The sequence below is a fragment of the Crassostrea angulata genome, chromosome 1 (genome assembly GCF_025612915.1).
Source record: "Crassostrea angulata isolate pt1a10 chromosome 1, ASM2561291v2, whole genome shotgun sequence".
NCBI lineage: Eukaryota > Metazoa > Mollusca > Bivalvia > Ostreida > Ostreidae > Magallana > Magallana angulata.
Genome location: NC_069111.1, coordinates 39,924,374 through 40,068,552, shown reverse-complemented (window position 1 = coordinate 40,068,552; position 144,179 = coordinate 39,924,374). Strand labels below are relative to the sequence as shown.

The following is a 144,179-nucleotide window of genomic DNA, read 5'->3' as shown; positions in this document are numbered from 1 at the left end:
AATTCAAAATTCATTTAGCAGAGTATAAAATCAACATGTACAGGGATTTTACTATGTTATTATCACGAAGCCGATAACTGGTACAGTAGGTCGTAAAAACTCGGCAAATTCGGGGCCTGATAAAAATCACAAAACAAGATGTTTGCGGTTCTAAAAAATGATATAAAATAACAGATTGATGAATAAGGAGTTCATTATTTAAAGTATGGCAAGTTTTATCCAAAAATATCAAGAAATAAGAAAATAGGAAAAGAAAACACTAAAGTTTAGCCGATAACTGGTACAGTGCCAGTATACAATTCAATTTTGTTCCTTCACTTTGCGTTTTTCACTTTCTTCCTTTACTGTCAACTGGAAGTCCAAGTCAACGGTAAAGGAGAAGGAAGAAGTTGTGGATTTCTTCTTCTGTTTCCAATCATTTAAAACATTTTCAATTAACGTTAGGAATAAATATGTTTACCGAATCCATTTTAATAAAATTGAGTTGATTTGTCTAATTTTCGTAGAAAGATTGAAGCTTATCAATCTCATCAGTCCCTTTGAAACTGCTTGTGTAAAGAAGCATTCTTTGAGGTTTCCTGCGATTTCTTTACCTCAGTAGTCTTGTCTCTGCGAGCCTTGGTCCATTCTCGCTTTTCCTCCAGACGCTTTTGCTTTTTCTCTGCAATCAAGATTTTTTTAAAATGAATGATATACATTATGTAATATTGAAAAAAAAAAACCACCAAAGCAAATAAACAATTTAAAGTTTATGTATGAAGTAATTAAGAGTTTTAAGAAATTAAGAATGTTTTACCATTTATCTTTAATGGCGGTAGTCTGAAAGCTTTTGACTGACATTCAATGCTGAATGCCGTTCCTCCTGTTTTCTGAACCAGACCAGTCATTTTATCCAAGTGTGTAGAAGGGTAAAAATAATACGGGGCGAAAATAACACTTAATACAGTATATTAATAAAATAATTACAAATAATAAAGATTTTTTTTGGGGGGGGGGGTATTTTGTACTTAGTTTATGTAGGCATTCAGAGGATGGAACAGTGCTTGATCTCAAACATCAGACTTTGCGGCCCAGAGGTTTCTTTGGATATTTTTTTCCTCTTCAGACGTAGGAACGAAAACTTTCGCATGAATAAATTGAGATCAAATTCATTTATACAAAGTCATTTACACTAAAGAACCCATTCAATTAATATTGCCGTTATTTCTAATGAAAACATTTTGACAAATACAAAAAATGAAACAATAACTGTAACGGTATTTTCAATGTACCGGTCGTAGTTTTTTCAATAGTCTTCCTAATATCAACTATCTTCATTATTCATTAAACGTTACTGTCAACGATCCTGAAAAAAAAATAGACGTAGACAAAGTATTTTTCACGCTTAGATCTCTTGTTGATAAAGTTATTATGGAAGTTTAATATGCAATACTGAAGAATATCTCAAATATGTTCAACCCAATATAAACCAAAAGCCATTAAAATAACGTTTCAAAAACGATGAAATTATGTATAAATAATTCTGTTTCAAGTGTATTAAGGAAGCTTTTTGAATATTATGGAATACTCGACACATTATTACATTATTACACTCATTGACTTAGTTTTGCATTAAAGCGGATATATTCACTTATACAAGCCTATATTGAAATATGTATGTATTTATCATTCCAACATTATATTTAGGAAATTTTCTTCATCTCAGAAATGAAAAGTCCCCAAGGTGTTTGGGCCTTGGGACTTAGGAACGATAACCCTTACCTTAGGAACTTTCATACCAAATAAAATTTAAAATATTTTTTGTGTTTATTTGCAATGATTTTCATTCATTTTTTGTGTCACTGTTATTAAAATTCATTTTCTTATAACATCAAGCAACTTTTTCAGATGATTTGTCAACAGAGTAAGAAAATATGAAAAATTATGTTTTGGGGAAATACTAAAAAAAATTGCAATAATAACATTTCTGATTGTTAAGAAGTATTATATATTTGTTTATGTGTCCGAAGGAAATATCCATCATATGACAAAAAAATTTCTCTCAATTTGTTAATACCTATCTTTTTAAAAAATATTTTACAAAAACACGAAAAAACATTTAAAAATTCTTTAAAAATACCTATAGTATCCCTATCATCATTTTAATATTTGATAAGTATATGTTTCGTGGTCTTCTATGGAAAATTGGAATAAACTGTGGGTGTATAGAGCCACCTTAAAATTCCATTTCTATGTTCGAGGCTACAAAGCCCACACAGTGCAAAAGGTTATTTATGAGAAAGACAGGAAAACCCTGGAAAAAAACCCCCAAAGAAAAAAGACAATAGTACCTCGCGTCCAAGAACTAATCAAAAGTCTTTCCATTCCTATTCTAACGAAAGTACTGCACTGATACGTACATATATATATAAATACTAGTATATAACGATTTTTTATGTGGTCTATGTAGTTAGCTACCTAGCGTTGCAGAAAAAAGTGTTTCTTCTGCAATGTGTTGAATACCTTTACACCCGCATAAAACACATAAAGAAAGCATTTCATTGTTTGAATTTTTTTTTTACTTTATGTTTGTCCTTGATGTTGTTCTAGAATTCTTTATTAATACTCTCCTTAAGTTCTTGTTCGAAACGATAATTATAGTCTCAAGTGCAAGACATGCACTTTTTGCCTCAACTGCAAAAGGGGTGCGTTACGGCCGTGTCATGTTCATCAATGCAATGATGTTTTCAGTTTATGGACCGAAAAACGACCTTTGTATTTTAATTTTGGAATACTTTTGAAGTTCACTTTTGAGATTGATATATGCATTAATGCATTTTGAGATGCCGAATTATTCAGATTTTCATGTTAATGACGGTCATAAGTATATATAGCCTGGAATAACGTGGTTCTCTGTTTGATTGTTCGATGTATTTTAGAATCAAGCTAGGTACTTGTCATTCAGTTTGATAGAATTTTTTTTAAAAAGATCCCTATTGATACAGATCAATATAATGCATTTTAAATGTAAACGGTTGTTAAATCCATTTTGTTGAATTTGATAACTGCCGAATTTATACTAATAATAAACATTTTAAACTGACTAACACAATCTTATCACTGTATTACCCTGTTTCTGAAATATAGACTTTATTGATCGTAAAATGTATAACTTATCACTATTGACCTTTTAATCCGTAATTATTTTTTTTAACTAACATTACGTATGCTTTAATTTTGGATTTCCACGTGTCAAAGAATCTCAATATCTAAATACTTGCTTGTCGTAGAATTTTGAAAATGAGTTGGCGTTGAAACATCTTTTTATTATTTATTCACAATATATTAATAGTTGGGTGGCAGAAGGTGTTCCGAACTGATCAAGTTACAAATAATGTGCTTATAATAAGTCATTTCACTCACATTAACAACATTAGATTCATGAGGTTTGGGAATCAACATGAATGTTTCATGTATGATTAATTTCTGAAATAGGGTGATAAGACATGGGTAAGAACTTAAAAAATATAAAAATCCTATGTACGAGTCTAAATATTGTGAAAATTGATCCTGTTGGGCTATCAACAGTCCTCTGGCGGTAAAGACACCTAAATTAAAGATGCTTTTAACTCCTAATCCCATTCCCATTTTTTTGATTTTTTGGGGGTTGATTTTAATCAACTCTCCAATTGAGTTACTCTGGCAAACCGGAAGTGAAACAGTGTTTGGACCTAAGCACAAATCACCGCCGCTGACAAGACTTATTACGTTTAAGAACTTGAGAAAATAATTCATAATTTCTGAATGCATTCAGAAGCATTGTTTTTCAAAGACACTTATTAATAAATACCTTGATAATAGTCAGACTTTAAATGGTATAAACAATTCAGATATTTTTTGTATTAATTCCTACGCCAGAGTTCAATAATGCCTGGGTACAATTTTCCAGAAATATTTCGATTGCTGATTACTGATCGTAGAATTTGATGGCATTAATTCTATCTTTAAATATTACATAACATGATTCATAATGGGTTTTCCGTCTATAGCTCGGAATAGCCCGATTACTCATATAAGAAAATAAATGTGTGTAATTCTTTAAATATAGCACTAAGAAACTACTTGCAATGCGAAATTACATATCCTTTATTTAAAAATGAACAATAATCAATAAAATCAACTCCCATCAGTTCTTCAGTACTTTGATTTTGAAATTTATTTGCGGTCTTGATCTAGTGTTGGTTTATTTTTCAACTGCTTTTGAAAAAAAATATAAAGAATATATTTTTTTAACATTGTTAAATGATTTGAAATTATTTGAAAAATGTCCATTCATGAAATGGTTATGTCATTTTGTTGAGTTACGTTACCCTTAGACACCAAACTTGTCCCCAATTCAGTTGTAATGGTTGTATTTTGTACATTATAATCATTTCAATCTTGAAATGTGACCATGAATAATGAGCATCAAAATGTTCACTTGAAAATTATTGTGCAAAAAGAATCAAAGAATACATACAACTTCATTACTTTTATCAGTCTGAGAATCTTTTTACAAAGATTGATCAATTCATTATATCAAATATATGCTGACACAGAGCTACGTGTTCGATTTGTTTACTCGCTTCGATAAACAGTGCTACCCAAATTTGTACACTTCCATTCCTATACTGTGTAGAGGTCTACGTACAATATTGTAAAATATTTGAAGTTGTTTTTCACTCACTGGAAGGGCAAAGAAATTTGCGATTGTAATACATGAGGTACGAATCATCTATCTAATACGGTTTATGAAGGTAGCAAGCAATGCAAAAAACAAAAAACAAAACAAATGAAAAAAAAACCCACAAAAAAAAATCCTCCATAAATTGCTATTCACATTACGTAGACGACTATATTTACATAGCGGATATGTTCTGTATGTTGGCCACATACACAAACTTTGTACGCGAATTTCTATCGAACACGGCAACCATCATTTGATTTCATAAATACATTTACGAAATGACTATATATTCAGTATTTTGATGTTATCATATATCAATCTGATTTCTACTGTCTTAATTCTTGTGAGCTTCATGGATAAATCTAACTAAAAACCGTTAGAGTTGTACTTTATACATTGCATGTTTCTATAGTCTAGATAAACGCCTAGTTTAGATTTTAAAAAAGGTTAACAAATATCCGTACATATTTTCGTTTACCTATTGCGTTCACCGATTCATATTTTTAAATGACTTTTTTGCTTTTACCAACCTGTAATTTTGAAAACGGCATACCCGGTTATTTCATAAAAGAGAAAAAACCAAACGTTCTTCATTGAAGCGTACATGTACATTGTTTTGAAATCCTTTGATCACAAGAAAATGTTTATAATTCAAGATATAAAGCGGACTTCGCATAGTAATGTTGAGCAAGATTAGCTTTGTTAAAAACTCAGCCAGCAGATTATTTAAATTTTAGTTCAATAGTGAATACATATAAACACATTCTTAAATTATCATCATTTTCTATATACATTACCTTTCGTGCGATTAAAAGAAATATGTACATATTTTATTTAATCGCAGGAAAACGTAATGTATATAGTACGCGTCAATGTAAAAAAAAATTTTTCTAAGTATAGATCTAAATCTTACTTGCAGGATTATTTTGGTCAAGGACTTTCAATATGTATATACAATCATTATTATAATCATGCAAGAGAAATTTTAAACTCTAGTTTAACCTTTTGACTGTTTTGTTAATTCATCAATGCATACTTGTAAATAAATATTGTTTAAACTATTTGGCACGTACGAGCGGACTATATACTTTATTAAGAAAAAGCTTTAATCCATATGTTCTATCACTCGTGAAGCGCAACGTAAAACATCGGATATCAAAGCTCTATAAAAAGCAGTCAATTTTCCCTCTCGGTATCTATTTTACACTACCGCGTCAACGGTTAACATGGGTCGGGTATATTTCATCTTCCCTTGCCTTATATCGGTATTTTGTTTAGGTGCTTCTTGGGATTACACAGATACATCTACCTGGACGTCTGTTGACAGTAAGTGCGGGGGGACAAGTCAGTCCCCCATTGCTCTGGCGGAGTCAACCATGACGTCAGCGACCTATCAAGCCTTTTCTATCACAGGGGATGACGTTACGTTAACGGAAACCATGACGAATAACGGACATACAGGTAAATAGGATTTATTTTATTTTTTTTCGATTTTTGAAAATGCTGAAATAGAAATCGAAACGGAAATGTCATAAAGAGGATCCGGTTTGTCAAGAATTTGACGCGTCAAAAACGTTTCACGGTTGACGTTACAAACGTACAATTTTTGTTTAATTTACTGCGGAAAAAAATTATTATCTGCGCTCCGTAGAAGGAAAATAAATTATAAACAATATATGCAACTGAAATCCTATTAATTGTTCTATAAGATTTTATTGTGCATTATGTTTAGGAAAAAAAACGAGTCTCCAGGTATTCAAGTCATTCTTTTTTAGAATTCTAATAGCCTCCATATTGTTTCATAGAATATATATCTATCTATAAAAAATCAGTTACAAACCTATGGTTGAACAATAAGAGAAGAATATTTTATTTAAAAACACCTCATAATTTGTGGGGGGATTTTTTTTTTTTTTTAGAAAAATCTTAATTACTTTTAAAAAAGTAAAATGTACTCACTATGGCATTTCAATTTTAAGGTCAGACGACACGTTCCTCAATTTTATATAACTTTTTTCAGGAATTTGTAATTGATTTACTACTACTTTGACAAGCTTTCTTGCAAAAAATTAGGATACGTTACCAGCTAAATACTAGAATATGCAATCTCCCATATAATCTTTTTGAAAAAACACTTGAATTGCTGATATGAAAAACATACAGCACAGGAAAATTCACTATATTGGAGGCGGGGCCGGGGCTTGAACTCACGATCTATGAATCCTGCGCTTCTAGAAGTGATCGGCCACCGCTCTAACCACTTGGCCATCTAGGCATATATATATATATATATTTATAAAATTTCAATCAAATTAAGGACGATTTTAAATAATAATAATTTTACTGGAACTCTTTGTAACGAGGAGATACAAAAAAGATGCTCGAGGAACGTGTCGTCTGACCTTAAAGAATGTCAATGGAAGTATAGACGTCTATGAAATTTAAATATGTTGTCATTTTGCAGCCAAACGGCGAAAAACTGTGAAATCAGTAATTAAAGCTTTCTTCTTTACACACTTTTGAGGACGAAGGGTCAAATCAATAAGTTTTTGAGATCATCAGTAGCCCCCTCTTATTCCTAGTAACCAGATTAATTCCCTTTACCATCATAGTTTTTGTAAAGGTAACATATATTCAATATTGAAATTAATTATGTTGGAATTTCTTTAAAACTATGGTTTAACATCGTTAATAAGTAGTCTGTAATTCATATTTTCTTTCAATTCAAGGAGGCTTGTAAAATTACCTCAAAACAATCAAAAAGTTTAACTACATGTGTAACTTTTTATTTTTCGTTGTCTGACAACATAGTGCAATTGGTTAAAACGTCATAGGTTCGAAACCAGTTTCATGGTTGTATTGAACAATTTTGATTTTTTTTAATAGTCCTTTATTTCAAAAATCTTGCAGAGTCGTCACAACTGTCAGTGTCGTTTCGTCTTTACGGCAATGATAGTAAAACTAGCAATTCACTGGTCCCGAATTGTAGTTATGAATTATATTGACATAAACTAGTATACAAGTATACTTAAAAATACATATATGAGAAGTATATTCTATATGAAATAGTTTTTTTATGGTCATATGATTCATTTGTACAGGTAAATGACTTTAAGAAGTCTTTTACATGCAGTTGTGAATTATACTGTGTAACAGATCTCATCATGCACAATAGTATGTATGTAAAACACATTTACAATAAGAAAACGAAGGGATTTTCAATAGTTAATATTGTGAAGTCATCTGCAAAATCTAGGTTGTTCTCGTACAAGAAGGTAAAGCTTTTTAATTCACTTTTCAGAGGATTAAAAATTTAATTTATCTTTAAAACTTCTCAAGTTTAAAAGGTTCAGACAAAGTGACGTATCACAAGGGCAAATCAATAAGGTATCGATTAATTTTTTTCATTTAGAAAAAAACCATAAGTAGGACGTGTGAGAGAGAGAGAGAGAGAGAGACAGAGAGAGAGAGAGAGAATATTATTGACCTAACGGAGAAGTACCTCCCCCTTTATCTGCTGGACAATCCGTCTGCTTTTTTTCTGTGTGTTTGTGTTTATGTGGAATACGTTCGTTTCCGAACCGTAAAAAAGCTTTTTGACGAGTTTACAAGTAACTTTTAAAAAGACATAAATGGTTTATGGTTTTAATGTCAGGCAGACAAAGGTCAAGGTCAACTACAACATTCTGTGTGTACTCTCCGTGTGATTATCTTTTAAAAGCCTTTATTTATGATAATAATAAAAACAATAAAATTTATTTCTTCAATATTTTGGTCCCAAAAAGACCTCAACTGATTTTGAGTTCTAAAGTCAAAAGTCAAAATGATTTTCTAAAAATCTCAAAAGTCTATATATTATAATTACTCCAAATAGTTAAAATAACATCCATTAATTTAAGGACAACAGTTAAAGTTCAAGATAGATGCACATACAGTATATTCAGTAAAAGGTTTTCAGGAAATCATTCTTTTTCCGACTTTCGCAATAAACTTGATACAAACAATTGGTTGTGATGCCAAATGTTAAAGGTCAAGATCCTTTGGTCATATATATGAATTAAGACTTGTTTCTAGATTTATTGACTTTTCAATCCTTATGTTCTCACTTTAATTTCTAAGGGGTAGGGGTGGTGGTTAATCCAATTGAAAATTAATTTTTTATGTCCAGAAATTTTATTAAGTTACAAAATATTATTGAAATAACGTAGGATTTACACATAGTAGTGTTTCGGAAATAAGAAATATGTGGTCCCTCTTTTATAATTGGATTGCCTGCTAGAAATTTTGAAAGGTTTATAAAATTAATGGTCATACTGCATCAAACGGATACACTGTGTCAGGCCAGTGAAAGCTAGGGCTATCATTGCTCGACAACCGATTGCTACATCCTTCATGTTTTGTTGCTGTTTTTAGTTAAGGTCCCGATCACCCAACTGATTGCTACATCCTTCATGTTTTGTTGCTGTTTTTAGTTAAGGTCCCGATTACCCAACTGATTGCTACATCCTTCATGTTTTGTTGCTGTTTTAGTTGTGGTCCCGATCACCCAGACGATCAATGTGACGGGTGGAGGACTAACCGGGACATTTCAGGCCGCCCAGTTACACTTCCACTGGGGCAGCGACTCCACCAAGGGTTCGGAACACACCCTCAACGGCAATCAATACCCCATGGAGGCGAGTGACGGGCCCGCGTCACACAAAGCGCATCGTTCAATCCAATATCGAATTCTATATTGAAAAATAATTTTGTTACAAGAATTAAAGATTTCATATTTTATGAAAAGTTCAGATTTAGATGGAAATCAACAGAAAACAATAATAGTATCGGTATATTTCTTTAGCTCCACATTGTGACATACAATACAAAGTACGCGGACCTGGCTACAGCTTTGCCGAACTCTGATGGTCTGGCAGTTCTTGGTTTCTTCTTCCAGGTAAGTCGGCTCGCACTTCCTCTTCCCCGTGCAGCGTGTGCATCCGGTTCCTATCCACGTGGTGCAATTCCATGTCCATAAGATCTTGCCTAATTCTAAATAACTACACCATAAGTGCAGACGACAGAAACTACTAGCACAACTAGTTAGTTTAGTATGTTATTCTCAGTGAAAGTAATTTTTGTATGAAGCGGAAATGGTAAAAAGGACGTTACTGCAAACCGAACAACTAATTTTTAAAAGAATAGTTAGTTGAGTTCGTTATTCTCAGTGAAAGTAATGTTTGTAGGCAGCGGAAAGGGTAAAAAGGACGTTACTGCAAAACGAACAACAAATTAAAAAAAAAACATGCTAAAATACGAAACAGACCAGCTTTGAACAAAAGTAACCTTAGTCTTTTTTTGCAAAATTCACCGACACCGATGAAAACGATGGCGTGCAAAGAGGTATCAGGAGAAGTTGTACCTCCTGGAAAGCGTACCAACAAATTAGGATGCCTTTTCTCCGATAGAAAGCGTACCTTGGAGATATCGTAACAAGAATCGAAATAGTTTTGAGAATTGTTTTTATGCAATAAAAATACTTACTCAAAAAACAGTTGCATCATGTTTGCTTGTATCATTGTTTACATAAATAATTACAACATACAATCACATAGTTCATCATTTTTAAAAGTGGGAGTTGAGGTTGGGGGGCAGACTCATCCTAAAAACCTTAACAAGCAAAAAGAATTTCATTTATTACATGCTCCCAAACAAGTAGAGGGGGGTAACACCTTGATTATTCGGCTTTATATAATTATGTAAGTTTAACAAAAATATTTTTGTGGTAAAAATATTGAAGGGATACCCCCACCCCGATGCTACGTGTCCTCAATCATTTTGTTTACACACAAACTAGCGTTGCAAGAGTAGTAAAGCAGTTAGTCGGCATTTAATCACTCGATGTACAGTATAACTGAAATAGTTTTAAAATATCTACTAGTTTTGAATGCGGTTTTATTGGATAATTAAAAGATTAATATAATTTTAAGAATAATGTGATTCTTTCATTCATTCTTTATTTCCCTCCTAAGAGGATCATGAAAAATAAATTGCCAAAAGCTCACAAAAATGGTGTAGTGCAAACAATAAAGAGGATACAGGGGGTATTGAGATTCTGGAGATCAGAAGAGGATAAGCAGTTCCTGAGTTCACATCCAAATAAAGCGGAATGTAGCACAACAGTTTTGTATAAGTGCAATAATGTCTTTGGATTGAGAAACTGTGAGCCTAGATTGGAAAGTGCATGGTACGATTTACTGCCCTAGTTGCATGCTTCTGTAATCCATGTAGATCGTCTATATTTGTGATCAATAATAACACCTAATTGATTGTAATTCTCCTGAACAGGAATCAAACACTGACCTAAGAACATGTGTATGCCTCTATTAAGTTTACATTTTTTGGACAGAATATTAACACACTTGATTTAGCTGCGTTAAATCTAAAACGCCATTTTTTTGAATATATATATGCATTGTTTAATTAAAAGTGACTAAAGACCTATTGAAGATAGACTTATACGTGGTATGTCGTCTGCTAAGGCGGACAGCTACTTTGAACATTCAACACGGCCAGTATTTTTACAACAAACTTCTAGTTCATTAAAAAAATCATCTACATACTGTATAAATACAAGATACAAAAATGAGGATAATACACCTCCTTGTCGGACGCCTTGATTAACAGGAAACCATTAGGACTGAACTTAGTTAACAACAATAGAACTTGCAGTGTTTTCTTGACAATTGTTAATAAACATTCATGTTTTGCCAGTAGCAACAATATTATATAATTTAAACACGAGGCCTTGCCTCAAGACTGTATCAAAAGCTTTGCTGCAATCTAAAAAACTAACATATACATTGCTGTCTTGCTCCACATTGCGGTAAATTGTTTCTTGCAAGTTAAATAAGGCAGTACGGCAGCTTTAAGATTTTTAAAAGCCTTGCTGTTGCGCACTGGGGAAGTGATTATTTGATATAAGAAATTCAGATATGCGGGACATGATAATTTTTTCAAACATTTTAAATAGACTAGGCAGTAAGGCAACTGGTCTATAACTGTCACATTTGTTTTTAGGTTTTGATCCACCTTTGTATAGTGGAACTATCAATCCTTGTTTCCACTGAAAAGGAATTTTACCATAGGACACTATTGAATTGTACATTTTCACGAAGCAGGTTACTAGTGACTTCCCTCCGTGTATAATATGCTCGTTTGTAACAGAGTCATGGCCGAGAGCTTTGCGACGCTTTAGAGTGTTGGTTATAGTGTTGAGTTCCTTTGTTGTGATACTTCCTCCAGGTAAGCCTTGGATATCACTCTCACATATTTCGGTTTAACGACGAATTTCGAGCTCTGTTTCAGATTTGAAGTCGTGGTGAAAGTTGTCATCTTGTAGAGGGTTGTATATTTTCTCACAACATTGGGCGAACGTTTCTGTTACTCCCTCTGGATTCGTGTGGGTTGTTCCATTTTCATCCTGGATCTCGGGGTATATTTGAGAAGCTCTACATTTCCTGCGTTTTGTTAACTTCCAGAAGAGTCTTATATCCATTTCCGCAGCTTCGTCGATGTCTCTATAGACGTCGCACATGTGTTGTTCGTCAAGGGCCCTCCGAAAATTTCTCTTCGCTCTTTTGTATTCCCGATACGATGCGAACATCATATCACGTGGTCTGCCTTCCATCATCCATGATCATCGTTTGGAGTTTCGATTTTGTGTAATTCCTTTACGGTTTTGGACCACCAGGTCGGGTGAAAGGATTAAAAGATGATGATTGAATACATTCGTTTGCACATTTATGCAAGATTTCAGACACCTTGCTAATGTAGTCGGTAATGTCTGACCATGCAGTTCGTTGTTGGTCAAGGTATTTAGGTTCTGTTCAACTTATTTTTGGTTATGTACAAGATCTGAAATATAGTACCTTACTAAACTCTGTAAATACATAATTTTTTTAACAATTTTATTCAATATGGTTTATTTGGCATTGTTAATTATAAATATACAAATAGAATCAATATATGATGGAAAATGTTTAGATAAGAGGAGACATAAAAAAGTTACCTAAAAAGAGAGGAGGGAACCTCTTTAAAAATAAGTTGTTCGGTTTTTTTTTTACCCTTTTCGCCGCCCATAAATGTTTTCTGAAGTGAAATACAAACTACTGCATGTATTTTACTGTACATTGATTAGCCAAACTATCAACTTCAGTTTAATACATTTTATCAACAAAAATCTTTGATTAAGAAGGGAATGGAAATGTCATTACCTTTTGATGACCTATATCGTTTACTAAATGTTCAGCTAGGAGTTCCCAAAGTGTATCTTGCTGAACCTTATCTTATTAGCTACCCCAGTGTGTCCCCGAATCCATTATTTTTAATCGGCCTCTGAAATAAAAGTTATAAAATCACTATGAAATAAAACTTCTGCAAATGCCATGACCTTTTGATACCCATATCGTTTAATATATATACTTTTGTCTTGTTCAGAATTTTTCAATATGAACCTTGTTGAACCTTTTAAAAACCACCCGCTGTGTCCCTGAATTAATTATTTTTCTTCCATTAAAGTCAAAGTAATAAAATCAAGATAGATTAGGAATAAAACTCCCACCAGTAATTCATCCTGTAAACGTCATGTAATTGTACATTTACTATGAACATTGAATGAATCAGTTTTATAGCTCGACACTATAGAAGTAGTTCTAGTTTAATCTAACACTTCCTCGGTAAGGCAAATATTGTTCAAGTCAGATTATAAAATAAACCATTAATCTATTTTGATCACATAGTATACCTTATTATGTCTTATCTTAAAGGACGTGTGAATACGATAAAAGTGAAAGTAATAAAGTGCAAGTTGATGCCTAAAAGCCATGACTGTGCTGTCATTGCATAGTTCATGTAATAAGCCATCCTGTCATTTAACTCATATTTTCACCAAGGGCGAGTACTTTGACGTTGCTGTCACGAGCTCTACTTAAACTTCCTCTCCATTATTGTTGATCAAGAGAAAGTGAGTGAACACTGAACTGGCAATCGGAAATTATGAAAATGGCGTGTTAGAAGTTGTTTGCCTTAAAGTATACTTTTATCTTTAATATTAAATTGAACTTGCGCTTTCTAAAATACTTGCTGAATAAAAATCTGTCTATATTGATTTTCTTTTCTTTTTACGGTAATAACATAAATCCTTCCTAATTCAGAACGGCCATTTGTGGTTTTTTTGCTCTGACATTGAAATTAAATTATTCATGCCAAGGTCTTTACAAGTTTAATTAGCGGATATTGTTTTGCAGGTCGGCAGTTCGGACAACGCCAACTTCGCTCCAATTGTTAGCGCTCTTTCGAATGTCGTAAACAAAGGTGGGAACCAATTCTGAGAAAATATAAAGCAAAAAAAAAAAAAAACACCAAACAATGCTTATGTACTTTGATTTATTATCATCACCATCATGTTCATTATTTTATCATTATTATTAAACACACATATTTCAAAATGAGTACAATTATTTCAGACGCTACCCATTCAATCACCGGGTTCAAGTTGAAGGATTTCATGACTGTCAACATGGGGAAGTTTTACCGTTACCAAGGCAGCTTAACCACGCCCACCTGTGACGAAAGCGTCACGTGGACAGTGTTTGCTGAACCTTTGAGCATGTCTGAAAGCCAGGTCTGTCATTAGTAATGCTTTATAAGTGACATGTAATGTAAGTTTAAATTGGAACGAATTATTGACGTTCATTGTTTTCTTTAAAAATCTCTGAACTTTTGGGAATACGGTATTCTTTTAATGTAATGTATCCAGCAAAAAAAGTACCTTTTGACATTTGTTTTATTGGTATAGCTTGCAACTTTCCGTACGCTGTATGAAGATACTACCACCACCAAACAAATGGTCAACAACTACCGGCCCCCACTGGCTCTCAACGGGAGGAGCGTCCACTTATACACCAGCAACACACCGCGCCTCCCTCTTGGAATTTCCCTGGCAATCTTCCCTCTGGCAGCTCTGTTTATCATTGTCTAATCCATGTATCGTCATGTTTTTTTTTCTAATTTCATTGTTGCGCTGTGCTAATGATAGATTGTTTTTCTGTCTTTGTTGCTGTTGTTTTGTATTTATTTTTTAGAGGTTTTTTTTTTACATCTTGTGTAATTGGGTATGATATTAGTAACCCGATTTATTGCATCTTATAGAATTTAATATGTAACGTTTTTTCGATTATTTTGGAAGAAAGAAAATTGTATGTACTCAGTCAGAATCAACGATGCTCAAATCTGGTCAATGCTCATCTGACATCAGTCGTGAATTTGATCTAAAAGAAGGGGAACGAAGTTTTTTTTAAACTTATATGCATTACATTTAAATTTTATATCTTTATAGTTTACTGGTATCTAGTATGTGTGTTGGTAAAAATAGATCTCCGTGTCATTCTGCAATAAAACCGTTGACTGTTTTACTAAAGATTTGTATTCTATTGTATTTTCGTCGTTTATCATTGCTATATAAACAGCTTACTTAAAATTGGTCAATTACTACGGATAAGTCTTTAAAAAATTGATTAACTTGTTAAGGCTGGTCGAAGATTGAATAATTCATGTATATTCCATGAATTTGGTCAATTCACAAGGTAAGATTCTCTTTATTTCTTACGGTGCTGTAGAAACTAACAGGATTGAATTCTATACGCCCCGGTTATCGTTGGTCGAAACTTTTATTAACCTAAGAAGAATCACGGACTGTACGAAATAATCACGATGATAACAGACTCGGAAGTTCCAATGGAAGACGATTTGGCTGTTTCTTTTATCTAACGTACTGATGTACATTAACAGTAATAAAGTTAATTTTTCTGAACAAACAAAAGGCAAACGAAATTAAAGAAGAATTTGCATTTTTAATTATCATTCACCTTGGGTTTTTTTTCCCGGAAGTCAATATCGCAAAATATACTTTAACAAACAACATAAAGAATAAAGAAAACCAGTTATCCAATAACACAAGGAAAATGAAAATAGCATATATTTAACGAAAAAACCATCAAACCAAAAATCAATGGAATTTTCGAATGCCTTATAAGCACCGTGTCCTACCAACTATGCCAGAGTAAAAGTAAAGAGTTTGTGTTGTGTATTACTATAAATAAACATTCTCCAATGTATATAGTTGTCCAAACAAGTAACATATAGGGAAAACCCAACTCTTTTAATTAATTCCTCTCAATGATTTTTTAACCTTGGAAAAAAAAGAGACTCGTATATTTTAACCTCTACCTATGACCGTGCCTTTTTCCGAATAATTATTCAATGTATAACACATTGCTTTACTGGATGTACATACGTGGACACCCCACGATCCATACAATGGTTCTTTAGGAATGAATTACTTGATCTACAGGACCGTACTATAATAGTCGTTAATTACAAGGGTTTATTGTCTATTGTTTTGTCAGGACATAAATATTTAAAACAAGCTCAAGATCCCAGTTTAAATAAGTTTAAGCGGAATGCTACTGGAGATTGGAGGGGTTAAAGCCCTAATAATGTGATTTTGATGCTGTAATACAATATATATTTCGTACTGTTTAAGGTGGATCTCTACACCTAATAAGTGTTGGATTTCTTTCTTCAAATTTTAACACGTTTACCTATATAAAAGAAAAAAAAAACATGACATTTGAAGAAGAAAAAATTGTAAAGTTTTTAGTCAATTTTAAATAAATGAATACGAAGACTGGATATAAAGTATGTGACAATACCTATATTTGACGGCCATCGGTTTTGACGTCACATGCAAAAGAATTAGGCTTACTTTTCAAACTGAATACAATATGTATCGAATTCTAATGAAAAGATTATACGATCGTTTGAAAAATAAACAATTGAAAAATTATTTAAAAGAAAACACAATGTCACTAGAATAGAGTTGTGATAATTACTAGGAAAATGAACCACATCTGAAATAAGGAAAACATCACACCATAATACACCTTTAGTTACCTAGGTTTGTTGTCCATTGATTTGTTAGGACATGAATATTTAAAACAAGGTCAGTATTCCAGTTTGAATAACGTTATGCGGAATGTTACTGAAGATTGGAGGGGTTAAAGTCATTGTAATGTGATTTTTATGCTGTAATACAATACCATGTACTGTTCTAATATAACTTGGTCGTATAACGATAGCTATTGCAGTGTAGTGCTGGCTTTCTGTAAATTTTAACACGTTTTCTCATAGACTTTAAGGACAAATCCTGACATTTGAAGAGAAAAATCTTTAAGCTAATGAAATTGGAAATAAGACGAATAAGCATTTTTAAAATTTGTCATTCCATTCGAAAAAACTAATTTGAAAAAAAAAACCCACCATATTACTGGAATACGAGGGGGATAATTACTAGGAAAACCTAAGACATTTGCAAAAAGGATGATAATAAATATTAGTGATATGCTATACTTGTAATGCACTTCTTTCTCTTAGGTTATTCTGGTTGTTAAATATGTAATAAAATTCATAGTCACGTTGTTGTTATAAGATGAAGAAACTATGGTTGCACAATGACTATTGCATAAATTGCCTGATTGGTGACCTCTAATATGACATATAACGTACCAAGGATACACATGTCCTTCAGTTTGGCGGGAACAAGTCTCTAGGGGAGAGATGATATCCTATTGATGCGGACCAATCAAATTCAATCTTAGAACCATATAAAAACTCTATACCCGTATCTTAATACAGGGAGGATTTTTCCAGCATTTCAAAACTACCTTCCAACTATTGCATTGAAACTTTTACAATCTCGCAGTTCTTGGTTTTGGTTACAACCTCAAAAATGGTAAGTCGATCTATGAGAGAGAGAGAGAGAGAGAGAGAGAGAGAGAGAGAGAGAGAGAGAGAGAGAGAGAGAGAGAGAGAGAGAGAGAAAGAGAGAGAGAGAAAAAAATATTAATATTGCAAATTTTATTTAAGAAATAATTATACCAGAAAGAACAGAACATAAGAGTATGAATTGAAAATTTATATTTAAGCATCGAAATCACTAGGTCTTTTTTTTTTTGTTTTAGAAAGATACATGTACAGTCTCATAGCTGCAGAGGTGTGTGCATAAAAATTGAGTAACGCGCGTTAGCGCATTATGAAAATTTGTATGCACACATCGCTGCAGTTATGGGCTGTATCTTTAAAAAAAATAACGATTTAATGCTTATGTTTACATTTCTTTACTTCTTGCCTTGTCTGCAAATGTGGTTTATTCCTTAAAATTCCTATTTTATCCTATATAAGGGAAAGTTTATATTAATAGAAGAGCCACTGGAACAGCCTCAAACGTGAACTTTGAATTTTGCTTGAGACGTTGCAGTTTACGGATTTCGACGTTTGTGACGTCATAGTAGAACTCGTCGTTTTAACCTTTGAGCACCATGTGTGTGTTACAGTTTTATATTTGCATTTCCATTGTTCTTTCCCACTGTAAGCCCATACGGAGGAGTTGCAATTATTTCTCTATAATCGCAATTGCTCTGTCAGTATACTATGACGTCATAAAGGTGTAACGTTATATATATACTTTTCCATGACGTTATAGATTAAGGTCAAGATCTAGTAAATGATTCAAGACTGCCTTTTTGTTGCTAGAACCATTATGACGTCATAATTGATTTGATGAATCTTTTCCCGTATTTTACGGCTTTAAAGGAATTATGTAGAAAATAAAACAATGTTTTAACATTCTATAGTTAATCACGGGAAAAGTAATCCCGGTACCTATAATTAATTCGACATCATTTTAAAGAGGATGTCAAGGGCTTGTTGAATGCCGTTTTTGGAGAGACTGTAGGCATTCTAGATATATTTCATATGTCAAAAATGGACAGAACTCCTAAATTTGTTACTTTTATCCTTCATATTTCATTGAAAATGACAGTTCAAAACATGATTTTTCATTGTGTTTACCAAAACTTTAAGCCCCGGTACACCATATGAAACAAAGATATTGTTATGAAGCATCATTAAACGAATTCATATCTTGAATTTCATAAACCTGTAGGCATTTTTCATTTACTAGATCTTGACCTTAAACCACTATACGATACATCATGTGTTTTTCTCCAACTCCATTAAAATTGACGTATTTACATGTAATATTAAAACATGTTTTTGATAACATTTTAAAGGAATTACTGTTATAACATATCATTGATTGTTAACAAATCTATGTGAATTAAAAAGATACATTACAGTCTGAATGTTTATTTTTGACGTAATAGCTAAAAGTCAAGGTCTAGGCTAATACAGGGTATTTGCTAGTGGTAAAATGCAAATATAAGTAATAAACAACGATTATTTAGTGAACATGGCGTTATGAATAGCAACTGCTCTGCTGGCATATTTTCCATGATGCGCTAGCGCGCATCATGGAATATGCCAACAGAGCAATTGCTATTCATAACGCCATGTTCACTAAATAACGTTGTTTATTTCTTAAATAACTGCCGTAGCTTTCAACACACTTTACTTAAAGAATCTTAATTAAAATTCAATATTTATTTGTTTTATACGATATAAAATGGTTTAATTGGGACAGTTTACGCTTTATAAAACGCGAAGCGGTTTATAAAAAGCGTAAACTGTTTACTATTACTAAAAAAAGTTCATTATTACTAGAAAATTATCTATATTATGGAAGCGTATTTAACAGCCTCTTGAAGTTGTGTTAAACCTCTAAATGTCATTGTTCTACAAAATGTATCTATATTGCCAAAACCATGTCGACTTGTACAAAGATATAAATATAAATCGATATATTTTGGTTGATTTAACCGCTCTTTTCAAGCTTTGTTGACTTTTATCAAGTCATAATATCATTCTGCTTTATGAATTTGTCACATTTACATAAATGCATATTTTTTTTTCACAATCTAATTTAATGAAATAAATTATATTGAGTGGAACTATTTGTTAGGATTTTGCGTCCATATTTAGGTGATTTCTTGATTGTTAACAAGGAAAGTCGACTTATGTTTGTCGTCTGAAGTTAACCCAGTTATGAATCACAATAATATAAAGCTGTACACATACTGTAGTAGCTAAATGCTAAGCTCCATAAGCATAAGAGACAAGGGCGTAGCACATTGTTTGTTTAAAAAAAATAAATAAACGAATGCAAAACTAAAATATGATACAACCAAGATTTAAACAGTTTTTGATTATTTTAGAATATACTTTAATTGATATGTGATATTATCTTAATTAAATTTGTAATACAAAACGATTGAACTTTTTAAGGATTTTAATTAAGTTCCAAATTATACATGCATAAATGTATACACACAGAGTTCAATCTGAACACAATTAATGATGATTCTACACTTGAAGCGCTGTTGTAGATTAAATATAAAATTACTAATAGAAATATGTACAGTGTATTTCTGACTGATTTTAATATTTCTTAAAGAAGATGGGTGAATAAGGCGTGTAAACTGCCCATATGAGGATAATTAAGATCTTATAACATTAAAATATAAACAAATCTCATAATTTCTTTCTAAATCATTCAAAACAATCTATATTTACCATAACATCGATTTATAACCCTTAAATATGTTAAATATTTGGGATAGGTTGATTTAAACTGGCGCATGCGTGTCAAAACCTCCAAATGGTATCATTCTTAGAACTTCAATGCTTTTTCTTTTATAGAGTGGGTCTGAGCTCAATATTTTTGTCAGAGTCTATATAAGGTTTAAAGAAATCAAACCGATTTCAAAAAAACGAAAACATGGAGAGATGACCCACTATACCTTAAAAATGTCACTTTGTATTGCAACAATGGAACGTTTTAGAAAAATAATACAAGTCTGTAAATTCGTGGTTGTAGTCGCATATAGCATTTAACAATGGAGATTCTCGTGACTGAAATTGCTCAGTGGTTAGAGCGTCAGACATTAGATAATATTATAGATATAGGGTTTTTATGTTGAGGGTTCAATACCACTAAATCTTTATATTTTTTTTCTTATCGTTTGTTCAGATATTCAAATCTGAGTTAAAAATTGGGCCTTTGTAAACTTGTATTATAACATTATCAAGTATATTTAGTTGGAAAAAATTAAATTTGAAATTGTATTTTACGACTTAACCAAATGGGCATTTGCGCTATTTGTTCCCCCATCTTCTTTAATTCAAAATTTAGAAGATCTTTTAATTTATTTATATAAGATAGAATTTCCAGAAACGCACCATTTTATACAGATCTTATCTCGTAATAACGAGATCTTTTCTCGTAATTACTAGATCTTTTCTCTTAATACATGTAACAAGATAATTAACTCGTAATAACAAGATATTTTCTTAATATAACGATATTTTTGTCGTAATAACGATACATGTATCTTATCTCGTTTTTACGAGATCTTTTCTCGTAGTAACGAGATGGATAACTCATAATTATCGAAATCTTTTTCTCGTTATAACGGGTAATTTAATTACTCGTAATAACGAAATCTTTTCTATTGATAACGAGATCTTTTCTCGTAGTAACGAGATAATTAACTCGTAATAACGAGATCTTTTCTAGTTATTACGAGATAAAAATATCTTAATGTGGCCCTATTCGTCTTTCATAAAAACATTGTTCATAAATGAATTTTGAATAAAACATTCTTTATTTCAAGCTCAGAAATTGCTTTTCAGAGGAATAACTTTCATTTTTTTTACATTACAGGCCACTGTTCACTCTCCGCTAGTAATTCTGATTCTCGTAGCGATATCGAAGTTTTCTGAAGGTTCGTCAAACCTAAACACGTATCTGTGAATTTGTTGATTCTTGAGGACAATTTTTTTTACTCCCTATGTCTTATTCAAACTCTTTAAGGATCTTGTTGTTTTTTGTTGATTAAGCTTCGGTTAGCTACAGCTACGCAGACACCACTGTATGGCCCGCCTCGTTCCCCGTGTGTGCTGGGCAGCAGCAATCCCCCATAGACCTACTGTCTAGCATCTCCTCAGAGACAACCCACGAGGCCTTTCAATTTATGCACCACACAGACTCCATTACAGAAAACATGACCAACACAGGACATTCCTGTAAGACTAATTCTCTGAAAATCACATATTTTGCTACTCACTCAAAATCTCATTCTAAATATCATAAGTAATTGAATGAAATCCATGTGACCTATTTACCTTTCTTTGCTTTATCATTATATATAGTAAAGATTGATGTTGGTCACAGCGTGACGATTAGTGGAGGGGGTCTCCAGGTGACCTATAACATTGACCAGTTCCATTTCCACTGGGGTGAAAACTCCAGTATAGGATCGGAACACACGATAGACAGCCAGCACTACCCATTGGAGGTAAGAAATATGATTATGACACAGCTCACTCCAACCAAACTCTGTATTTGAAGGGATATTAACATCAAATTATCAAATGTTTCGTATTGCGAAAAAACTTTTTTTACGATGGCATTTCAATATTTCTTATTATTGTAAGGACCATATACATGTATTATAAATTACGGCCCCTAAACTAACATTGGAAATATGTTTGCCATTTTTAAGATGAAGACTCAAAGACAATAATCACAATTCTTGTATTTTATCACAACGTTAAGCTTGATCCATGGACATGTATTTAGTCAATTTAATGCAACCCTTGTAAATGACAAACACTGGTATCATAATTATATTTATAAAAGTCTTATTTTGACTAATTAATATAGACATTATTTTGTATATTTTGTTCTTCCCTTTTTAGCTTCATGTCGTTGCACACAACAGTTCCTACTCTAGCTTTGACGACGCCAAAAACCACACGGACGGACTAGCTGTGTTCGGTTTTTTCTTTGAGGTATGTGTCATATGGACCTCTTAAAACTTAATACTGCGCATGCGTACCACCGTTCGGTTGTTTTCAATCATAATCGTTTTTTGACATGCAGTAAACATATACCTGGCATATGTTCATAGGTCTGCATTCTGTTAACTAGTTTTTTACCACATATTTGTAACGACTGAAACTTGATTTGTAATATAAAACTGAAACTAGGTTCAATTCTGGGATGTCAACAGTTGTTCATGTGATCGAAAATCGCACATACTATTTTTTCTCTTTGTCATGTTGTAAATTTTGAGGCAGTAAAAACAAAATTTACAACATTACAACTTGTCATGTTGAAATAGATGATATATTTGGGGAAAGAAGGTAAACTCTTCCTTTCTCCGGGCTGTCTGGGGTGAAGTGTATTAGTTTTAAGATTTGGCGAAGAGCATGAAACTTGTAACACCACTCATTCACTACTACCGGGTATTTCTAAAATATCAACCAATCATACAACTCTCCCATGACCCAAACACCTTTGACCTTTCACACTCCAAACTCAACCTATGAACGTAAAACACCATGAATGTGAATGAATGTTTGAGAGCGATATTTTCTTAACATATACTCTACTTTTATCCAAATCAGTATCACAATATGTGGCATATTTAACCTTAAAGGGGCATGGTCACGATTTTGGTCAAAAACTATTTTTCCGATTTAATGTTTACAATACTTTATTAAGGCATTTCTATTAGGCAACCAAAATTTGAGTGCCATTCGTTGAGTTATAAGCGAGTTACAGAGCCTTCAATTCTTTTATATGTAAACAAAGCTTTTTGTTTACATTTTGAATGTTGAAGTAAAAGTTCACTTTTAGACCTGAAATGAATGTGCTAAACGTCAAGAACTGTTTATTATTTCTTAAAATTAATAAAAAGATAGACAAATCAGCTTGAAAAAGTTTTTTACTGGTATATTGAAAATATGTAAACTAATACAGGGCACGAGCCTTGCTTACATGACAAAGAATTGTGAGCCCTGTATCTTGCTTATAACTCTACGACTGACTCTCAAATTTCATTTGATCATAAGAAATGCATTCCTAAAGCACTGTTATATTAAAATTAGAAAATAGAATTTGACCAAAATCGTGACCATGCCCCTTTAAACTCCAATCAACAATTACTTATAGTTAGATATGTTTGTAATTAAAATAATAAACAGGCATGCATGTAGTTACCCAAATTATTTGAAGTATAAGTTATTATTTGAGTACACGAATAACTAGAAAACCTGAAGATGAGCTTAATAACCCTAAATATTTAACAAATACATGTAATGGGAACTGCTTATTATTTTTCTCATTTTGATGTGCAAGAACAAACGCATTGCTGTAGAACAATTTTTTTTAAACAATATATACTGCCCGGTTCTGAATTTGATTTGAGAGCAGGATGGTCGTCGGCATTGTTTTTATAATATGAATCTCCTTTTTTTTTTACAGATACAAGCTGCTAACAATTCTCATCTAGACTCAGTCATGGCCCATATTTCCGATGTACATAACCTTGGTATGACTTTAAAGTTTCAAAGACTTTTTAATAACTATAATGCGTTTACAAATTTGTCTATGGCAATGAACATTTGCGCTTTCTTTACTTTAGACGATCATCATCTAGTGACATTCAAACTAAATGACGTAATAGATTCCTCTAAGATGACGTCATACTTCCGATATCAGGGAAGTTTGACCACACCTGAGTGTTTTGAAAGTGTTACATGGACCGTTTTCGACCACACCATGGGTGTCTCAGAATTACAGGTACAGCAATTTGGTACTTCTCTGAGTTCTCGTTTTGGAAACTACGAGCATTGTTCACAATAAGTAAATTTTAAACCTTGAAATAAATTGGCATATTCTGTTTGTATTGAATATATATATTCAATAAAAATTCATTTCTTTTGAATGAAACCAGGAATAGTATATCATAAGAATGCTTATATGTCTAAGCAAGAATAATTAAACACCCCAAAAAGCAGCCCGAGTCGGTCAGTTTCATAATCTACTATAATCAACAAGCATTCTGAGAGTATTGCATAAGCAATACACGTCCCCTACCGGTTTGTATTATTCTATGAAAGCTTCCAAGCACACAACTATTTCAGAGCAATTGTAAACGAGATGTCATGCTTTAATCAGAGATAAAAGAACAGAGGAAATTTAAACTATATAGCTGATAAAGAAATTGTATGCAAAATAGGTAAAATATTACTCTTTATTTCATCTCCTGTAATTTCGCCAAGTCTATTCTGTATTCGCTAGTAAAAATTTGTGAAAACAATGCACTGTTATGCACAATAATATGTTTTACGGTGCTACCGTTCTGGCGAGCGCAGCAAGAAATACAAATACCTTGCATCATTGTCAACCTAGTGTTATTTAGGTATCAACGAACGTTAAAGAATTTTTGAGAGAGTATTGCTCTACAATAGGTATGCTTAAGGTATTAATTTTAATGGTTATGATACATACAGCGCAACCCCCTACCCAGAGAGAGAGAGAGAGAGAGAGAGAGAGAGAGAGAGAGAGAGAGAGAGAGAGAAAGAGAGAGAGAGAGAGAGAGAGAGCCTGGTACCTGTTTGTAGGTGTGTAATTTCCCACTTTTAAATTTAATGGCCTGACTATATGCAATATCTACATAAATTTTTGTAACTGTTTATTTTTTTTCATTTTATTCCTTTTTATTTAGTTCAAAATGTCCCATTGTTTATTTCCTCCCTTCTCATATACTTATACCTGACTACTGTTCATGCATGTACAAAATTTTAGCTTAAAAATGGATCGATATGACAGTAAAGTATGGCTCTTGCTAGTATATATTTATATAATCTCTATATTAAAACAAATTAAAAACAAAATTAATCATATGTCAATAAGGCAGGTATCGCAGTCTTTACTGAAATAGCTAGTACACTCATTACAGATGTTTGATCCGCCTCTAAATTTATCGCGGGAAATATAGCGCGAGTGCACTGTGACGTCATCCATGACTTTATTCGTCTTTGTTTACATTTCTCGACTCAATACGAAGGTATGGAAGCATGTAACAAATCTTTTGAGTCTCGCCAAAGCTTATGCGGCACTCAAAACGTGTCTTCAAACTTTAAGTCACCGTAAATTACGAGATAAAAGTCGGCCATTTTTGGCATAGCACCACGGGTGAAAACATTAGAGAGCATTATGGGACGTAGACAAAAAATTTTGTTTGATGAACTGTAGGATTAGCTCGTTCTTTTTCCCGCGCACACTGGTTCTTAGAGCTCGCTTCGCTCGCCGGCGCTGCGCGCCGGCGAGCTGCGCTCGCTATTAATGTGAGAAGAAAAAACAAATCCCGCCGAATACTGAAAAACCAAATTATCAATGTAAATAATTACAGATTTATTTGAAGTTAGTATTTTTACATTGTATTCTCTGAAACCAATAAAAATAATATGTTTTACGGTGCTACCGTTCTCGCGAGCGCAGCGAGAATTACACATGCCCTGCATCAACTTATAGTTTTATTTAGGTATCAACGAACGTCAAAGAACTTTTGACAGAGTTTTGCTCTACAATAAGCATGCCAAATGTACTGACTTAAATGGTTATGATAAATACAGCGCAACCCCCTACCCCGAGAGAGAGAGAGAGAGAGAGAGAGAGAGAGAGAGAGAGAGAGACTGGTACCTTTTGTAGGTGTGTAATTTCCCACAATTAAATTTAATGGTCTGGCTATATGCAATATCTACATAAGTTTTTTTAACTGATTCTTTTTTTTTTCATTTTATTCCTTTTTATTTAGTTCAAAATGTCCTATTGTTTATTTCCTTCCTACTCATATACTTTACCTACCTACTGTACATGCATGCACAATTAGCTTTAAAATATTTTATTAGAAAAAGATGAAAAACAAATCATATGTCAATGAGGCAGATATCGCAGTCTATACTGAAATAGCCAGTACACTCATTACAGATGTTTGATCCACCTCTAAATTTATCGCGGGAAATATAGCGCGAGTGCACTAGCTGTGACGTCATCCATGAATTTGTTCGTCTTTGTTTACGTTTCTCGACTCGAAGGTATGGAAGCATGTAACAAATCTTTTGAGTCTCGCCAAAGCATTTGCGGTACTCAAAACGTGTCTTCAAACTTTAAGTCACCGTAAATTACGAGTTAAAAGTCAGCCATTTTTGGCAGAGCACCACGGGTGAAAACATTAGAGAGCATTATGGGACGTAGACAAAAAATTTTGTTTGATGAACTGTAGGTTTAGCTCGTTCTTTTTCCCGCGCACACTGGTTCTTAGAGCTCGCTTCGCTCGCTATCATTTCTTACCGTCTTCTGTACCCCGAATCAAACCAAACAGTTAAACAGCCCAACCCGACAACGAACCCGATTGTAATAATACGAAAAAAACCCTGCCGATTAAATTTACAACACAATGTTTGACACTATTTTACAGAATTTATTTGTTTGTTAGAAATTATAAAAGGAATGGTACAAGTAACGCACGATATTATTACTGACTACATACTGACCTCGTTTATTCAGTACACACCGAACCCGATAACGAACCCGAACATTAAAAAATTGGAATATAAAAAATTAATTTTCTCGAAAATATGTCAATCAGACGCTACAAAAGTGTAAACTTGATCATAGGTGCTTGTGGACTGGACCGTGCACTACCCCCCCCTTTTTTTCTATATCTTTTTTCAAATATTTTATTTTATTTCTTTTATTAATTATCATTAACAACCCCTTATATATGTCTCCAGCCGAAAAATAAAAGAAATATCACGACTTGGTAGCATTTTATAATCACACTCGTTTCCCCTATATAATTATATAAACACGGGCCCTGGAAGTTATTGTAAATATATTGAATGTGCATGTATAAAAAAGTAAGGGTAGGACACTCTTTTGGGGGCGAAATCGGGTTTGACGAAGTCTGGGCATTCCTCAAACGAAATTTCGCGATAAATCGTTCAAGTATACTTTACTTACGACATATGTATACATTCGTTCCGCTCCAATGCAGTTACGTCGAAGAAAAAGGTTTTTTGATACATCCAAGTGCCTAAGAATTTCGCTAGACTGGTTTACATCCGGTTTAATCGCAGTGAAACGAAAGATAAGTTCTGATTAGTTAATAATAAAATAAATCTGCTCGTCAATAAGGTGGCGAAACTGATAACAATTTATGGTGAGTATGTATCAAATGTTTGAAAGGAGTTATGCATATAGATACTGGGTAGTTTGGCCTTTCAACAATGAAATGCGAGAATAATGAAGAAGATTGACAAATATCGATGAGAAATTAAAGAATTTATTTCATTATTGACCAATCAGAACTTACCATTCAATTCACCTTTCGATTCACTGCGATTAAACCGGATGTAAACCAGACTAGCGAAATTCTTAGGCACTTGGATGTATAAAAACACCTTTTTCTTCGACGTAACAGCATTGGAGCGGAACGAATGTATACATATGTCGTAAGTAAAGTATACTTGAACGATTTATCGCGAAATTTCGTTTGAGGAACGCCCAGACTTCGTCAAACCCGATTTCGCCCCAAAAAGAGTGTCCTACCCTTACTTTTTTATACATGCACATGCAATATATTTACAATAACTTCCAGGGCCCGTGTATATAAAGAGAGAAGGTAAGCAACTCCCGTTTGTTTACATTGAGGTACCACCTGGGAAATTCAAACGATTACTATATCAATAATCGCTATACCTTTGGTGTCATCTATTTTTCTCACTTCCACACAAAGTTCGGGAAAAGTTTTAGCGCAATATTTAAGAAAATGGATGTAGATCAATTGTTTACCTTTCAAGCAGCAATTAATGGCAATAACTTGGTCATCACTGGCCAAGCTGGGACAGGCAAAACATACATAACAAAAAAATTGCAAAACACATTAGGTATACTCAAAAAAAGAAGTATCAATAGATTGCTCTACAGGCATTGCAGCAACACATTACCAGGATTTGAAAGCCCAGACACTTCATAGGTGGGCTGGCATAGAAAACGGCAGATATTCAAATGCTGAAATTTTGCATTTAATCTAAAACTTTTCCCGAACTTTTTTTCGGGCCTCTCGTGCATTACCGTTAAGTCAATGACATTCGGAACACGGGAAGAGTTATCGTTCTTAGCATAGATGTCGCTGTGCAGCTAACTTCCGTAGCTTCTACTTGGAACGTTTCAAAATATCGTTGTCGCGAGTGACAAATGTTTATTAATTGGATAGATTACGGTTCAGCGTGCTAATTTATATAAGTTTTCAGATAGAAGGATATGTGTGGAAGTGAGAAAAATAGATGACACCAAAGGTATAGCGATTTTTGATATAGTAATCGGTTGAATTTCCCAGGTGGTACCTCAATGTAAACAAACGGGAGTTGCTTACCTTCTCTCTTTATATATATAGGGGAAACGAGTGTGATTATAAAATGCTACCAAGTCGTGATATTTCTTTTATTTTTCGGCTGGAGACATATATAAGGGGTTGTTAATGATAATTAATAAAAGAAATAAAAAAAATTTTTTGAAAAAAAAATATAGAAAAGGGGGGGGGTAGTGCACGGTCCAGTCCACAAGCACCTGTGAACTTGATCTGTAGTTTGACATTTTGAAGCTGTTCAGCAAGTTTCATATTATTCCTCAAATGCATAAAGAAAAAAAGTGTGGAAAACTGAAGTGGGACAGACAGACGGACGGACGGACGGACTGACGGACGCAGAGGAAAGCTATAGTCCCCTCCGGTGAAACCGGTAGGGGACTTATAACATTTAAGATATTATTATCATCTGGACTGTCTTCATAAAAGAGAATGATTATTACTAAAATGCATTTAATTTTTTTACTATTTACTTGATTTTCAAGAATGTTGAATAAAACCTTTTTCGATTGTATTTTTGTAGATGGAGGAATTCCGTTCCTTGTATTCGGACAATGGAACTACCCATCTTGTGAACAACTTTCGCCCCGTTCAAGATCTCCATGGAAGAACCGTCCACAAGTACAGCTACTCCGCTAGCGGGGCGGCAGGCTCCTATGTAAATGTAGATCTCCGTTTGTCTTGTATTCTCCTGACTTGCATGTTCTTTTCCAAGATCTATGCATAAAAACCAAGTAGACCTAGAGCATATAGTACCCGTTATGATGAGTAGCTAGCACGTATGATGATTTTCCCAGAATGCATTGATTTCTTCTGGAGTATCTGATTAGTGTGTCGACTTAATGACTGACGTCTTTATCCAATGCCCGGATTGGACTACTTACTTGCCTACATTCTGAATACTTTCTATGTTTACACATCTTAATCTGTCTCTGGTTTGCAGTGTTTTTCTATCGCAAACTTTCGCTAATTTATAACAAACTATGTGCAAGGAGTGACGTAGGTCTAAAGATATACGTATGTCTTAGTTGGATGTAGCAGTACCTTTGATCCGTGGTCTTGTCTTTGTAACTAATACTTCCAGTGAAACTTCAGCAAGATAATTGCTCGGTATATAACCGGCCCCGTTGTATTCTTCTTTGAGAAGAAGAATAAAACGAAGTTAATTGTATAACTTTTGGATTTGTAAGTTATCAAAAAACTGAAAAAAATACCAAATTTATCTAATTGTTATTATTACATGTAGCTATTGTAAAATGCGAGTTCCTGTCTCTTTCACTTAACGATATCGTATTATAATAGTATTATATATTTGTTTTCGTTATGTTTTAATTCTTTTTTATTTTCTTGTAATTTAAGTTTGTGAATTGGACATTAAATCTATTTTGAATAAATTGAATAAGAATTATTGATATTTGAGTCTTATAGTTTCACGAAATGAAACACCGGTAAACTAAAAAAAGAATTCATGCGCTGGATTATACAATGTAGCTCAGCAGAGCAGCAATGCTAAATCGGAATCAAATCAGCTTTCTATTTTTAATTTTAAAAAGCATATTAATATTTTGATTTTAAGACAACATTGTTCATGCCAATAAATAAAAGCTTATTTCAATAATAGATTATTTTCAATTACCAATTCTCTATTATACCAATGTAGTTAATCCTGAGCATATAGCAAAATATTTATTTCAATACATAAACTTTACGAAAGAAAAAAAATCCCCTTCTGATTTAGGGATTGCTTCTATGGGAAAAAACCGGCCATCGTTGCCGTATGCAACTTGCTGCGCAACAATAATTAGAGGATTATTATTCTTTATCATACATACTTGAAAGAAACAAATCAAATGAACTACTACTATTGTACAAAACAAAAAATGCATTAAAATTTTTATTTAATATAACCTCTGACCCATTTTTAATGCGTAAAACTAGATAGGGTTTACTAAAAATGACTGAATAATTAAATATGCTAACAATAAGACTGCCAGTCGCTGACTTCTAACGTTATTTTTATATTACTTGATAAAGTTGGCTAAAAAATCCAATCAAGGTAACCAAATGGAAACGATAGAGCAAATACATATGACTATGAAAATATCAATAGTAATAATTACACAAACTACCTGCAAATGTGAAAGAGACATTAAGAATCTCAGAAAACTTCAAATCCTCAAATAAACACCAAATGTGGAATCGGTGAAAGATGAGAGGAGCAAACAGCAACACCTACAGAGTGAGGACTTTATCAGGCTAAACACCCTAGAACCGAGAACAATTGAATCAAGTGTGCAGTATTTATTCGTTATAAAAATGTACAGATGTTTCGAACTCCATTTCTTTCTAATGGCTGTATAAAGTCGACATTTTTCATGGAAGCATACTTGAAAGCATGACCAGACTCATTGAGCACTCGCAGAGATTTTGGAGCAACGCTTTATCAATTTTGTCATATAACATATTATTTGAAATCTTGGATATTATGCAATAGTTACAGAAATGTAGAAATTGCACAGTTGCTTGTGTGTTCAAACGAGATATCTATTAAAAAAGTATATTTAAGTCTGATAAGATATCATATAAATGTAGCCGGTGTCGGTAGAATAAAACTCAGACAATGGTCTAAGGTTCACTTTATTTGTGTAATTTACAAACACTTTGATTAATCCATTATTATTGCGTATTCCATATTAAAACATATAATTGAATTACATTAACATTTATTATAATGTCATACCGGGACAGCTTCATCCAAGACAGACAATAATCATCAGCATTATACAATCGATGCGTCTGGACAACGAAGTGGGAAGTGTGTGACTACTAGTGTCATGTTGTAAATTTTGAATTTACTGGTTGGGTGTAAATACAAAATATACAGTTGTCATGTTGTAAATTTTGTATATATACCAACCCAGTAAATTCAAAATTTACAACAAGACACTAGTATCATCGTATTTAGAAACACTTTAACCGTTAACGTTATTTGAATAATTCGGCTACGTCATTATATTCGCGTTCTATTTGATCGATGACATCCTGAAGTTTTTGTGCCTCTGGGCACAGTTTTCCTTCATTGAAATTGGACAAGTCAACTGAGTTCCAAACCAATGATCGAAGATCTACAACTATTCTGATGGCCACAGCGACGCTCAAAGCCTCTGTAGAAAATTTGAAAGCCCCTTTGGAGACACCTTTAGCTTCAGACTGAATGATTTTAGCTAATGCTGTCCCTAATTTGATTACACTTGCAACGTTCTCGCTTTCTTTATTATCTTCTTCGACCTCTTTTTGAAGCATTTTTAACATATTTTTCATATTGTCACAGGATTCCTCGTGCTGTTCCAAACTTATTTTAGCGTCCTCGCACAGTTGTTTAACTATCCCAAATTTAACAGCCCCATGTGTGACGCCTGCGACAGCAGAAGTCACGCCTGTTGCAATGCCAGCCACGGTCAGACCAAGAGAAATACCAAAGGTAAGCGGAGCTGCGATTATTCCTGCAATGGTGAGGCCTCCACCTACAACCCTGATACTGGAGTACGTGATGGATCCAATGGAAAGAATCCTTGCTTGTTCTTGAACTTTATCTCTGATTTCCTTCAGTTCTTGGAGCACGTTTTTCCGACCAGTTTCCCAGTTTTGAGTATAGTGATCTTTTGCTGTATTGAAAGATTTGGATAACTGGTCATTTTCCATGATATGCTATTCGGAAAATTCATGTAATTTAGAAACAAACCTGTAAAGAGGCAGAAAACAACAAAACAGTTTAATTTTCTGGTTTTAAGCAACGAATGGATTGAAAACATTTTGGAACTCTAATATCTTTATCAGGTGTAAAATACAGCTGTTCGACTTGTTTTATTGTTTAAAATTTTATCATTAACCCTCACTTAGATAAGCGTTGGTCTTTTCTATACCGTAACATTACAGTTGTGAGACGATCAGTGCTTAGAATACACTGTGTAATGTTAAAAAATACATATATAAGCGATATCAACCGTATATATTTGGGTTAACATGTGGTAAAATTTAGTTGTTAATTTCCATTAATTTTTATCCTCATAATTTACATATTTTCAATCTACAAACAAGTTGTCCATTTTGATTTAAAGAGGCATTGTCACGATTCTGTTAAAATTCAATTTTTCTGTTTTAAATATTTTTAATGCCTTAGGAATGCATTTCTAATGACCAAATGAAATCTGGTAGTCAGTCGTAGAGTTATAAGCAAGATACAGGGCTCACAATTGCCATGTAAATAAGACTCTCGTGTCCTGTTTTTATTTATACAGGTTCAATATATATGTAAAAAATCTTTTTCAAGTTGATTTGTTTATGTTCTTATTCATTTTAAGCATAAATAAACAGTTCCATACGTTCAACACATTCATTTTAGGTTTAAACCTGGATTGTTTACTTCAACACTCAAAAGCTTTGTTTACATAGCAAAGAATTGTAAGCTTTAATTGTAACTCGCCTATAACTCAACGAATGACACTCAAATTTTGGTCGCCTATTCAAGGGATTTGGACACGATTTGAGCTCACATTTTTCAAATATTATTTTTCCATTTTAAAAGTCTAGAGTGGTCAGTATGTGTGTTTTTAATGCTTTCTCAAAATTTAAAAGTTAAATATCGAGTAACAATAAGGATACAGAGGTTAGAATTCTTTGTTTTGTAAACAAAGCTCGAGTCCTGTTAATATTTGCATATGTGTTAGATTGATATATACTCTAAACTATTTTTGTTGTTGTAGTTGATATTTATTTAGCAACACATTAAATCAGTTTATCTTGTTAGCCAGAGGTTATTTTGTCAAAAAAAATATAATTTCTTTACTGTACAGTATTTGTAAACAAATATAAGACTCGAGCTTTATTTACAAAACAATGGCTTCTTACCTCTGTATCTTGAATGTAGTTTGACTTCTAACTTTCAAATTTTGGATAATCATTCACAAACAAACCATTTTATACATAAAGATTATAAAAATTTAATTTTGATCCAAAATCGTGTCTATGTCCCTGTAAAATGCCTTACTGAAGCATTGTAAACGTTAAAATTGGAAAAATAATTTTTGACCAAATTCGTGACCATGCCCCATGAAGATGCTCCTAAGAAAAGTAAAAAAAACATGCTTTACTTTTTATCAATTGCGATGATGTTGGTCGTCCTTAAAGATTTCCAATTTGATGGTAAACACAGACGGTCATAGAGATGAAGACAATTAAGTGTTAAACAAATGACCACGTGTTCTGTATTGATTTTTTGATAACGAAGGTTTGCAAAATCTATAATTTTATGCATGCATTTACTCAATAATAAATTCCTAATTTATGATCCACAGACATGGACTAATATTTCAGTGATTCATGATATAGGCATTTAATTATTTTGATGCAATATCAGCAGACACTTTTATGATAAATGAAATAATTTGGTCAATTATTTGTTTACAAATTTTTAGCAACTAATGCAGGAATCTCTAATTGTAAAGTTTTCAGTGCTTTAAATTATGTCTATCAATTGTGCAGTTTTTCACTACAATCAAGATGAATAAATTTGATTTAAAAAACCTCAGATTTGAGAGAAAATGGTGACAGCCTGGAAAAAACGAATAGTTGTGTACCATTTATGTTGTGGAACATAATAAACAATCCTACGCAGTTAAAAATATGTGTGATTACTACACGATGTACCAAGTTTGTAGACATTCAAATGAGCATAGACCATGATAATAAAACCATATGTTTAAATAAATTCAAACATGGACAAAACTGTAAATTATTGTATCGTGTTATTGCAAATTGGGCGTTATGAAAATGAAACCTACCTTTCAGGGAAAGATTAAGAGGATAGAATGATAAGATCGCATGATATTGTACTGCGCATGTGCAGACTCACACGCTAGTATCATATTTTTGTTTAACTGTTTGGATCATAAAAGATATCAAACTATATCCTGTGTCTCAAATTTCTGCGATTACATTAGACCGCAAAAACTTATTAATAAATATAATACGCATTATACATTGTATACTAGTATATCAAATTTGGACTTCCTATTGGAGTCTCTCCGCAAAAAAATCAATTGACAATACTCTAATACGATTTTGCATAATAAAAAACATAGTTAAATAGTAAAAAACTTATAGGGTCTCTCATGATTTGCGATGGTATATGTGTTGTGCTGCTCTTTCCTCGAGCTTTGGTGAATACTACTGGAACCTTTGAGTGGGTTAGTTCTCTGTTCAAAGGCAAAGGCTTACACGTATCTCGGATTAGATTACAGAAACACTAACCGGAACGACAAACATTTCAGAAATAAGGAGCCAGGGGGTTTTTCATAGCGAAGGAAAATGAAATATTGTAGACAGGAAGCTGCAAGACCGAAACTTCTTAAGTCAATGACTAACATCGGAACTTGGAATGTGCGGTTCCTGTACATCACTAGGAAATCAGATTTACGTTTACAATGCAATGAATAACCAACAGATATGCATCGCGAAAGCAAGATGGAATGATGCTGGGGAGATTGGACTGAAATCTGGAAAGATAATCCTATATTCAGTGCACACCGAAGAACAAGCAATTATACACCCTAGAAGAGGTACCAAATAATGATGATCATGTCTAGGAAAGCCCAGACAGACGTCACTCATTGGATGGGAGCTAAACAATGAAAGAATCACCACTGCCAGATTAAAGTCTGTCCATAAAAGCATAGTGACTACATTTTAATATCATCCATTGTTATGGTCCAACAAATGAATCAAAAGAAGAGATTAAAGAATGTTTTTGTGTAAGATTTGAGAAAAAAGCCAGAAAATGCAGTCTCAAAGATGTGACTGTCTTATTGGGAGATTTTAATGCGAAGTTGGAAAGCAACAACACCAGCCATAAAGAAATCATGGGGAAACATGGTCTAGGCACAATGAATGAAATTGAGGAAATGTTTACAAATCTATGTGCCAACAATAACTTAGCCATTAGGGAGCTATCTTCTATCAAAAGCCTTGTTACCTGGCTACATAAGTCTCAACAGACATATAAGAACAGAAAATCAGATTGACCACACCTGCACTGCAAGACAGTTTAGAAGAAACCTACAAAATGTAAAAGTAAAGATATGGGTAGATGCAGCTTCAGATCAACAACTGCTACTTGCAAAAGTTAAACTCATAAAAAAACAAATATGGAAGTCAAGAAAAATGCCAGAAGAGTTAGAAGACACTTTAACAGCAATTTAGCTACGAAAGCAGAAGCAACAGCCAAGCAGAACAACATTAAAGCTCTGCACGATAACATCCAACTTTTCTACTAGAAAACATCGGAAAGAGACTAGACCAATAAAAATCAAAGAGATAAGATTCAAAACACCCTTGAGGAACAAATGCTTAGATTGGTAGATCATTGCTTTACCAATAAGCACTAGAAAAAAAAGCAAAGGTACTGCCTACAGGCGATCTATAAGATGTCGACTGTGAGCGTCTTTCGGTTAAAAAAATCAAGAAAGCAGTAATATTGTTGAAAACAGCAGGGCCCCAGGACCAGACGGCATCTCTGTAGAGGCCCAAAAGCAGACATAAATTCGGTAGCCAAAATTCTATACGACCTCTTAGCAAGATTTGGCAAAAAGAGAAAGTACCATCAGACTGGGAGGAAGAACTTCTTGTAAACCGCCCCAAAAATGAAAACTTAACAGAGTCATACTTCACCGACTCAAAGCAGCAGTAAATTCGTGACAACCAAGCAGGGTTCAGACAGAACAGATCATGCGCTGATCTAGTAGCAACACTGCATATTATCCAATAACAATCCAACGAATTGATTTTGAGAAATAAAAGCGTTTGACAGGCTGAAAAGGGAAACACTATAGCATCTATTGAAGCACTGTGGTGTTCTAGTTAATTTATAAACATTATTAGAAATACCTTCACTAGAATGCAAAGTTGCATATAAATGCACGAAAGAAAACTAACAGGATCTTTCGACATTGCCATAGGTGTAAGACAGGGATGCTTCCCTCCCCCTTGCTGTTTATCCTAATGTATATAGCAGTTGCATATGCTTCTCTCTGGAGTAGAAAACTTAAGCAAGTAAGCAAGCTGCTTCTTTGGTCTTAAATAATTTGTTATTAGATCCTCTGATCTCCTCCTCTGATTTTTCTGAAGAATCTTTATTTCGTCCTGTTGGTTGTTCCGTTTCAATATATGTTGTGTTTTAGAATTTTCTCAATTAAGTAAGAGACATAAATAACATGTTATTTATGTCTCTGATTAAGTACAGAATAGAAGTGTTCTTTCTATCTCTCGACTTGATCCTTTACCTTATGAAATATTTCGTTATTCTCATCTTTGTATATAAACTTCCACTGAAATTTACCACATATTTCACATATTTGATTCGTGATGCTTTGTATAAAGTCTTATTTATAGCTTCCCTAGCTCTACCTGGCAGGCACTAGCACGGGGGGGGGGGGGGGGGGCAGGGGGGCCTGCCCACCTCCCCCCACTTTTTTTGCGCAGCAAAGAATTTTATTAAATTTACATACAAAAAATTGAATTAACATGGAGTTGCCCCCCCCCCCCCCCCCACTTTTCTGTGACCATGTAAAAATTGAATTGAAAGTAAGGAAATAAACAGTGAAATTGAAGTGAAAAGTATACCCCCCCCCCCCCTCACGGATTAGGATTTTCAGGATTATTGAAAGTAACCTTTAATCTCTCCCCCCCCCCCTTATTTTTTTGCTTGTCAAGATTTTTTGGATGAGTCTGCCCCCCCCCCCCCCCCCTCCTTTCAAAAACGATGCTACGTGCCTGACCTGGTGCTGTCTGTCTGGTTTTCTGTTTAAATTTTCTCGTGGTTTTTTTTTCTCTTATTTTGGGGTGTTTTTGTCTACCTCATTTTGCTCTCGGATCTTCTTGTTCAGACTAGTTTTTTTGATAGAGTACAATTTCTGTTTAAATCTTTTCCTCTCTGCTATACGTTTCCACGTCATGACCACTAGACAGCCATTCTTTCCTTTTGTTATTTTTAAAACTAAATAATGTTTGCAATTTCTGTATAGGTATATATCTGATATTTTTCTATGGTGTCATTTCCGTGGTTTCCAAAAACTATTCAGTTGTTTCTTAGTTCTAGACAGATATTTCTTCTTAAATTTCATGTCTGTTAATTGCATTTCTCTTATACTTTATCTTGGGGTGTCTAAATTAGAGTTTGGTCTTATGAGTCTCAAGAGGTCAATAAAAGTATTATTTTTGGTGAAAAATTTAGGCTACGACCATTCGTGAATCTGTGGTTGCCGCGACATCGGACGAGATCGGCTCGGTATGGTTTTCACATTTTACCTACACCATGATATTGAAAAACATAATCCTTCCCGAAACATTCATAGCTTCTACTTAAATCGGAAATTTTTGTTAGTCTATGATAACCTAAGTAATCAAATATTTCAATATGAAATATCATGGCCGACAAACAGCAAACGAACCCCTGTGCGCAATAATACATCCGCCACTTGTAAAGTAGTTCAAAATGTCAGCCCCCATGTGCTGAGTTCTTTAAACTGACTAAAAAGACAGGTTTAAAGGCGAAAACAACACAGTTACGCTACAGATATAGGTATTTTTTAAATTTCTCATAATCGTTACAAATTCAAAACAATTTTTTATTCCAGATACTTTATGACGTAGTTTTCTTTCACTTTTATAGATTGTTGATAATAGGGAAAAATGGCAAAACGTGTTGCTGAAAGAGAACTAACTGATAGAAACTGGGACCAAGAAGATGACGTTGAGGAGGTATAATATTTGGATATGTCAACGAGGAAACCAATTCCAAGCATCATTCTCTTTAATATTTATAGGAAACGTTTCACACAATTAAAATTGGAAAGCTTAATAAAGCTTTAGTCTCTAGAAAAGGTCTAATTTGTTCAGGCCTGAAGCCCTCTCATACACAAGAACAAATGTATTGAATATAAATTTAGTATTAAAAGTCTTGTTCAGAATCAAATATTAACCGAATGACACTGGATTTAGTACCCATTATGTTTATATATTATTCTAAAATAGAAATTTTAAAATCTAAAAATAATGATTAAAATGAATGCAAACCTTTAAAGACATTACCATAAAAAAAAGTTTTGTGTGTCTGTTTGCATGTATCTATTCTTAACTTAAGATATTAAAAGTATTGAAATGTATTTAATTACATTTCTTAAAGTAATTAAAAGTTAGGGCTGGGACGATTCTGTACTTAGCCGATTCGGTACATATCACGATACATGAGATGCAATACGATACATATCACGATACATTGCAACTAAATGAAAACATGAATGAGGGTTAAAAATTTATTCAATATGTCCATGTTTTACCGCATGTCCAAAGTTATTTTGATATATTTAAAATGATGGTTGCACAATTTACAAATTACTTTAGTCTCGTATACACTACTTTTTCATAAACAAGTAATCCAAAAGTTGTCCACACTCCAGATTTAGCTTCCTAACAGTTTTGACAACTTTAATACAACGTTTTCCGCCATCTTTGTACTTTCATATTAGGCGCGCAGACTAAAAATAGCCGATATATGAAGCTTGGATATTTTTGGAAAATAAAAAAAAGTTCGCTTAGGTATCGTTGTATTAATTGTAAATGTATCGATCCAAATATCGTCAAAATAAATACCGTGATGCACTGGTGCATCGGTGGATCGTCCCATCCCTATTAAAAGTAATTAATTACATTTGAAAAAAGCAATGTAATTGTAATTGCAAGTAATTGACAAAATTATTGATGTATTTGAAAGTAATTAATTACATTTCAAAGTAATTGACTCCAGCCCTGGCTTAGTTTCATATATACTAGACATTTAAGGAAGATGCCACAAAAGCAAATTATGAAACCATATATTACCGTGAATTTTATAGCGATAAAAACCCAATAAAATAAAAAAGATCTATGTACAGAGGAGAAAATCATCCAACTGTTTGTTACATTTGTGTCATTGAATTGTTACTTACAACTTTAAAGCAATGGTTCATATTGGGTACTAATACATGTACGTCCATTTAATACAACTTGATCATGACTGGACATAAGAAGATGTATGAGTAAATCAATCGCAAGAGGAATGTAATACATGTATCACTTCTGTGTATAATTTGTTGTTTTGGAATATTTAGATAGTCTTGATGAAGTAATTATCCAATGTTCTTCACAAAGGTTTACCATGAACATAACTTGTGTCCATTATACAATTTTGTTTTTAACTTTACTGCAAATAAAAAATTTAATGTAGAGTAATTAAATTGTGATGCATTGCTTTTAAAAGAAACTGAAAGAGGAAGCTGTGAAAAAGTTTTGAAATTAAACAACCTCTCCTTTAGATATTCAAAGACTTGCATATCACTTGAACAACTCTAAAAGGGGTTTTCATTCTTAGGTTTTAGATATGTTGCATTTAAGCAGCTTTCTATTGTAAAAAAAATGCTTAAAATGATACATTTTTAAGAATTATTCATTATAAATTAATAACTTACCATTTCTTTCCTTAGGCTGGAACCTTTGCAGTAGCTACAAAATCTGAATTACAAAGACGCCAAATTAAGACAGCAAAAAGGACCGGAGCCTCACTGGTAATTCTTTTGACTTGTTTTACTTTCAAGTTGAATTTTATTTATCAGTGAGACATCAGCAGCCCAAAAATTAAATATGATGTTAAAAAATGTATTACGTTACACTCCTGTGATAAAGCACTTACCATTAGAACAATGACTAGCCTTGTCAACTCTGTCATATTTTAGCTTTTTCCTACTTTGGCTTCAGAATGTACTTGAAACAGATTTATTAAGACTTCAGTGTTATTTTTGTAATATGTTTTATGTAGGACATGTCTGCTCAATAAATCAAATATAACTTGCATTGTAAAATATATGTTTTATGCGGTTGATGGTTTATCTGTATTTATGATTGAAGTCACATTTTTCAAACCCAATCTCATGAAAAATTTTCAAATGAAATTGAAATCAGTATGCGTAGAAACATAAAAATTCAAGAAGGTATGGGGGGGAATAAATGTATAATTCATGCAACAGATTTATCTCCATCACAGGATAAATGGTTGATTAAGGGGGATTAGGCTGTACTTTGGGGGGAGTAAATGAGTATGAAGACCAGAATTTATTTTGCCATTATCCTAACAGTGTTACCTGTAACCCATTATTTATTGTTGATTACATATTTTGATTTAACTTTTATTTATTAGGGGGCTGGTGGTAAAACTTCCTCCTTTTCTGGCTTTGGTGGATTTTCTTTTAAACCCACACAGACCAGCACACCATTTAGTGCCAACGTCAAATCCTTCACTAACGGAAAGCCAGAGAAGCCTTCACTGAGCAGTGTGACAGAAGTGAATGGAACCCCAGAGAAAAAAGGGGTCGAGAAGAAAAAGGAAAATGACTCTGAACAAGCCACTTATATGTCAAGCCTGAGGAGTCTAAATGAAAGTGTGCTGGCCTGGATTAAGCAACATGTGGAGAAAAATCCCTACTGCATCCTGACTCCAATTTTCACAGACTATGAGAAACACATAAAAACCATTGAGGCATACAAGTCTGGTGCCAGTCAAGCAAAGAGTCAAACGACAGACAATTCTGAGAAAAAATCTGGTTAGAAAATTTATATAAAATTAAAAAGTTGTTAAAATGAATAAATCTGTAGACAGCAGGATTGCAGCAATAAATTTGAGAATGTACAGGTATTCAGTGGTATGATTTTCAAAGTGGAACATATTTCTTATAGCATTGTCAACATTGATATTTTTAATGAATAACATATGTTTTTTCCAGCTCCTGCTTTAGGCAGCAAGGAGACCCAGCCTAGTTTGTCCACCCTGTTTAAGCCAGCACCTGGTAGTTGGACCTGTGGCACATGTATGATACAGAACAAAGGGGATGTCAGTAAGTGTGTGGCCTGTCAGACCAGCAAGCCAGGGGCAGGAGCATCCAACTCGCAGACTACCAGTGCAGGTCAGATATTGCTTCAAATTAAACATTCCAATTTGTACTGTGAAATGTCTTTTATGGTAAAGGACCATTTTTTTTTAGATTGTCCAAAATATCCTGTTTTTTTTTTTTTTTTTGGTTTTTTTTTTGGGGGGGGGGGTGGCCATTGAGATTCCTAGCAATAAAAGGCAATGATAAGAAGATCCATCAATAACAGTTTGAAAATATTAGTTGATAACATGTAAGTCTTAAATTTAAAGAGATATTACATCTACATAGAAGAAATCTGCCATGAATAGGGTTAAATGTTTGTTGTTTTTTTTCCAGCTCCTGCTTTAGGCAGCAAGGAGACCCAGCCTAGTTTGTCCACCCTGTTTAAGCCAGCACCTGGTAGTTGGACCTGTGACACATGTATGATACAGAACAAAGGGGATGTCAGTAAGTGTGTGGCCTGTCAGACCAGCAAACCAGGGGCAGGAGCATCCAACTCACAGGCTACTAGTGCAGGTACTTACATTTAATTTGATTACTTTGAAATGTAGTGTCAAGAGTCCAACTACTCTAGGTAAAGAAAATTATTGATTGAATATTTTGAGAACCCTTTGCTTGATATACATCAAAAGGGGCCCACTTGTACTCCTCTAAGACCCATATTACATTGAAGGTCACTAGGTCAAAGGTGAAGGTCAAAGTACCCTGAACAGAGAACGACACTGTCACATCTGCTCATTATCTTGGCAACTTCTTGCTTGTCTGCTTTTACCCTCACATAGATGGGAAGTGTGTGACATCTTTTAGAAACCTTTCTTGTTTATATCTGAAAATTGATTTTAGTAGCATATGTATATATGCATTTCTTAACCTTGATGAAATTTGGTTAGAGATGGGATCATGAAAAGACAACAGTAATAATCAGATTTAATGGGTTGTTTTTGCAGCACCTTCTATTGGCAGCAAGGAGACCCAGCCTAGTTTGTCCACCCTGTTTAAGCCGGCTCCTGGTAGTTGGACCTGTGACACATGTATGATACAGAACAAAGGCGATGTCAGTAAGTGTGTGGCCTGTCAGACCAGCAAGCCAGGGGCAGGAGCTTCCAACTCACAGGCTGCCAGTGCAGGTAATTACCTAATTACTTGGAGATGTGGTGTATACATGCAATTATATGGACATTTATAAATTATCAGTGTTTTAAAAAAATCAATTTTGAGTCAAGAGTCAAGACCATAGAATGTGCATATATTTTCTTCTGCTAATCAGTATGGGCAACTTCAGTGTTTTGAAATTTGTCAGAAATATATATAAAAAAATCTGGCCATTGGTCAGGTGGGAAATGCATTTGTTAGTGACTAATTTCTTTTTTTTAGGCACACCAGACTTCAAATTTGGAAGCAATAATGTATCGAATGCCACAACAGGATCTGGATTTAAGTTGAATACTGGTGGGACTACTACAGGAGCTTCATCTACTTCTGGATTTACATTCGGATCAGGCGAAAACAAGTCTACAGCATCTGGATTCAAATTTGAATCCAATGGGATGGCAAACAACTCCAGTATGACATCTGGGTTCACCTTTGGCAAAAGTGAAGATAAGTCTGCTACTTCTGGATTTACATTTGGGAAAAAGGATGAGAAGTCGCCATCTTCTGGAATCACATTTGGAAAAAGTGAAGAAAAATCGCCAGCGTCTGGATTTGTATTTGGAAAAAAAGAAGATAAACCTGCAGCACCTGGATTTACATTTGGCAAAAGTGATGATAAACCTACTAATAGTGGATTTACATTTGGCAAAAGTGAGGACAAATCTACAACATCTGGGTTTACTTTTGGGAAAAGTGATGACAAAACTGGATCACCAGGATTCTCATTTGGCAAAAAAGAAGAAAGTTCTACAACATCTGGATTTTCTTTTGGAAAAAGTGGAACTACAGACACTTCCTCCTCATCTGGATTGAAATCTGGATCTGGAAATGAATCCAGTTCTGCCACTGGGTTTTCATTTGGTACAAATGCTGGAACTGGTAATGTTCCAAAACCAGCGTTCAGCTTTGGTTTAGGAAGTGGAACTACAAACAGTGAAAGTACAAAAGGATTTTCGTTTGCCCCATCCACCTCGGCTCCTGGCTCTTCGTCATTTGGTCCAGGATTTTTCAGCAGACCAGCGGGAGCTTCAGATGCCGCGGGTACTCAAGGCAAGTTGATGTTATGTTTGGGAATTTTTCATATTTTTGATAATTTAAGTAAAGCTCGATGTTTATAATTGAGTATTCTTTTTTTAAAATTTTAAATAAAAATATTGCTCAATCCTCCAAAGTCAAAATTGTGGTAAAACAAAATCAACATTCAAACACCTAAAGGGGCATGATCACAGTTTTGTTTCAAATTTATTTATTCATTTTTTTTTAAATGTTTACAATGCATTTGTAAGGTATTTCTAACAGACATCCAGTTATAGGGTAAATGTAGAGCTCATATTCTTTGTTATGGAAACAAAGCTCAGGTCATGTTTCTGTTTACATTTTGAATGTTGGAAAGAAAATTCCAGGTTTAGACCTAAAATGGATGTGAGAAACGATAGGAACTGTTTATTTATGTTAAAAACAAATCAGCTGATAGAAAAATCAGCATGAAAAAAACCTTTTATCAGTATATTGAACCAATGTAAATGAAAACATAGCAGGAACCTTGCATTGTGAGCTCACTATCTTTAAACACCTTGACTGACACTCAAATTGTGGTTGATCATTAGAAATGCATTCCTTATGCATTGTAAACATTAAAAGTAGAAATTTGACCAAATTGTGAGCATGCCCCTCTGTATTTTGTTTATTGCAGTATTTCTCCTTTAGGAATATTAATGCAATTTATTCTTTAGAAATTTTGTAAGTTGCATTGAAAGAATCAAATATGAAATGAAATGCTATAAATAGAACTATAGCTTGGTCATGAATTTTTTTCTTGCGTTTTAGAAGAGGAAGAATATGAACCACCAAAAGTAGAGAGCACAGAAATAGCAGAAGAAGGCTCTCAGTATTCTGTCAAGTAAGTTGTCTTATACTGATACTGAAGTAAGTGTCTAGCTTCGATTGTCCAATAGGTAGAATTCTGCAAGATAACAAAACATATTCACTATGTTTGATTCAGAACTAGCTAGTAAGACTAATACTACAATTTAGTTTCATGAAAACATCTTTTTTGCTGAATGCTGACTGTAAATGCTAATTGCCAAATGCTAATTTACATGGTACTTATACAAATGTACTCAATATAATGTTTAATATTGCAAATTGCATTTACACAATTTCAGTGTACATAAAGAAGATCTTTATAAAATGTGATTTACAATATGTTGTAGATGCAAACTGTTTTATCAAAGAGATGGGAAATGGAATGAGAAAGGAGTTGGTTTTCTGCACTTGAAGAAGCCTGATGGGAAAGCACAGCTAGTAGTGAGAGCCGACACTAATCTAGGTATTCTGTCAGCTTGAATAATGTGTGGATGTACTTATGTAACACTGATGACTTGTACCGGTACATTCAATGTTGTTAGTGGTAAAGTGATTAATTTGGCCAATAAATTATTTTCAACTTGTACAATGCAGTTTTCTCCATCTTTAAAAATGATTTACAACTTACAAGTGGAGAATTTTTTTTAACAACAATGAAATACTATTATAACCAACAGATCTTTCATAGTTTGCTGATGGAAGTTCTTAATAATTTGATTTCAGGAAATATTTTGTTGAATATCAGCCTGTCACCATCTATTCCTCTAAAGAGACAGGGAACAAACAATGTATATATGATGTGTGTGCCGAACCCCAAGATCAGCCCTAAAGATGAGGAGAACAAGCCGGCGGCCATGTTGGTCCGTGTGAAGAACGCCGAAGCTGCTGACGAGCTTCTAGAGAAGATGGAGGATCTACGAAAGGAGTGATCCTAGGCAATGATAGGAGTGATCCTAGGCAACAGAAGGAGTGATCCTAGGAATGAAAGATCCTAGGCAATGTTTCTTATAGAAGAATCTGTTTATATATTGCTCATGCTCAGACCAGTACATGTGTATAAGGATTTGTTGTTGATTCTGTGTGATTGAGGATGTATGAGAGAATTTAGTGGCACCAAGAACCTGGCTATATTTCTGGACCATTGTTACAGAGTGTGGTGATTTTACTCTGGAGCCAGTATTATGTTCCAGCTACCTCTTTGATAGGAGATAAATATCTGCACATGGATCTGTAGCATGTACTATCATGGTGTTCAATATTTCTCTTGAAGTGTGATGCAAACATAAACATATTGCATTATCTAAATGATCATTGTAAGATTTTTGCCATACATACATGCATCATTATTATTTTACAAGCTTTTTTCCTTTCCATGTGTTTATGTTAAAAAAAGAAATGCAGGTATTTTCTTGCATTCAGGTACATGTAGTTAATGTAATAGAATTTTTATGAAAGAAGGTAAATGCAAAGAGATCATGTATGTGTTTGTTTAATATCAAATTATTATGTTATGTCTCATACCTTTGTTCATTGGGCATTAAGGTTATTTTTAATGTCGAGTTGTTTTTTGATAGTAGAATAATGTGTACAATTTAAGATAGGAATTATTCATATAATTATGTTTGATTGCTAAAAAAATTTGTAAGAATTGATTTGAATCATTTTAAAAATATATGTTGAATGCTATTTCCTATGAAAAGTGAAGAAAAGCCAAAAATTTACTTGCATGCTTCGAAGAGACAAGAAATGGTTTTGTTAAAGCTAACAATAAACTTTTGTCCTTTTTAATTTAGAAGAGAAAGAAAGATGTGAGTGAAAGAATATCTGTTGTTTAAATGTAATTGTATGTTGATATAAATGGTGCAGACATTATTGAGAATGTAGAATGTCTGTCATCTTGAAAAATGCCCATGTTACCAAGTAAGATGAGCACATATTTAAAAGAGGTCTGATATTAACTTGTCAAAGAATTCATGAACTCTGCGACCATAGTTGCTTTTCGTTGTATAACCTTGTTATATGTGTAATGAAGAAATGAAAAATAGTTGTATTCATTTACTGTATACATGTACATGTATTCGTTTGCTGGAATTCAGAAATTTTTCAGGGATCTTAAAGATAATACATGTATTGAATTTTGTTTTCAAGAATATAAAATTTATAAGATTTGTAAGACTTTGTAAAAATTTGATTTTGGCTAATTTTTCCTGGAAATCCCACCAGAAATTTCTGTTTTTCTAATGGGTCTCAGCACAATAATCTCATTATAAGTAACATGTTGCAATTAGAAGTGACATGTTACTTATAGAAATTATTTAGAATATTATTTTGGGAATGAACAGTAAAATGTGTATGGTGAAAGTAATTCAATTAGATTTCACTTTGATTGTTACGGTGATGAGACACACAGTCATGCATATATAAAGTGCTTTTTACATGTACAAGTGCTAGACAGTCATTGTCATTTTGTTTCACATTGTTGATCTACTTTTGGAAAATAAATATTTTTTTTTTCTGAAAGCTTGAATTTTATTTGGAATCTTATTATAATTATGATATTGAACATGAATAAATGATGACACTCGGTGCCCAGGTTGGCTATGGCAAGAGGAAAAACCCTATTTGTTTTGAATTTCAGTGTCAAAGGTTGGGATTATCAAAGATGGCCTTTCCAAACCATGTTAATACGGTAATCAAAAGGTAAAGTGTTAAAATTCATAGCTCAGATACATGTATGTTTAAAAGTTTTTTGATGCAGAGATAATTGTAAACTAGCTACTCTAACAGCTGTCTAAAACAAAATTTAATCCAAATAAAGTCTTTTGATATGTTGAGACCCCCTCCCCTTTATAAAATAGAGGCCAGGGGCAACATAGCTCACAGAAGCACGGTATATCCAACTCTTATCCAAGTTTAACTAGCTATAGTGTAGGTACATGTAGTATTAACCTGGTAACGGGGGCTATGTGGACCATGGATATCGGCCTGAGTAGCTCAGTGGAGGAACTCCTGACTAGAGTTGCAGGGGTCCTGGGTTCGATTCCTGGTCCAGCTATATGTTTTCAATGCAGTTATCTTTTCCTACTACAAAAGACTCCATTATCACTAGCCCATGGATGATTCATATAATGAATTCCCTCTGTCATCACTTACTTTTCAGGGAGTATATGGTCTACAAAAGATGGTTTGTGACTGTAAAGAGCTCTCTTTTACAACAAATATGGCCTTACCCTGTTCACAAGGGAAATACTTTGATAGGGAATTCTGTACTGAATTAGGCTTAAAAAAAATTTTTTAATTTTCCATATGGGTTGTAGATTTAAATATCAATTTGGATATTTCAAGATTATTATTTTATTATAATATTCGTATTATTTCTGTTTGAAATGAATAAAAAGAAAAGTCTCAAATGCCCTTTTTATCATTTTTTCAAGAAATGATTTAATTAAAAGGCCTAAATGAAGTTACGCCCCTTAGATGGTGGGAGGTGTCGTGCGGAAGTGATAGATGGCGTGTAACAAACATGGCGGCCTCCATACAATCTTTGGTCGTTATCTCCCTGTTAAATGTTCTTTTCGTGTTTACCAGTTTAATTTGATATTGTGTAATTCACAAAGAAGTCAAAATGAGTATCAAAGCCTTTGAGCTTGTTCCGGTAATCGAACGGATCAAGTTGATGTCAGAGAAAGCGAAAACACAGGTAATGATGTTGAAGCATAAATGATGGGGAGTTTGATATGTATAATATAATAGTTTTTTATACTGTACTTTAGTTCACCATGTTTCAAATGATAGCTGGCTTTAAGCATGTTCTGGTCGATCGCTTTGTTTCAAAGGGATGTTTTATTTAAAATCACAATAGTCTGCACGTTGACTTGTTTGACAAGTGCATATATATACAATTTATTGGAATCAAATATGCCTGGGACTTCAAGGTATAGTCTGTCTTAAGTTATTTGGATGATTTTTGATGAAAATGCACATACAACTGTGAAAAAAGTATAATTGAAATTGATAAAAGAGAAAATATTCAAGATGACACATAAGTTTTCACTCAGAAAAAAATCACAGGAACGAAAACAGGTTTTGTTACTGAGATTTATATAAATGGGAAAAGTTGACATCTTTCTTTATTTGAAAGTAACTCAGAATACCTTGAACAATTTATAAGTGTTATCATCTGGGTACCTTCATGTTTGTTGAAATGCAAAACCCCCTGCAGACTCCTTTATTTTTAGCCATGTGACATATTAAAACCTTGTAAGCTATAGAGGGGGCATTACAAAAAAAGAGTATAGAATTTTTTTCATACTCTTGAATGGAAATCATTTGAACCCTGAGGTATTTAGAAATATCGAGTAATTAAGCAAAATGTGAATTGAGGGTATCTTGAGAAAAAGAATAGGTATTTACCTGAAACTAAAATTATGATGACGACTAACCAAACAAGGGATATTTCCAATAACTACAGATACCTGGTAATACTATTGTCAACAACCATCATAAGACAATTCACATGTCAATAAATGTTCACCTTCTTTTACAATTTAGCTGGACTGTATTGATGTGTGTGGTAAAAACCTGTACATTGGAACCTCTGACTGGTTGGTTGAATTTAATTTATTTTTCCATTTGTCTGTCATAAATTTTGAAGTCAATTCTATCTTTTAACTCTTTTATGAAACCAAGTAGAGGTCTGTCAATATACATTCCAAGATATATTGGTAGCATAATGCATTGTACTTTGAAAGAAACAGCATACCTGGAATTATTACTATTATAAATTATGAGAAAATGGGTAACAGACATAACTTTATATTTTTAGCTTTGTTGTGCATTACACAATTGAAGAAAGAACCCAGCCATCTGGAAAAGTTACCTTTCATTGTGATAAAATAGGACACAAATATCTTGCTTTAGTAAGTGTGTTGGATTATTTTTTTAATAGTACTCATATCTGTAAGGTAACCAATCCTCTTTGATGTCACTTTTTCACCTTTTTATCAAACTTTTGCATAACCAAAAGGAATAAATTCTAAAGCAGGTTACATTAATTATGGCATTGAACGATGCAGTTTTAAATGTGAGCTAAAGAATATAATGTTCATACATGTATAAATGAAATGTAATGTACTGAGAGACAGTAAAGTTATTTATAACTTTGGTATTTTAACTGATGATTTTCTAAATTTTTTTTTTTATTATCCAGAAAAAGCCAATAGTTCAGATAAAATCTGCATCTGCCCTGAATCGAATCATGGTGTTGTGTGACAATACTATATCCATGTTGAACATGTTAGAACTGGAGGTAAGACAAATTGTTCTATTAATCTGATTTCTTTCCATTGTGCTATCAACGTTTATCTTGTTTATCTGTGTATAAAAGTACACATAGCAAGTTTTACAGATATAAACATGAAGGGAAAATTCTGAAGATCTGCATTTTAGTCATGAAATGGGAGCTTTTATCAAGTTATACTTTGTTTATGTTATACATTCAAGTTTTTAATACAAGTTCTTATGATAGATAGATAGATTTTGTTACTGTGATATAAACTGAGTGCATGAGATTTTGCATCTTGATGAGATTCTGACATTCTAGTAAGTTTATGTCACGTACCGGTACACTAAATTGACACAAATCTTTTTGCATAAAGTAAAAATGAAATAAAAGAGACAGAATGGCCATAATGGGTTTGCACTCACTCCAATGATCAAAGCAAACACATCACCAGTAGGCAGCAGTACCCAATATATGTTTGAAGATTTGAACTCAGTTTCTGTTTGATTGACACTCTTATTTAAATTGTAGCCTGTAATGGGAGGAGCCAAGATCAAGGGAGTGAACTGTTTCTGTTTTAATGATAACCCACAAAACAGCAGCCCTTTCAGTGTTGAGGTATATTTATTGATCCTAGTACTACATAGTTTTGTGGTCTTAATAAACAAAATCACTCTACTTCTTAAGCTGATGATGCACAAGCATACATGTATGTTTATAAGTATTTTGTGATTGTTTCTTTATACTGTAGATTTGTGTTGCCCTTCGGAAAAAACAGCTTCAGTTTTACACTGTCACAGAAGATAAGTTTATCCATCTAAGGGATGTTTCTCTCTCAGAACCTGCAGTTGAATTGGTAAACACACCATATGTTAATTTCTAAATCACAAATATAGTACTTAACCCCATTGCTGATATTATTTTATGGTGGTATGGGACACCTGTCAATATTAATGTGGATAAAAGTACTTTAAAATCAAAATAATTTCACCTGAAATTTAAAATTTACAATATTTGAGAGAAAAAAACATTTTAAATTTTTTGGAAAGTTAGCAATTTTAAGACAGAAAAAATTAAAATTTAACTTGATTTTATTGATTATTTTAATAGGAAGTACGCCAATATATGGAGGAATTCAATAGCACTTTAAAAATATTTCCCATATCATTTTCTTTTTTTTGTGTACACTTTACTTCGTTTGTCATCAAGCAATAAAGTGAAATGATGCCAAAAAAAGATTTATTTGCACACTCTTTTTATCATCAACAGGATTTGGATAGTCCCTTTGTTTGTGTTGCCATGACATCACAATACTCTATGATCAATACAGACACGGGTTATGAACAGAGTCTGTTCCCTTACGATAATGAGAACAGTAGACCCCTGATCAAGAGGGTGGGCAAGGTTAGAAATTTACTGCTTCAAGATGTAGCTTTATTATCATTATACTTTAAGGTCAAGATCTAGTAAATGTAAGGTGCCTACAGATTTATGAAATTCAAGATATAAATTCTTTTAATGATGCTTCATAACAATATCTTTGTTTCATAGGGTGTACCGGGGCTTAAATTTTTGGTAAACACAATGAAAAATCATGTTTTAAACAACCATTTTTTATAAAATATGAAAGATAAAAGTAACAAATCTCGGAGTTTTGTCTATTTTTGACTAATGAAATATATCTAGATTGCCTACAGTACCTCCAAAAACGGCATTAAACAAGGTCTTGACCTCCTCTTTAAAATGATGTCAAATTGAATATATGTACCAGGATTACTTTTCCCGTGATTAAATATGTCAAAATATTGCTTTATTTTCTACATAATTCCTTTAAAGCCGTAAAATACGGGAAAAGATTGATCATATCAATTATGACGTCATAATGGTTCTAGCACCAAAAAGACACTCAGGAATCATTTACTAGATCTTGAATGCAATGAAATCGGCAAAATTTATTGTTGTGAAACAGTGTTCTTTTCTGTATAAAATGAATATAATGTCTACCTGCCTATAGATAATAATTGAAATTGATCAGTTTGCATTCAGTCAGTAACTAATAAAAATTAATGTGTACTGATACAATACAAATAAATTGGTTTACAGTACTAGGTAAATGAAATTTGCCTCAGAAATTTATCCATTTAGTATCAAAAAATTCTTAAAACAAAGGATTTTCAATGTACATGCGTATTTGATTTGGTATTGCTTAGGAAGAATTCCTGTTGGGTGGTCCCAGTGCCCTGGGGATGTTTGTGACATCTGACGGGATATCTCAGAGACCACCCCTCCAGTGGTCCGACAATCTGGCCAGCATCAGCTACTTACACCCCTACATCATTGCCATGAATGACGAATTTATCACTGTTCACAGGTACACATTCAGCCAATGTACAGGTACAACGTGCACTTGATCTGGCTCACGAGAAATTGGTTACCTGTCAATTCTGATTGGTTACCTGTAGATTCTGATTGGTTACCTGTAGATTTTAATTTGTTGATAAGAGGAGTTCCAATCTGGTCCTTTGATGTTGTGACATTAAAGATATATAAATGCATTTGGTTATGTTTGGCTTTTTTACTCTTTAATGAAAAAAAAACAACTCATTTTAATAGCAGTTTATTTTTTTTTTAAAAAGTGGCAGGTAACCATAGATTTTCTAGCTGCACTGTGGTATCTTTCTTTTTCAGCATCCTCGACCAACAGCAGAAGCAAACTATTCCATTCCAGGGCGGTGTTTACTTGGAAAACTTTGATGGCAAAGTGTTTATAGCATCAGGCCGAGCTGTCTATTCCTTAGTCCCAGTGGCTTGGGAAAAACAAGTGTGTATATTAATCACTTACTGTCCACCTGACTATCATTTACATAATGTAGAAACATTTGAGATGGAAAAAATTTTGTGGATTACCATTTTTTTTAAAAACATGATTTTTGGTACAGTTAGATTCACTTTTTTGTAATACATAATGAAAAAATGTAATGTTATATAATTTGTTTACCATAGTTTGTAAGTTTGTGGGTTAGGAATACCCAGTAAATCCCTGAAACCTGATTCTTTTACATTATATGTTTATAATGTTCATGATTCCACAGTGAATCATTTTCACCCCTGCGAATGTTATTGTCATTCAAATTTTAGACCACGTGGTTTTATTTGACCCTTTCAATTTCGCAGTAAAAATCGTACCTCGTGTATAAAGTCTATTTCACAGTATTTACGTTCTTGTAGTCAAATATAAAATCTAGAGGTTTATTGATTTTAAACTTTATCTTCATTAATTGGTGAATTGAATGTGTTCTAGAAATAAATGTGACTATACAAAAATAAGTTTTTGTCTGCTGTTGCAACAACTAACATGCTTAAAAGAGATCCCTCCTGAGGATTAATTTTCGATCCGCGCCTGACCTAGTAATAACATCAATAGTGAAACAGACTTTACCATTTTATGCAGAATGTTCCTTGAAAATGGCTCGATATACTAAGTTTTAATGCAAAACAGACACCCATTATTCTTTTTTAAAACATGGTATTGCACACCACAAGCATCAAACATGGTATATATATAATATGATTTTATTAAGCAACCCAGTTTTTATATTTTCAACCACTCTACACGTTGTTAAACACGAACGATAACTCTGTTCTGAATATTATTGTTTAATATAAATAACTGGTAGATGGTGAAATAAGACATACATCTTGAAAGCTTTTCTCGCTTTAACATAAATCAAAGTAGGATATAATATGAAAAACGACCGGTACTTACGTATTTTGAGAATATTATCCGAACACTTATACTTCCGCTTGAAATTTCACAGGAACTAAACAAATCTCGGTGAAGTCTCGTGAACTTTCATTCGAGCACCTCTGGATTTATTACTTACTTAGCAACGTTAAAGAAAACATTCCGAACACATTCGCAGGGGTGATTTTGAAAGCTTTAAAATTTATTGATAATGTTTGATTCAAATATTGCAGACATTGATATCATCCTCATTTGATAACATTGTAGGTACAAGCTCTCTTGGCAGATAAAAGAGTGACAGAGGCTCTGGACCTGGCCAAAAATGCCAATAAAAGTGGACTCAGCAGGGATAAAATTAATAAGGTAAATATTGGATCATATAACACCACAGTGAAAATTTACTGGGGAAATGATTTCAATGAAGATTGAGAAAGTTATGATTTATTAATCTATAGTCTTTGCCTGAATTTCTAATGAAGTATACACATATGACTGTTATAGATCACTTTATTATAATTTACATGTTGGGGACTATACTGACTCTATTATTGTACCTCGCACATGTGTATAAAATCCTAAGTTCTACCATTTCTTATATTTCCCCAAGATAGGGAGTCAAAATTCAATACAGTACAAATCATTACAAATGATTTTTTTTAACACATCCTGATTATTGGTTTACTTTTACAATATATAGAATTTTAGTTTATTATCTAGAGTTGTGAATAAAAAGTAAATCAGTAAAAACATGATGATTCTATAAAATATATAAATGCATCTTGAAAGTAATTAAATACTTTTGTGCAACAGAGATTATAGCTTGTTCAAAAAATTAACAATAATCTTAGTTTGATTAAAAAATCAATTCTTATATTATTTCAAAAGTGTTTTAAGGGTCATAACTGAGATATAAAATGCATTATCCTCCTGTTTTGACTTTTTCATGTCACAAGAGCTTTTTTTTTTTTTTTTTTTTTTTTTTTTTTTTTTTTACAAGAAATTGGAAAATTTATTGAATAAAGTAATCAACAAAATAGCATAGTATCTTTATGCCTTTATTGGTAAAAAAAAAAATGCAGGAGAGAGAGAGAGAGAGAGGAGAGAGAGAGAAATCAAATCCAAACCAAAACAAATTACATGTTGGAATCAATTTTGAAAAATTCAAATTTGAACAAAATGCAGAGAAAGACTAAATTGAATGTGCAAGAATATAGGATATTATATGATAAATACTGCTCTGAAATGAATGATATATTATCATCTAAGGGCAAATAACTCTTGGACTAAGTTTAAAAAAGCCAATGAATTGAAGTGTATAGGGGTTCCTCAGAAAGTCTTCTCTTTTTTAGTCTGGAAAAAATAGTATGAGTTACCGTACATGTAGTTTAATGTTATTGAATCATAATAAAACTGTGAACATTTTCAGATATACAAGAGATTTCAACAACAGGCAGCTTTTATTGAATTCTCCCAACAAAAATTTGAAGAGGCACTGGAATTATTTAAAAGTGGAGAAACAGATGCTAGAGAGGTAACTAATGATAAAACACAACGTTATAATGATGACTACAAGATGATTCTTCACTGCTCATTTGATTTTCTGGGGGGTTCTAATGTACAGGAGAATTACTTATTGTACATTAATTAATTAATTAGTTATTGGCAATTAAAAAAATATCATATTTTGTATACATTTGAGGTGCTTGGTCATATTCATTTGTATTTAGTTAAAAGAGATATTGAGTTTTAAATTTTTTAAGACTTACTGGTAAGTACCAGTGTAAGTAATTATTATCAGAATAGGTACTGTTTAAAAAGTTCTCATTTTTTTCATGTGATATGTTTGCTTGTCACTGATTGTAAAGTTTTGTCTTCATATTTGCAGGTGATTTGTCTGTATCCAAAATTCTTGCCCTCCAACAGCAGTTTTACCCGCTGTGCACCCCCGCTGCACGAGATTGCTGACATCAATCAGCTATGTCGTGGGAACGAGGACTTAATCATGCAATATAAAGACTTCTTGTGTTCATACTTAGAGGAAATTAAAGGAACAAAATTAGCAGTAGGATATAAACAGGTACATGTACTTATTGTTTTGCATAACAAACTGTAGGTCTCTCTCTCTCTCTCTCTCTCTCTCTCTCTCTCTCTCTCTCTCTCTCTCTCTCTCTCTGTGATCTTGATCATAACCTAATTATTTTGAATGCAAACAACAATGACTAATATTATATTTGTTCTTTTAGGAAATAGATGTGGCATTATTGAAGCTCTATGCAGAGTTAAACACAGAAGGTCTAATTCCATTGATATCAAATGATTCGGGATGTGATTTAAATGACTGTGTTGAGTGGCTGGAGAAATATAAACGTTTTCATGCTCTAGGATTATTGTATAGACTTCACAGTGATCACGATAAAGCGCTAGGTATATGGCAAAAGTAAGTGACCATGATGCAGAATTTTCACCATGTAATCACTGATTGAGTACCGGACAGTAGAAAATTAAAGTATCTAAACCTAGAAAAGATTTAAATATGAACTCTTTACTGACAAAATGTTCAGCCCCACTTCAGAGTTCTTATAGATTTTTACTTTGTCCTTTTCAATTATGTACATGTACTTTGTGAAATTATTAATGTTGATATAAAATTACTACATGTAGTACATTGATATTAATTTCTTTTTTAATTTCCAGATTAGCTAATGGAGATATAACTGATGAATCTTTCCCAGGTTTACCATTTTTTATAGACTATTTATCCAAGTGAGTATCGTTGTAGTTTGTAACAATCTAGCAAGTCATTATCTGTCAAAGTTTTTGAAAGATTCACTGACAATGAATTTTCTGCTTCAGTTTAAGTGATCATGAACTTGTGTGGAAGTACGTTGATTGGGTGCTGTCTAAAGATCCAGAGGCTGGTGTTCAGGTAAATATACCAGTGTTTAAGTACTGTATACAGGGTGATTTTTGCCCTGTGTTATTTTCACCCTTCTACACTTGCAAAAGGTTTCACCCCATCTTGAATTCACCCAGATGTGGTTGTGTTGACAGAGATATTATTTGTGACATAGAATTCGCCCAGTATTCAATTCGCCCTTTGACAACGAGGGCAAAATGTGTAAAAATGAAATGGGGGCAAATGTTTCTCTGTATACAGTATCATGTTTACATCAAAATGAGAACATCAACTCTTTGTATTTTTTGTGTATAGGTAAAATAGATTATGAGAATTTAATTTTTAGTAGCTAGGGAATATTGTATGAGATGTGTTTGTCTGTTGTAGATTTTTACCAATCGTCCCGCCAGTGAGCCGCCGTCAGAGAGGATGCGACCAGACACCATCATTGACTATTTACACCGATTCCCTGAAGCTGTGATATCATACTTAGAATACCTCATCTTCCAGAAAAAACTAGAGGTAAAGGAGTAAAATAGACCTGTATCTATGTACTGTGGTTTCTGTATCTATGTACTGTGGTTTCTGTATCTATGTACTGTGGTTTCTGTATCTATGTACTGTGGTTTCTGTATCTATGTACTGTGGTTTCTGTATCTATGTACTGTGGTTTCTGTATCTATGTACTGTGGTTTCTGTATCTATGTACTGTGGTTTCATCAATATTCACTGACTACCAATTTTCGTGGATTTCTTTATTAACTTGATGCACGATATTAAGGTTCATTGAAGTGCAATTTCTATTAACATTTTGTATTGATAGCATCATTGGCCTTGAATTTACGTAGCCTTGAAACTGTGATTTTCACTTTATCCCCTTGAATATTAATGAAACCACAGTATATGTTAAAAAAAAAAATGAGTTTCAGTTTTCTATATCATACTAATTCAAACTTTTATTCTCCTATAATATGTACACTGTAGCTGCTAGTATCCTTAAAAACTGGTTTTTATTCTTGTATGGATACAGGAATATGATTGGTTTATAAAAAACATTTGGAAAGACGTAAGGTTTCTGACGATATAGATTTTGTTATACTCTCTAATTTCAGAAAGAGAAGTACCATACCCACCTAGCTGTTCTATATTTAGATTCTGTGTTACAACTTATGAAAGAGCCTAATGCCAAAAAGGAACAAATAGATATTGCAAGGTAAATCTAATCAACTGTTGGGGCACATTGACACAGCCAGCGTTTTTTTCTTTCCGTCTGTTCATCTGTGCTATATTCAAAGAGATTGAGCTTGCTTCTAATTTATTACATTCTTTAGATTCCTTATTAAATGCGAGGAATTAATATCTGCATAAAATCGTGAGAAGCTATACTCGTGGATTTTTAAAATCTTGCTTTTATTTTTCAGATGGTTTTGAACTATATAAACTATATGAAATTGGAACAAAATTTGGTGCTTGCGCTTTTATATTCTTGTGATTTGATACATAGCTTTGGAATCATGGAATTAATTACTCACGTAAAATAAGGAATTTACCGTAAAGTGCACATGAACACTCAAAGCTGCATATAGCATATATATGGACCTCAAATTTCCTTCATGATTATAAATAGAAGATTGATTTGTTTGCAGGTCAAAGCTTCGTCACATGTTACAGATGTCAAGTCTGTATCGAGTGCAGCTCATTCTAGGAAAAGCAAAAGAAACAAATATGCATGCTGAGTGTGCAATACTGTATGGAAAGGTAACTAGTTTTGTGTCATTGATGTAGAAGATTTAAAAAAGTTACAGAACTAAAGGAAGAGAAAAACTGTTACTTATTTGCACTAGTTATTGAACCTATATACAGTCAAACTCAGTTATAGTGAAGTCCTATTGACCAAGGGATTTACTTCGTTATATCCATAATTCATTATATCTGTAAAACGAATCTGTAATAAATACTATAGCAAATTCACTATATACGGTACATGTTTCCTTTCACCAGACTATAATTTTTGCTAATTAGGCTTTGGATAAAAATACATTACTTTGATGCCTTTTTAATAAGCAGATTGTGAATTGAAAAATTTGTATGAAAATATATTCATTCAAAGTTTTATGTTAATTGGTAGTCCAAACTTTTTAAACTGTAAAGAAATTCATTATAAAGATATTAAATTTCGTTATTATTCACTTCTAAGGGACTCAAAATCAGTTTGCTATATTCGTAAATATGTTATATCTGAATTAATTATAACTGTAAAATTTTGCATAGATTTGCTAAGAATTTTACCGGGGACTCAAAATAACTTAGCTATATTCGAGAATTCGGTTTATCTGTGTTCGTACTTAAAGAGTTTTACTGTATAACTTACAATATTCACAGTTTTTGCTGATCATGACTTGTAAAGGCATTATCTGCCATGTTTCCTACAAGTCTTATACATGTATAACCCGCTGACTTCTTCACTATTCGAAGTATTTCGCTGTGCATGCCTCACTTGCACATCTAAACATCTCCATTATAACTTGCCGAGTTTCATAGATAGATTAAAAACTAAAATGGCACATGCCTATTATAAGTCATGTTCAGCTTTAATTGATAGACTTTTCCTGGCTATGAATTCTGTCCAAGCAGCAATAGAGATATTTACTTATTTTTTTATATATATATAAAAAGTTGGAAAAACAATTCCAAGTTCAGAGGGAATTGAAACACAATGTGAAGGAGACAGACAAGCTGTAGTTATCGATTCTTTACATTCATGATTATTTTCTCAGTTGGAGGAGCATGATAAGGCCCTGCGAATTCTCGTCCATAAGCTCAAGGATTACGGGGCGGCAGAGAACTACTGTATGGTTAACTCCAATGGGAAGGACTCGGTGGTCCGTAAACGATTGTTTCATGCTCTACTTAATGTGTATCTGGATCCATCTTATGAGTGAGTTCTGTTACTTTGTATAAATAATACAATATTGCAGTTTAAGCATGAAGTTAGCTTTGCTTTCCTTGTAAAGATATCTGGTAGGTTGATATGATACTGAAAATGTCTTTAATACCTAGTGTCAAAAATTTTGCAATTTGCCATGTTGGTTCATTTGACAGTGGTTTTAATTTCACACAAAATTGTTTTTCCATTATACATTTTTAATTTATCATGATTTTATGAATAATATCTCTTATGAATTTTGAAAAATTACATGTATCATTTCCAAGCTTCATTTATTACACAAGTCAATATAACAAAGTTTATTACTAGAAAAGTAAAGTTAATGCCCTAACCCCTTTTAATTGATACAATAGAGATAACATCTATAATTGTTATTTATGCACAATATTCATGGTAGCTAAATGTTTGGGGAAAATTTCTCAAACATATTAAAATTTAAAACACTGGAGAAATGTATTGTGCATGTACTTTTTGAAGTGTAGAAAATCACATGAATGACATTTTGGTTGTTAATCTATATTCCCATGAATAAATGTACATGTAAAACGTTCATTTCAATTGCAGCATTTAAAATGTAACAAATTAAAAGTGTAAATGCTTTTTCCTCATAATAGAATGGAGAGTAAATGATTTAGAAGCAAATCAGAATACCTTCTTGAACTTAAATTTGCAAAAAACAAAAATTTTATTGTCCACCATATCTATAATTAGTTTACCTTTTGAAAATCATAGGATACCTTCCTTTTAATAATTCCTAAGCTTTATTTAATTAAAACTAAGGGACCTAATTCAATGAGAGTTCAACAAAATAAGTCATTACATTACTATCCAGAGTTGTCTTTCTTTTATCAGGCAAAAAGACCAGCTGATAAAACCTGCGGTCGAGCTGTTGAATAATAATGTAGCAGACTTTGACACTGTGAAGGTAGGGCTAATTACCGTAAACAGCTCTCTAAAGCTGTGTCTAGAATTTATGTAAATCAGCAGCGAAGTCCTGTAGCTTCCTAGAGGGATTGACTTGAACTAATCAGTCATTTCATTGCACTGTTTTTAATGCAACATGCTGAATATCCAAAATGCACATCATTACATAAGGGAAATGTCCACTTATGTTTTTAAAGTTGCAATTGTAGTGTATGCTTTAAGGCATTGTAGTAAAATAATCAAGGAAGGTGATGATTGAAGGGGAGGGGGTTAAGGGTGAAGGGGGATAAAAACCTGATAAATATACACATGTATTTAAGAAACCACTTGCTCCTTCTAACTTGATATATATGATTTGCAGGTCCTTCAATCCTTGCCTGACAGTTGGTCAGTACACATCATTTCCCAGTTCCTTTCTCGTGCAGTCCGCAAGAGCATGAACTTAAGTCGGAACACCAGAATCGAGAGAATGATGTCGCGAGGGGAGAATTTACGAGTGAAACAGACAAGCATAGAACTACAGCGGGAGTTTGTGACAATGAATGATGACAGGTAGGGAAAACTCATCTTCCCCTTTCTCTCAACTTTTGATTTCTCCAGTCTGTTGGCTTTAGTCCTATTTCTTTGAATAAAAGTATTGTATATCATGATAAGATTTGCATATTTCAACCTATGTTTAGAGTAAAAAGTTCAAGGGTATTTGTTAATGTACATTTTTTTTTCTTGATAATCTTGCCAAGAGCTGGAAGTAAAAGGTTCCCGGTATATGTATGATTATACCATATCGTTCAGGTAGAGCTTGTTGCTTGTTAGCCGTGAATTTTTATGATATTTGCTGGAGGTAGGGCTTACCTGGAGTACATTCAGTAGATAACACTCACAGTTGCTAAGCCTTTGAATTGATTTTTACTTATTTTCATTTGAGTGAAATGATAATTTGAATGATTCCCCCCCCCCCCAAACAACTGAGATAAGTGTAATGGAGAAATGTTTTAACAGTGATGTGCTCATAATCAGTGTTAACTGTGGTAGGTATTTCAAGTTTTGTTGGTTTCTACTCAATCAAAGAACGAGGGAATCTCTGCCTGTATCAAATTCCATGCACTTCCAGTCTATATAAATGAGGGCATGACAGTAGTATGTCATATGTCGATCCATCTATTTCCCATCCACCAGAGCAGGTACATAAGAGGACCAGGTTTTGGAGACTGAGACAACCAATTATATCTAGTGTTTGTCTAATTATTGACATTTCTGTTTGGTTGGACTGCATACTGATGTATGAGATGGCCACATTCAATCAATACTTTTGTGTTTGTTTTACTTTTGTGCATATTTGTTCTTTTTTTTTTATCTCTGGTTTTGAATTGTTGGAATATCATTAAATAAAGGAATGTGTGTTTGTTGTCCATTCATTATTTTTTACATTTGCATGACTGAGAAATGTGCAGGCTGTTATGTCACAATGAAAACAAAAATGAAAGGAAAATGATATAAATTATGCAAGAAAGGTTGTCATTATACCCGCACTTTCTAAAGAAAGTTCGGGTATATTGTTGTTACCCTGTTCCGTCCGTCCGTCCGTCCGTCCGTCCGTCCGTCCGTCCGTCCGTCCGTCCGTCCGTCCGTCCGTCCGTCCGTCTGTTACGTTTTACTTTCTCAAACTGCTCTTACATCTTATAAACCAGCAAACTGAACTCTTGGAGTTTGATTTGGGGTATCATGTTGTTTTGTAAAAAAGTTTCAAAAATTCTCTGTTAGTCCTGGGGGTCAAATAATTGGTAAAAAATGACGTTTTTTCACAAAAAACCTTCTTCCTCGAACTCCTCCTACATTTTCAAAAGAAGACAAATCATCTTTTGGAATATGTTTTAGGGTATCCTATAGATGCGCAATAAGGTTTCGGAATTTTCAATTTTGTCCTGGGGGTCATTTAATGGCTAAAAAATGACGTTTTTTTTACAAAAAAACTGGTTTAAAAAACGTCATTTTTTTTAAGCAGTACCCAAATGATCTTCTAGCATATGATTGGGGGTGTCATATTGAGGCATGATCAGGTTCCAGAATTTTTTTTTTAATTAAGGGGATCAGTGGGCAACAAAAAATGACGTTTTTTGGCAAAAAAAATATGGTTCCCAGAACTCCTCTTACAACTTTTGGAGTAGCTACGTCATCTCTTGGGATATAATTGGGGCTGTCCTATAGATGTGCAATAAGGTTTTTAAAATTTAAATTTCATCCTGGGAGTCAAATAGTAGCAGAAAATTGACGTTTATCACTAAAAAAACAAACATTGATCCAATAGCTCCTCTTATGATTTAATGGATAGACAATCATATCTTGGGATATGATAGGGACTGTTCTATAGATGTGCAGTAAGGTTTTCAAAATTTAAATTTCATCCAGGGAGTCAAAAATGTAGCAGAAAATTGACGTTTATCACTTTAAAAAAAACATAGATCCTAGAACTCCTTTTACAATTTAATGGATAGACACATCATATCTTGGGATATGAAAGGAACTGTTCCATAGATGTGCATTACGGTTTTGAAAAATTAAATTTAACCCTGAGGCCCATTACCTACCGGTACATACCTTTTGATGCCCTTTAAGGATCAAAAATATATATGGTTAAGGGGTGGGGATCTCAACCGTTTTCGAGATATTCGTGCACTTTCTGTTCAAAGGGGATCATGACCACCCCCGGGGCCCATGACCTACATACCGTTTGATGCCCCTTGACACAAGGAACAAGAATATAAATGGTTTAAGGGTGGGGATCTCAACTGTTTTGAAGATATTAAGGGACTTGCTGTTTGAGGGCGTCAGGACCACCCACAGGGCCCATGATCTACATAACATTTGATGCCCCTTGACATCAGAAACATGAATATATATGGTTTAGGGGTCATGATTATAACAGTTTCTGAGATATATGGTAATTTCAAATTCCTTGGGGGTGGGGATGACCCCAGGGGTCAGATCTAATAAACCCTATATATTGCCAGTAACAGCCAATATATGATTATGAAAACCCTATATTATTATCTTTGTCCGTTTTCAAGTTACCATTTACAATAGAGTCTATGATTCTTCCTACAAGGTTAAATGTTATACCCCCCCCCCCCCCGAAAAGTGGTTGTCTAACCCAAAATGAGAAAAATCAAACCAGGTTGCACAACTAGATTTGCAGGCCTATCATATCCTAGAGTTTTGTACAATTATGTTCAGCCATCTCTGAGAAACAAGTTCAGAGCGGGAAAGAAGAAAAAGAAGATGAAGAATATATACATGTATTAAGAACCGTACAAAAACAATAAGTCTCCAAACTTCATTCAGGAGACTTAATAATTAATAAAGATTAAATAGAGATAGGATCATCAAACATCAATAATTTAAAGATAATTGACAATTTCTGATTCTAAGGGGGTCAGGATGACCCCTTAGGGTCATGACTTACATGACTTACATGCCATAATGATCTGATGCGCCTGCATGACCTAAGGAGGAATAATATCTTTGGATTAAGGTGGGGATCTCAATGGTTTTTATGATATTTGATAATTTCAGGAAGAGCACTTGGGATCATGACCTACATACCATCTTAAATGCCTTGAACAAAGAAAAAATAATACAATATGTACATGATATATGATTCAATTTAAGAACCCAGATATAGATCAATCATCTGTTTTGTAATACTTCCTATGTATATATACATGTACATGTATTAGTTTGTGTTTTGTTCTATACTATTCATGTTCATCACTGTAGTATGGCTTAGTCTTATTTTAAATTACATTAAAAAATTGTCAAATATATGACTTGGAACCCCCACTCCCAAACAAACTCAAATATAAACTGTTCTCTCCCTCCTCACATTAACATTTTGGAAATTGCATAATTCAATTTTTAAGATTTATAAACAAAATGTTATATGCATCACTGCCATGTGTATTCACCTATTTGGGGCAATTGTAAAGTCTCCTAAACAAAGCAGTGACATCATTAGGCTAGGAATTACCCACATGGATCAAACACTACTGTATAACATATGAATAAGATAAAATACATTATTATTTCTAGTTCTAAAATGTCAGGTTGTCTCCAAGGGGGCATTATCTTACAATACAATTTTACGCGCAATGACACAAAGAGCAAAAATAAATTAAACGGATTAGGGATGAGGATCTCAGATCTCAGAAGTTAACAAAATATACAGTGTATCATATCATTTCCTATTTCATAAAGGCGGGGGGGGGGGGGGGGGGGGGGGGGGGGGGGGGGGGGGGGTTTAAAGACAACACCTTGGGGTCATTAATGTACTTTACACCAGTTGATGCATCATAATGACTTTAGAAGATATTTTGTATTTTCCTGTTTCGTGGGGTCAGAACAGTCCCATAAGGTCATGACCTACATTGTATTTGATGCATTATAATACATTAAGAAAGAAATACTCCTTCCTTCCTATTATTACTCATATAAAAAATATAAGTGTCTACACTTACTTACATATGAAATACACAAATTTGATAAGAAATTGTTTATACAGGGTCAATATGGGGTCAACTCAACAGTGCATGCAGTCTGACAAATGAAAAAAATAACTTTTGCAACTAAAAGACAGAAACTTTACAAATGCGATAGGATAGGTAACGATGATAAGCTTATTTAAATATTAAAAGATGATGATACAGTATGCTGTCAAAGGGAGATTACATTTAGAAAGTGAAAGTAGAACTTATATACATGTGTATGTATGCTGGCAGGAATCCCATGCTGGCATCTTATTATATTGTGCTACTGCTGCTACAGGTATTATGCTTACCTAAATTGGTCAACATCATAATGATAATCCAATTAAAACACAATAATGAATTCCTTTAGCTGATCTTAACTACCGTAATCCTTTTCTGCATACGGAAAACACAGACATGTATGTATGGGTGTTGCTAAAACGCGGAACGGAAAACGGAACGGAATGGAAAATATCATCACGTTTATCGCTTAAAAGGGGTATAGACTGGCCAGAAACGATTTACTTTGTATCTTTTATTTATATCTAATGAATGATTATCAACATGTTGCTATCTTATTAATATTCATATGAATGTCTATCAATTATAGCATTGTATTCATTCGGCTTTAGTTGAGTACGAAACGAAAAAATCAAATGTATTCGAATTGTGAAACATTAACATGATTAAACGAGCAAATTAGCTATAACTTTTTACTTATTTCTCTCATATGGTATTGCTGGCATATAAGCGTAACGTACGCAGTTAGTGAAAGCGTTTTATGCGTGTTTTGAGTATTTTTATATTATTTTCAAATATGATGTGCATGTATATACTTACATCAAAATTGAATTTTCGGTGTTCTAGACGATCTTTTATCATACAGACGATACAGTATCATTGAGATGGAAGAAAAAAACTGTAGGACTGACGACATTAAAAAATTAAAATACAGTAAACATTAAAATACCCGGTAATTTGTGAAACTAGTAATTTGTGAAACTAGTATTTTTAGCAATGCAATTTTGTTTACGTTTGCATTACAAAGCATGCAGTTGTTTATTCCAGCAGCTATATACATATGATCCGAATAGAGAGCTCTAGACGTTGCCTGGTTTGATTTTCCGATTATATATTGGGACTATAGTCTGTCGATCCCAAATATTCATGCAGCACATTTGGACGATTTATAATGGAAAATGTTGACATCTTTTCTCCATTTGGAAGTCACTCAGAAGACCTTGCACAATTTTTCAACACTATCATCCGGGTCTGTTAAAATGCAAAACCCCGTAGACTTCTTTATTTTTAGCCGTGTATTTATACCAGCTGATAAGCTAGAGAGGACGTTTTAAAGAAAGAATAATGAGAATGTTTAATGCTTCTAAAAGAGAATCGCTTGAACCCTGAGGTATATATAAATATACAGCAAAAAGTGAATCGAGGATATTTTGGGACAGAATATAGTGGTCAATGCATGTACTGTTAATTTTGAGGAAATAAATATTCTTGAATAAATAATCTAATATTGCTAATCTTTAAAAAAAAATTAAAAAGGTACATAAAGTATATCGTTTTAGCATACTTAACAAATCTATGAGGTAAATAACATTAGATAAGATTTTCCGTTTTCCTTCCGTTCCGTTTTCCGTTCCGCGTTTTAGCAACACCCATGTATGTATACACGTGAACCCATTTAATCGAAGAGCTGGGTAAAACTAGTACCCGCTAATGAGACATGCAAACCTGTGTTGTGTACGTAACTTCAGACAAAGATCAGTCATTTGTAACATGCATGTATTTTTATGACCTATTCTTCAAATCCACTTGCACTATTTTATTAGGTAAATAACAGCTTTAAGGTGGTGCAGGACACCTGCATATTGTGATGTACATGTATACTTCCTATTGAGATAAACAATAAAGTATGTTGAATATTGATTAAATATTTACCCCCCAAATAATGTTACCTAACATTGAAGCGCAATGGGTTAGAGCATTTACATGTCTGTAAGAGCATTGGGGTCCAAGGTGTATTTTTGGTAATTTACGAATTTTCATGGGGGGGGGGGGGGGGTCTGGACCCCTCACTCCCACCCCTTCTCTAAATCTGTGCACACGATGATGTTCATGTAGGCACACAGAAGCAAATCTAAAACCGGCAACCGCCACGGGGAGGGGGCATAATTTAATTTTTAATTTTGTTTGTAATAATTATATAGACCATTATACTTCCTATGACATAAAATGTTAAGATTATTGATTAACTGAAAATTCACTGCAAACAGTTCTACCCCAAATTACACATAAAGTGCTGCTCATGTCACGATGTGTATTATCATATGGGCAGGGATCTCATCCTTCAGTTATGAAAATTATAATTTTTAAATGTATTACCGGAGTTTGCATGTATAGCCTTCATTTTTAATTAAACTGGTACAAAACAGTGTTATTTAGGGGCAAACACATGGTGCGGGTATTACTGTCTAATGACAGCATCTAGTTAGAATTGAACCCTCTGTCTTGTCTCCATGTAAAAATTGCAGTTTGCATTCCTTGCACATGATTTGTACATTTTCTGTTGCCATCAAATTGCATAATGAAGAATTCCTTTGAACTATTAGACATTTTTCTCTCTAATTTATGATGAATGTGTCGTTTTTTGAAAATACTGTCATAATTTGTGTTAGTAGGTAATTTGTGCAGGATTTCCTTTATTGATGTTTGGTAATGACTGTATTGCAGTGTTTCCCTGTATTAATTGACATTCAGTGTGTTTGTGCAATTAGGGCTTTTCGTTAACATGGTCATATATCAGTGTCAGTACTCAATACAACTTGCCTGTCATTGAAGTCAATAGGACACTGATACATTTACTATAATAATGCACCCAAAGGGAAGGGCCAGTAGTGCCAGAACTGAGAACATTTCTACTGAGGAGTATCTTCTTTCTATCCTATAATTGCGCAAAAGTTTTAGTTATTTTTCTCTTTAAATCTTGATTTTCATTATTGTGAGTCATGTTTAGACACCAAGCATGAGCAATGCATTTTGTTGTTGTGTGTGAGTAATAGCTAGACCATTTGAGAGTGGTATGTTATTGGACACATCTATTTCATTGATGTTTTTATTTGTGGCCCAGCCATTGATAGACGAGTGTAAAGGTGGCTGGTATTGGACCCACAGGGCATTGTAGATGCTGCAGATAAAGCCTGACCAGAATGTGAATTGACATCAATCCAATTTAGGTTGCTTCATTAAGTGATTAGAAAGGAGGGGTCCAATGGAAATAATCCACCAGCCCCATTCGTTGTATGTTTTTATCGTCAGATCTGTGTCGTTTTTAGTGGAGAGGGCTTGGTATACAGGACAGGTGAATTACCTGCTAAAGTAGCGGATATGTGAACACATGCTAATGAATTTTTAGATCTGCTCAGGCGCATTTTATTACAGCCACATTTTGTGGATGGAGGAAAATTTGCTATTTGTTACACTTCAATTCATTGACTCATTGAGGCTGGTTTGAATAAAAATTCAGTAATTTTTATATTTTTTGAGTGACAGATTACCTGATTTAAAAAAAACAAAACCTGATTGCAGGACTTTGTCAGGGCTAAGGAGTCACCGTAAAATATTTCATTTCTTATCTTGACTTATTGGTAGATCAGGCCTTTTTTTGACAAGCCAGCACTATAAATGTCTTTAAATTAACTGAACAGAGGTGGGAATGATTGAAGGGAACGGCTTCACAAAATCCTTTTTAGGTTGACAAGGACTTGGTGTTTCACTCATGATAACTTCTTGGATTCCATCATCACTTCATCACACTTACATGAAAACTTTGACATATCAGAATCAACAAACATCAACACTATTTTATACAAGAAGAAATAGGGAGTTCCCCTGGATCGTTCCATTTTTCTGAAATCACTCATTTCACCTAATAAGGATGCTAATGATAAATTATCTTCCTCTCTGTGTCCCTTACATTCAATCGCACTTGATTCAAATTGAGTTTCTTCATCCCCGTTCTCAAATTACCTTTAATATAGATATAGGTAGACATCTTAAGAGACTTGTTTACTTAAAATCGACTTACATGTCACAATAGGGGCAGGCCACCAAGACATTTAGGAAGTTTAAAAGCCTGAGAAAAGTGGTTTTATGTAGAATTTTATGTTCCAACTGCAGGGACTTCTCTCAACCAAAGCTAAAGTGAAGTCGTTTGGTCAGGGTTGGATAATTTTAGAGGTACGGGGTGAAATCGTAAGGCGGGGAGGTGACAAACTGTCATGTCGGCCCGCAATGATTCACAGGCCAGTGACGATTTGTTGTGGGAAAATGTTTTTTGTATAGGTACCAGGAAGAAAAGATATTGGTCATTGATCAAATGTTCCTTGGTTTGTCTTGTACCTCATCCATAATGTTGATATGCAGTTGATGCTCCAATGGGGATTGAGGACATTTTTTTTTTCAGTTGAATATTTTGTGTTCTGACTAACTGTAGATAAGGTTTAAAATAAAATGCATTCACTAACCAGTGCCATGTGTATAATTAATGGAGATTCAAACGCTTGTTATGGAAAGAGGGACTGAGAACAGTCGATTTTACCTGTACCAGTAAAGAGTATCAGTGCTTACATTGAAAATATTTGGTCCCATTTAAACTGCCAAATAGACTATTTAAAACCAGTCTCCCAATAGGGGAATATATAAATAACATTTAGATTTCCCTTTTATATGTAGAAGTTCAGTCAACAGAAAAGAAATTCTTAAAGGTATTGAGCAGGATATTTTATCATAATATGAGGAGGAATTTTTACCAGTTTTGAGGTTAAAGTAAATAGGAAAAATAAAGAGACCTTGTAATGTTTAAAAGTGTAACAACTTCATAATCTAGAGAGATAGCTGCAAAGAAAGTTTTAACAACTATATAAAACTGGAGCATTTGAGCTTTTTGCCCTCAGTTTATTCCACCCCTTGGTATGCAAGGGTTGGATGGGGTGGGGTGGGTTGGGGTTGGAGTTGGGGTGGGAGTTGGCAATAGATGACATGTCTTGCACCCTGTCTGTCCTTCCTCGTCCTGGTTGGGCCATAAGATTACTATGTTTCCACACAACAAGTGTGGGAAATGACTTTTAATGCTTTGAAGAGTGGGCAGTTGTAGTATCCTTAAACTGAGATTTTCCCTTGATTGTTTTTTCTTGAGAAAATAACGTTATCAATAGGTCCCATCTTCATACAGTTCAGTACGTACTATTGATGAAATGTTTTATCCACGGAGTTAAAAGGCAAACACTGGAGTGTTTTTGACTGATAAGCTAGGACACAGGTATGATCAGGTCCTGTGTGAAGTTGATCGACGGACAGCTGCTGTCATCACCCTACAGAGGAAGAGCCAACAAAACGTGGAGATGACTCTGATTGTTATCTGTATGTCAATACCAAAGATCCGCCAATCACTCAGTGTTTACTATTCACAAAATCTTATCAGCATCTACGCAGGCAAAATAAAAAAAAAAGAAGAAAAGAGTACCGTAGCAATAAATAGGTTGCTTTTTAGCTGCATTATGTGGATATCAGTTATCGCATGTTTTTTTTTCTTTTCAGCAGGATATTATTATTTATTGGAAGTTCTATCCTTCAAACTTTAATTGCAGATAGAAGGGATAATTTTTATTCATTATTTGTCTTGTTTAATAGTTTGTTTTTGTCCTTTGTTTGAAGAACATCAATATAACATTCAAAACAGATGACATACATTAAGGAAATTTGATCTGCATACATTGGTGAGCTATTTACACAGTAATTTTAAGGTTTTTTTGTAATCACAGTTTTTTTCCATCTTTCTTCTCTAAATCTCTCTAGATATGAATCTCTGTATGTTTTTCACAAGTACTGAAAATATTACTCAGTAGGCTTTAATCAACCAATTTTGATATATTTTCTCTTAAAATGCAACATCTATTGTTGACGTTAGGCAAATCTTATTTCAAAATGTACATGCATTTATATGTAAGATCTTGCAGAAGATTTCTGTGGCATTTCCTACAGTGCATTTGTCAAACATCTGCGCTCTAATGCATTAGAGTGTTTTGCCATCTCATTAATGCAAGACATCATTTAAGTTCAAAGATGAATAGGGAGGGGTCGTAATACATGAATAGCGAGGGGTCGTAATACATTTTAATGCACTGTCTCTCTGTCGAGGCAGCCTGATCCTGCTGTCTCTTAGCTTACCTAGACCTAGATAAGAGGAGACAGGGCACTCGGCGCACAATGTACACAAAGTCTCACTAATGTTTGTCCTCCTTTGCTCAGGTAATCAAGAGAGAGGATTGTGTAATGTTAGGTATATCAGGGCAAAGTTATTACCGGTAGATGTAGATGGTGGATTTTAAAAGTACATGTTGCCAGATTTATCATATTACATGTACCTGGACTTATTAAATTAAAAACATGTTTTCTTGGTTTCTAATAATCTGATTTGTACACATGAAAAGGAAATCCAGTGTGTGTAAAAAATCCAAATTTGGTACCAGTAACCAAATCGGCCAAGTATATATTTAATCTGTGAATAATTTATCAATAGCTCTTTATTGCCTACACACATACACTCAACAGTGAACTAGTTGTTAATGTAGTATTATAGCCTCTCTTGTAAGGTAATAAAACAACCCACATTCTATGGAATGCAGATTAATCTTATCCTTGATATAATTAAGATGTGAGAATCTGTAGGTAGATTAATTTTATATGCAAAAGAATGTGTAAAAGTGGAGGTGTTGGCATGAGCTGGTCCCATAAGTCTGCATTGTTTAGTTTACAGAAGGTGTTGCCTAAATTCAAAATAACTTCATTTTTTATAACAAAGAACTGTTTGATCTGGGCTGTATTTATGTTTATAAAAATACCTTTTGATTAAACATACAGTGTGGGTGTTTTGAAGACAGGTGAAAAATTGAGCCTTTAAACTAAAAACCACACCCATGTATAAGAGAAATTTCTTCAGCTCTTAATCAGTCATCAAGTTGCTCATCTGTAGAATTAAGCCATTAACTAGGTATACTTTAGATTTACCCAGACACACTCGCTCAGCTGGTTGATAGGAAGATCTCTTCAGTTTTTGGTGGGTACTAAGGATCAAATCGTGATTAATTCGGCCACTCCTTGTAAAGGGTGCGGCCCCATTATTGCCAAATCAAGGCTTCCGTCACAAGTGGGCCAATTTTGATAACAAGAGGTTGCTATCATTTCTAAAGAGTGCAAATTCCAAGGAGAGCCAGATATTCAATAGAATATTGAATTCGAACAATTATTTAATATTTGTACAAACTCAGACATATTGCCTTTTGAAACAATTGCCTGGTAACCTTTCACAAATGTTATTTTTCATTAAGGGGAAGGAGATGGGGGGTATGATTTAATTGTGTAAAGAACATGTACAGGGGAAGGAGATGGGGGGGTATGATTTAAATGTGTAAAGTACTTGTACACTGAAAAAAAAGGTCGATTGGGGGGGGGGGGTATGGTCAAGTAAGGTATCATGCTGTACCTGTCCTGTCCATATAAATGCAATTCAATCCTTGATTTCTTAGGTGATATACCTAGACAGCACTTTATATTTTCTTCATAATATTCTCAGGTTGCAAGTAATACATTGATGAACTTGTGTGCATTGCTTTCTTTGATACAGTATTTGCTCTGGCCCACAGCCAGGTGTTGTAATGTCACTCACCCACTGGATGGGGGTCTGTATAGAAATGTTAACTCTGCATGCTGGTGTCATTTAGCTTTGTTATAATGCTTCTGGGATCGCTTATGTATAGTTACATGCCAGTAAACATATATCAGTGGTACTTTAACATACATTGAGAGAGACCGAGAAAAAATTTATACAGTATAAATGAAGATCATAACAGTTTACAGCTAAAGTAAAGTGAAACTTAGTTTTGAATTAGAAAACAAAACACATAAAGGTATATTTCAGATGTTTAATTCCCTGTTTTAACTTCTTCATATCTGTGTCTAAAACTTAGATTAAAGGTATGCGCTAGTGTTATACATGGGACATACTTTCACAATTTATTGAAGCTCCATGTCTTCACACAGCAGCTATAATATTTCATTACAAGTTGATAACCTTTGATCTTTGTATCAATTCTTGACTGCAGTGTAAGACAGACGCAGTATGAGAGTTTGTTTAGGGGTGAGTGTGTTACTGCCTCAGATATCTAAAATAGTTCTATTGTAAAGAATGTGAATGAAAAATCAATGCATCGGTTAAATTCCTTGAGAAATTGTGTCGAAAATCAATACAGGTAAAGGCATCAATATTGGCGGGCATTTCATACATGGAAGATTCTCTTTTTGGAACAACAGCAAGGGATCCGCTGTATGCTAGGCAACAGCAAATCTTTGAAGATCAGAAAAAAGTTTTCCATAATCTCTTGAGGCACAGCTAGACAGAGCTAGATTTCATTGAAATGTTTCAAGGCTATAAATATAGATAAGGGGAAAAATGACAGGCCAAACTTATGTTGCTTGGATATATAAAAATATATGAATCCATCACTTTTCTTTTTGATTATAAATGGCTTATGATTGTGAACTGGTTAAGTATTGTTCAGGGTTTTTTTTGTGCTAGTCGTGTTTTGCAATAAATTCCCAGAGGCTGAATGGTTACCTGTGAAATAGATTGCATCAGGTCTTCTGCACAGGTAGATCGAGGGCCAGGTGGGAAATTATTGGCCTAATTTATCAACTGTACTGTTCATATTGGCAGCCCTCGCTCTCCAAACCTTACCCAAATGTTGACATTTTTACCTAATATTGTTGAACCAAGTGTGACAATTTGAATGTACAATTCCAGTTGAGCGGTGTATTTCTTCAATAAGGCACAAAGCAAACAGGGTACTTATCTCAGTGTAATGCTACGTAGACTCACGCCCAAATATTTATAACAAACATTTTTTCTCCCTCTTTCTTGAATATGTCAAAGATTTATGTGGTATTCTTGAGTAGATCCAAGATACAGATCTTCTGAATACAGTCTGCTTGGTACAGTGTATAGATGAACTCAGTTCATGTATTACAATATTTAAATGTAGGAATTGAATAAAACTGCTTTGTATGTCATAATATGAAGTTTGGTAAGTCAGCAGGAAATGAACCTAGTTGCATATAATGAACATCTTTCCTGTTGATGCCCATTTTGTGCACATTTACCAAACCTTTGAAAACAATATAATAAATCAGTCACTTGTAGTTATACCTGTCCACAAGCTGACATTGCGAACCATTTGTATTTTAAACAACCTGTACGTGTACATTTATAAGAGTATCTAAAACCAATACCATGCAGGTACATGTTACTATTTCATTATGTTGTATAGCATTAAAATGATAGACGGTGGTCCACACAAGGTGCTACGCAGCTAGATAGCTGTTCATCATGTTTATGTTTCTTAATGTTTTTTGTGTCCAGCGAGGATTTCGATTTGAATATTTATAATAGAGCACCCCTGTTCCTGGATCAAACATTATACATGTGTATTACCTAATGAAATTTGATCATTTGTTGCCTTTGCAAAGTTGGCTTTTTGGGCAGAACTGAAGCAACTTAGTTACCCTGCTAATATTATAAAGCACCGCCATATTATTTATCCTTATTAGAATGAAAGTTGCTAAAATTTTAGAAGACGAGGCAATTGCCTTATTCTGTAGAGGCTAATCCGTCAAATGAGGTCACATTCCATTCTCACTGTTATACCCCAGACAGGGGGAGGAATGACAATGGTAGTGTCAGCCTACTGGACAAAAACATCTCTCTCCAAACTCTCGGGTGTGGGAGGAACATTATGTTTACTCTTGCTGTTTCTCAAGTCCAGTGTTTGAACCAAATCATCAGGCAGTAATCAGGTGTCTGTTGTTGGGACGACCTTATTTCACCATTTAAACTCCATCGGTCCCAACATCCTCATTATTTCAGAATGGCCAACATTTAGCAGAGTTTGCTTTAGGTAAACGGTTTGGAGCAAAACAGGATTGACATAGAGAGAGTTTGTTAGATTTTACTCCAAGTTATTTTTTTTCCAGTTTGAATTGATATAAATCTACCAATTGTGATAAATTTTGTGCACTAAATCCTGGTTAACTTAGTACATGTACTATGATATTCAAGTCCAAACTGCATGGCATTAATTTTACTTCCTTGTGTGTTGTTACCTGAAACAATGATAATCCAGACAGGTACTAAGGACTCGAAAAGGTCACTCAGTGTTGACAGGTACAGAGATACCTGTGTCCTTTTATCAGGAGGAACAGGATGAGTTTTTCACCTCCCCACACTTCTTGGAGAGCCATTTCCAAAGAGATTGGCTTGGAGGGGGGGGGGGGTGTACTTCCTGTTTTTCAGCGTCCAGTACTTGATCCTTGTGTTATGCTGTTCCTTCAGCATGTCTTCTGTGCTTGGATTACAAACTATCCATAATTACCTCAACTAAAGGTACTCGTAATGAACTTTTGAAGGGTGTTTTTATGACAAAATATTTAACTTTGTAAAATCAGTAAAAACAGTTTGTTCATACCAGACAAACACATGCAGGTACATATATGTCAAATTAAAAAAGACTCATAACATTTACAATACAGCAAATACTAGTCATTTTTATGTATCTTTATCTTTATTTATCTTTAAGCATTAAATGGTTTGATAAAAAAAATGCTCAGAAAAACCTGGCAATTGATAATGTTTGGGTAGCATTTTTTTCTTGGGGGGGGGGGGGGGGGGGAACTGTTCTTTAAAAACTTTATTTATTAAAGGTAAACATACATCTATATGGCAGTTGTTTTCCCATTTTAAGACGTGATATTGCCATACAAGTTATTTGTGTTGAACATATTTTATTGACTAATGCCAAAAGGATTGGACACAAGTTCCAAAAACTTAGAATGTCCTCTCCTTGTACATAAAAAGAACATAAAATAAACACAAAGAAAAACTGGGTAATATATACATGAACTTGAAACAACAAATTGTATCACAATAAAAAGTATCTTTCAGAAATATAAGGTTGGTATGAAAGATACTTTGAGACTTTCCCAAACAAAGTTATTTAACAGTGGGTCATATATACATGTTAATGGTACTTCCAGCTAACAATCGATAAATGTTCTCCAGAACGTTGGAGATAGTTCAGAGGGAAACGAGCCCTGTTTTATTTCATTTCAATGGTAGCTTTGGATAGAATCCAGTGGTAGGAATTTGAATGTTTGAACTGTGTGTCCTTTAAAATTGTACGTATAGAGCTTGGTCAGAGATAGTAAATTTTACAAAAGGTGAAAGTTCTCAGGATATTTAAAGTATTGTCTGAGCAGTATACATACACAGTATCTTGTGAACCTAATGATAAGTAACCATTAAACTTACTAAGATTCACCATAACATGTTTACAAATTTATTTTTTTTGGGGGGGGGGGGTACATCAGATATCCAGAAATATGTACTGTAGATTCCTTATTTTGTTTGACTACCTAAGTCCACAATTCTGTCATTCGGTATCAAATTCTAGAGTGATGGTTCTTGTGATTTTACAGCAGACGTTAAATCCTTTCATATAATAAGAGAAATTTACTTAATAAGATCCCAGTATATTTTGTTTGAATTCAACACTGGTCTCTATTTGCAGGATGTGTGCTGTGTGTAATCGCGCCTTCAGTGATCCAACGTTCGTCCGATACCCGAATGGAGTTGTGACTCATGTCCATTGTGCAAAAAACCGACATGTCTGCCCCGTGACTGGGAAACTCTTCAGCACAAAACAATCTTGATGACAGAAAGAGGAAAACAAAACTGTTCTAACCGCATAAAACAGCAGTCCAGCAATTCAAATATCTCCATCACCAGAGAGAGGGGGATGGCATTATGTCACGTACAAGAGAGCACCGCTTGTTATAAGGGAAGGGTTCATGCTTAGCATGGAGGCTGACTGGTTTTTTTATTTTGTTCTTAAAGAAAATGCAATAATTTGTTGAATTTTTAATTAGGAACAGTGCTAGCTAGATCCAAAAACACTGGTTGTTTCTGATTTGGAGTTTTGTATGTATAAATAATATTAATGTGTCCCAGAATTGTCTTGGAAGGATCGAGTTTCAGTGTAACAGTTTACCCATTTGTTTAGAATTAAGATAATTCAGTAAAAATATTTCTCATACTCTTATAACACGTATGTATATAATTATTCTAAAAGTTTATACATATACTGAAAAAAAAAGAAATGATTAAGTGTACAACATACTGTAAGATACCGGTAGAAATGATAGCGATTGGATGCTACAGAAATCTCCATTTTTCTCTTCTTTTCTTTCATTCATAATTATACTAGTCCATATACATGTATATTGATATACATGTATACATGTATTATATCACTGATCATATTATTTCATGATATGTCTTGCTGAATAATGCTGAATTATTCATCCATCACATAAAAGATTTTTGTGAGCACATTTTGTGATGAATGTTTCTTTCAACTTTATTTTCATGAGATTATGTAGCAAACATTTCAACTATGTTTATGGCATTTTGAATGATGTGTATATTAGTATTATGTAATATGTAGGTTGTTTTATTATTACTATGTGATCGAAGATTGTCAGTTGTTTTATTTGATAAACATGTCATAATTTTAACTATGCCTTTATACAAATGCTGCCTATAAATACAAGAAATAAAAACAAAATGCATCATATCCATCGCTTGTTACTCTGAACCTTAATGGCATGTTAAATAGCCAATAATCTGACTAGTTGTTTAGATACAAAAAAACTGAATTTGCTCTTAGCAAAAAAGACTGTTGTATATTTATACTTTCCTTGAATTAAAGATATGAAGATGTCACTTACCAAAGATATAAACTAAGAATGAATAATATATATTGGTTTCTTGTTGGTCAAACCTTGCCTCCTGGATGTGCTTCCAGGTGTAAAATAGAGATGGAAGATTCTATTAATTAAGTACCAGTAATACATTTCTTGAGAACAGGTGGGAATTGAAGATATTTGTGTTAAAATTTTGACTAGTTTTCACACCATTTAAATACTTGACAACATCCGTATAAAAGCTAATGCCAATCCAATGAAATTGAAATCAAGGTACCGGTACTTGACAGAGAACCCAAAGACCAAGATGAATGAATAGTGTGATTCTGGTTCACCAATGGACCCTGATTTATAAATGCCAACCATGAAGTTTTCAAGTTTATAAAGTCCTTTAAGTTTTTAGTAACTTTCCTCCTGGTATACGAATTTGTAAATTTAGAAATTATTTTTTTTGGGGGGGGGGGGGGGGGGCGGGGGGTTCAGTCAGACCCTCCCTCCTCTAGAAATTTCCAGGGGGAACCCCCCTCCTTGATCTGCACATTACTCAACAACCTCTTTACAACTACTGCAGCTGCTATATACCATGCTCTAGCTTTCATTTGTTTAGTTCGTTCATGATCAGGGAATAAACATCCAAAACAAATGGGAGAACATGCAGTTGTAAATATATATATCTATTGAAAATGCCAAATTTTCTTTTCTTTAATTCATAACCTTGCCTTCCCAAGTAACCTTGACATTCAATTCTTTATTGGGTTCACTGCAATCATAGCTTTTGAAGTCTACCATAAAAGGAGTGTTAAAGCTTTAGCTTGAAATAACTATCCTTTTCATGCATACCAACATCTGTGTCATCAAAGCAAAAGTAAACCTTCACAAAAGTCAGTTTATTTCATTTGTATTACTTTGCTCAAGCAGATAAATTATCCAAGTATTTGATTGCAGAGCTTTTCCTCCCACAAATCTAGATTCATGTACAAGGAATAGTTTTCTCACAAATGTGTCAATCAAATAAATAATTTTAGAGCAATCCAGTTTCAACAAGAATGAACATTGGACATGATGAAATTATTATCAATATAGATCTTCTATTTCCTTGATATTTATAATAGTGCATTTGACATAAGAGGATATTATCTTTAACATTTTGTTCTACTGTGACAACAACACTATGGCAGATGTCAGATGATTCATTCAATGTATAAAACCACTATTCACATTCAAGGTTTCTTCATGGTCAAGACTTAAAAAGCTTGACTATACCCAGTATCAAAAGTATTGTTCAAGGATGTCAATATACGGGTACCATTACTTGTCCAATTAGAAATTCTGGTAATTCAGTGGCACATACAAGTCAGCTATCACTTTTGGTCAAAAACTTAAGGAGGCTGGTCAACAAATTGACCATAAGAGCTGCCTTAATTTTAAGATATAATTTGTTTAGCTATAAACTGTGATTTAGTTAAGAAAAATCCACATATTTCACTTTCTGAATTGGGTAATTTCCTATGTTTTTATATAGAGCTCTCCTTCTCAGGGAGATCAATACAGTCTAAAAATGGCCACAACCATCAAGCTCTCTTAAACCATAATTCATTGTAACTAATAAAACAAGACCAATCTGGATTGTTTACAATTTATTTTACCAAAATATAAGTCCTGGAGTAAATGAATTATACATATATAGTTCCATGAACACCTTGTTATAGTATCCAGGAAATTTACCATTAGGAATATTATGAAATATATATATGTTAAAAGGTATATAATGAAACACACAATTGTATATATCTATAATTTCATATTCAGCACATCAATTTTCAAATTGTTCTATGAATAGATCAAAACCTTTGCATTTTTCTGACTTTTGAAGATACCAGGTAAAAATTATCTGAATACTCCATACTCTGTAGAATCAAACAGGTATTTATTAATGTTTCAATTTCAAAATGGCGTAACAATGTACGGTACAAAAAATACACATGGAATGCTTAGGACTCCGACAATCACAGGTTAATTTCTCTCGCAATGAAAAAGGTCCATCTTAGGCAATGTATTGCATTTATCTCCTGGCTACAATCAATATAAAGAATTTTTTTCTTGTATGCATAATAAGGATATGATTTCTCTTTTTCTGTTTGGAATGTACATGAATTCTACAAAACCAAATTTCTGCACTTTCTTTTCTCTTTCTCCCCTATGTTCTTTAATTATGGTAATAAGAAGTTATTTACATTTCAACAACAAACAAAATGCTTAACAACATGAGACAAAAAAGTAAATATAATTTCATTAAAATAAAGTTATATGAATTAAATATGGTGATCATTTAATCAAACTGCTGCAGGAAAAACATTTAACATAACCCAATGCAAAAAAAAAATAAATTAACTATAAGTACAAATAGAACTTTTTCAAAATCTTTCTCTACCAATATGAATGGATACAGAGGAACAAAAGCTATTTAGCAACAAACATTTCAGAGTTGTCATTTTTTTTTCAATGTGATGTTTTTATCATGAATTTCCTAAAGCAATATCGACTATTTCTCCATGTTGCTACTGCTATTAAATTGCGAACCCTATTTTAGGTCTTTATAGGTTTACAGTAGTTTTTATTCTACAGTATCATCAACTCTTGTTTTTCCTAGCATTCAACAGAAAAATCATTTAGCACTTGGTACTTTGGTTTTAATATTGTAATACCCATGAACAAAATTTCTTTATAAAAAACCAATATGACCCCAATGTATTACAAATATTTTCAGTTACAGCAATTACACATCTCTAATTCTACTCACCTGATTTCTGATTTGCAGACATATAAGTTGCTTTTTAGAGCATTAACACATTTGATTTTTTTATCTGGCAAGATTTCTTAAATCTATTTTCTAAACTGCAGTTCTATCAAATCAAGAGAAACCAAAAATATATTTGCAAACTATTTGCTTAGCCTTTGAACTTTGAAAAAATGCTGATGTTTTTTTGGAATCAACATAAATGCATGCATACAAATAAAGCTAACAGCATTTGCAAGTATCCTTGTCACAACACTACAATTTCATATGGCCTAAAATGAGTGAAAAGAATATCACATTGAAACAGACATTCACCACTGTAAACATGGAAACTGGGTTATTTGCAGATATTATCAGATAGTTTTCACAAATCACTGCAAGAACTGCTCGAGGGTGATTTTACCAATCTATTAGAACATCGGCTGGTGCTAGCATGAATTCATGCCACAGTTATATATATTGCATAAATAATCCTCTAATAATGGATTAGTTGTAAAAATCTTGCATAATGACTGACAGGCATGCACTAATCCACGTTCACAGTACTTGTATACAACAAAGCAAAGCTCATTGACTGAAAAAAAGGTAAAAATTAACCAAGAAGCAGAACCATACAGATATAACAATTTTTTTGATGAATTGAAAAAAAATATATCCTTAAAAACAGCATTTTTATCTCATCCAAATATCTATTCTGGTGATCATCGGTTCTTCAGAATCATCGAAAAAAAAAAAATCCCATATATTTCTTCATATCACAATCACGGAGTGTGTCACATGGAAATCCATGGATACATCCACAGTAAATACACTGAAATGCTTTATGCATAATATACAATTACATCTCTGTACACAGAAAATCCAATTGCGCAATGGTCTAACTGTGTATGGAAGGACTTCACATTTTCTGGAGCATGCTGACTTTTGTGGCAAAATCCAAATCTCTTTTCTTTTTGGGGTCCTGTTTCCGCTTGCTGGCTAGAAACTCCCTCATTTCTTTTGCAGACATGCCCATCATTGGGTCGTTGGAATTGGTCGCGTTGCCATTGGTGACGGGTTTGGGTTGGGCTGCGGGTTGGGCTGCAGGTTGGACTGGCTTCATGGGCTGGGGAGCAGGGGGTTCCTGACATAAAAAGAAATCAAGACTGATTTTTTTTTCTTTGTGTGACAGTGTGACAGAAATCTTACCAAATGGTTCATGCATTAAAGTCATTCATTTTGAAATTTGACCAGAGTTGTTTGTTTTTCTAACTATTTGTAAACCTAATCAGAACACCTTCAATTACTGTTTCAATGTAAATACAGTAAAACACGCTTATAACGAAAAGCCAGGGACGTGCGATTTTACTGCGTTATAAGCGCAATTCGTTATATCTGTCAAGTTAACAATATGTTATGAAGTCTCAGGAATAAAAATCACTTCGCTCTAAGCGTCAATTCATTATAATCATGTTCTCTATAACCGTGTTTTACTGTATACTGTTCATGTACCTCATGTATATTCTATTCAATTTAAGAGAAAGAATGTAACTGAGCTTCCCATATATAAAATACATGTACACTATCATCAATGGACCTTACTGGGGCTGTATTGTATATCTTTATTATGTTGTATAGAAGATAAGAAATATTCAAACTTTTAGACACTGATTGTGATTAGGGAAATATTACTGAGATACATGTAAGATTACCTCAGTAAAGATCAGGTATCTACATATATCTTCCTAAAATGGATAACTGAGCAAGTCAGAATAAAATAGTAAGTCAGAATAAAACAGTATGGTGTCCCTATGATTAGGTGTATATATTGCATAACTACATTCACAAATTTTGAATTTCAAAGCACACAAACAGGTAAACATGATAACCACAATTCAAGATAATAACAAAAGTTTAACTTTCTTCTTCAGTTCCTACTGAAGCAATTCACTACGATATACCTGTCACAGTGAGATTAAATCCTCTTATGACACAGGTAATAAATGATTAGAACCAGGGTTTTATGACCAGGATTTTTTGTGTTGTCCTATGCTTTTTCAATTTTACACTCATATTCACTGTTTCAAGGACTATTTCAAGAGGGTATAATAAGGTGCTGTATAAAGTTTGTTTTGGAGATAAAACTACTTATTTTGTAAACATGCAAGCATAAAATGGTATGTCTCTCATTGTGCAATATCCATGCTGTTACACAAACCTACAGCTATATTTTAGATTGTGAGTCATATTAGGTCACAGGGTTTCTGCAATTGATTCCAGCCACAAGACATTTTCAACTTTCCTTTTCTACAACATTCTCTTTACAGAATATACTAGACAGGAAGAAAAGAGCCCATTAGTTAAATAAATCCATGAGAGGTTTAATATTTTAGCTATTCATGAATCAATGCAGATCAATTCTAACGCTCTGTGTGTACATTTTCTTTTTGGTTAAATAACACCTTTCTCTCGTCAACTTTTGTATTGTTATGGGTTGAATTCTAATGCTTATTTTACTACCGGTATACCTAGCCAATCTTTTATTTCTAAGTGATGTATGAAAATACAATCATTTATCTACATATACCTACACAGATTATTCTAGATACCCATTAGAAAGAATTGTTTCATCCTTAATCGGTCTTCAAAGATTTATCACAAAATTTATTACAATGTACCATATATCACTGCAAAATGTTAAACTTCCTTTTTCAAACCATCAAATGCAGAAATTCAATACGCCTGACAGATGATAATGACAAGCTTTCACCTGGTAGCAGGTGCTTATAGACATCTAGATATATAAGGGCTACATACCACAGTTCCATTGGTTGGGGCAGGTGTAGGGGCTGGAGCTGGTGATGAGCCTGAAAAACAAAAGCAAACTCCTACAATACTCAGGCTTTATATAAAGTCTCCATTTATCTCAAATATTGACACTGAATTCTGAGCAACCACTTTTCAAGGGAAAACAAAATTACTTGAAGATGGATTACGCTCCATGATTTTGAGAAACAAAAGAATTATATTTTCAAGCTATTCCTGAATGCATGCATGTGAATACGACTTTCAGGATGAGGTATATATTGGAGACATCTCATAGTAATGGAGAAACGTTCTTACCAGGTGTAGACACCATTAAAACACAGAACTTTATATTTATTCCGCATGGCTGTAGAAGACATGTTTTTATTGTGACTATGAGAACCAATATACAACCAATGTAGAGTTTGTATTCTGTAGTGCCTATATTCAAGAGGAAATTTCACTTGTTCCTAGTAATCCGATAAAACAGACTTTGGAACTGTTTGTTCCTTCTTTTGAGGACATCTGTTTTATCTATTTTTAATTTGATTGAAATAATAAAAATTATACTGAGTATTCCTTATATAACCAACTTCATATCACAATTCATTTACACCATGGTTCAATTAAATCAAAACAAAGTACAGATTTCAATTTTTACACACCTAGCTGTGCCGATAATCCCTTCTTATCTTTCATGTAATCATGACACCTCAGGTTTAATTTTGTTTTTGAAAGTTTTTTTGTGAGTTAACCACCTTAAAACATGCCCATGCATAAGAAGTTCATAAAAAGATTTCTGTGAACTACATGTGTATGAGTGTAAAAAAAGTCCCCTTCTGACACAACAATTTGGCCATGACGACTTTGTCTGGGGATTATGTAAATGACAAGAGTGTAATAATGACCTGATAAAACCGTCAGTCTTTCCCAGATTATCACACATCAAGTCAGACCACCCCCCTCCAAAACAACTCCTGACCAATCCCCCTCCAAAACAATGGACAAATTGTATGAATACTTAGTTGATAATGGACAACAAATGTTCTGTCACATTTCAGATGATCTATTGTAAGTTTTAGGCGAATAACAAGATCTCTATACTTAGATTGCCTAAAATAAATAAAGTTTTAGGCGAACAACAAGATCTCTATACTTAGATTGCCTAAAATATATACATCTTGTGCTTCCTTTTTTTTCAGTATTCCAAATTCATAGGCATTTATGTGGATTTCATATTCTTGTCCTATATACATAGATGTCACCCCGATTATGAATTATTCATATTAAGTATATATGGAAATGAGGTCATTAATAAACATTCTTTGAAAGTTTACAGTAGAAATGGGATAGCCATCGCTTATAAATATTCTAGCACATATGTCCAACAGAAAACTATTTCCAAATCAAAGGCCGGAACGGCCACAAAGGCGTCGAGCTGACATTTTTTTCTTTTATGTAGAATGATACCAATAATTTGAATTTCTGTACTATAATAGTCATATCAAATGATATTAGACTTAGAATAGAAAGTACATGAATTATGTTTTCTGCTGCTTTAAAAACAAAAATCAGTATATTTTCTTATAAAATAGGTAGTGGTGCTTTTTTCATACAATAACTCATCATAATTGCAAAAATCGAAGAAATTCCAAAGTTCAAAAATAATTTGTTTCTTTCTGCTTCAAACAGTCTTTGAACAACTTTCACAGGTTCATAATTTGAATACATTAACAGTGTGTCCCTAATTATAATACTAAAACATACATTTATTTATTTCAATTACCGTTTGAAACAAGATTTCCTATGGTATGGTTGTTTACAAACAAATCCACAACACGTGCTACCTAAAATGCTCGACCAAACTAACTGCATTATCGAGTTTATATTTTGCAACGAAACTACTAGATACGTTTATCGCTTACATTTATTTTGGAGACCGTGCCCGATAACAAATAAATTTACATCTAAAATGTTATTTCTATCGGGCACGGTCTCCAATTAAAATGTAAGCGATAAACTAAAATAATATCTAGTGAATCTTTACACTTAGGCCTGATTGTATTCATCCGCCATTTCTTGATTAAGCAAATTTATTCTTATGCAATGAGTTGTCAATCACCAGGGAGGCTAAGTTGGGTTTTTTGTACACAATTTAGTTGAATAAATGGAAAAAAAATCTTGTAATACGTTTAATACTTTTAGGAACTTATTTCTTAATAATGCGCATTTAAAAGGCGGTGCAGCGCGTGAATTTTGGACGATTGCCAATCCAGACGATCGCTAGAAGGCTGCCGAGCATTAGCTCGACGCCTTAAAAATGTATAATGGCTAATACCATATATACACAATTTCACAGCACCGAAAACAAACTTAATTTCTCTCATTATGTTTAAGACCTTGATTTAATAAATTAATAATTTTCAAATTCATGGAGAAATTTATAGCAGTCATCATCCTAGGAATAGTTGGTTTTCTTTCATCTATCATTTTATACAGACACATAATATGATATAAAACTCTAATTTTTGCTACTTTTGTTTTAAAAATCTTATTCCTTTTAAATTTGAGCCCATCATGAAAGGCACTTTCATGGCGATGCACTTATTTTTCAACCATACATTGATCATGTCTCCAATATATCTTTACCTCATTTTAGTCATTTACCACATTCATTTGGTACCCCATATTGTTAAAATGAAGTCAGACATGCAGAGAATAAACCGTAACCAAAGTTCTTACCTTCTCGGGGAGGATTTGAAAGTCTGCTGACATTGGGTGATGAACTAGATATGGAAATATCATTCTTCTTAAAGTAATCATCAGCTTCTGAATCCACCACCAACAGCGTGGTTTCATTTCCACCAGCCTTCACCCGCTCTATCACTTGCTTGTGGGATTCGGACTCGATATTTGCACCGTTGACCTCAATAATCCTGTCTCCTTCCTGCAGACCGGCCGCCTGAGCAGGGGATCCGTCATCTATGGTTCCGATAAACTGACCTGGCCTGTCCCGTTCTGCATGGAGATTGAATCCGTATCCCTGGAAGTCTGGCCACTTGACGATATGACAATGTCTTGCAACATATTTACTGTCGGGCTCTGTGTTGGTCACACTGTTGACTGAAATCACTGTTGGTTCTGGTTCCTCGTTCTCCTTGTTGGTTTCTGGTTCAGGCGATGGCTCCCTCTCTGGTTCTGGGGAAGGTTCTCTAGGTGGTTCTGGTGTTGGTTCCCGTTCAGGTTCTGGCGAGGGCTCCCTCTCCGGTTCAGGAGATGGCTCTCTCTCTGGGGAGGAGTCCCGGTCCTCCTGGGGTTCGGGGTTTGCTTCTGTTTCTGAAATCATATCAAAATTGCGTGTAAATTCCTCTTTCCCTTGATCCATCTAATAATGGACAAAAGCCTTTTTATGCATCTGAAATAAAATCAGTCAGAGAATGTGTGCCCATTCCATCACTGATGAACAATGAGCGTTCCTGTGGATGGAAGTGCACAGGTATTGTGGTCAATTGATGGGACTTGGTCAGCTCTGATTAATCTATGTAAATCACAAAATTGACTTTGATTGACATTCTTTTTACCATTCGACTTATTTTTTGGATTTAGGTGACTTCATATTACGTTCATATGTAATGACCATATGAATAGACTATACGTATGCAAGTAGTTGGTGAACAAATCCATAGCGTACTAGCCAGTCACGCCTTAAAGGTAAGTAATTTTGTTAAAATTATATATTTCTGATCAAGTAAATATTGTGTACAGGTTGAATTATCTATCATTTGTAGATAATCTCGCATTATAAGCTCATACTTATGAATCATACAGAACAGGGTTATCTTGAACAAACAATGTTATAATTCACAAGATACGACAAAGTTAAAAAGCTGGAAGGAGATGTGCTCGGCTGAAATGGAATGCAGTTAGTTTCTACCTTGAAAATTGTTCAATATTTCGGTATCAATAAATGTGCTAAATGGTTTTTTTTACACCCTGCAATTTTATGATGTTTTTGGTTTACATCTTAAATTTCTGTACTGGTTCATTTTGTGCATCCAGTTTCTACTTGTTTTTTTTGGCTAAATTTGGTGTGAATATAATGCATGTAGTATACACCATTTTTCATTATAAATTTTATCAAACTATAGGTATATAGTGATAAACCTAACAGTGAAAAAAGTAACATAGACAAGGGGAGGTCCACTGATGAATAAATCAATGTCACATGCAATTACACGTTCAAAACATTCTCTTGCTCCAACAACCCCCTCCCCTTTACTGTACATTTTTGTCCACCTAAAATTTTTAGTGTTTAATGCATATTTTATGTATGTACATGTATTTCAATTTAATTAATTACCACCACAGCCAAAAACAAAGGCAAAAAACAATGAGAGCAAAAAATTTGGTCTAGATTCTGCAAGACTATGTCACTCATTATAATATATTAAAATTCCTGTTGAAATTCCTAAACAAATTATTAATTAGTTTTAATATATCCTATGAATCATCACTGGACAGTTACAAAACTGGTTCATTCGACTTGTTTTCAGTGAGTGAGTGCCAGATATTGATTTGATGGGTCAAGGTCAAAAGATTTATTGTACTTGTGGACCAAACTATCTGCAACTGTTCTATAGCAACAATAGTGTGATACATGTACAGCCTACAGCCATTTTAGTCTAGAATTTACGTCAGCACAGTCCAAGAGTGTACCTAGGTCCAAGAAATAAAGCAATGAAATACACACTGTGTGTGTACAGGTAAAAAGGCAAGGTCGATCATAATAAGAAGAGCATTTCCATGTCCCTAATGTTTTGACTTTTATTAGAGTACTGTTATAATAGTATTTTTGTAGGTTACAACAAAACACTACATTACTTGTCCATCCCTACAACTATATGTCACCTCGGTCCCTGAATTTGCTCACTCGCCACATTTACCTGATGAATTAATTTGCTTAATATTTATGAGAAAAAAAATCACCTGACAGGTATATTGCTACCAGTTCAAAGATACATCTGGTACAAGCAACTGCATGTCTCCAAAGATTATATAAGTATATAAATGTGTACTTTGAAACACTTCAAATTTTGATTGTAGTATTTATTTTTTGTTATGATCTAAATTTAGTATATCTGATCTCATGATTTTTGTAAAAGTTTACTACACCCACAGAAGAACTTCCTTCTCCTCATCTATAATTTAAATTTTTCATACTGAATTACATGCCTCTGTATGTATTACGGTATTGTATTTTTTAAAATCCTACACGTAATCCCTGCAACTCCACACTTATGGCACAGGCACAATTTCATATTGACGGAAATAAGTTTTCAAGTGTTTGTATCAGGAAATAATTGTTAGTATATATAAAACATCCGACAACCTCAGTGTTTCCTCCATTATTTTTAAGTCATCTCATCACGAAACCTAAAAAAATTTCTAGGAATTCAAAAAATAATAGTAACATGCTAACTATGGTAGTACTTATTCATGATACGATGGTATCTTTAAAATTTTCTTACATACTCTTGAGATACCAACAAAAACTTGTATTGAGGATCGATGCATGTTTTTAAAATTATATGACAGCTGTACCCACACACTGGTTTAGTGTTGGCCTATAGAGTTTCATACAAGGACCGTGGTACAGATTTGCCACCATGTACAGACTTGCCTTTACTCTTATCAATGTACAACTCCCTCCCATATGACCCCTTTTATCTATTCTATGTAAGCCACCCCACTTTAGTGAATATGATGATTTACAACATGGTAGATGACATCTTGGCTACAATCCCCATGTTGTGGTTATTATTCCAATGTTTTGACCTTAATGTGTATGGGGATGAGAATTTGTGTCTGTGTTAAATTGAGAGAGAGAGAGAGAGAGAGAGAGAAAGAAACACACCCATATTCATCTTGGAATTCAGTGGTTTGCGATGCACATATTTTAGTAATAAATCAAAAAGCTCTCAAAAGTTAGTCATTCGTTTACGACTTAACATATATGTAGCAGATTGGTGGAAACTTTACATTACACTTCAGATGAATACAAATAAACATTATATGTACAAAGATTGCCATCCCATTGAAATCATATTTGCTTAATTTTTTTTAAAGCTCTCATGACCATAATTGTTTTCTGTGTATTAGTTCCAATGAAAAAATTCGCATGAATATGGAGTGAGAAGAAAAAGTCACACCTGAGTGCACCTCAAAGGAAATTTATACAAGTAAAAACTCCTTTAAAAGGCACCGGAGATCCGTCAAATTCTGCATAGCTGAGCATTTTGAATAATATAAAAAGGTTGGGAAATACTTGTTTCATCCACATGATCCACAATTTACATTATACTTCTTGAAAATACACATACACCTCTTTGAAACTTCAATAAAGGTTGTAGGAAAGAGAGGGAGAGAGAGAGAGAGAGAGAGAGAGAGAGAGAGAGAGCAACATTGACACCAAACGTGAAGGTGCCATATTCAAAATGAACGTAGAGGACAGCGTATCCCAGTACCTGCTGAATTCTCCGGTACTTGATCTCTTACTGCACTCAATTCTACAACTTCTGGAAGATCACTTCTCACTATTTGTTTAATATCTTTGTAATACTTGTCCGTTTCGGGATCCACCACTAGAAGTTTCACCTCATCACCAAGCGACTTGATCCGCCCCACAACCTGTTGGTGATTTTCATTTCCTATATTTGTTCCATTAATTTCTACGATTCGGTCTCCCTCCTTTAGACCCGCAGCTTCTGCCGGTGACCCTTCGTCAACTTTTCCGATGAATTGCCCCGCTTTGCCCCTCTCAGCGTGTAAATTAAATCCATAGCCCTGAAAATCCGGCCATTTTACCAAGTGACACAATCTAGGCTTTTGATCAGCCATAGCTAATTTGATCAACACTGAAAAATTTCACTTAAAAAAGTTTCTACTTTTTTTCAGTAACGAGCACCTGCAAGTTGACACTAAACATCAAGCAGAGAAAATGGCGTCGAGCAATGTGGGCACGTGATACGAGTTAACCAATGACGAAAACTATTTGAGATTTCACACAGGTATTCACAGGTATGGGTATTGAAGCATTTCGCCGTAGGTGCAATTTAAAAAAGAAGAAGATTGACACCTTCATCGGATTCAATAAAAACAGAACTCCTTGGACGAATATATCTACAGGTTTTTCAGTACATACATGTATACATACACTGCAGTAGAAGGAAATATACGTACTATTGTGCCAGTACAAGTTCTATTGCACGATAATTCTTGGATGGTGAAAAAATTAACAAATATAATATCAACTGAATTATCTATTTAAAACCTTAAACAAGCATACTTTGGCTTTCATACTTACTTTTCCGGAATTATTCATGAATTTAACGCGCTGGGCCACTTGCTAATTCAAATCATTTTTTCGGAATTATATATAATTTATCAAAGCAGAACTTTCCAGACATTGACAACAACAAAAAATACAAGCACGTGCAAATCACAGTTTAAATTATCAACTAATTATATCATTTTAAATCAGTTTCAAATCGACAATATATGCCATATATTCACTCTCAATGATTCGCAAAAAAAAATTGCGCTTTTTTATTTGACGGAAAGAAAGAAATTAATTCTCATCTCATTGATTGAATAAGATTCAAGAAAGGATGAAGGTGTCTACAAAAAAAAAACCAAACAAACAAAAAAAACCCCACAAATATGATAAAGATTAGTACCTGAGAGAGCTCCCTCCATGTTTGAAGGCTGTGATGATCTGACTAACGTTAAGTGAAACGGAAGCTTTACACTTAACAATTACTGTTTTACTTTTTTTTTCTTGATCAGAGCTGCAGGACAAATTTTTTAGTCGTCTATCTCTGTGCATACATTTGCATACACGGCTCAACTAAATTACAAAACTTTTGCACAAAGTTTTTCTCTCGGTAAAGAAAATAATAATAGTTATGATTCACACACCATGGAGCTGTCGTTTTCTTTGCAAAAAATGTTTGAGGAGAATGCTGTAAGGAAGTTTATATATTCTCAGCGATAAAATATGTTTTTATTGATTGCGTGGGTGAAACAAGAGTCCACCTTTGATTTTTGCAAAGCAGATTTTCTTGTCTAAAGAAAGACAACTCGTTTAGATATCGCATATGGGTTTCCGGAAGGGTTGAACATCCGCTTGGGTGGAATATTACCAGTGTTACAAGTGTAAAGAATTGGTAAGAATACCGGTTTATTTGTGATGAGTAAAAACATGTATTATAATTAAATTGTGAGAAATTTTAAATTTGATCATATCAAAAGCATTCCTGAAAAAAAATATTTTTCAATGTTACTAATGTATGTCAACTGTAAGCAGAAAAACTATATTCTGTCTTTTTAATGTATTTCTATTAAAAAAAACTGCCTTAATAGTGTATTCAATCTATGTATTAGGTTTAGAACACTAATACGTTTATATGGATTAAACGTAAATTGCGATTGAAAGGCGTTGTCCTATGAACATTTTTACATCGAATAAAGGTCACATTATTGAGTATATCAATTCAATGTAATACATTGAAACATTCAAGACATTATGCAAGCACATTGAACTTGCTCGTAAAAATATTTAATTAATATATTTTACCTTCGCCTGTTCGCAAATCCATAACAGAAATTATAAGGTGTTCATTGTACACAGCAATGAACAGTATACCACAGTGTGAAAACTAAACAGAATTTGAGAAACCTAGCGAGTCACGTGACGCGAACCCACTTTGATTTTCAAGTAGTTGTCCACTTTGATTTTGTGTCATTACTGAAAGTGTTCCGTTTCCTTGAGTTCAAGAAAAAACTAACAAGTATGCTGTTTATGCTGCCTTATATTTCGGTCAAGTTGACTTACGTGATTTGATGTGTTTTGTTATACAATGTATATATAGTACATGCAACATAGGGAACCCACTAAATATTATACACAGTTGAGCAAAGTAAGATTGAAAAAATGATTCCAGTTAACGATCTATTAATCAACAAGATGATTAATGCATCGACACTACTCGTTTTTGCCTTCCGAAGTGCGAAACATAGATGTAAGGTATTTTTGGTAAATGCCATCTCTAACATAATCAAAATTCTTACGTTTTTTTTCTCACTACCCCCAACCCACTTTTGATTCAGCTTCCTTCAATTTTTAAATTTACACGGTTTATGCAGAACAATTTTTGAGCTGCAATAAATTCCTAAGGAAAACAGTATATATTTCTAGCTTAACATTTTCAATACTTAGTCGGATTTTGACCAATCGTCAATATATTGGGGTTTTTTTTTTAACTCAAGCAGATTTCAAAGTCAAGGGACAGGGTCTCTCTCCCAAATAAATTGAACCACGAAAATATGAAGCTGATAAATCTTAATTACGATGTGTTACTGGTTAACTTATAATTCCTATTATGTGATGCAGGACCTTGCAATACCTAAGTATAAAATTATGTTAAAATCAGCCATAACACATTCGTGGGTAGCCGATTACTAGTTTCGCACACATGGCTAAAGTATTGAGTAAGCGAGCAACTGTATTTATATATACTTTAGACGCTCCCCATTTTAAATGATTGTATAAAAAACCTCCGTATTTTATAAAAGTAATGATTTTTAGAATCGGAGTGGGCTTTTTTTTTTTATACCTTACTTTGATATATATCCACGGGAAAATTGGGGTTGACATGCCATTTTTTGTTACCAATAATAACAATTTAATCCATAGAACGGGTTGGGAAATTAAATCAATTAATCCAATACCTGCGCGAGTTTTTGTGCGCGTTACAAGTTCTATACGGTATTTTCCCGTACATGATTCAAGTTTATCAAATTTTTTATCTGATTCCATTTATGTTGCAGTTTAACAATCAATAAACAGAAAACTGCATCGAGGATACAACATTTTTATTACAAAAATACAATCAGTGTATATTCAATCTATAAATTTTTTTTTAAAAATCAACCGTAAGTCCTATCTCCATTACTGCAAGCGTTTCGTGCACACCGACATCTGATCCCATTATAGGTTATGACTCGTTCCCTCCTGCAGTTTGGGGGTATATTGGTATAGGGACAGGCCGCACTTGGGCAGGGCTGAGGGTGTGTTGGGTACTGACCGGAAGTGGTTCTCGGGTACTGATCGGTATTGGTGACTTCTGAAGAAATCAATCAAAGTACTGAGATTATTAACAGATATACAATCAAAGTAATGAGAGTAGTAGTAGCAGATATACGCTCAAAGTACTAAGAGCAGCAACAGATATACAATCAAGGTAATGAGGGTAGTCACAGACACACAATCAAAGTACTGAAAAATAGTAACAGATATACAATCAAAGTACTGAGAGTAGTGAGAGTAGTTACAGATATACAATCAAAGTACTGAGAGTAGTTACAGATATACAATCAAAGTACTAAGAGCAGTAACAGATATACAATCAAAGTACTGAGAGTAGTTACAGATATACGCTCGAAGTAATGAGAGTAGTAGCAGATATACCGGTACGTTCAAAGTACTTAGAGCAATAACAAACACACAATCAAAGTACTGAAAAATAGTAACAGATATAAAATCAAAGTACTGAGAGTAGTTACAGATATACACTAAGCACATGTTTACATTAATCAACACATTTCAAATTGGTAGAATATTGATTGGGACCCAAATAGTTTCAAAACATTAAACTATTACGTATAGATAGATCCAATATTGACTACTGATTTCATTTTGCTTTTTAAAAAAAATGTATAGTCTTAAGACATGTTCAAACTTTTTATACTTGTAGGTGGCATATTACTATCATATGTACATGTTAATATGTAACGACTCTAAAAGGGGTAATTATTGAAAGTTGAAAATGGAATATTTCCAAATAATTTATAACTTTTTCCTTATAAAGAGTCTTAAAAGAACAAATTCAAAAGTAATTCAATGACAAAAACAGGCATAGTGAAATTATACTTATCATATACTATGAAGTAATACCTATAAAATATTTTAACTGTGAACCTTTCATAAACTGCCTTTACATGATCTGAATAAACACAGTTTGGTGCAATGTAATTTTACCTGGACAACACACGGCATACTGGTCTCCTCTAGAACATGTGTACCCCGTAGGACAGATCTGTGTGTTACATGACTCAGCCTCGCCATTGGAGAGCAAGGGCCTTCCTTCGGAGCATGGGTTATTAACTATAAAAACAATGCCCCAAAAATATTAAATTGTTAGAATTAATTTGAAAAAAGTTGTGCTTGAAATAAAATACACTGTACAAGTGACTGAAGTCTTGGAAGTTAGGAAACTGTGTACCTAAACAACAAAGACCGAACGCAGACTGGCAGCTGAAATTTGGCGGACAATCGGCAGCCTTGTTGCTCATATAGAGTGACCGACATGATCCCTGTTGGTTGAGCTGTCGACCAAATTCACAGGTCAAGGTGGAACGTGTAGGACCGACGGGGATGTTATTGTCGGGTCCAGAAAGGTCAAGAGGCCATGGGTGTTTTGAACCGGAAACGATGAGAGACCACGGGTCAACGCCTGGTGAAGGCCCGGCTGGAGAAGGACCGGCTGGTCGTCTTCCACCTGTAAGGAAACAACAAACTCAAAAACTCACAAAAATATCACGGAATGACAAAAAATGCTAAAAATAATATTGTCTTCAACTATCGAGTTCTGCTCTTTTTGGCATGAGTCTTGTATACATAGCAAAGATCTGTGTGCTCTGCATCTCGCTTGCAACCCCTGCAATTCAATTTTTGACAGACCATTAAAATTGTTTGTTTGAAAATATAATTAAAAATTTTCATCCTAAATTGAGACAATGACAATTTACATGTGGTCTCTTCTTATCATAAGTGCGTAAAACAACTAATTTTGTTTTTAAAAAAAACTAAGTCTTGTTCCGAAAATGCCATTATTTTCAGAAAATTATAAGCGGATCTGATGACAAGTATTGAATCGAGAATATACGTAGATTAACTAGAACGACCAACTTTTGGTGTAAACAATTCCACGTAATCTGTGGAAAATTTCACGTTTATGTATTTGAGTGTAACCCTTTTAGAAAGAATATGAGTAAAAAAAATGTCAGAATACTTATGAATAACCAGTACATGATCATAAATAAAGTTAAAATATATGCTGTATAAAAACTCGACAAAACGACCACTGGATATCTACCAAGTATTCTGTGCAGATTGAACATTACACACTGTTACATGTATTAGACAAATGGATTATCAGTCTTGACTCTTGTCTACGAGCGACTTTCAATAGCTACTGTTATACTTCCAAAAGAAATACAAAAGTTATACTCAGTGGTAACTACAGCTATGCCAGTCAATTGCTTTAAAGCTATACACGCTATAATTTGCGTCAATTTTGAATAAAGGGGAAAATGTATGTGTTTGATTACTAATAAAAGTTACCTTTATGCTGTTAATTATAATGCTCAATTCGATCACGTAACAAATATATCAAATATTAAACAATAAAAAATATTTATTTTCCTGCCAGGAAAGTAATGCCTCCTCGTGAATATCAATCTATCACGTGATATCGACAGCTAAATTTAGTATATCATACCAAAACTGGTGAAGGGTCAACATCTTTATAATTGTGATAGTTTCACAAAGGAAAGGATATTTTCAGTAAAGCATAAATTTGTCCGATATACGAGTACAAAAAAAAAAAATCAAGCCTGTGAGTAGATATGAAAATAATACTTCCTTTAAAAAAAATGACGTAGACCTGTGTGTTTCCCCTATGTGCTATTTATAGATCCTATAAGTGTTAATGCAGAAGTAAGGGTATCGTGAATGACAAACGTATTTTACTCATTATACATGTATGTATTTCAAATTAACGACCGTTAAGCATATTAAAAATCAAGTTGGATATTTAATTAGGCAAACAATAACGACCACCTAGTTCTCCGCGGACATGCGCAATGAGGTCGGTTTCGCTCTTCCTTCATCAATATTCATGAAAAGGTATATTTTCCTGACAGGAAAATAAACAATTAAAAATCTATATCTTTGTAACGAGATGGAATTCACCATTGTAATTTACAGATTAAGGATAACTTTTATAAGTAGACAAACACATGCGTTTTCACTGTCATTCAAAATTGACGTAAATTATAGCGTGTATAGCTTTAAATAAGGTCGATATGACACGGCTAAAAGAATGTAATATGCCGATAGTTAGAAATCCATTTCAAGTATTAACTTGCAATTAATATTTCAATTCTGTATGCAATGTAAAAATGATCATGTGACATAGGCTTTGCATGTTGCTAGCATTGAAAAAACGATCAAGTTTAAAAATAATGGAACAAAAGTTTATAGAATAACATTATAACAGTTCCTAAAATCCAAAGGAAATTCAAGTTTAAATCTAGTATAAAGAAATTTACGTCAGCACAAAACAGAAATCAATTAAATTTTTGACAACTTACCATAGTAATTGGCAGCTAGGCTAAAAGAAGAAACCAACAGAAAACTGACCAGCGTTAGAAGGTGCATTTTAAAGTTTAGCCTTCAGCAGATGGTGTCCAGTCTTTAAGTACTCTGCTTTTAAAACACAAAGTTTTTAAAAACATTCTAATTAATTGCTTTACTGTTCACGGTTTTGGAAAACCAACAAATTTGCAAGGCGAGGCCAAGGGATTCATGTTTTAAATGTGTTTTAATTAATAAATTAGTCAAGTCTTGCACAATCTACCGTCGCTGAGAGTGCACGTGTCACGTAATGGTTCACTCCCTGCACTCGGCTTGAAATACACATCTGTCGTTTGTTTTAAAATCGCCATCAATCATAAAATGACAGAAAATACACATACAATTCTAAAATGACAAAATGATTTTATCGAAAGTGTTATAAATCATCGACCTTTTGGCTTCTGTTCATGGGAAATCAAACACATATATAGTATCTTCGATGTACAGTCAACCCATGATATTTTTTTTTTACCAATGAAGAATTCATTTAGTCCGACGATAGATCAATGGTAATGATGGCGTTGATAAGTATAAATGATAGCCCGTGGTGTTCATTAGTATGACTAAAGAGATATCTTTATCACATGCTTCACTAAAACTCACTGTGTTTATGACATATAGATCGATGATATAGAAATTCAGTAACTCCTAAAATTTATCTTAATCGCGTGTTTCAATTAATCGCAGTTCCTTTTTAACTCATGAAAATTGACAATCCTAATCTCATATAAAAAGAAATATCAAATAAAGTCACAAATCCGTGGGGAAAAGTAACGACAAGAGAAAAATAATAGTTAGATTTTTTTAATCCAAATAGCGCTTTGGCTCTCAAGGTTCCTCAGCAAATTAGCTGGTTGGAGGATGAAGGGTTTTTTTCTTCATTTATATATGAATAGATATTCTTAATGTAAATATTGGTTTTTATTCCTACCAGAAATATACATGTATGTTAAAATTGTCATTCATTCTAGCATGTTCTGTTTACGTTAATTGAGTTCTCATTGAATGCATTTGTCTATACTGAGATATTGGGCTATAGATATGCCGATGTGTTTACGTAATAAAGTGCATATTGTTTTCATTAGAGGTCTTTACACCGTAATTAATTGTTGCGGTGGTTTTTGTTTTCCAATTAACATTAACCAATTATTTTCTACTTGACAGGAGCCTTTTTTGCCTTATTTACGTAATTAATCACAGCGTTCTGATAGGGGTTTTCCCAAAATTTGAGGAATATTGTTTCTGCCTATACACTGTATAAGATTTTTGTAAATAGGCAGCTTTGTACAAATATTACGTCATAAATGAATTCGTCATACGTATTTTGCTGAGCGTAAGTAAAAAATAAAACAACTTGATAAACAATGCTAGCATAAATGTGTACTGTATACAGGGAATATTCGCCGACGTTTTATTTTCGCTCATTCGCCCTTGTTAACGGACGAATTTAAGACTGGGCGATCTCTTATGTCTGGAATGATCTTTCATTAGATACATTGTACAACAGTTTGAACGAATAGAACGGGCGAAACTGTTTGCAAGTGTAGAATGGCGAAAATTACACGGGGCCAAAATAACACTGTATACAGGTTCATAATTATTACTTCTAGTTGACAATGGCATTGTTTTTCATGTTTTTAGCAGTTACAACTTATTGCATGTTCATTGTAAAACATAAAAGAAGTCAAAATTAAGGTATCTCACTACACCTAGGCTTAAACGTTTTATGACACTACGTCATAAGATAGCGATTTTAATGTTTTGTTAAATTGTTTGTATCAATATATTTGGGTTTAGATCGTCATAGCATAGTGGTTAAAGCACTTTGTTCGTGAACCGATGATCATGAGTTCGAATCCGCCCGAAACTTTTGTTCACATTGTAATTTTTCAAAAAATAATTTTTTAAATCTAAAATTGAATGTTTTCGCCTACTTGACTTGTATACATCTTATCCATCATGTATCATAAGCAAGTATATTTTCTGCTGAATAAAGATACCTATTTAAGGTTTAGTGTGCCACCCTTTAAAGAGGCAAAGTCAAAATATGAGCTAAAAAATTCAAATTACTTAATATTTGTTATTTGTAATTCTTCACAGGGGTTTGTTAATTGAATGTCGTTGGAGTGAGTTGTAAGCAAAACAAAGAGCTCACAATTCTTTGTTACATATAAAATGTTCATGCCACGTTTTTTTTATTTTGTCAAGTTCTGTTTCAAGCTTATTTGTGTCTTCGTCAGAAAAGGAATTTCTAGCGTTTATCACAGTCATTAAAAAAGCTTTCTATTCAGTAATCAGTATTTTTTCACCTCAAGACCAGTTCACTGGTATATGAGGTTCAACAGAAGTATTCAGTATATACAAAGAAACAGACAAGGATCACAAGTACATGTGATAAATAGTGCAGTGCAGTATAGGTTGTTTAATTTTTTTTTCAGGATGAACTTACTTAGAGAATTTTATTATTGAATTTTGACACACAAATTTTGGTTGACCATTCAAGATACCCCAATGATAAAAAAATGGGGAAAATCTGAATTTAAAGCCCAAATAATGATCATGATTCTTTCAACAAAAAAGAGCATTTTAGATTACTGTGAAATCATCATAATTCGTTGGGGCCAATTTTCGTGGATTGGTTCTTGGGGACATAATTTCGTGTATTCTTTAATACCAACATAAGGACATATGGTTCTATACACTTTTTTATTAATTCGTGGATGATGTAAATTCGTGGATGAGAGATACCCACGAATTCCTTGAAAATTGAGCCACCAAGAAATTTAATGATTCCACAGTATTGCATTTGTAATGTGATTGCCAATTGGATAAATAAAAAAGTAGTATGCGTTAGGGGTGAGAAGCTGAAAACTTCATGTATAGTAATTGGCAGTTGGAAGAGACACCAGAACAAGTTACTCGTCTTGACACAACGCAATGAATGAACAAATATTTACTTACTAGTATTTCATTCCCGTCCTAATAACTTAACCCCTTAATCCAGAAGTGACAATTTTGAAACTGATTGTACTAGTGAGAAAATAGCTTTGTTTGACTTGAGTGCGATTTGTACTTGTATATAATACATGTATATTAGTATTATCAATTCGAAGGCATGATAGCCACAACATTTATAATTGTATTCATTTCAGAGGTATGTCTTGCCTTATAAAGTGCACAGTGGTTAAGTGGTTTAATTTGAGGTGATCTTTTTTTAAATTTGCAGTCAACATTATTCATTTCGTTTCTACTTGACAGGTACTTTGTTTTTGCATTGTTTACGCAATTTTTCACCGCGTTCTGATTTGAGGTTTCCCTAAGCTCGTTAGAAAAATTGTTATTCCTTGCAAACCAAGCATATTCGTACAGAATGCATTGACATGTATAAATAAAATCGTCAAACATATGGGTTTTCTGTTGTTTTTTATTTCTTTTTTTCGGGTGGGGGGGGGGGGGTTAAAAACAGAAAACAGTCAAAGAAACAGGGTATGGTCACAATTTGAGCTGGAAATTCTAATTTCATCTTTCCATTTTTGTTGTTCACAGGTTTTCTAATGGACAGTGAATGTCGGCTGTCGAGCTAAAAGCAAAAACAGAGCTTGCAATTCATTTCATTTATTTACAATAATATTATGTTAAATACCTGTTTACTATAAACATTCTGTTTCAAGATAATATTGTGTCTTTTTTTAAAGAAGATAACATTAAAAAAAAAATTCTATTCAGCATTCAATATATGGAAAAATAAAGTAGAAGGTGTTTTTCTTCAATCTCATAATCCATTTTTGTGACGTTTTCTATATAAGTCTATATTCATAGATTAGAATCTATGCCATCATTATACTATATAGTCTCTTGCAAAATTCCCACTCCGTCAAAAATTGATAAATAAATAGATATCAACATAGATCTGAATTACAAAGATTAAATCTAAGAAGAGTTCCCTAGCAGAAAAATATCAACAAAACACGCATAATCATAGCAATATATTTATTAGAACGACTGAACTCTTTAAGCCACATATCCTCCGTTCCCGGGCGGAGGTCCATTGTCCACCGGGCAGATGTTTTGAGGACAACCCTGACATTTTCGACCGTTGTTATATATAAAGGTCTCCTTTCTGCACTCTGGAGGAATGATAACAGCGGGACAGAATACATTGGGGCAGGGCCCCACAGGGTCAACGGGGGGAGAGGGGCCTGGGTAGGTATCTGAAAAAGAGGAGATCGTCTTCAGTTAAAATTCTGCTTGGTAGAATTATCGTGCATGCAAAAGTGAAAAGAGTGTGTATGGACTTAAAAATCTATACCTGGACAACAAACGGCATAACTCGATCCAGTTGAACACCTGTACCCAGTGGGACATCTGCCGTTGCCACAATTCACAGCATCACCCCCAAGCTGTAAGGGAACACCTGAAGTGCACGGGTTGTTTCCTGAAAAGATCCCAACGAGGAGACATTAAAATGATGATTTCACCAAGTATCAACAATACCAAAAGCTAAACAATCAAAATAATAACAAAGCAACGATAACCACAACATTAACAATCAATAACTTTTATCCATAATGTTACTCTATTACTTACTTAGACAACAAGGCCCGGGCTCGTCAGCGGGCCCGAAGTTACAGAAGAAGCCCGCTGGGCACTGTTGATAGCTATTGAAATTGGTACATCGCCCTTGTTGATCTATCTGATGACCATATTGACAGGTGAGAGTGGAAGGGGGGTTGGGGGGAAATGGTCCGAGGTTGATTGGGTCCACAGTGATAGGCTCAATAATCGGCGTGACTGGTCCACCAGGTCTGTATTGATCTGGTAAGAGAATAAACGGATATTATTAAAGTTGATAAGTGACCCTACCTGCAATATTTTGCTCTGTTGTACATATCGGCCTCCAAATTGCGATAACTTCTTTTGGAGAAATTTGTCTTGGTCCATTGAAAAAGCTTATGATGAATTTGACAAGATTATTGTAGTTGGAGATCTAAATGTTGATTTTTTAAATATCCCACACACTCACTTGGTCAAAGATTTACTATCCAGTCACTTTTTAGAAAACATAATCACCGAACCGACAAGAGTCACACAAAACACGAGCACACTCATCGACCCAATTCTAGTAACACGTGACGTTTCATTTTTCGACTCTGGAGTTTTAGATGTGCATCATACTATTAGTGACCACAAAGCTACATATATTTATGTTAAAAGTAATTTAAATCTAAACAGTGCTTACAAGCGCAAAGTTTGGCTTTACAAAAATGCGGATTTTGATAAACTTAATTTTCTTATTACACACACAGATTGGGAAACATTAATAATGGGGGCCGATGATGTAGATCAAGCTGCCAACAATTTTTCAGAAACATTTTTATCGCATATTAGGAAATCTGTTCCCGAAAAAACTGTAACTATCAGACCCAAAGATAAACCATGGTTTGACTCAGCCTTACGGAAAGAGATTAGACAAAGAAACCGTTTAAGGAAGATTGCAATAAATTCTAGAAACGCTTTAGATATGCAAAAGTTTAAAAAATCACGCAATAAAGTTAACAATATGAAAAAGTATGCAATTGACAATTATTATAACAATTTAGAAATTAATCTTTTAGATTCCAGTAAAGATAATTCCAAATTATACTGGAGATTATTGAAGAATGTTTTTGATATTAAAATGTCTACCGAAATTCCCCCATTGCAATTTGCCTTTAAAAACGGTAATCAATCAATAGCTTATACCAATACAGAAAAGGCTGAGGTTCTTAATGATTATTTTTCCTCCATTTCATGTTTAGACGACAATGACACTAGATTACCTGAATTCAACTCTGAATGCAACAATTTTATTTGTGATGTATGTATCTCTGAACAAGATGTGATAGATATTATTTCAATCATTCAAGTAAACAAAGCTGTGGGGCCAGATAACATAAGTCATAAAATGCTTAAGAATACTATGTATACAATAGCAAAGCCTCTATGTTCATTATTTAATCGTTCTTTAAAAAACTGTACATTTCCAAGCTCCTGGAAAATATCCAATGTTTTACCTTTATATAAGAAAGGCGACTCATCACAAATGTCGAATTATAGACCTGTTTCCTTATTAAGTTGTGTTTCTAAGATAATGGAACGAATTATTTTTAGACATGTATATAACTTTTTTCATGATAATAATCTTTTTTATAAGTATCAAGCTGGATTTTTACCGGGTCACTCTACTGTTTATCAGCTAATAGAAACGTACGACCATATTTTAAGAGCAATTGATCAAGGTCAATCTTGTATGATTTTTTGCGACTTGTCAAAAGCATTTGACCGCGTTTGGCATAAAGGTTTATTGTTTAAACTCCATACCTATGGTATTACTGGAAATCTGTTCAAATGGTTTAATAGTTACCTTGTAAATAAAAAGCAAAGGGTTATGTATAGTGAAGTGCTGTCGTCTATTAAGTCTATTAATGCCGGAGTGCCTCAAGGCTCTGTCCTTGGTCCATTGTTATTTCTTATTTATGTAAACGATATAGCAGATAACATGTTAACATTTTGCAGACTTTTTGCAGATGATAATAGCCTTCAACATGCTGCAATCAATGTACACGATATGGAATCTTATCTTAATCGGGATCTTTTAACTTTAGAGGCTTGGTCTAAGAAATGGCTTTTAAATTTTAATCCTTCAAAAACTAAGGCTGTTTATTTTAGTAATAAACCTAACACAGTAACCCCTACGCTAAAATTTCAAGGATGCGATTTGGAATTCGTACCCACCCATAAACACTTAGGTGTTATATTTTCTGAGGACCTTTCCTGGTCATCTTATATAAATTCTATTATAGCAAATGCTCAAAAGAAATTGGGATTAATGAAAAAACTTAAATTTAAACTTAATAGAAAATCACTGTCACTATTATATACTTCATTTATAAGGCCTCAGTTAGAATATGCATCTGATGTATGGGGCGGTTGTTCTATTAATGATTCAGACAAATTAGAAAAAATACAATTGATTGCAGCAAGAATTGTTACAGGTTTACCTATTTTTGCATCTCGGGAATCTCTTTACTTTGAAACAGGGTGGGAAACGCTTTATAGTTGAAGGAAAATATCCAGGCTAAAAACAATGTATAAAATTGACCGAAACCTTTTACCCAGTTATGTAATGGATATTTTTCCAAATAAGCGTGCTAATGTATCTAACTATTCTACCAGAAATGCACATAATTACATTATACCAAAATGTCGTTTGGAATTGTATAAATCTTCGTTTGTTCCTACTGTTGTTGATGAATGGAATGCGCTTTCAACGGATGTCCGTGGAAGCGACTCTTTTCGCATTTTTAAGGAAAAAATACATGTTTCTGTCAAAAATGAAAATGTACTTACATGTAGAACTAGACCTAATTTTTTTACATATGGGGATAGATTTTTGAATATCATTCACACTAAACTTCGTCACAATTGTGCACTAAATAATGATTTATTTCGATGTAATATTATCAACAGTCCACTCTGTTCGTGTGGTAAGCTCGAAGATACTTACCATTATTTTTTCACATGTAATAAATATAAAGATGCTAGAAATGTTCTATTTAATGACGTTTTTCAAATTGTAAATCTTAACATTGTCAATACTCATGTTTTACTTTGGGGTGACAGTTCAATAAGTGACAATGAAAACAAGCATTTATTTACATTAGTTTATAATTTTATCAAAAATACTGAAAGATTTAACTGATCTTATAACTACTAGTACACCGTTGTTTATTATATACATGTCAATTGCATTTATGTATACGTCCATTATATCCACTGACCTTTATTTATGTTGTGTACACATATTTTGTATCATATCTTTGTATTGGGAGAGGGCGGTCTAAGTTATAGAACTTGTGACCAATCCCAATTGTATTTTGTACAATAAAAATATGTTCAAATCATTAAAGTTGAATTGAAAAAAACAAATGGCGAAACTACTTTGTAATTTTTTTTTTGCTTATTATTTGCCAAATGTCAAAACAATGGTCGAAATTATTTGAATGATAGTTTCCGAGTGATACTTTAAGATGTACCCACGATTTAAAGATTACATTTTCTTATAGTAAATATATCTGATATAATGATTATATCTTGTGTCAAATTCATTTCTGAAACGAAGGCAGAGATTCGAAACGTTTAACATATACCTGTAGTGAATGTTTAAATGTTAGAAAGATAAATTTAAAAATCACCTCCCAATGAAACCATGAATATTAACTAATATATTGCAATAAATGCCCTTTTCATTTGAGAAATGTCTTATAAAATTGAAATAATTGAAATAAATAAATACTTTGAATTTCAAACTTGTATAGTGTATATCAATCATTTTAATGTTGACAAACTTATTTTAATTAGAATTAACAAATAATATAAAATAACAACACTTACAACAATCTCATTCAAGTATGCATATTGTCTGATTTCCAAATGAAGTATATAGAAAACAAAATTTAGGTTTCATTAAAAAGACAATATGTATTTTATTTATTTTTTTTTACACCTGACATACAATTATTCCAAAAAATCGTCTGACAAACAAATGGAGTGATCAGATTTTTAAATATCTATATTCAGTTTAAAAAAAAATCAAGAACGAAATTGTAAACTTACTACTATATCTGGCCTCCAGACCAAAAGACAGACTCAGAATAACACAAGCCACCGTAAGGAGGTTCATCTTAATTAGGCGCTAGTTTTTGATGAAACTGAACTCGTATTTATACTAAATTTTAACCACGTGAAAGTTGATTTGCTCAGAAGTTCAGCAATTTTTAAGAAATTCGTTGGTAAACGGTAAATTTCCTATGAATTATTTATGAGTCACATGTCAACTAACATTAGGGGCACATAACGCGTTTGTATGTTTATTTATTCATTATTTAAGACAAAATACGTATCAGATCTCAATATTATTTTCTAAATACTTTATAAAGAATTATTGCACTATATTTACATTTACTTTCTTTCCCCTATCAAATTGCATTGATTTATTTGAGTGACATTTACGCATAACACAGAAGACCCAATCACCAAACCTGGTGCGTATGAATACAGTCTTCCTTTCGTATGACTGAATCTCCTCGCGACTTCAATCTAGATCACGACCTGATATTATACTTACGCTGATTAATATTTCTTGATGTATACATATTCTAACAGTGAAATGAATTAAATTAATTTCATAGTAACTATACCAAAAGTAAATTCATCAAATTACAGAATGAAAAATAAAATTCTATTATAAGTTATCAAATCTCTGTGCACTATTTTTGTCAGCATGATTCGGCTGTTCCAATGGCTCTTCCGTTAATGGCTCTTTACTCGTTGAATAAGGCACAGATTTTAAAAAATAAATCATGTTTTCGGAAAGAGAAAAAATTTAAAAAAAAACAACGTAAATATAAGCATTAAATCATTATTTACTAGCGCTCGTTATTCAAATTGTTTGCGCACACCGTTGCAGTTATGAGACCACATCTTTCAAAAAATAATGATTCAATGCTTAAATGAATTCGCGTTTGTTATTTTTTACATACATATTTTCAGGTTTTCCTGCATTCGGTTTTCAGCGATGAAAATGTTTCTTAAGACACAACTGTTCTAATAAATTATTTGTTTTGCTAATCTTGAGTTTGACTTTAGTGCTTAATGCCAGTGTAAATAAAAGTGCCTCTTCTAATTGCTTTCAACCAATTATTACTAAGGTTGTTCGACATGTAGCTTTCTATTCAATTCAATTCAATTCAATTTATTTCACTCAAACCGTCGACATGACGGTACATAAGGTACATATATATATAAATATTTACAAGTGTAGGTATAGAGTCAGAGGTACATGTACAGTACAAATAAGAGAGAAAAAAATATGAGAAAAAAGTACAAATGTTCAAGGAGGACAGACTGATTCAAAAATTTCATTTATAAATAAACAAAGTTTTTTAAGTTTTCAAAGTTTTAAAGTAGACAATAATTCACAAAATTTAAAAGTGTTTGGTCTTTCACAAAATCTAGGTTCCAAGTATTTTTGTCTAATACATGAAAGAGCATTACATTCTAATATAAAGTGCATTTCATCAGCTATTTGATTGTTATTACATAATGTGCAACATCTTTCCTTTAGAGGAATGCCTAACCATCTACCAGTTTCTACAGGAAGTCGGTGATTCGACGTACGGAATTTAACAAGTATTTTTCGAAGTTTTGATGGTAGAATACTCAGACATTTTTCATATCCAAAAGTAAATTTGAAAGTTTTATATATATGACCTTTTGAAGAATTTGCAATATCAGCCGACCATTTCTGCACAAACTGGTCTTTAAGCCTTTGCTTGGCACCATTTGTAATCCAATTAACATTTACAGTACATTGTTCATTCCAAATGTTTGAAAAACCACACTTATCAAAAATAGAATGTATACAATCAATCCATGGGTTTTTAGAAAAGTCATTATTTCATGGCTCAATAAGTATTTGTAAAGTATATGAACAATTTTATTTTCTGGCCCGGTGAACAATTTTGCCCAGTATGAAACCATTCTAGTATATATATTAACAGATAACGAAAACCTTCCGGTTTCTCCATAAACCATGTATGATGGGGTACAGCTTTTCAAATTCAGTATATGTTTCAAAAATTTCAAATGAATACGTTCTATAATTCCTATGTTTTCAAAGCCCCATACTTCACATCCGTATAATAATACCGGCGTTACTACTTTATCAAAAAGGTCTAACTGACAATCGACAATCGACAGGTAAATTAAATTGCCTTATTTTCCTGATGACCCCATACATAGCCTTCTGTGCCTGTTCACATAGATGTGTTTTTGCTTTTCTGAAAGACCCTCAACTGACTGTATTTCTTTTTTATTCAGGTGGGTGGTCTTTCACCTGTATCTGAATCTCGATTGAGGATTCAAAGAGCCCGATTATCAACGAAAAGATCGAGGTATGCTGAGTTGTAGAAACTTTGGAGTATGAATACACATTTTTATTTCTTTTTTTAAAAAAGGACCATTGAGACCGAGAGACATTTCATTATATATATATATATATATATATATATATATATATATATATATATATATATATATATATATATATATATATATAAACGAATGTTTCACATAAATTATTTTTATATTTTAATTGAAAGAACCCTACTGGAAAGAAGCTTTTCATATCTATCAATTATGTTTTTCAAACAGCATGTCTTTGAAATGATAACCATTATTGAAGCGTACTGTGAATATTATGTATGTTTATGTATATGATGACATGATACCAAATAAATCTATGTACCATATATTTCATAGAGTTAAACTTTTGATCAAATAATATGCAAAAAAGAATATATATATATATATATATATATATATATATATATATATATATATATATATATATATATATATATATATATATATATATATATAAACATACATAATATTCACAGTACGCTTCAATAATGGTTATCATTTCAAAGACATGCTGTTTGAAAAACATAATTGATAGATATGAAAAGCTTCTTTCCAGTTGGGTTCTTTCAATTATAATATAAAAATAATTTATGTGAAACATTCGTTTTTTGTTGTTATAAATAACATAATATATTATGTATATAAAAAATCATCAGAGGATGCTCTGGTATTTGGTACAGATACAGCTGATCTCAGTGTAAAGTTTTCATGTAAATAAGACGGTGCTCTACCCTGATAGCTGTTTCATACACTGTACATGGTTTAGTCTAAACTGTCGAGCCCTGTCTTCCATATTCAACATTTGAACTAAGCACTTTATGGTTAACAGTATGCAATGGAGATTGGTTTAATATATTCCTAACCATTTTGTTTTGACATATGTGTAATTTATTTCTTAAACATTTTGACAATCCAATATACCATGCACTGTATTTTTTTTAAAAAAATGCAGTTTTTGACTAACTATTTAATGTGTCACCTGTAATTCATAATTTAAAAAAAAAGTTTTTATTTTCTAATAATATAGAAAGGAGGTATGCCCGAAGTATATATGTGTCATGTGAAGGATGTCCACTGTATTACATTTCTCCTGCACTGATCCAGTCACCAGCAATCCAAAACAGGAAGTGCAACATTAGACAATCTTGCAATACAGCAGGACCTAATTTACGTTCACAATATGCCAAATATTGTATTTAATACAATACTTGCATCGACGTCATTTAGTGTATACAGATAATTAAAAATACTATACTAGTGGCCTCTACTGAAATGCTTTTATTAATGACATCTTTTTAAAAAATACAAAACGAAAATTAATTTATACTTGATTTTGTTGTCAAAAGTCTATGATATAAATTGTTAAAAAACTCTGTATGATATAATTTTAAAGTGCCAAAGTTTTCATAAAGCGCAAAAATAAAGGATACCAAAAAGGTTTTACATCTAATAAATTCCACTGTCATATCAAAAGAATATTGGACATTTAATCATTTTATAGGATTCCACTAGACCCAGGTCTGGACTTTTCTTTACTTGGCAGAAACTTTTCACTTATTATACAGAAATTCAACATTGATCTAAAATTAGAGGGGCAAACGGCAATTCCCGCTTACAAATTTTTCAGAATAAAAATTTATTATTGAGAACCACTATACTTATGAGAATGAGATAACCATATTCATTCGATTCGTTTACTTGTAACCTTGCTTTGTTCATGATAATAACCTAACGGATCGATATTGGCATTGAAGTGCAGAAAGACATAACAATTTAACAACAAAACAACGTATTTATTGACCATTCAAAAATCATATCAGATAAACTAGTACATGTAAATAATATAACTATCACTACAATTAACCCACATATCCTCCCTGTCCTGGCCTAGGATATCCATTGTTATTGATGCAAATGTTTTGGGGACATCCCAGACATCTGACTCCATTGAAGGATGTAATGACTTCCTTTCTGCATTCTGGTTCGATGAATACTGCGGCACAAAATATATTCGGGCAGGGCCTTAGATCGTGTCCAGGGTTGGGTCCGAGGACGTCTGCGACGGACAAGATATTAATGATAATAATAGTAATAATAATTTAACAATAATATTAAAAATTTTACTTTTTGCTAGATTAATGAATAAAGATTAAAGAATATAAGTCAATGAACATCTGTATCAATTTAGTTGTGTGTGTGTGTTTTAGTTTTTGTTTGGTTTTTTTTTATGAGGATTATTTTAGTTTAGCATCAAGAGGCCAATCAATCCGGAGAGATATACCTGGACAACAAACTGCAAAGTTCCTTCCTCGGTTACATCTGAATCCACTTGGACAACTCTGTCTGTCACAGCTTACAGCGTTACCGCCAAGTTGGAATGGGTTTCCAGAACGACATGGATTGTTTCCTGCAAATAAAAATGATAAAGAGTCAAAAATTATTTCAAAGAGATAATAACATATGTAGTGTAATACATTCCGTTTGATGTACATGTATTTCTAGTTATATGAATTAATTTCGATAATGAATTCTGAAAAAAAAATTAATTCAAAAAATAACATTCAATATTTTTTTAGTACTGGAAAGGGTTCGTAAAACTTTGGCTTTTTATAATTCTTTTACAGAGCCGGAACGAAATTTTAAAATCCAAAAGATGTAACGTTCAAGTCAGAATTTCATTCGTATTTCGTTCATTGTCTGTACTTATACAGAATTATATATGCTGACACATTATTAGTATAACAAAGTGACTTCTCAAATGTTCAATTGTAGCTTAACTTACATCAACGTAACAAAAAAGAACTGTAAGAAAAAGCCAACTTCAAACAAAAACACCACAACAAAACATATTCCTAGAAAATACATAAGTTCAAAAACACTAAAACTTTTAAAATAACAGCAAAACAGATGCTCACTTAAACAACAAGGCCCAGGCTCGTCAGCTGGCCCAAATAAACAGACGAAGCCCGCAGCGCACTGTTGATTGCCGAGGAAATTGGTACACAGTCCCTGTTGATTTAGCTGAAGACCGAATCGACAGGGGATTGGGGATTGGGGAATGGGGGGGAATGGTCCAGGGTTGGGGTCGGGGAAAGGTTCAATAATTGGTGTGACTGGTCCACCGCGCCGGCGATATGGATCTAAAAAAAAAAATGAAAAATACAAGTAAAGTCAAGCTGGTTACATGGTAGACGAGGTCATATTTTGAATATACATCGATGAAATTTCATATGTACCAGTTATTTATATTGAAAAAGGCGGATTAAAACTGATAATGCTTGTCAATTATATATACTTGTGCATACTATTAACTGGGTTTTTTTAAAATTCATAAATGATACTGTTTTAAAATATAATTATTTAACATCCCCTCCTTAAAAACATTGAAATGATAAATGTTACCTTTCAAATCAAACACACAAACAATCGAAAGAATTTTTATACCACATCAAAATCATTTAACAGATAATGATTTGAGAAATCGTTTAATATCATTCCGCTATTTTAAAGAATCTAACTATTTAGTGATAAATCTTTGAACAACAAAATATTGAACCAGAAGTAAAATGAATGGCGATAAACTTACTTCCATAGGTTCTGGCTTCCAGACCAGACGAGAGACAGAGAACAACACAAGCTAGTGTAACGGCGTTCATTTTAAACAGGTATTGCTGCTAGAGAAACCAAACCTATATTTATACAAACTTTTAAGTCATTCCGACTTTTGATTTGCTTACAAATACTGCAAATTAATATTTAAAAAACCTGAAGGTTGTCTATTACTCATTTAAGAGTTGACATGTCAATTAACATAAAGACAAATATAGGATTGGTGGAGAGTAGTGACGTCATCTTGCTTGACCTTCGTGAACTTTGAATTGCGTATTTAACCTAAAAAGCCCACAACTAAATAAATTGATATAATTTTTTTAATTTTTCTTTTTGTTGAGGCATATTTTGTCTGTTTAAATATTCAAACGAATTGCGTTATATTTGCTTTGGAATATGTATCATTATAGAGACAATATAAATGGTACTGGAATTTTTTTTTACTAAGTACAGAGGTTCTCTCTTTTCCGATCTGCTTAGCATGCAAATATCCATCCATATTGCTTAACAATTAATCACCACATGTACAGCTGCTGAAATTATTTAGTATTAATTATATTCACCGCCAATTGTATCAGAAGTCAGAAGAAAAAAACCTATTTCCTTATTTCAAAATGCTTAAAGAAATGGAGAGAAACGTTGAGTAATTGAGTAATAGGGATAAACCTTGGAGATACATGTTTTATCATAGATCAAATTGATTCTGTTCAGAAGTAAAAGTGTACATGAAGAGGGATGTTAAAATTTTTTACGAGCAGTCTAGCTACGCGTAGAAAATCTAATGTCATCAATTAACTCTCTCCCATTTTTATTTTTTTGAAAAAGCTTATTTTCCGAGTCAGCGTTTATTTTCTGAATTTAAAAGTAAACAACAGCGCCATTAATCTTACCTTACAGCAGTATATTGTTTATTCCTGAAACACTCTCAACAAATGCCACCAACAGAGAACAACATTATACATGTACATTATATCTGGTCTTGCGGTTCATTTCAGAAACAAGGAGAAAAAGATGCATGTTTTAGAAATGCTACATCGGTTTTGTGTTCCCTGGCGCGCAGTTGATTAACATATATTTGGGGAATTTAATATAACCTTGTATAAAATGATTTAATCTACATGTATATGTACCTTTTACAAAGAATATCATACAAATGTACATTTCCAATTTTTTTTTCTGCAGAACGATATATTCAATATATAAAAAAATTGTTAATTTAATATTCACATACATTCATAAAAAAATCTTTCAAACGTTGGAATTGGACGTAATTAATTTTCCTGTTTGTCATAATTAAGGTTACACAATCAAATATCAAGGTGTTCACGTGGTTTTAATTAGCCAGAAACTACTAGAGCATGGCACGTGTAAGTAGATTGAAATGTTTGAATTGAACTTACATTTTCAACATTTGTAAGTACTAGGCATTAAGGATTGTTTGATTTTAACATAGACATTGTATAACATTTTCATATTCGACAGGATTAAAAACACATTTTGATGGATTAAAAGTCTTTCATTAATATGCAATTTTCATGATAATTTCAGTGATTTGTTTATTAGGCTACATACCAATTTTTATACAACATTAAAAGACTAAAGGACATGATTTAAAATAAATTTCATACATTGATCGTCAAGTTTACGTGTAATATGACCTATTCTGAATAAATATTTGATTTCCAAATAAGGGATTTTTGTATCAATGTGTCTGCCATCTGAATTACACTTTTGTGCCTGTTAAAAGTACATGTATTAGAAACCCGATTCGCCTGTACATAAACGCAATAAATTTTAAACATATGAAGATAACCAAGTTAAATGTTAACACACAAAGACTGACAACGTTTAGTTTGCACTAAATCACCTCCATGTTTCTTATGGCAAAATTAGGAGAAAGGTAAAGCAGTTTTCTATTACTAGAGTATCTTAAGAGAAAAAAGAAGTCACACGAGAGCTGAACGGTGAAATGTTGAATAGGTCCCGATCAGTAAAAACGTGTACAATTAGCAAACCTTTTTGTATAACTTTAGAGCATAGCAAACTGTGTATTAACATCATGTCAGGAAAACCAAAACCCTCCTTTAAAAATTTCAATAAAAAACAGATCTTGTGCATTTTTTTTTTTTTAACCTTACAAGTGTTAACTGACTTTTACAGACATCCAACACTTGTACGACGAAAGCTGTGATAGAACCAGAAAGTTGTTAAACATAAAAAACAATGTTTAATCAGACCTCATAAATGTATACATTTAGATGAATGTTACTAAAGCAATAACCGTAAATAAGACTTAATTTTCTCTTAACTATTTTTTTTTATCCCACTGCTTTTTTAAATCAGATGAAAATGTTATTAAAATAATAATGTGCCGGAGCGAAAATTTTGACAGTCCATGATTGTAAACTTACCAAATGTAATCTATTAATTTATTGTTGTTTTACAGATGTTACAAAAATTGATCTTTTCACAGCCATGAATAAAATGTATACACAGTATGTACAACTCATGTGGGTTGTCTTATATGTAGGAAAATCAAGCATCATGCATGTAGTTTTATGATTTGCGTAAGTCAGTGAAAAATACAAATTCAATTTGTCCAAGAGTGGAGAGGTATAGTTAATAAACTAATAAAATGTATTAATTATTGAACTCTAAAAACAAATTTCAATTTAGAAAGTATTTTTATGTCGTCTAGAGATCTACAAATCACAAAATTTCGAACCTGTAACCGTCAATTTTCAATGGAAACAGGTAAATGGAATAATATTGATAAAAATCTAAATAAATGTAGAATGTGTTATCGTAAGAGCGTAGGGGTGAATTTCATCACATTTTAAAGTATACACATCTCGCAAACGATTGAAAAAAGTTTTTGTCCAAGAGATCCTATGAATTTCCCAATATTATAAAGTTTAAGGAGTTGATGAATACTCATTCATTCATTCATCTTTTATTTCCTCCATTATGGAGATTAGAATAATACAAACAACAAGTAAATTACAGTCAACGAGTCAAAATTATAAAATGAAGATATGTATGTACATATAAGTAGTGATAAGGAATGAAGTTACATGTAGGGATGAGATTATTTACATCTATTTTGAATGTAAGAAAGTTTTAAATAAGTTGATGGGGTGGGAGCTGTGAATTGAGCTACCCAAGGAGTCTGTTATAGACCGCGCAAGAAGTCACAACATGTCTTGAGTTCAATTTCCTAAACTCTATTTCCTCCGCTTGAGAAAGAACTGTCAGTGTTTGTTTTCCTAGGAGTATTAGGAAAAGGTCGTCTTCCGGAAGGCCGCTGAGTTCCGCTTCCAGGTGTACGGTAAAAGACCTTGTCAACGAGTTCCACCAATTGGAATGCTGTATTGTTAATGCCGGACAAGAGATGGTAGCGTGCGAAAATACGTCGGTAACAAAATGTCCACACAACACACAAGCTATCGAAGTCTGTAGAGGTTTGGAAGCTATGAGTTTGAAAGTAAATTTGAGGTTTTGAATTTCACTATATGAATTGATGTATTGCCACATAATAAATGGATTAGAGGTGCTGAAAACAGCATTAAAGCGAAAGAAGTCCGGATCGTATGCTGTTCGTTCGATTCGTTGTAGAGTTTGGTGTGTATAGACAGATGAGCGTACAGTCGATTTCCAGGCGGATTTTGACGGGAATAATCCATCCGAAAGTCATGTATTCAGGTAATCTGTAAGTTGATAGGTCTGGAGAAGTTGTAGGACGTCAGGAATAAAGCCCATCTGGGTCTCACTTAGGTTGTACAGGAAGGAGAACAGGCGTGAGGTAAAGATCTTTTCGGGAAGGAATTCAGTGTTCATCCGGCAAAGTCTTCCTAAAAAGAGGAGTTTTCTAGTATCAATTTCTGCCTTGATTGGTAGAATGTTCATGTATTGCTCGACTATATCTGATCTGGTAGGTTTTGGTAGGTTAAAGATCTGCTTGCAGATTCCGTGTTGGAGAGAGTTAAGACGTCTAACGTCTTCTTTAGTCATGTGGTTCCAGGTTTCACACCCGTACTAAATACTAAAAAAGGCTATATAACCTACTATATTTACACTTTTTCAATTTTTATTACATAAACATGTACTAATGATTCTTGCATGTTTCTTTGTTCATTTTGTATATATGTGTGTTAAATATGAACCTTATATACCAGTGAACTGGTCTTGAGTGAATAAAGAATGGAGGAATGATCGAGACTGTTTTCACTACATATATGTCCTTTCCGATATAGTTCATTTTATCAAATAAAATATACAACATGACTATGACTGGATGCCATGTCTAACAGATATAGCGGGATAAATTCAGTCCTGCGACACCTGATGCAAATCTCGGGCATTTCCAGTAGCTGCTTTTCCGCTTGTCAGAAAGGCTTTAGGCGTGGTAAAAGTAGCATCATCCTATCAAACATTACTCAAAAGCGCAGTCTGTGCTTTTGTTTATTCAACACAGCAAGTTGCTTCAGGGTAAATTGCAAGGTACAATACATGCAATAGATAACCTCCATGTAAGCTAAAAGGTCTAAAGAAAATTAAAAAATAAAAATAATAAACACCCGCCCACCCCCCAGTAAAAAACCAGGGCGTACAAAAACACCAAAATCAATTGAAAAATACACGTACAGATTCTATTTGACCAAATAACAAATGTTTTATAAAAATTTCTGTAGACCGTTCCTTAAATAAGGGTAAAAAATGAGTTATTTAAAATTACAAGATGTTATGTGATGTTGGAATGCCTTTTAAAAATGTTTTCAGTTTCAAGCAGTAACCGGTGGTTTAGCATCTCATTCAACCTTTAAAATGGTCGGCCCTGACATACATGTACGATACAGATGGAAACAGTGCTCTTCCCAAACCAATACTCTAAAGGAGAGCATGTACATGCTAGTTCAAATGGGCGAGAGTACACATTGAAGAAACTAGTCATCATTTGAGTGAACTACTAAACGAAAGTTTATTGCGATTTTGTGCAAAGAAATTTAATGTTGCTTCAATCATTTTCTGAAAAGCTGGTAGCTTTGGATGAATAGAAAGCGTTAATTGAGTATAACAAAGTCGACTTAAACCCAAGTGTATTCATAAAATGTTCAATGTCTGTTTATTACTGTTATCAGCAGGTGAAACAAAGGAACGTTACGGTAATAATAATCTCCATCTTCCCTCAGGCGGTAACTGATACAGTGAAACAATCTGCTCCACAAATTAATCATTGTCGCACGGTTAGGCCATTAATGGAGATTAGATATAGGTGGGACGTAGTTGCGGACGAAAGTGGACAACACAACATGTCGAATAATTCGTCCCAATATGGCGAGGATGGAGATACTTGTTCTAATTCACCAATATGTCCAAGCATCGTCATTCTTGCTACTTGTGTGTCACTGGTTGGAATCATTGCCAATGGAGCCGTTCTTGCCACCATCTTTCGGACAAGGCGCCTACACAAACCCGTCTTTATGGGATTTGCAGCTCTTGCGCTGGCAGATTTTCTTTATTTGATTTTCAATACCTTTTTTGTTCATTTACACTGGTTCTTTCCGGATAACAAAGGGAGTGAAACAGCGGCTAACGTCTTAAGTGTTATTGTTGTGACTAGTGCTTTTTCCTCAGCATCTCACGTGACCTTCCTGTCGGTCCAGCAGTATTTTATGATCGCGCATCCTCTATCAAGTCTGGCCAAGCAGACCAACAGAACTGTTTTCATTGCGTCTCTGACAGTTTGGATCGTTTGTACCATCCCGTCGTCCTTCTATATCTATGCTGTGAGAATAAGCAACGACCCTGCACTTGGTCGGCTGGTCAATTTTAGTGTCACCATTATCGTCACTTTTTTGCCGATTATCATTATTTTGATTTGCCATTTTCTAAAACTAAAGGCTTTGAGGGAGTCCGTGATGAATAATAGACAATCAACACGTGACAGAATGTCAAAGGTCGTGTCGGTCGTCATCTTGACGTATCTCGTGACGACACTTCCTATAAATATACACGATACGATCAAACTGGCAGGGAAGATAGAACTATCGACAGCTTATTTCGTGATATACAGAATAGCATTTATCTTACTTCACTTGAACTTTACAATCAATCCTTTTATTTACTTCTTATTTACTCCACAGTGCCGACGAATTTTAATGATGGTCAAATGTTTCCCATGCTACAAAAGAAGCGAGGAAATTCACTCCAGACAGACAGGAAGTACTCTGTTGTCACATGACCACAGCGTGGGAAGACATGACACTAACGTATGCCATACGGCCATGTGAACTCTTACACTTGTAAGACAGCAATTGTAAAATAGCTAGCCGTTGGGCAATAAATAACTTAACACAATGAATCTCATTTTTTTTTTTCAAAGACGATAGAGTAAAAAGAATAAACCATAAATATAATGCAATGAGTACAACTGTATTTCAATATCATAGATCAATGCTATCAACTTCTTTTTGTGTTAATTAGAAAAGAAAATTGAAGAGATCATGAATCATCACAAAATCAATTCAACATTACTTTCGTTGGTTTTGATTATTAAAAAATATATGTAATCTGATATCATAATTATTATGTCAAAATCACTAAGGACTCACCATCATGATGCATACAAGATCATGTACATGTGCAAATCTGCTGAAATGTCTTCATTAAATAAAATGAAATTGAGTATGATCATAAAGAACAATAATGTACATGAGCCATTTAGTTTGCATGTATAGTAAAAAACATAACGTCAATCACAAATCAGCTTTTGTTTGCCAACAGACTTCAATTTTGCTTTGGTGGTTTTGGTAAGGTGTTCATATATTTACATATGATTGACAGCATGACTTCATCAGCCCCACCTCCAATAGACAACAGACGGAAATCTCTGCAATGAACAACAACACTAGCTACAGATTTTCAATAAGACATGCTTCACATCAAGTCACTGCATTAATTTAACATTTCAGGGTTTGGTATGCATACACACTACTCTACCCAAGGCTTAAACATGGCGTTCAGGAGATCAGGTCACATATTATCTATGTTAAAGCTATATCTGAGAAAAATTATAACAAAATATCAGATAACTGTAAAAATGCTACCAAAAACTTATAAGCTTTGGCTTTTTTGGCCAATAAAACCAAACTAACAAAGTACCAACAGTGAAAACAATATCTTTGATTTTAATCTATAGTTTCTTTGGTCTTTCAGCAATGAAGATATAATCTGCCTATAAATACACAAATGGTTAATTAATTGTGTATACCATGTATCTGTGAATTCCCAGTCTCAAATTCTAAACTTTATTTGTTCTTTGAGTACAGGTACTTACTGTACCATCAGCACATAAATATAAAAAACAGGTGATTATTTGTGCATACCTGTAGAACCTGCTTACTAGGACCTCGTTAGTGAAGCCCATCCCTCCCCAGAACTGGAGACAGGAGTCTGTGACCTCCCGAGCCAGGCGCCCTGCCTTCAGCTTACACATGGAGGCTAGTCTTGTTACATCCTGTCCGCTAACGTAGTCGCCTACAAAAGAACAGTTGTCAATTACCACCCTACGAGTTATCAGATGTAAATTTCTTCTGTAATAGTAACACACACAAATAACATTGAAGTAATGAAAAGATACATCAATATTTAAAATGATTCCCAAGTAAATGTCTTTAATAACCTTAAAAATATTCTTCTGTTCAACTATAACAGACTGAATTTACATTTAGATAACAGTCAAGCACTAATACTATCAGTTAACTTACTTCAATTTATTTAATGTGATGATAAATCACTGAATGTAAAAGAAATTTTGCAAAATTACTTTTGATTGCAAAAAAAACCCAACCCAGTAGCATATCTCAATTACATGTATACATCCATTGCATTTCTTTATTCATTGACTGGTAAATAAAGCAAACTTCCCTCTCCCACAAAAAATTAACATTATCTTACAAAATAGCTTGATGTTTTTAGTGTAAAAGAAATTATTCCTCACTCTATCATAAATATTTCCATACTGGTACCCTTATGTACAGTAATACATACCCACACTACGGTAGATCAGCGACCTGAGACACTCCACCTCCGTGGACAGTTCTGCTAGCCTGAAGTGTATGGTCTGGTTGTTTAGGAGAGGTGAGCCAAAAACCTTCCTCTGTCTGCAGTAATCAGCAGTTGATGCGATCAAATTATCAAGGGGCTGCACAGCTATAAAATGAAACCATTAAGCAAATTTAAAAAAACGCCACATTACTATTTGAAATTAACAACAGAACAATATCTATTAATATAAAAAAAAAAAATTATGTGATTGTTACATTTCACCAAAATGATATTTTCCAGGTGGTTTTTATTTAATGAATTGTACAGAATTATGAAATCAATACGATGAGGGACATCTAATTTGACTGATGTATGACACCTGTTACTTACTGGCAGCTGCTCCATATAGTCGCTCTTCCTGGAATTGCAGCATCTGGTACGTGAACCCCATCCCCTCCTCCCCGATTACATGATCCTGAGGAACCCGTACATCCTCAAAGTAAATCTGGGCAGTGTCAGAACACCTCATGCCCATCTTGTCAATCTTTTTTGCAACGGTGATTCCTGCAATATAAATTAAAGTTGTACATGGAGCTTAAATATTAAAACTTTTAACAATCTGATGGTTATCAGAAAATTACTTACTGGTACTGTACCAGTTATCGGCAAAGACCAGTTATCGGCTAAACTGAGAGTTCGGGTTTATAGCACGCGACAATCCAAGATTTTTTAATTCAGTCGTCTTTTTCGAATAAAGAAAAGTAAGTTTGCTTGAAAACTTTCTTGAATATGTTTTATACATGAGCTTAAACGATCATTGTTTACCGCTGATTTTACATCTTTGCACTTTCAGCAGTGGGGGGAGTGACGTAATAAGTTAAAAATAGAATATTACCTCTTTGTGATACGTTATTATATCCCTCCTTCGATTTGACATATAAAATCAATACATTTAACATGTATAAACAAAAGGAATTCACGAATTTCCGAGAGATTCGTAGTGCAATTGAACGCCTGATTGCACAATTATGTATTGAATAGTATACAATTTGGTGTATTACCGTATGATAATAAACGATTTTATGAGTTTTGTTTATAATATATCATGACCCCGAATACTTTAGTCTTACCTCACAAGGGGCATAATTCAAACTACATTTAGCAGAGTATAAAATCAACATGAACACGGATTTTTACTATGTTATTATCACGAAGCCAATAACTGGTACAGTAAATCGTAAAAACTCGGCAAATTCGGGGCGTGCTTAAAAGCACAAAACAAGATGTTTTGGGTTCTAAATAACAGATTGATAAATAAGGAGTTCACTTTTTAAAGTATGTCAAGTTTTATCCAAAAATATCAAGAAATAAGGAATTACGAAAAGAAAACGTTAAATTTTAGCCGATAACTGGTACAGTGCCAGTAAACATGCAAATAATAAATCTATCTGACAGGGAGTTTCCTCACTTCAAATATCTGATTTGTTCATGAGGCGACATATTTATGTTGTTCATACTTATAATAAAGAAGACATATAATTTAGTTCACATGGGGACAAATGACATCATACCTGGTAAGTTCATTGGGAGACAGATGAGTGACTTGTTCCTGTGTGCTGGACCCTCACTAGTGTTTGCCAGGAGACACATCCAATCTGCCTGGGCTCCGTTAGTGATCCACATTTTTCCACCATTGATAATGTAATCTCCATCCTTTTTAACAGCTGTAGTTTTCACACCTACCAAGTAAAATGAATATAAGGAAACAAAAATACAACAAAAAGAGAAATTTAGCAAATTGAACAAATGCATATATAAAACTATACAGGTAAATTGACTTACTAGCCACATCTGATCCTCCCCCGACCTCACTGACCCCAATACAGGACACAAAATCACCAGATATAGATGGAGCTAGAAACTCTCTCTTGAGTTTGTCACTGCCAAATCTAAATTTATGATGAGATTTCGGATATCGATGAAAACTTCTTGTCATTTATATTAATGTAATACCTCCAATTATTGATCATTATGCATGTATTAGTGAAACACTATGAACCAGACAATAATTAAGTTTCATGAAATAAATTTTGACCTTCTGTTTGGCCACCAACAAGACAATGACCTTTTGGCATTTCATATTAATATTTTAAAAAATAAGGTCAAGATTATATTTATTTTCAGATAGACCCAAAACAAGATTTTCCAACCTCAGAACATTAAACATCTTTACATGTAATTGCTAGACCTTGGAAATAAACAAGTAAAACTGATTGACACATGGACTATAAAAAAACCTCATTTACAGCTATCGTAAGACTTTATGTACCAAAGACAAGTGCATGACTGAGGGTAATACAAAAGAAGACCATTTTAAAATCAATTTGCTACAGACAATGAAAAGTGAATACTTGGCCAGTGCTGGAGTTGACATGTCGGTCTGAACACCGATAGCCATAGGAACACCACCACAGTTAATGTTGCCTAATTCTTCTGCTAAAGCCACACTGTAGGTGTAGTCCAGGCCCAAACCTCCATATTCTGAAATAATGAACGCTCCATAGATAATTTGTTAATCCAGCACATCTCTTGATTACCGTACATCTGGTTATTTTCGCATGTCACAAAATTTGCGAAAATGGGGAAAATGTGTATCATTTTAAATTTGTGCCAGTCATTTTTCGCAATTTAAAAAGTTTCTTATAGAAAATAATACAAAACATAATTTCTGCATATGAAAAAATTTGTGATTTAAAAGACATCGCGAGAAAAGTGAAAATTAGATCATTGGAAAATTTACCGGATGTACGGTATTCAAGGAAATAGTGATTTTTTAAGTAGTAAATTAATTAATGAAAAGGTAAAATGATTTCACTCATTATTTTTTCTCCCTAATATAAAGGTACATTTGATGCTTACCTGTGGGTTTGGTGACACCAAGAAGACCCGCATTTCCCAAAGTTTTGAACACTTTCTTGGCAGGAAACTGCCCCTCTTGTTCCCATTGGTCAACATACGGATTGATCTCCTTGTCAATTATCTAATATGTATAAATTAAAAAAAAGGTTAAAACCAATAGGAATAACCTCATGAAAAAGTAAATTTGCATAAATTCAAGTAAGTCAACTACTGCATTTGTTGTTAGATTCAGACTTGCTTAATGAAAATTTTACTTCAACATGCAGTAAATTGTTATAATCTGTATCTTAATCTATTTAACAGTGTTTAATGCTTTATATGCTTCGGTTGATTTCCTGGGATTTATTGTGAATTATCCTACTTTGCGTTGCAAATGACTGCTGATGAAAATAAATACGATTGTTTTAAGTGTGTAAGCACTGTGATCATCATCAACAGATCAAAGTGCACCAATAACAAATTCCGTGCCTTTTTCAATGTATCTCGCAATTGCTGGTGTTCCTCTGTAAATAATCCGTTTGAATTATCACTCGATTTCTTCCGTTCAACGTGAGTTGAACATAGTCTTTTACTTTGTCTCCCTAATTTCACAAAATTTCTACTAGGCCTAACGATCTTGTTCAACAACATATTTGTTGACATCTTGTATAATATCGGGAACGAACACTGAATAACGAACCCGATGTTTGTTCTCTCTCTCTCTCTCTCTCTCTCTCTCGCTCTCTCGCTCTCTCTCATTGATTCGTTAAATCGAATATTGAATTAGAATTTGAAATACTTATCAGATACTTATCAAATTGAGGCCATCCCATCCCATCGAAACACTTATAAATGTCACCGACACAAATTAATTAAATTTTTAATTCAATGAGTTTGGTGCTTAAAAACTGTTTAAAAATCAATACAAGCAAGACCAAAGTTGTTATTTTCGACATAAGTGGTCACCTTATTAATGAAAAACTCACTTTTTGAAAATTCATATATGGAATGATTTAAATATTTCTATATTATAGCCGCCCGCCGTATAACTATGTCCTCCTATGGCTCATTCAAAGAAGCAAGATTTGATCTATATTATAAAGTTCTTACACCTCTTTCAAACTATGCAAAGACCTAAACTAATCCTAAAAACATTTTTACATCTTTTTGATCATACAATAAACTAAAGCTATAGCATTATATGTGGTTGTGAAATCTGGGGAACACATATATATTACATCACGCATACACGAAAAAGACAAGCATTTATGTGATATTTTTAAAACTAGGGAAGTGAAAGACTTAAATATCAAATTTTGTAAATATGTATTAGCAGCTGAGAAAAAAAGTACAAATATTGCAATTATTTTCTGAATTCGAACTGGGACGAAATCATTTGTATTTTTCAATACTTTGTAATTTTAAGCATCTTTAATATTATACTGGTATATGTTCGAATTAAGTGCAGAATCATCCCTGTTATACAATGCGTCTAAAGAAAATATTATTATTAGTCTATCCAACGTTAACTGTTGGTACAAAAGTGTAGTCTTTTTCAGTCAGAAAATTAACAGTACTGGGCAAAGAATTCCTTCAGGAAGAATCAAAACATGTTTATTATGTAACCAAAATTGTGTAAAAGACAAGTGTCACGTCTTACTGATTGTCCAATATATAAAGAAGAAAGAAATACAAATTTTTATTTGATCTCAATAACAAAAATTTTATGTTATTAACAAAGATTGAAAGACTAAATATAATTTATCTGGTTGATATCAATGAAGACAGAACAATAATTAGAAAGTTAAGTGAATTTCTAATTAATGCTTTCAAGAAGAAAAGGCAGAATACTTTGAGATTTAAGTGAACTAGTGAAACACTTAATACATTTCATGATATCATCTTTATATTTGCATTAGCTATTTTCTGACTACATACAGTTTTGTATATAGATATGTATATTGTTGATATATTAATGTAAATATGTATCAACATGATTTACCCAACTGCTGCACTTTCATATACATGTATGCATGAGTATGGACTACTCTGTATGTGAAATCTCTCATTTAGGAATTTCTCTCTAAAATTGTGAACTTGCATAATCTCTTGGCCCAAACAGAAATCACATATCTTATCTTATAGTATGTATCTATTAAATATTTAGCACAATTTAGATTTAACTATGACCGAGTTTGTTTTCAATACTTTTGCGGGATTTTTGTAAATCGTGGAAATACTTTTTTGCTTTGACGATTTTTGTTTTAAGCAATAGAAGCTGTATTCTTCAAAAATCTGTATTTTGTTCAAAGACTCGTTATTTGATAATTCTGCATGTAACTTGAAGTTCTATGATGACTCGACCGTTAATGTTCAAGGGAAATATTTATACACTGTGGAATGGGGTATACATATATAACACACCAATGATGACAGGGTTGTGCAGGATAACAATATTGTAATTTTGCTTAATTTGAACCTCTGGGCGACTTCTACCAACTTAACCAATTTATTCACCGCGCTCACCGCGAAGCATTCCACGGTCAGCATGAAAAATTACGTTAAAGAAAACTGGGACTGTGTACCAGTTTTGGATATTTTATTGACAACGACAACAGTTTTTAAACAGCCACAACCAATGGAAATTTGATTTGATGTGTGCTGGGAATCGCGCATACATTGTATGGTTAAAGGTATAACTTTTTTTTAAAATGTGAAAACGGTTTGTTTAGAAAATAAGTAATTAATCGTCACCGAGAATAAAATCAATATCAATATTTATAAGGAAAGTCAACCAAGCAAGACCCAACCATGAATGTTTTCGATTGCTATAAAAAGGACGCCACTTTTCATCTCGACCTGTATACCTATTTGGCCTTCAGTACGCAGAAGAGATTAAAATCTTACTTGAAATCTTACCGAGGCGGGTTATAATGAAGGTTGCCGATGATAAAAAGTTAGTTGCACAACCTGGAACGTACAACGGATTTAGAACTCTTTTAAAAATGTATATGTGCAAAGGGTCTTCAGAAAAGAGCGAAACTGAGACTTATCTTTGGAATACATCTTATCCAAAGGAACTGCTTTTCATGTAAAAATTATGTTGAAGATGAATTCCATTTTATTTTAGTGTGTCCAGTATATATTGAATACCGTCAAAAATACATTAAAAAGTATTTTTATGAGAAACCATCGATGTTCGAGCTGTTGCAATTGTTTAATAACGAAAATTTTAAAGACATGTGTAACCTCGGCAAATACATTTATTATAGTATGAAATTAAGAAACGATATATGTAATTAAGGTTAGATGTTGTCCTTTTTTTATTTTTTTCGCCTTTACTTATGTCAATTTTTCATATTTATGTATGTACAATGTAATAGGATCTCCTGTAAAATACCAACTTCTGTACTTTAATATGTTTAATTTGTAAAATCTGATGAGCTGCAAAGCTTAAAGAAATAAAGAATGAAATGAAAAGAAAGAAATGAAATCTAATGAAATGGCCACTCTACCATTTGGTCTGATATTTCAAAGGCTTACAAACCCACCAATTGCTAAAATTTCATTAAAGTTTTTAATAATTTTAAATGCTATATTAATTTGAAATTTTTAGTACTCAGTTTATGGTCTTCCGGGAAATGAAGGTCAGTGGCGTCGGAAACAAATTGAAAGTGGGGGGGGGGGGGGGGCTAGATTCATCAGAAATTTTGACAAGCAACCAAAAAAAAGCAAGAAAAAGAAAAAAAGTGGCCAAGCTTCAATGTATCAGCTCACATAAACCCTATGAAAAATCGTAGTATATATAGGTATCATCAAACAGATTACTATATTGCTTTATACAGTGACATTATTCAGTAATAAAAATAGACAGATCGATGGGTCGTTTTTCTTCAACACATCTATTACCTTATTTATTCCAGTTACATAGTTGACAGCTATAATGAAAAACAAACACTTTACAAAACACGAGTTTTAAGTAACTTGATATTGTCCGCATCAAGAACACTCATATTACAGATGTATTTGTAATACCAGTATATTTACTCTGTTAAATCTATTCTAGTTTTAGAATCACGTTTTCTTTTGTTTTAATATTCCTAAAATTACATTACATAATACACGAATTCTCTCACAACTTTGTTTTCTTGCCACTTCTAGCTCATTGTCTGGGATTACCCTTATGTGAGAATTTACAAATGTAAATACGTCCATGTAGGGAAGGAAATAATAAGGTAAACGATATTCCTTGGCGAACGCCTGTAGCTTTTCATATATCTTAATAGTCAATTCTAGCAAAGTAAATGTATTCGATTTGTCTTCTCGTAAAACATAAAATAAACAGGTTTTTAACATATAACTTGAAATCTCGTCTGAGGCAGATACGACATCACCACCCTCCCATTCAATATCATCTTCTTCTCTTTCTTCGTCATCGTCTTCTTCATAATCTTTTTCCTCACCGCCTTCTTCATCATCTTTATCGTTTTCAATCGAACAATCTTTCTCGTCCATTTCCTCTTCAATCGAACAATCGTCCTCTTCATCGTTATCAACTGAACAATCTTTCTCATCCATTTCCTCTTCAATCGAACAATCGTCCTCTTCATCGTTATCAATTGAACAAACTTTCTCGTTATCTTCATCAACCCTTACGAAATCTCTCTCATTATCTTCATTATCATCAGTAGATAAACCATCCTCTCCTTCTGATAGACTGTTTTCTTCACTACATGCCAAGTTTGTTTCGTCATCTAGAGTTTCTGTCTCTTCATAAATATCTTTCTTTTCTGATTCATTAGTCTCGTCCATTTCAGCGGAATTAGGCTCAATCTCATAAGGTTTAAAATAGATCAGTTTGTGTTTTTCACTTTCATAAACTGAAGTTTTACAGTTCATTCCCATTTGTGCATCAAAGTATATTTTCTTCTTCTTTATGGATTGGTCCTTTGGGGTGAATAACTTACGAACATTGTAACTGCCGTCAATTTCCATAATCCATGGCGAAACACCGTTGTGCTCCCTTTGCTGTTCGTTTGTTTTTAAGTCCCCAGATTGTTTTTCAGACACGTTGCTTTGTACAATAGACATTAAACATTTATCAGAGTCCTTCTCCGTGACAGTTCCGACTTCTTCATTTGTATGGGTCTTAATACTCCTTTTAACTTGTCTTTCATCTGATTTCTGTAGCATTGACTCGTCTAAAATTCTAAACTCTGGAGATTCAAACTTTTCAAAGTTATCTTCATTAAACTGCACTTTAGGGGAGAAGTTAATGCTCTTTAAAATTTTTGCTGCCGCGTAGCTCTCAATACATATCTGCGGAAGACTTCTCAGGTACTGTTTCTCCATCAAGGAACTTGATATCCTCACCAAATGCTCGTTGTCTTTGTCTTTCCATTGACTGCATTCTGGTGAGTGAAAAATCAAAAGAAACTGTTCACCATCAGGACATATGGGTATATCTGTAATGGACTCCTTTGGTCTCCAGTCTGGCATCAATACACCGGGAACAATATCCACACCCACAATCATATGCTTCATGATGCTACCAAACCAGTGAAGTTCAAGCTTTAAAATCGGTTTGTCGGTTGGGTACCCGAGAAGACCGTCAAAATACAAATGTTTAAACGTCCACACCTCAGGTTCGTTTAGAGCTGCGGTAATAAGGTCCTGAAAAGCACCTCGAATTAGATGTGCTGAGAGAATTGTTCCATCAAGAAATGTTTGTAACTTTTGCAAGTCTTCACAGGAATTGGAGATTGCCTCTAAACGAACGAATCCACTATTTAAAATTTCGTCATCCTGGCATGGTATGCAAAGCTTTGAAAAGTTATCCAAGCAAAATACGAAATCAAATTCGGCGGGATCGCCAATTTTTGTGCCTTCGGCCGAGCTTCCGGTTGGGTAAACTGTACAAGAGAAAAGTGGATTGATCCTGCCAACAACTGTCGCTATCTTTTGCATTAGAGTTGTGACTTCAGACGTGATCTGCCTCGTTTCGGGTCTCAGTGACGTCATCCCAAGCCTTGAAGAACTGATTAGCGACGTCAAAAGAATAGCTGGATCATCATTTATCCCTACAGTGTCTTTCAAGACGAATTTCATATTTTCTGTCTCTTCTTGATTTATGAAAAGTCTGCAGTACTTTGTTTCATAACCAGGTTCACTGATCTCTGAATCTGGTTTACCAAGGAGACCGTATATATGATCGTTACCCACATGCAATGCTAGATCTAGTGGTGTAAAACCATTGTTATCTTGGGCATCCAGATTTGCCCCATGTTGAATGAGTGCTCTGATCATTGCTATTTCCCCGTACCACGCGGCATAGTGAAGTACAGAAGAACCATGTACGTCTACAGAGCTGCAGTCTACTCCAGCAGCGAGAAAATTCTCAAAAACCGGTAAATGCTCGGAAAAATTCTGAGAGATGACAATGCTTGACGAGGGAAGATCTTCAGGGGTATACAGGGCGATGTTTGTGATTGGACTTCTTCCAAATTTGTCTTTTATGCAGAAATTCGCGCCATACTGTTTCAGCAATTCAAAACAACTGTTTGTGAAGACTCGAAAAATACAGGTTTGGCCAAATATGTCTGTTTGATTCGGGTTCGCCCCTGCCTTTAATAGAATCTCAGCGATTTCGGAACGTCTCCTTAATATCGTCTCCATGAGGGGCGTTGTTCCTATTTTGGACGAAGTGTTTACATCGCTACCACAGTCAACCATTAGTTGGACTGTATCAGCAGAGCAGGACGAGTTTCCGATATACGTATAGAATGCTGAGTAGTCATTGTTTTCTTTTTGATTTAACAATGCAGGGGCGTTGAAACTCAATATTTCCCCGCGAAGTAAACTCTGAATGAAGTTCTCTTTCTCTCTCAGTATTTCCCGGTAATTCTCCTTTTCTTTGACATGATCACTGAAATCTGACATAAACATATGAAACAGCGAGTACCCATCATTGTCCTGTGTAGTCATTTGGTAATCCTTTCCATGAGTTAGTAGGTATCTAATAATCTCAGGAATAGATTCTAAGTAGTTGTTAATCACCGAATGAAGAGGAGTTTCACCATTGTTGTTTTGTAGGTTGATGTCTGCCCCGCCGTTAATAAGGATCTGAATTCCTCGTTTTACTTCCTCCAAGTCTGTGAATGTATTAGAATTCAGAAGACAATGTAACACAGTATTCCCATTCTTATCCTTGAGATTTACTTCAGAGTCAAAGTTTCCATCCAGCAAAGCATTCTCGAGATAGACTATATCGTTTTCTTCTGCGGCTTTGTGAAGGGAGATCCTCCTATAAACAACCTGCACCGCCATGTTCTTAATATGCTGTTGCGATGTGATATTTAAAAATTTAAGGACATAGCGAAATCACCCAGTCGATGTTTTGAGCAATGATCGATCGAGCGTGAAACACATGTATGTCTCCAACTATTTCCCCTAAAATAAAAATTAAATCTAAAGGCCCGACAATTGTCACATTTTGGTTCTGCTATGCTTCAGAGAAAAGGTCTGAGTTGTATGTAGACTGATGTTTTATTAAAATAAGCATTTTGTAATTGTTGATTAAGTATGGAATATTGATAAATTGATGTTGATGTTTAACTGATCATAAAAAGAAAAGTAACGGGTGTTGTCAGAGTATCCAAAAGGGCCGACCCGTCAGTTGATTTGTCATATTTACATGTTTATGCTGGGAATTTAGACGTGACACTTCTCCGGAGTCTAGTACAGATATGGCGACTAAAATCGATCCCGTTACAAGTAGTCTGTCATATCTGGATCAATAAACAGCAACACTAAAACATTGTAAGCAGGGATATAGTATTGCCTGATTCCGTTGTCACCCAGCAACTCGAAGAACACTATATATATGGGGTTAAATTTCAAATGCATTGGCGGTTGCGAGAGTAACATCTTACAGCAGGCACGTAGTATGGTATCGTTTTTTGAAAGTAGGGGGTCAGACTTACCCCAAAAAATCTCGATGAGCAAAAAAAAAAAAAAAAAAAAAAAGGCGGGGGGGGGGGCAAATTTTAAACTTGACATGTCCCAAAATCATTCAATTTCACTTGTTACATTTCCTTTCACTTCAATTTTTACTTGCTCTCAAAAGTAGGGGGGCAAGTCCATGTATTTCACTTTTTTATATGAAAAATGTTCGCTGCTTGAAAAGTGGGAGCCAGTCCCCCACCGATGCTACGTAAATGGTTTTAACACAGTATTCTTCTTACCTAAGAGTATACTTTAACGATTGTGTTCTGTCAACGGCAAAATCTGACAATGAATGCTATAAAAAGTTTAACGTTACAAGGTACGAAGAAGTATGGTAATTAAGCTACAGTGCAATGTAGATGCTCCATGCCGACAAAAGCACCAAAAAATTATCTAAAATAGAATCTAGATTCAATTTGCAAAAAAATAAAAATTATTATACGAGATATTGTGACGTAATCTTTTAAGTTCCTGCTTTCATTAGTGAACTGTTGCCGTCTAATAACAAGTTTCTTTAACTACTATGTATATACATGTACATGTAAAAACATGTAACTTTGTGCATTTCGTATTACATTTCGAAAAGATTAGATGAACGTATGGATAAATTAACTGCATGATAAGATATGAAGATGTTGATATAGTGTTTTCATTCGTGTATTAAAGAACTTGTAACTAGCTCAGAGCAGCCAATTAGAGGCCATAGAATGACGACAAACCCTGGTTTAACAACAATTTGATAAAGTATAATAATGTATAGAATTTATCACTGTTTTATAAGTTTGTATACATGTACATTCAAGGCTGTAATATATTTAATCAGTAAATAAATTTGTATAGTAGTAAAAAAACAAAACCAAAAAGAAAAAACAGAAAAAAGAAACAAAGTAAAGGCTAGAAAAAAAATGAATATTAGGCTATGCATTTTCATTAGGAGAAAACCAATAATTATATTTTTGTCAAAGTTCAAACAAAGAATAACAGCAAAGGTTTTGTAAGAACGCATTTTTTGTAACTATGATATCACAATTATGTAAGGAGAACTTACGTAGGTAGACATTCCGGTTTATATCTAAACATGACGGTACTATGTAAGGATGTGCGCGATTCATAAGTAAATCGATGGATCGAGATGAAATAAACTAATTGATAAAAAGCTACCGGGTATTTGCATTTTTATTTTGTATATAAAAAAAACATCAAACGACGAAGTACATGTGAACAATGTACATGTACAACTAAACTACATTGTAATGTCACATCTTTGTTTGAGATTTTTTATTTTCTTTCAAAGAAATCATAATGTTGTTTTACTAAGATTTGTGGGTTTTGGTTGTAGACAGCGTGCTTTCAAATTTTAATATTCTCCGTGCATTAGAAATAAAAGTAAATAAAAAATTCACAGGTTGGCCTATGAAAAAAAATGAGTAAAATTATTTTATATGTTTTAACAAAAATGACCATTTTCCTTTTATCATAATAAGAAAATTGCTAGTTAGTTTATTCTCAATTATGAAATATCAAGGTGATGTGTTTAATCAGCTTAATTTGATCGGGATCGGAATCGCGGTTAAATAATTTGTGACGTCACTCACATCTTGCCTGGGAAACCCCAAAGGCGAAAAGGGAAGATAGAGTTCCTTGTTGTTTAGTTCAAGTATTTTAAAATCGGAAACAGTACATAAGCGTGAGTATACATTTATTTACTGCATACTTTCGCACTTTTAATTTGTGGTGACATTAATGTATGCAGTGGTGTAGACCAAAGATTTCTCGCAGAGTAGGAAGTTGACTGACACCTTAACAGCGTTGACCTGTCTCTGAACCTTGGCCTCCCTATTAAAATTTACGTAGATTTTTAGTATTCACAATTATATTAATCTTACAAGATTAGATAATATGTTAAATGTTATTTTACAATTTTCGAAAATTCGAAAAGAAATTATTACAGTATGTCAGCTTTTTTTTTTGTATAATAACACCTGATCCAGATTTAAAAAGGTGATATCATTTTTCCCTTGTCTATTTGTATATATTACACTCTTTTCTTTATTATTTTTTGTTATTGTTCCTGTTTTGAATTTCTTCGATACGATAGTTACTGTACATCTTTGATGTCAGTATCTCATGATCTGTTATAAAATTGCATTGCGCAATACATACATAAAACACATAGTCATACATTCATATATATACAGCACTGATCAGACCAAACCTAACAGAAAGTAACCTGGGTTTACTAGAGTGGACCCAGAGTAAACCCAAAGTAAATCCAGAGTGGACACAGAGAGTAAACCACCCTGATCAGAAGTATACCCCTGAAAGCAGAGGCTACATGTGTATTTGAAATATATGATTGGCTGGAATTACAGGCAGTTAGATGATAAGATAAAAGACAAGTCTGCTTCTGTGCGTACAATTTACCCCAAAACCAAATCCTGAGTAAACCCAAAGTAAACCAAAAGTAATATCTTGATTACAATGGATATATTTCAATTTAATTTGTAAATCCCAGTCATTATTTTTTAATTATTTTAACCGTGATATTTCAAATAATCGGATATCTCGAAGTTTTAAACAGTCCCATCTAGTTCGAGATAAGGAAGTATGACTGCATATATCAAGTGAAGTTGTACCCAAAATGACTCATACCCAAACAGACTTGTAATCAAATGGTCTTGTTGTACCTAAAACTCTGTAGTCCACTCGAATCCAAACATTTGATTATAACTTTAAAAGTCGACTCGTACCCAGTATGTATAATCCAGCTAGTAGAAATGTCAATTGGTTTTACAAAACATTCATGCAAGTCACTGAGAAGATGTGGTTGAAATTTTCAAAGAAATCTGAGACAGTTTTCATAAAGTGCAAAAATAATTACAAGGGACTCCTGTCTATCTCATCATTAGCATTAAATTTCCACTTATTCATGCATTTCCAAAAACTCATATGATTTTATTGGTGTAAACAAATATTTTGATTTGACATATTTCTCTTCATGATGTAATCATGCAGGGTTACATATGGGCAGCAGGAAAGGTAAAAAAGACTTAAATTTGAAACAAACGACTGATTTTTAAAAGCATACTGAAATACGAAACAGACCAATAGCTATTAACAAATTCAACAGACTCATTTGCAGAATCAACAGATTTCAATGCAAAACAAATGATCACCAATGCAAAGCCAACAGTAATTTGCTAAATTGACGCTACCCAAAGTTACAGTTCTTATTTATATCCAATGTTCAGACATTAAAAAAAGTACTGTACTACCGTATGTATAGGGTGATACCTTAGATCTTCATCACTAAAATCTTTGATATAGCAGATTTGACAAGGAGCTAATTCCACTAATGCTATTTCTTTAGTGTATTAATTAAAAGGTAACTTTTTGATATTTCTAAGAGGTACCAGTAATTAAAATGCCCCCCCCCCCCAAAAAAAAATGATATGTTGTCACAATCAATGCAAACAATGATTTTAACTTTCCAGAAATACAAAACTAGGAGTGATTGGATAACCCAAAATGACTGTACATCAACAATATATGTGCTTATTTTGTATAGGAAATACATTATACTTGGTGAACACTTAAAAGTTTTGTGGAGTGTATATTATTCAAACACCAAGTTAACTTGTTTTCTTTCTTAACAGGTTTGAATTATGTCGGCTCCAGCAATGCCTCCACCTTCCTACAACCAGGCTGCAGGTAATAATCAATAAACTAGATTATTTTGAATGTAAGAAAAAGTTACATTTTGAAAAGACATTTGAAACAGATGATACTTTTAGATAATTCATTTAAATTAGATTGAGGTGGCATAAAGAAATTACCTTTGTAATATTAAACCGAACATTAACTCGTTTATTATTTTAATTATACTTTGTCCTGAGAGTCTTCTGCATCACTTTTATGTATTTTTCAAAAGATAATATATACATACATACTGAAAATCAGGTTAAATCTTCAGAAGCAGGGTTGGCAAAAAAGTGGAGAAAACTCATATTTCCCAGCTGGATGGTAGGAAATACTGGAAAATAAAGTTTAGCTGCATACTCTATACTTTTAGTCATATCTTTTGGAATGTAGAAAGTGCTAAGTTTTGTCATGAAAAGTGATTTTTTCTTTTGTTCATACACACAGAGCCAGTATGTCTATTATGATGCATTTACTGCAGTAACCTTTTAATCACAAAAGAACAAAAACAAAAGTTTCTTTCCAATACTTACAAAAATTTAAATTATCTTTCAGGCTACCCACCAGATGACTCAAAAAATCAGGGTGGATATCCACCACAAGCGGGATATCCACCTCAGGCAGGATATCCACCTCAGGCAGGATATCCACCACAGGCAGGATATCCACCCCAAACAGGTGGCTACCCTCCTCAATATGGAGCAGGGTATAATCAGCCAACTAATTATGGTATGTTTGAGTTTTTTCTTTGTCAAGCACAATTTTTCCATTTAACATTTGAGTTTGTCGTTTAATGAACAGAAGTTGATAATTTCTGATTTTAGGCTATGGAAGTCCTGAACCAGAATCTCGTGACCCCGAGCCAACATTTGTTGGGGGGAGCTTCAGTGATAAAGCAGTAAGACGTGGCTTCATCAGAAAGGTAAAAGGGGTTTTAGAGATCTTGACACACAAGTTAATGGTTCTCTAAAACTTCAGGTCTTTGGTCCATCTATTGATTGTGTGTTCAACTGCAATTCTACATCAACATGAGTACTATAGTAATTCAGTTTATTAAAAATGAAATTTATTTCTGAGTTTATATTTCTATAAAGAAAAAGATTTGTGATTTGCGTATTACATTGTATATCTTTTTACCCTAGGTGTACCTGGTACTGATGGTACAGTTGTTGGTGACTTTTGGATTTGCTTTCATGTTTTCTTATGTGTAAGTAAAACATTATCAGTATAAGTATGAGATAGACCAAATGTTTGAATTATTTCATGGGATGAGTACTAATATATATAAGTTCAATGTACTCACAAAAAACTATCGGTATTGGGTCCTATGCATAAGTTTGGACCAACAAACTGTTCATTCTATGATTATTCTAAATTTCATACTTTGGATAGACTAATAAATAATAATTACAACTTGCACTGTTCTCAGGAAATGAGCTAAACTGGATTTGGACATTCATATAATCTATAAGATGACAAAGAATGCTCATATTTTGACTGGTTTTTCTTTCAGGAAACCTCTTAAAGAATGGATGCAGACTACTGGAGCTTGGTTCTACTACTTGGGATAGTAAGTCGGTCTTTGATACTTTGTTGTTACCATCTAGGATTTTACTAGTCAAAGTTTAGAGTATTAGTAAAATAAAGGAATAAAGAAATGAACATCTTGTTTGTTTTTACAGTGGGATTTTCCTTGTTACATACTTTGTCCTGGTCTGTGTTCCCTCTGTCAGACGGAAAACCCCAGGAAACTTCATATGCCTGGGAATCTTTGTAAGTTCTTAGAGCAAGCTTCATCCGCTATCATTATTGCTAAAGAAAAGGTTACAATAAATTTCTATTTTTAACATGACATGGTATATTTTTCAGACTATTGCGTTGTCTTGGATGGTTGGAACAATTAGTAGGCAAGTCGTCTTTTAAGAATTCACCCAATGTAGATTAAAGATATTTAATGTTGTTAATTTCCTCTTCATACATACATGTACATGTATTTCATTTGCATAGATATATTTCTTTCTCAGACATTAGATTTAAGATGCAAACATACAAATAGTAAATGTTTTATTTTTTGAAATATTACATGAAAGGTAACACAACTTGTCTTATCTCATAGTGTCTAATGTGTTTGGGGCATATTTCTAATATTTTACATAATGGTGTAAATTTGGTGTTAAATTCATTGAATACTTGGCACTTAAGAAAACAATGAATTTCTTTACTAATTTACTTGCATATGCAGTAGGAATGGGATATCAGTTGCTTGTGTGATTTTGTAGTAACTTTAAATGGATTCTTTTGAGCAGCTTCTACTCCACCAACTCTGTCCTTGTGGCAGCAGGAATCACCGCGGCGGTGTGTCTGTCCATCTCCTTGTTCGCCATCCAGACAAAGGTAGTGTTCTATGTTTTACTGGTAAAATATTTATTTTAAATTTTTAATATTTGATTTGAATGATTGAACTGTTGTGAGTACAGAAAAAGCTTGGTTACCAGGTGAGCTATGCAGCTTCTGCACCATCTTTTTGAAAACATCACAAATATTACCCTATAATTTACAATGCTGAACTAAAAAAATGATAGATGTTTTTCAAGCAATGATAATTATGGTACATGCAAATTCTATGTAGTATTTAGTGACTGTTTTATAGATCAGAATACATTTCTCTGTGTCCTCTGTTGTAGATTGACTTCACCATGTGCTCCGGCCTCCTGTTCGCCCTGGTGATGGTACTTTTCTTTTTCGGCTGGTCTGTCATGATTGTCTACTTCACCGTTGGATACAGCTATGTAAGTCAATTATTCCTCATCTTTTCTAATACATCTACTGATTGAGTTACATATATGTGAACTCACAACTTCATATACCGGTACATGTAAACTGGCATATACCGGTAAGCTACTTGTTATGCTCTGAAATTTGCACCAGCATTAATTATTGAAATAATTTAATAATTGAATGGAGCATTGATATTGGAAACAGTTATACATGTGAAAGTATAGATTAGCTGTAAGGGCCACTGACGCTCTATGTTGGTATTTTTTTCAGATCCTTGACTGTGTCTGGGGAGGACTTGCTGCCCTGGTCTTCTCACTGGTAAGTCTGTGGTCCGATCCAGAAATTACATACTAACTATATATATATATATATATATATATATATATATATATATATATATATATATATATATATATATATATATATATATATATATATATATATATATATATATATATATATATATATATATATATATATATATATAATAGTCTTATCACTGATAAGTCTGTGATCTGCTAGTTCTAAACATAACACAGCTATTGGTGTAATGCATATTTCTAACATCGGAAAGTTTTTAGGTAATCTCATTTTTACATATATTTTGACAGTAAATGATTAGAATATAGCAGGAATCTTCATTAATTAACCCAAAATGTTAAATGTTGGCTTTGTGGTACAAATGTACTAGGACTAAGTATCATTGATGATGCATTCATTGGTGATTAAAAAATTGATTTGAACTGAAAGTAGAAGTACCAGGTATCTACTATAATATATATTATTACATATAATATGAACATGTATTGTATTTATATGCATGCATTTTGTTTTACTTTTCTATGTTCTACCCATAATTATCAGAGGCATTTAAAATGAGTTCAGACAGGATTGTTTGGGAATTGTAAATACCGTAATGTGATCTGATGACTGGGTTCCTTGTGTCTTTGTATTGTTCTAGCTTCTAGTGTTTGACACCCAGATGATTGTGGGTAATAAGAAGCACAAGCTGAGTCCGGAGGAGTATATTTACGGAGCTGTTCAGCTCTACCTCGATGTGGTCAACCTCTTTCTCATTGTTCTCTCCATTTTTGGGAAGAAGAACTAGGTTATTTATTTAGATTTGTGCTCACTTCCTAGATCACTCTTGATATTCAAGGCTGATGGAAAATGTTTCTTCTCTAAATATGTAGGTGTCAAACATTCATGAATAGTGTTCTTCATTTCATTTGTATACTGTTGAATCTGAAATTAGAAAACTGAAAGCACAATTACCGGTAACCATGTTTAAACCCTATTTTTGAAGTTAAACAACATTTTGGATTGAAAAATCCTACTTTTTAACAATACATAAGAATTGGAATAATCTTCAACAACGTAAAGATTCATCCCCTCCTGATGATGGTTAATAAATTTGTTTGAAGGAAAAACAGTCCATAAATGGGACAGAAGAACTATGCATGTACCGGTAGCATTATGCACCAAAATGAACGCATATAATTATCAATAATAAACAGAATAAAATCTAAAAAACTGATATAAATTGTAATGATGAAGAAGTAATTTGTACAATTAAATTGTATTCATAAAGATTTCACATATCAAAAGCTAAAAACAATGTACACTGTACCATAGCATGTATGAATACAAGTACATTGTATGTATTGATTACCGGTACACCTGTCCACAAATTCCAAAGTTTAGTGTTACCTCCTTCAGAGAGATAATCATTTTATATGTACAGATAAAGAAAAAATTTTGATAAGTATTTTTTCTAATTTAAAACAAATAATGGATTAAAATTTGCTGCATCAGTGTATACATGACAGGATCTGATTGCACACAAAATGGTTTATGGAGAAGAAGCAAAAAACCAGTTGAGGCCTTGAGTTCACATTGATGTTGTAGTTTGTTTGGTTCCAGATACTTGAACGATTTTTTGTACATTATCTTTGATATGACTTTTCATGTACTTCTTCAGCTGTTTCATCTTCTGTTTTTGTTTCTGTGGATAATTTTTCAAAAATTTTCTTTTTGATGGTTTTCCACCAAAAATTCTTTTAATTTGCTCCATACAAATGTTTTTTCATTGTTGTTCAACCAATAGAACACTCTATAATGACTGTGTAGATCTATTGTACATGAACTATATCCGATAAAAGCCATACCAAACAGAGTGCATGGAATTCAGTCATAAAGTTTTCAACAAGTTGTATGGACAGACATCAACAACTCTTTTTGGCCTGTCTCTAAGTTTTTTCTTTGATTCTTAAGAAGGAAAACGTCCAGTAATTGCTATTGTTCTTTGAATATTTTGTGGCTGTTGGAGCTTCGTACAGAACATTTCATTACCGTCGTTTTAAATGACATTCCTGAAAGAAATAACATACATAGAAGTCAGAGTTTTAAAGAAATCAAGTTCTGGGACATTATACTTATACATGTACATGACAACGTGTACTCATCTAAGAACTGATAATTTATTTCAGCATTTTAACGAAAAACAAAAAGGGTACTTGCTATTCTGTTTGTTTAAGCTTGGATGTCTTCATTTATTTTCTTATCTTACTTTGAGGAATCGGCATTTCTTTAAAACAGGATTTGAGAGATAAATCATATTCCTAAAATCTGTTGATTTGTCATCATGATAGCATTACCAAGTACTTTGTCTTCTCTATAAAGTTATAGAAGTAGAGGAATATAATGGTACATGTAGTAATTTATGACACGTAATGTTGTAGACTTATCAAACCTTTGTTTGCATACTTTACTCTCAATCACTTCTGTTTAAATCTGTGTATTGAGTATTTGTAAAGTTCAGCTGCCTTTCAGGCTTTGCTGTATACAAAGCTTTTTATCAAAATTAATTGATTATGAAAGATTATTTCATGATAAATTGCGAGATATGCATTTACTGTAATCTTAAAGAGACTGCATGTCCATGTTAAACTAGACCTTAAAATTGTTTTCAATATCAGTTGCACATAGGGTGTCAGAACCAAACAATATTTTTGTTGGGGCATGGTCATGATTTCAGATCAAAATTTTCAAATTTAATTTTGCAATTTTGAATCTCTAAAATGCTTAACTTAAAGTATTTCTAATGCTTGACAAGAACCTGTATATCATCAGAGGTCTTGTTATAAGAGAGATGCAACCCTAAGATACTTTGTTTTGTATCAATAAACAAGGCTTAAAATTCTTTTTTAAAAAGGACCTGAATATGTAATTCAAAAACATTTATATTATTGCTAATATCAATGCATTTGTAGTACGGTATTTTATGGAATGGAAATTTTGTTGCTGTTGTTAATATTTTTACCATTTATTTGTAGTTCCTCATCTATGACACACAGATGGTTGTTGGGGGTAAGAAGCATGAATTGGACCCAGAGGAGTACATTTACGGTGCCCTCCAGATCTACATTGACATCGTCTATCTTTTCCTTATCATTCTTTCCATTTTTGGAAAGAGCAACTAGACAATACTTGAATAGTGATTCCAAGGATTGAACAAATCGGTAGCTTAAAATTTTGAAACCACCCTATCTCATAACTTAAAAGACACAATTTTTTAAAAGATGTAAATAGATTAATATATTTTAGATGTAAATACAAATGGATATGGTATTCATAATTTCTTTGGATTCTCAGTTTTGAAAACTAAAATTGAAATACCCGGTAAGTTAAAATTGTTTGGCAAACAGGCTTTGATGTATAAATGAAAATAAAAGGGTAGTTTTTCTTTTGGCATTTCCACAATTTGAATCACTGGTATAGTAAAGAAAAAAATATTACCTGTAAGAAGAACGTTTTTTTTTTCAGATCCTTATGGGTCAGTTGTATTGTACAAAGTATGTTGCTTAATGTTATCATGTTTACTCGGCATTACCTGTATTAAAGCACGTACTACTGGAAATACAAAGAGGTCCAGATTTTATGTTTTGCATCAGTGTATGTTACATTTAGGCCACAGCTAGCTCTACTTAAATAATTCTGCTTTATTTCATTTCACCGTAACACTTCCTATTACTTGATTAAAATGGCAAATGTACATGTTGATAAGCTGCCTTTTAGTACAAGATTGACATCATTAATGTTTGTAGCTATCAGTCTGAAGATGCATGTATTCTTTCCACTTAGTATTTTATAGTAATGTTACATTTGTTGTATTGTTTTCTGTTGTAAAAACATGTTGGACAATCTGTGTTAAAAGCCTATTTTTTGTGGGTTGTTAGAGAATGTTAATCATTATCTTTATCCGTTTATATTAAAATGCTCATAAATCATTAAATATTGTATTAGATAAATTCTCATTTTGAAAAAATGTTTATAAGGGAATAAAATCCTATCATAGGCCTGAATTTCTAATGAAATTTTATTTGAAAACTGACAGACTTTGGGATACGCATTTGGTGTTCTTAATTTTGATTTTAAAATCGTTCCTTTTCCTTTTTGGAAGAAGGCACATAAGGGTTTTACAACCTATGTGGAACGTAAAATGATTAAATTTTTGTATATTCTTTTATTAAGATGAAAATATGTTGATGCAGAAGTAATCTGCTTTGAATAAATGTTATTAGCTGTTGGAGTCAATTTGGTTACAGTTCAGGCAAAGAAAGGGGTTGTTGAGCCTTAAAATTGTGTGTCTGCTAGCTTATCTGTATTGGGACCCAATACACTATTTACTCACTGTCATTTCCTCAACACTCTATGTTTACAATTTTGTGTGTGATTTGTGGGTAAATTTGTATTTATAGAAGCAGATATTTGTTTTATTTTGTTTTCAATCATTGTCCTTTGCCATGCACATGTTTTTCCTCCAAGTTTATTTTTATCATGACGCTATTAATATCTCTTATATTGTTCTTGTCATAAATCTGGAATAATGTTAATTAGCATTTCCTTGAAGAGACTATAACCAAATTATAATTTTCCCATAAGATCAGGTAATATTTTCCCAATTTTTTAACTGATAGTGTCAAAAACACGTTTTGAGAATTAAAATCTGACCATTTTCGAAATGTAAATTTTGTGCCATTATTTGTCCTAAAATGACAGATATCATTTAAGTGTTGATTTTTAAAGTTCCATGTCATTTAAAATTCTCAGTTAGATCCTTCATAGCCTCTGTTAAATACAGTGTATAATGTGGTTACGTTATAACAATTTTTATGTACATTTGTAGTTGTTTTATGTAATAAATCATTGTTTTCAAAAAATTATATTGGACAGTAATTGTGTTATTCTAATTTAAGAAAAGGGGACTTATATTAACCAATAAATATCTTGTAAAAAATAGGGTATCCTATGTTGATACAAAGCTACAATATACTGGTAAATGTAAAAGATTCAACCTTTTCTCAAAAAATGGTTTTAGTTTTAAGAGTAGACAACAAATAATATCTACTCACTCTAGCTGCAATAATGTACATGAAGCTCTCTCTGATTGTTTATATCTGATGATATTTTAAGGGAGAGGGCTACCTAATTGCAGCTCCATTTACAATGACCCCCTTTCATATATTTTTTTCAAATCTTTAAATCTTCAATTGAAGTCTACATCTGCGCAGTTCTTTAATTGATCAACCATGGAATTTTTCTGTATATACTTGTGTGGTTGCAAGTTGCATATAAAACCTCTTGTTATTGCTTTTTTTTTCATCCTGGACAACAGTTTTGGTCATGCAGCGTTTGGTATAAATAAGTCAGTGCAAAGTTTTTGGTGCAGGTGCCCTTTGATAGCAGTGTCTAAGCTACTACTGGTCCTAACTTCAAACTTGCATGCATGGTGCATCTTATGACACTGATGCACAAGACAGGCTTGAATGCTGAATCTGCATGAGCCATAGGTTTCGGATGCTGGAGGAGGATAAGGTTTTTAAAGCTGGTTAAAGTTTTTGGAGCAGGTGCCCTCTGATGATTATATCTTAGTTATTTTCTAGTATTAACTTTACCAAACTTGCATAGATGGTGCATCTTATATTTCTGATGCACCAGTCAGGCATGAATGCTGAATCTGAGCCATAGGTTTCGGATGCTGGATGAAATTTAGTTTTTTGGAACAGGTCACATGTTTAATAGATAATGGTACTATTTTAAACTTGCATAGTTGATTTAACTATAATATAAATGAATCACAGAGGTAGCTTCAGATGCAGAGCCTGATCTCCATTATCAAGGATGTTAAAAAATATATCTTAGTTATTACTGGTCCTAATTTCACCAAACTTGCATGGATGCTGCTGCATCTTATGTTACTGATGCACCTGACAGGCTTAAATGCTGAATCTGAGCCAAAGGTTTTGGATGCTGGATTAGGTTTAATTATTTTGGAACAGGTCACATGTTTTATTGATAATAGTACTATTTCAAACTTGCATACTTGATTAAACTATATACAAGAGATCATAGAGGTAGCTTTAGATGCAGAGTCTGATCTCAATTATCAAGGATGCTAAAAAAATCTCCTACCTCACTCAAACCTGCTTGATAGATGTGTTTGTTGTTAAATGATATAACATGATTCCTATCATATAGTATTGTATGATATGATACACTAGTCTTTTACATGATAGACTATTATATCATATATTGTAAAAAGTTCTATGATACTATATGCTATATTGTATCAATTTTTGGTACATGATAATATGATATTGTATCGTGATATTGGTATGTATAGTATTGTATATTGTATTACAACATTATATGATATGATAATGTATTATGATATATTTATACAATATTTTAACATATGATACAATATTATATATTATATTATTTGATC

At 33.4% G+C, this 144,179-nt stretch overlaps 11 protein-coding genes across 13 annotated transcripts; 4 read left to right on the top strand and 7 right to left on the bottom strand.

The window, feature by feature from the left end:
• The first annotated feature begins 5,824 nt into the window (after positions 1-5,824).
• LOC128192444 (uncharacterized) lies at positions 5,825-30,380 on the top strand. The gene is made up of 15 exons (XM_052865113.1): positions 5,825-6,166; positions 9,236-9,381; positions 9,549-9,641; positions 13,993-14,059; positions 14,212-14,369; positions 14,544-14,720; positions 15,275-15,330; positions 17,441-17,537; positions 21,426-21,486; positions 21,602-21,787; positions 21,914-22,059; positions 22,463-22,555; positions 24,033-24,099; positions 24,193-24,350; positions 29,507-30,380. The coding sequence occupies exons 1-15, from the start codon at positions 5,932-5,934 to the stop codon at positions 29,708-29,710; spliced, it is 1,944 nt and encodes a 647-aa protein (XP_052721073.1). The 5' UTR covers positions 5,825-5,931; the 3' UTR covers positions 29,711-30,380.
• A 1,235-nt stretch (positions 30,381-31,615) lies between these two features.
• LOC128160261 (apolipoprotein L3-like) lies at positions 31,616-32,801 on the bottom strand. The gene has a single exon (XM_052823559.1). The coding sequence runs from the start codon at positions 32,683-32,685 to the stop codon at positions 31,969-31,971; it is 717 nt and encodes a 238-aa protein (XP_052679519.1). The 5' UTR covers positions 32,686-32,801; the 3' UTR covers positions 31,616-31,968.
• A 5,679-nt stretch (positions 32,802-38,480) lies between these two features.
• On the top strand, positions 38,481-78,264 carry LOC128173739 (transforming growth factor-beta receptor-associated protein 1-like). Its single transcript, XM_052839400.1, has 32 exons — positions 38,481-38,617; positions 38,708-38,796; positions 40,557-40,637; positions 41,267-41,669; positions 41,850-42,029; positions 42,333-42,512; positions 42,944-43,123; positions 43,371-44,198; positions 44,976-45,048; positions 45,362-45,477; positions 45,738-45,874; positions 49,566-49,618; positions 49,840-49,933; positions 50,224-50,322; positions 50,827-50,913; positions 51,047-51,151; positions 51,565-51,699; positions 52,506-52,666; positions 52,984-53,116; positions 54,308-54,403; positions 55,467-55,571; positions 55,926-56,117; positions 56,284-56,477; positions 56,735-56,803; positions 56,894-56,966; positions 57,324-57,458; positions 58,049-58,149; positions 58,583-58,694; positions 59,714-59,874; positions 60,736-60,808; positions 61,169-61,359; positions 77,018-78,264. Exons 2-32 carry the CDS (start codon positions 38,728-38,730, stop codon positions 77,157-77,159), a joined length of 4,758 nt encoding a protein of 1,585 aa, XP_052695360.1. The 5' UTR covers positions 38,481-38,617; positions 38,708-38,727; the 3' UTR covers positions 77,160-78,264.
• A 1,570-nt stretch (positions 78,265-79,834) lies between these two features.
• Positions 79,835-90,821, bottom strand: LOC128178915 (Na(+)/H(+) exchange regulatory cofactor NHE-RF1-like). The gene is made up of 4 exons (XM_052846341.1): positions 90,318-90,821; positions 86,536-87,129; positions 83,806-83,855; positions 79,835-82,132 (listed from the first exon to the last, which is right to left on the bottom strand). Exons 1-4 carry the CDS (start codon positions 90,688-90,690, stop codon positions 81,908-81,910), a joined length of 1,242 nt encoding a protein of 413 aa, XP_052702301.1. The 5' UTR covers positions 90,691-90,821; the 3' UTR covers positions 79,835-81,907.
• A 2,895-nt stretch (positions 90,822-93,716) lies between these two features.
• LOC128164799 (uncharacterized) lies at positions 93,717-97,489 on the bottom strand. Its single transcript, XM_052828802.1, has 4 exons — positions 97,288-97,489; positions 95,136-95,411; positions 94,892-95,017; positions 93,717-93,977 (listed from the first exon to the last, which is right to left on the bottom strand). The coding sequence occupies exons 1-4, from the start codon at positions 97,352-97,354 to the stop codon at positions 93,781-93,783; spliced, it is 666 nt and encodes a 221-aa protein (XP_052684762.1). The 5' UTR covers positions 97,355-97,489; the 3' UTR covers positions 93,717-93,780.
• Positions 97,490-100,956: 3,467 nt separating this feature from the next.
• Positions 100,957-106,052, bottom strand: LOC128192437 (uncharacterized). Its single transcript, XM_052865099.1, has 4 exons — positions 105,986-106,052; positions 101,918-102,145; positions 101,640-101,765; positions 100,957-101,541 (listed from the first exon to the last, which is right to left on the bottom strand). Exons 1-4 carry the CDS (start codon positions 106,050-106,052, stop codon positions 101,342-101,344), a joined length of 621 nt encoding a protein of 206 aa, XP_052721059.1. The 3' UTR covers positions 100,957-101,341.
• Positions 106,053-110,133: 4,081 nt separating this feature from the next.
• On the bottom strand, positions 110,134-112,938 carry LOC128160352 (uncharacterized). 3 transcript variants are annotated; one of them, XM_052823672.1, is made up of 5 exons: positions 112,855-112,938; positions 111,942-112,044; positions 111,271-111,495; positions 110,637-110,762; positions 110,134-110,411 (listed from the first exon to the last, which is right to left on the bottom strand). In XM_052823672.1, exons 2-5 carry the CDS (start codon positions 112,009-112,011, stop codon positions 110,215-110,217), a joined length of 618 nt encoding a protein of 205 aa, XP_052679632.1. In that variant the 5' UTR covers positions 112,012-112,044; positions 112,855-112,938; the 3' UTR covers positions 110,134-110,214. The 3 variants fall into 3 exon arrangements, with proteins under 3 accessions (XP_052679632.1, XP_052679626.1, XP_052679640.1); XM_052823666.1 differs by having other exon boundaries at positions 111,942-112,029; positions 112,855-112,920; XM_052823680.1 differs by having other exon boundaries at positions 111,942-112,026; positions 112,855-112,914.
• Positions 112,939-116,987: 4,049 nt separating this feature from the next.
• LOC128167205 (trace amine-associated receptor 8-like) lies at positions 116,988-118,315 on the top strand. The gene has a single exon (XM_052832783.1). It carries the CDS (start codon positions 117,079-117,081, stop codon positions 118,252-118,254), a length of 1,176 nt encoding a protein of 391 aa, XP_052688743.1. The 5' UTR covers positions 116,988-117,078; the 3' UTR covers positions 118,255-118,315.
• A 15-nt stretch (positions 118,316-118,330) lies between these two features.
• Positions 118,331-123,598, bottom strand: LOC128167196 (probable acyl-CoA dehydrogenase 6). The gene is made up of 9 exons (XM_052832776.1): positions 123,398-123,598; positions 122,930-123,050; positions 122,422-122,551; positions 121,853-121,959; positions 121,582-121,749; positions 120,401-120,574; positions 120,014-120,175; positions 119,350-119,500; positions 118,331-118,853 (listed from the first exon to the last, which is right to left on the bottom strand). The coding sequence occupies exons 1-9, from the start codon at positions 123,569-123,571 to the stop codon at positions 118,751-118,753; spliced, it is 1,290 nt and encodes a 429-aa protein (XP_052688736.1). The 5' UTR covers positions 123,572-123,598; the 3' UTR covers positions 118,331-118,750.
• Positions 123,599-126,274: 2,676 nt separating this feature from the next.
• LOC128165589 (uncharacterized) lies at positions 126,275-130,268 on the bottom strand. The gene has a single exon (XM_052830269.1). It carries the CDS (start codon positions 130,232-130,234, stop codon positions 126,983-126,985), a length of 3,252 nt encoding a protein of 1,083 aa, XP_052686229.1. The 5' UTR covers positions 130,235-130,268; the 3' UTR covers positions 126,275-126,982.
• Positions 130,269-132,495: 2,227 nt separating this feature from the next.
• On the top strand, positions 132,496-142,614 carry LOC128158582 (protein lifeguard 3-like). Its single transcript, XM_052821522.1, has 12 exons — positions 132,496-132,599; positions 134,569-134,623; positions 135,167-135,340; positions 135,436-135,533; positions 135,754-135,818; positions 136,125-136,181; positions 136,294-136,384; positions 136,481-136,518; positions 136,918-137,005; positions 137,296-137,400; positions 137,660-137,707; positions 140,725-142,614. Exons 2-12 carry the CDS (start codon positions 134,578-134,580, stop codon positions 140,869-140,871), a joined length of 957 nt encoding a protein of 318 aa, XP_052677482.1. The 5' UTR covers positions 132,496-132,599; positions 134,569-134,577; the 3' UTR covers positions 140,872-142,614.
• Positions 142,615-144,179: the final 1,565 nt, after the last annotated feature.

What these genes read in the sequence shown, in the direction of transcription:
- LOC128192444 (XM_052865113.1), top strand. Translation starts at nt 5,932, where the DNA reads ATGGGTCGGGTATATTTCATCTTCCCTTGCCTTATATCGGTATTTTGT. An exon ending in GCAATCAATACCCCATGGAG is followed by an intron (nt 9,382 to 9,548) that starts GCGAGTGACGGG and finishes ATATTTCTTTAG; the next exon opens with CTCCACATTGTGACATACAA. An exon ending in GAATTTGGTCAATTCACAAG is followed by an intron (nt 15,331 to 17,440) that starts GTAAGATTCTCT and finishes ATCTTAATACAG; the next exon opens with GGAGGATTTTTCCAGCATTT.
- LOC128160261 (XM_052823559.1), bottom strand. Translation starts at nt 32,685, where the DNA reads ATGGAAAATGACCAGTTATCCAAATCTTTCAATACAGCAAAAGATCAC.
- LOC128173739 (XM_052839400.1), top strand. Translation starts at nt 38,728, where the DNA reads ATGGCAAAACGTGTTGCTGAAAGAGAACTAACTGATAGAAACTGGGAC. An exon ending in AAAGGACCGGAGCCTCACTG is followed by an intron (nt 40,638 to 41,266) that starts GTAATTCTTTTG and finishes TTTATTTATTAG; the next exon opens with GGGGCTGGTGGTAAAACTTC. An exon ending in AGATGCCGCGGGTACTCAAG is followed by an intron (nt 44,199 to 44,975) that starts GCAAGTTGATGT and finishes CTTGCGTTTTAG; the next exon opens with AAGAGGAAGAATATGAACCA.
- LOC128178915 (XM_052846341.1), bottom strand. Translation starts at nt 90,690, where the DNA reads ATGGCTGATCAAAAGCCTAGATTGTGTCACTTGGTAAAATGGCCGGAT. An exon ending in AGTACCGGAGAATTCAGCAG is followed by an intron (nt 87,130 to 90,317) that starts GTACTGGGATAC and finishes ATATGATTTCAG; the next exon opens with AAACAGAAGCAAACCCCGAA. An exon ending in TTCAAATCCTCCCCGAGAAG is followed by an intron (nt 83,856 to 86,535) that starts GTAAGAACTTTG and finishes TTTGTTTTTCAG; the next exon opens with GCTCATCACCAGCTCCAGCC.
- LOC128164799 (XM_052828802.1), bottom strand. Translation starts at nt 97,354, where the DNA reads ATGCACCTTCTAACGCTGGTCAGTTTTCTGTTGGTTTCTTCTTTTAGC. An exon ending in GTTCGGTCTTTGTTGTTTAG is followed by an intron (nt 95,018 to 95,135) that starts GTACACAGTTTC and finishes TTGTTTTTATAG; the next exon opens with TTAATAACCCATGCTCCGAA. An exon ending in GTATGCCGTGTGTTGTCCAG is followed by an intron (nt 93,978 to 94,891) that starts GTAAAATTACAT and finishes TGATTTCTTCAG; the next exon opens with AAGTCACCAATACCGATCAG.
- LOC128192437 (XM_052865099.1), bottom strand. Translation starts at nt 106,052, where the DNA reads ATGAACCTCCTTACGGTGGCTTGTGTTATTCTGAGTCTGTCTTTTGGT. An exon ending in GCCCGGGCCTTGTTGTCTAA is followed by an intron (nt 101,766 to 101,917) that starts GTAAGTAATAGA and finishes GGATCTTTTCAG; the next exon opens with GAAACAACCCGTGCACTTCA. An exon ending in TTATGCCGTTTGTTGTCCAG is followed by an intron (nt 101,542 to 101,639) that starts GTATAGATTTTT and finishes CCTCTTTTTCAG; the next exon opens with ATACCTACCCAGGCCCCTCT.
- LOC128160352 (XM_052823672.1), bottom strand. Translation starts at nt 112,011, where the DNA reads ATGAACGCCGTTACACTAGCTTGTGTTGTTCTCTGTCTCTCGTCTGGT. An exon ending in GGAAGCCAGAACCTATGGAA is followed by an intron (nt 111,496 to 111,941) that starts GTAAGTTTATCG and finishes TTTTTTTTTTAG; the next exon opens with ATCCATATCGCCGGCGCGGT. An exon ending in GCCTGGGCCTTGTTGTTTAA is followed by an intron (nt 110,763 to 111,270) that starts GTGAGCATCTGT and finishes TTTTATTTGCAG; the next exon opens with GAAACAATCCATGTCGTTCT.
- LOC128167205 (XM_052832783.1), top strand. Translation starts at nt 117,079, where the DNA reads ATGTCTGTTTATTACTGTTATCAGCAGGTGAAACAAAGGAACGTTACG.
- LOC128167196 (XM_052832776.1), bottom strand. Translation starts at nt 123,571, where the DNA reads ATGTCAACAAATATGTTGTTGAACAAGATCGTTAGGCCTAGTAGAAAT. An exon ending in TCAACTCCAGCACTGGCCAA is followed by an intron (nt 121,960 to 122,421) that starts GTATTCACTTTT and finishes TCATAAATTTAG; the next exon opens with ATTTGGCAGTGACAAACTCA. An exon ending in GGGAGGATCAGATGTGGCTA is followed by an intron (nt 121,750 to 121,852) that starts GTAAGTCAATTT and finishes TTTACTTGGTAG; the next exon opens with GTGTGAAAACTACAGCTGTT.
- LOC128165589 (XM_052830269.1), bottom strand. Translation starts at nt 130,234, where the DNA reads ATGGCGGTGCAGGTTGTTTATAGGAGGATCTCCCTTCACAAAGCCGCA.
- LOC128158582 (XM_052821522.1), top strand. Translation starts at nt 134,578, where the DNA reads ATGTCGGCTCCAGCAATGCCTCCACCTTCCTACAACCAGGCTGCAG. An exon ending in ATGGTTGGAACAATTAGTAG is followed by an intron (nt 136,519 to 136,917) that starts GCAAGTCGTCTT and finishes TCTTTTGAGCAG; the next exon opens with CTTCTACTCCACCAACTCTG. An exon ending in TGTTCGCCATCCAGACAAAG is followed by an intron (nt 137,006 to 137,295) that starts GTAGTGTTCTAT and finishes CCTCTGTTGTAG; the next exon opens with ATTGACTTCACCATGTGCTC.